This window comes from Schistocerca americana, chromosome 1, assembly GCF_021461395.2.
Source record: "Schistocerca americana isolate TAMUIC-IGC-003095 chromosome 1, iqSchAmer2.1, whole genome shotgun sequence".
Classification (NCBI taxonomy): domain Eukaryota; kingdom Metazoa; phylum Arthropoda; class Insecta; order Orthoptera; family Acrididae; genus Schistocerca; species Schistocerca americana.
The window spans coordinates 156,528,385-156,672,563 of NC_060119.1; the positions used below are offsets into that span (position 1 = coordinate 156,528,385).

The 144,179-nt window shown below is 42.2% G+C and overlaps 1 protein-coding gene and 1 non-coding gene across 2 annotated transcripts; both read left to right on the forward strand.

Moving 5' to 3' along the window:
- Positions 1 to 13,190: 13,190 nt before the first annotated feature.
- LOC124547285 (alpha-(1,6)-fucosyltransferase-like) lies at positions 13,191 to 107,344 on the forward strand. Its single transcript, XM_047125096.1, has 4 exons — positions 13,191 to 13,282; positions 32,612 to 32,788; positions 39,847 to 39,997; positions 106,804 to 107,344. The coding sequence occupies exons 1-4, from the start codon at positions 13,206 to 13,208 to the stop codon at positions 107,113 to 107,115; spliced, it is 717 nt and encodes a 238-aa protein (XP_046981052.1). The 5' UTR covers positions 13,191 to 13,205; the 3' UTR covers positions 107,116 to 107,344.
- Positions 107,345 to 130,577: 23,233 nt separating this feature from the next.
- On the forward strand, positions 130,578 to 130,650 carry Trnaa-cgc. The gene has a single exon. It is a non-coding gene; the product is annotated as a tRNA-Ala (tRNA).
- Positions 130,651 to 144,179: the final 13,529 nt, after the last annotated feature.

A 144,179-nucleotide genomic window follows, 5' to 3' on the forward strand; every position in this document is an offset into this window, starting at 1 on the left:
TCTTCTAGTCAAGTTGTGCGACAAATGTCTCTTCTCCCCAAGTCTATTCAATATCTCCTCATTAGTTATGTGACCTACCCATCTAATCTTCAGCATTCTTCTGTAGCACCACATTTCGAAAGCTTCTATTCTCTTTTTGTCTAAGCCACCGTATGAGCCCTAATTCCTCGTATCTTCGAGGTTCTTACGCGAAATCTATGTTGACTGCATGAGATTCGCTCTGCAGTATGTTTGAAATACCAGTTCTCCAAATTTTCCCAATAAATAAAAGTAGTGTGACTAGGGCCTCCCATCGGGTAGACCGTTCGCCGGGTGAAAGTCTTTTGATTTGACGGCCGCTTCGGCGGCTTGCGTGTCGATGGGGATGAAACGATGATGATTAGGACAACACAACACCCAGTCTATGAGCGGAGAAAATCTCCGACCCAGCCGGGAATCGAACCCGGCACCTTAGTACTGACTTTCTGTCGTGCCAACCACTCAGCTACCGGGGCGGACATTTTTTTTCTCAGTTGTCTTCCTTGATAAGAACGTCGCCTTTCCTCCAGGGATCCCCATTTGAATTCCCGAAGTAACCTCGTAACATCTGCGTTTTGATCGAACCCACCAGTAACAAACCTAGCAACCCGCCTCTGAACTGCTACGATTTCTTAATTTAATTAGACCTTGTGCGGATCCCAAACACTCGAGTAGTACTCAACAGTGGGTAGCACTAGTGTCCTATATGCGGTCTCATTTACATCCTAAAATTCTCCCAATATACCGAAGTCGGTTATTCGCCTTCCATCACACTACCATTGCGTGCTCGTTCCATTTCATATCGCTTTCCAACGTTACGCCCAGATATTTAAAAGACGTGAATGAGTGAAGCCGGACATTACTAATGTTTATCCGAACATTACTGGTTTGTTTCTCCTATTTATCCTCATTCAGTTACATTTTTCTGCATTTAGAGTCAGCTGCCATTCATCACGACAATTTTGTCTAGGTCATCTTGTTTCCTCCACTTCGACACCTTCCCGTGCGTCACAGCGTCATCAGCAAACAACCACAGATTGGTGCCACTCTGTCTCTTAGATCATTTATGTATATTGAAAATAACAGGGGTCCTATTACACTTCCCTGGTACACTCCTGACGAAAGCGTTGTCTCTGGTGAACAAACGCCATGGTGGACAACATAATGGGTTCTATTACTTAAGAAGTCTTCGAGCCACTCACAATCTGACAATCTATTACGCATGCTCATACATCCGTTAACAGTCTGCAGTGAGATACCGGATTCTACGAGCTTAAACAGCTATTGACACCAGGCCATAAATGTTTGATTGTGTAAGATTGGCTGAATTTGGCGGCCAATTTGTTAGTGCTCATAAAGCAGGCTTCTGCCTTTTGTTGTTCGAACATAGTATCCACTCCAGGACGCTCTAATGCCAGAGAGAGATGCAGATGGTTTGGAAGAATAAACACAAGAGGTAAACATGTCATTGGTCACTGTAGCTAAGCAACGTGTCCAAACCGCGATGATGTGAATACTACTCAGATACCTCCTGACTGGACACGAAACTGCTGACTCGCAGGACTAACATTTTAATGCAGCGTGGGTCATACACTAAACTCTCTAATAGTAAAATATCATAATTTACACTGTTTTCGGCTATAGAACTGTTGTCATTAGCAGAGGTGACACGCCGTGCTTTTGCTACTGAGAATGATTGCCTGACCGTAACCAACACAACCTCGGTTAGAGTCATTATTACGAGTATGCGTAGAGTCCGAAAAGAGGAATCAAGAGGGGAACTTCGCTAACCCCACCCACGCACTCCCAGAATGTGAAATGCAGAGCTTTTATTCACATACTGAGAGCGATATAATAATTTTTTGGTCCCACATATAAAATTTAGTTTCTGTGGCAAGACACGTCTTGAAACTGAACAATTCCTTTACATAAAAACAATGTCAATTTGTGAATCCTGTCCCCCCTGTAAAAATTTCTGCGGATGCCCACGCGGTGATGTATTATTAATGACTGAAGTTATTAAACAGTAACAGTGCAAGTTTAATGACACTTGTGAATTCAGTATCAAATATCAGTTGCTGTGGTTTCTATCTCTTGCACGCACATAGTTGAAATCACAATTGTACCTTTCATACCATTGAGTCCATTATTAGCGATGAGTCTGGAAGTTACTTGTAAAATAAAAGTTTCTTTCTGTATAATCACTCGCGATGTCATTTATCTCCCCCTCCTTAACTGATTACGTTATCCGTTATAACGTTGATGTTATTTTAAATCTTACTGAAATGCTTTTGTCAACCAGCACGTGTTATGTTGTCCGTCAGGTGATTCGTAGACATCGAATCGTTGCATTCGATCCGTTTCTTAATTTTGTTGGAATGGTGAGAGATCGCTGTGTGTTAGCCAGAGTCTTATGTAAGGTAAGTCATATCATCTCACCATATTCCTCTCCCAGCTTATTGCCACTGTGCTTTCAAACTCATCCAGTGATTTTGCGTACGTAAATTCGTGGACTGTGATGTACTTTCTTTGTAATGAGCTTTTGCACGTGAAAATAGATAGTATCTCGAGTCGCTTTCAATACAATGTAGATGCCATACCGTTCACCTGAAGTGGAGAAATATCATAAATGTTGTACAAACGTTAGTTACATAAACACAGGTGAGTCACTAACTGTTGCCACCTAGAATAACTCCGGAAAGTAGAATAGCAGCTGAAATGGAAATGGACGTTCATGCCACCCCGAAAAGTAGAATAGTAGCTGAAATGTAAATGGACGTTCATGCCACCTTTGTGACCTTCGTTGACCTTCAAAGACCTTACTGTTACACATCATTATATTCGTCTCGATAGCTGCTATCAGAAAATAACTACCAAACTATAGAACCGCCTAGAACCGCACGGTCACACCGGCCGGCAATGGTTCATCTAGTCAAAGGACAATGATTTCCAATTAAATCTTATCTACAAATCTGCATCCTCTGCATTGTTCATCAGCTCTGAAACAACGGAAGTTTGAAACTGAAATAACATTGTTTAACGAGAGAACTGATGTTCGTAACTGTTTTACGTTGTATACATCCCATGGTATTACATTGCCGAAAAAAAGAAACGGGTCGATGAACTCAATAAATCAGATAACGGCAGAACACAGGTACCGCCATTTGGCGAATTGCTCGGGTACACTGGGTCAAAGCGACCCGTCGAGACGACTCCGCACTCGCAGTCTATTTGTGCCGCACGGACAGACACGGCACGAAACGACCGTGCTGTGTTTCGCCGCAACCCACCCGCCAGACAGTTCCCTGCGCAAACTGGGGCTTTCCTGTGAGCACCGCGCCATCAGCGTGCGGCGGGTTTCTGCTAACATATGAGACCGCGCCGGCTGCCGCCCTTCATTTGTCTGCTCGTCCCCGGGGGACACGGCTGCCATTTCGTGAATACAACTCGACCGCGATCACAAATGCAGTGGAGACCGCCTCTCTCGCTCCGCGTCGAGCTGAATCAGCGTTGTTTCTGCACAAACACAGCCTCGTGACACGTACTCCGTCCCACTTACGATGAGTAGTCATTATTTCTGTCGTCTTCAGCCCGTAGACTCGTTTGATGCAGCTCTCCAGACTAGGCTGTCCTATGCAAGCCTCTTCATCTGTTCATCTCCGAATAACTACGGTGATCCACATGCGTTTGAAGCTGCTTACTGTGTTTACTCTTCGACCTTCCTCTACAATTTTACCACACACACCTCACTCAGATGCCAAACTGACAATTCCTTGATGCCTCAGAACATGCCTATCAATCTACCCCTTCTTTTAGTCAAGCTGGCCATAATTTCTTTTCTCCCTAATTCGGTTCAGTACTTCTTCATTGCTCATTACTTTCTCATTAGTTACGCCATCTACCCATCTCATCTTCGGCATTCTTCTATAGCAAAACATTTTTCAAGCATATATTTTCTTCTTATCTGAACTGCTTATCGTCAACTTAAATTTATATTCGTTGTTAACAAACTCCTCTTTTTCCTTTTACATTCTCCCTTCTTCTACCACCCTCAGTTATTCTGCAGCTCAAGTAGCAAAATTCACCGACTACTTTTTGAATACTTTTCAATCTCAATAAACATCGTCAACAGCCGTATACTTAAAGATATTTCATTTTGTTCTGAAAGCAACCAGTTTCGGCAATTCATTTTGCCATCTTCAGACCCCATACGCTTTTATCCAAGTAAACGAACTTGTATAGCGCCATAAAACACCGGATATTGAGAATTCTAATCGTTACGCAAGTGCTCCATATGAAGACCTGACAATAATCGACCCCATGTCACGTCGTCGTTTGAAGCGTTTGTATAACGATTGGGATTCACGATATCCAGTGTTTTAGGGCGCTATACGATAAGTTAGTTTGTTTGGATAAAAGGATATGGGGTCTGAAGATGGCAAAATGAATTTCCGAAACTGGTTGCTTTCAGAATAAATTAAAATATGTATATTCAAGTATATGGCTGTTGGTGAAGTTTATTGGCATTGAAAAATACTTACCAGCCGATGTCCCCTGGCCGTGATGGACCAACATACTTCTTTTTGTGTCTCAAACCCTAAGCTAATTTCCTCAGCATCGCCCGATTTAATGAGACTACAATCAGTCACCTTTGCTTTACGTTGTTAGGCCGTGCGGTTCTAGGCGCTGCAGTCTGGAGCCGAGCGACTGCTACGGTCGCAGGTTCGAATCCTGCCTAGGGCATGGATGTGTGTGATGTCCTTAGGTTAGTTAGGTTTAATTAGTTCTAAGTTCTAGGCGACTGATGACCTCAGCAGTTAAGTCGCATAGTGCTCAGAGCCATTTGAACCATTTTACGTTGTTGTCTGACAATGTCATATCGGGAGGAAGGGGTTCTGTTACCTTAAAATGTATGGATAAAAATCGTGAGTCAAGATCGTTAAAATCCCTTTATTGATTACTGACGATCCATCTTCAGATCTAAAATACAGAAAAATGCTGAAAAGCCATTAACAATAGCAAATCAATTTGGAATTTAAGCTTCCATTCTTTGATATCCACCAACAAAATTTATTTCTTAGTTCAATGTGTTTCACCCGCCAGACACTAAACATCGTCAATCTGTTGAGCTGAATCGTTCTTTTAGTCGTGTACGCATTGGAAAATTTTGCAGAGATCATAGCAAAAATAAAAACATACGAATATAGACTCATGTTCAGAAAAAAAACAGAGCACCTTGAATCACTCTAGGTAGGATATTCATATTCACAGGATATGTACATTATTATATTCTGCCGATATGATTAACATTTCAGTCAACTCGGTGCAGTATGTGTGCTGTTGGCTGGCAGGCATAAGGTGCACCATGGACCCTGATAACTTGTTCCACGCGTGATGGCATCGGCGCGTATAAGGGGCGAATGGGGTCCTGTGGTATAGCCATTCATGATGCATTCACCTGGTTCCAAAGTTCGTCTGTGGTGGCTGGCATTGGGTCACAGCACTGCACCTGTCGTTTCACAATATCCCACACATTTTCGATTGGCGGCGAGTCCGGTGACCTGGTGGACCAGAGCTGAAGGCTAACATTCTGTGACACCAGAAGGCACATGTTCGTGCAGCAACATGTGGTCGTGCATTGTCTTGCTGAAAAATGGCGTCTGGAGTGTTGTGCAGAAAGAGTATGGCTACAGGTTTCACGATGTTATCTTGCAGGCCAAACTGGTCACAGTGCCCTGGACACGCCCCAATTGTGATTTTTGTTTGTACCCAGTAGCACCATACACCTTACGGCCTTGAACTGGCGCTGTGTGTCTTGTGCGAACGCAGTCACTGCGATACCACTCCCCATGTCTGTGGCGGCCACCATTTTCAAACAAACAGAACCGGGATTCATTGGAAAACAGTATCTGATGCCATTCGTGTCCTCAGTGACGTTGTTCAATACAAGATTGCCGTGTATCTAGCAGGTTTCTGCACATACGTCAAAGGTAGGCGGAGACGTGAACTGCGGGCATTAACCACTATCCTAATAAACGGTGACCGACTGTCACCCCTGATAGTGTACGATGTGTTCCACTATTACACTGTTGCACCAGAGCCGGGGAGAGTACAGGTTTGTCTTGCAATGCCATTTGGATGAGGTGTCGACTTTCTGGGGCGGTGGTCTGGTTGGTGCGACCTTAGCCATTTCGTAGTGTTATACGGCCTTCTGTGAAATATTCTGTACACACACATTGCACTTCGAAACACTTCGTCCCACACGAGTAGCAATTTCCCAGATGGATGCATTAAATTCTCTCATGCTAATAATACGCCCGAAAACTCACTGATTTGACGGTACGGTTCGCGCATACCTCTGCGAGACATGATGCACGTCTGTTCAAGTCAAAATGGTTCCAATGGCTCTAAGCACTGTAGACTTAACAGCTGAGGTCATCAGTCCCCTAGACTTATAACTACTTAAACCTAACTAACCTAAGGACAACACACACATCCATGCCCGACGCGATTCGAACCTGCGACAGTAGCAGCAGCGTGGTCCGGACTGAAGAGCCTAGAACCGCTCGGCCACAGTGGCTGGCTTGGAGTTTTGTTCAAAAAATAGTTCAGATGGCTCTGAGCACTATGGGACTTAACATCTATGGTCATCAGTCCCCTAGAACTTAGAACTACTTAAACCTAACTAACCTAAGGACATCACACAACACCCAGCCATCACGAGGCAGAGAAAATCCCTGACCCCGCCGGGAATCGAACCCGGGAACCCGGGCGTGGGAAGCGAGAACGCTACCGCACGACCACGAGATGCGGGCTTGGAGTTTTGTAATTTCATTCTTAGCAAGATGGAGGATGACAGTTTTTTTCCACGCTAGTGCTCAGTGAGGAGGCAACACTCCATTCAAGTGGAAGGGTGAACGTCATAATGTGAGAATATGGGGTACGGAACAACCACATGAAGTTGTACAATATGAGAGGGACTCTCCAAAATTTCATGTGTTTTGTGCAATTTCACAGGAGAAAGGTGCACGGTCCATTTTTGTGTTACAGGAAGTAGGTATCTCGATACGCTTGAGAACTTTCTTTTCCCACAGCTGGAGACTGATTCGAGCGACTTCATCTACCAATTGGAATGGGGCACCGCCACATTGGCATCTGCAAGTTTGGGAATTTTTAAATTAAAGGATATCGAACGGTCGCATTGGACAGCCTCAAATTACTGGCCTCCAAAGTCACCAGACCTGACTGTATGTGATTATTTCTTGCGGGGATTTATAAAAGACTATGTTTATCTCTTGCATCACAAGGGGGCGTATTGAATACATATGAAAATGTATGAGAAATAACTTTTCGAGTTTGCCGCTTATCAAAAAACAAAATTCATTTTATATGTTTATTAGTTTGTGAAATATAGACGTGCCAAATCGGATGATTCTTTTCGATACAACCTGTGTTTAAAGCAAACATTATTTGCATCTGCGACTGACGTAGAATTTGAATAGACATCACCCTTCAAATGTAGAAACACACTTACCGACTTTCGTTTATGTCGCATAATGTTGCTTCAAAAAATTGAGCGTGGCAGGTTTGAAGTACTTCGGACGCAATTTCGTTATTGGAACCTTGGGGACTTCTCGTTCATCAGCTCTACATCATCATCATCATCATCATCATCATCATCATCATTTTAGACTGATTATGCCTTTCAGCGTTCAGTCTGGAGCATAGTCCCTCTTCTAAAATTCCTCCATGATCCACTATTCAGTGCTAACATTGGTGCCTCTTCTGATGTTAAGCCTGTTACATCAAAATCATTCTTAACCGAATCCAGGTACCTTCTCCTTGCTCTACCCCAACTCCTCCTACCCTCTACTGCTGAACCCGTGAGTCTCTTGGGTAACCTTGCTTCTCCCATGCGTGTAACATGACCCCACCATCTAAGCCTGTTCGCCCTGACTGCTACATCTATAGAGTTCATTCCCAGTTTTTCTTTGATTTCCTCATTGTGGACACCCTCCTGCCATTGTTCCCATCTACTGGTACCTGCAGTCATCCTAGCTATTTTCATATCCGTTACCTCAACCTTATTGATAAGGTAACATGAATCCACCCAGCTTTCGCTCCCATACAACAAAGTTGGTCGTAAGATTGAACGGTGCGCAGATAACTTAGTCTTGGTACTGACTTCCTTCTTGCAGAGGAGAGTAGATCGTAGCTGAGCGCTCACTGCATTAGCTTTGCTACACATCGCTTCCAGTTCTATCACTACGTTGGCACCCTGTGAGACTATGCATCCTAAGTACTAGAAACCGTCCACCTGTTCTAACTTTGTCCCTCCTATTTGGCACTCAATCCGTTTATATCTCATTCCCACTGACATTTCTTTCGTTTTGGAGATGCTAATCTTCATACCATAGTCCTTACATTTCTGATCTAGCTCTGAAATATTACTTTGCAAACTTTCACTCCAATCTGCCATCACAACTAAGTCATCCGCAAATGCGAGACTGCTTACATTGTGTTCACATATTTTAATCTCACCCAGCCAGTCTATTGTTTCAACATATGATCCATAAATGATATGAACAACAGTGGAGACAGGTTGCAGCTTGTCTTACCCCTGAAACTACTCTGAACCATGAACTCAATTTACCGTCAACTCTAACTGCTGCCTGACTATCTGTGTAAAGACCTTTAATTGCTTGCAGAAGTTTGCCTGCTATTCCATAAATCTCGTAGAACAGACAATAACTTCCTCCTAGGAACCCGGTCATATGCCTTTTCTAGATCTATAAAGCATAGATACAATTCCCTGTTCCACTCGTAACACTTCTCCATTATTTGCCGTAAGCTAAAGATCTGGTCCTGACAACCTCTAAGAGGCCTAACCCCACACTGATTTTCATACGTCCTCAACTAATACTCGCATTTTCCTTTCAACAATACCTGAGAAGATTTTACCCACAACGCTGATTAAAGAGCTACCTCTGTAGCTGTTACAATCTTTTCTGTTTCCATGTTTAAAGATTGGTGTGATTACTGCTTTCGTCCAGTCTGATGGAACCTGTCCCGACGCCCACGCCATTTCAATTATCCTGTGCAGCCATTTAAGCCCTGACATTCCACCGTATCTGATGAGTTCCGACTTAATTTCATCCACCCTAGCCGCTTTATTGCACTGCAATCTCTTGACCATTTTCTCCACTTCCTAAAATGTGATCCCGTTTCCATCATCATTCCTATCCCATTGTGCATCGAAATCTGAAACATTACTGATCGTATTTTCACCTACACTGACCAACTCTTCAAAATATTCCCTGCCCAAGGCATCAACAGGATTCACTAGCCGTTTCCTGACCTGTCCAAAATACATGTCATTTCCTTCTTACCTCCCTTTCTGAGACTGCTAATTACACTCCAGAATGGTTTTCCAGCATCTTGACCCAAAGTCTCCAACCTGTTTCCAAAGTCTTCCCAAGATTTCTTCTTGGATGCTGCAATTATCTGTTTGGCTTTGCTTCTTTCGTCAACATAACTTTCTCTGTCTACCTGAGTTCTAGTATGTAGCCATGTTTGATATGCCTTCATTTTCCTTTTACAGCCTGCCTTGACTCTGTCATTCCACCAAGCTGTTTGCTTCATCCTACCTTTACACACTACTGTTCCAAGACATTCTTTAGCCACTTCTAGTACTGTGTCCCTGTACCTTGTCCATTCCTTTTCCAATTACTGTAATTGACTACATTCAATTAACTGGTACCTTTCTGAGATCACTGTTATGTACTTGTGCCTGATTTCCTTATCCTGAAGTTTCTCCACAATTATCCTCTTACATATGGACCTGACCTCCTGCACTTTCGGCCTCACAATACCAATTTTACTGCAGATTAAATAGTGATCAGTGTCATCAAAGAATCCCCTGAATACACGTGTGTCCCTCACAGCCTTCCTGAATTCCTGATCTGTTATTACATAGTATATGACAGATTTGGTTCCCCTGCCTTCCCAAGTATACCGGTGAATGTTCTTGTGTTTAAAAAAGGAGTTTGTGATTACTAAGCCCATACTGGCACAGAAATCCAAGAGTTGTTTCCCATTCATGTTGGCCTCCATATCCTCTCCAAATTTACCCATAACCTTTTCATACCCTTTTGTTCGATTTCCAGTCCTGGCATTAAAATCACCCATGAGCAGAACACTGTCCCTGTCCTTTACTCTAACAACTACGTCACTGAGTGCGTCATAAAAACTATCCATCTTATCTAGATCTGTCCCTTCACAATGCGTATATACTGACACAATCCTAATTTTCTTGCTAGACACTGTCAAATCTATCCACATCAGTCGTTCGTTTACAAACCTTATTTGCAACTACGCTGGGTTCCATTTCTTTCCTGATGTAAAGCCCTACACCCCGTTGTGTTATTCCTGTTTTGACTCCTGACATGTAGACCTTGTATTCCCCCACTTCCTCTTCTTTCTCAGCCCTTACCCGAATGTCACTAACAGCTAAAACGTCCAACCCCATCTTACTTTCAGCCTGTGCCAGCTCTACCTTCCTCCCGGAATAGCCCCCATTGATATTAATAGCTCCCCATCTTGTTACCATTCGTTTGCCGAGTCGTATCTTAGGAGCCCCTGGTTTGTCAATTAGAGGTGGGACTCCGTCACCTTCAAAAGTCGGAGGCATTTTCCTCTGATTGTTTCCAGCATCATATTTGAAGTACCAGGGATGCAGGTTGCTAACCTTACTTGCCCCGGGTCCGATTGGGTTTTGCCCCTAACGGTTGAGAGACTAACCGGTGCATTTGGACCTGACTGTATGTGATTATTTCTTTTGGGGATTTATAAAAGGCTCTGTTTATCTCTTGTATCTCAAAGGGACGTATTGAATACATATGAAAATGTATGAGAAAAATTTTTTCGAGTTTGCCGTTCATCAAAAAACAAAATTCATTATACATGTTTATTAGTTTGAGAACTATAGACGTGCCAAGTGAGATGATTCTTTTCGATACAACCTGTATTTAAAGCAAACATTGTTTGCATCTGCGACTGACGTGGAATTTGAATAGACATCACCCTTCAGATGTAGAAACACGGTTACCGACTTTCGTTTATGCCGAAAAATGTTGATTCAAAAACTGAGTGTGGCAGGGCGGCTGCGTCACACGTTTAAGTATTTTTGAAGTACTTCGGACGCGATTTCGTTATTGGAACCTTGGGGATCATCCCAGACACTCTGGGATGATGATGGCATTGAAACAGAGAATGACACGCGTAAAGCTGAAATACTAAACACCTTTTTCCAAAGCTGTTTCACAGAGGAAGAGCACACTGCAGTTCCTTCTCTAAATCCTCGCACAAACGAAAAAAAAAATTGCTGTCATCGAAATAAGTGTCCAAGGAATAGAAAAACAACTGAAATCACTCAACAGAGGAAAGTCCACTGGACCCGACGGGATACCAATTCGATTCTACACAGAGTACGCGAAAGAACTTGCCCCCCTTCTAACAGCCGTGCACCGCAAGTATCTAGGGAAACGGAAGATTCCAAATGATTGGAAAAGAGCACAGGCAGACCCAGTCTTCAAGAAGGGTCGTCGAGCACATGTGCAAAACTATAGACCTATATGTCTGACATCGATCTGTTGTAGGATTTTAGAACATGTTTTTTGCTCGCGTATCATGTCATTTCTGGAAACCCAGAATCTACTCCGTAGGAATCAACATGGATTCCGGAAACAGCGATCGTGTTAGACCCAACTCGCTTTATTTGTTCGTGAGCCACAGAAAATATTAGATACAGGCTCGCAGGTAGATGCCACTTTCCTTCCGGAAGGCGTTCGATACAGTTCCGTACTGTCGCCTGATAAACAAAGTAAGAGCCTACGGAATATCAGACCAGCTGTGTGGCTGGATTGAAGAGTTTTTAGCAAACAGAACACAGTATGTTGTTCTCAATGGAGAGACGTCTACAGACGTTAAGGTAACCTCTGGCGTGCCACAGGGGAGTGTTATGGGACCATTGCTTTTCACAATATATATAAATGACCTAGTACATAGTGTCGGAAGTTCCACGCGGCTTTTCGCGGCTGATGCTGTAGTATACAGAGAAGTTGCAGCATAATAGAATTGCAGCGAAATGCAGGAAGATCTGCAGAAGATAGGCACTTGGTGCAGGGAGAGGCAACTCACCCTTAACATAGACAAATGTAATGTATTGCGAATACATAGAAAGAAGGATCCTTTATTGTATGATTATATGATAGCGGAACAAACACTGGTAGCAGTTACGTCTGTAAAATATCTGGGAGTATGCGTGCGGAACGATTTGAAGTGAAATGATCATATAAAATTAATTGTTGGTAAGGCGGGTACCAGGTTGAGATTCATTGGGAGAGTGCTTAGAAAATGTAGTCCATCAACAAAGGAGGTGGCTTACAAAACACTTGTTCGACCTATACTTGAGTATTGCTCATCAATGTGGGATCCGTACCAGGTCGGGTTGACGGAGTAGATAGAGAAGATCCAAAGAAGAGCGGCGCGTTTCGTCAAAGGGTTATTTGGTAAGCGTCATAACGTTACGGAGATGTTTAGCAAACTCAAGTGGCAGACTCTGCAGGAGAGGCGCTCTGCGTCGCGGTGTAGCTTGCTGTCCAGGTTTCGAGAGGGTGCGCTTCTGGATGAGGTATCGAATATATTGCTTCCGCCCTACTTATACCTCCCGAGGAGATCACGAATGTAAAATTAGAGAGATTCGGGCGCGCACGGAGGCTTTCCGGCACTCGTTCTTCCCGGGAACCATACGCGACTGGAACAGGAAAGGAAGGTAATGACAGTGGCACGTAAAGTGCCCTCCGCCACACACCGTTGGGTGGCTTGCGGAGTATAAATGTAGATGTAGATGTAGACTTCTCGTCCATCAGCTCTACTGACAAATAAAAAATAAACTGAAGTTGGCCGCTTTCGGTCAGTTTGACGAACGTTCCCCCTCAATGTGACGGAACATTCGGCGTGTTTCAGCGCGCAGAGACCGGCTGGTGGTACGGCTAGGGGCGGCCCGCGGCTTCCTGGCGCACACGCCGTTCCATCCGCCGGCAGTGCCGGCCGACCTGCTGCCGACGGTGCGGCTGTTCCACGGCGCGCCGCACGCCTGGTGGGTGGGCCAGGTGCTCAGCTACCTGATGCGCCTGCAGCCTCGCTCCGACCAGCTCGTAAAGGCAGTACTCGGCCGTCTCAACTTCACAAGGCCCATCGTGGGGTGAGCAGCGCGCAGCGCTCTGCAGCTACCAAACCCAGCTTGCACCTTCGCTGTTTACACAGTTTCCCTGTTCGTATTAAACATGACTGAGCCGTAGTAAAAATTGCTGTTTTGAAAAGCGCACCGCAGCGCGTAGTGTGAAGCAGTCGCCCTCCGTTGCTGGCGGTGGCGCCGCTGTGGAAATCGCAGCTTTGGTGTCTCCCTCTGGTGTGAAAGGGGAAAAGTTGCCTGTTCACGTGCATTTAAGGGGCGCTATGAGCTCCGCATTCTCCAAGCCAAGGCACGCTCCCCACTCTGTCACCTCAAGCTCCGTTGCGGCAGTACTTGTCTCCTCGCCTATCGCATCCTTCTCCCCTCCCCCACGCGGATCCTGTACGACCTGATTCCCTTCCCCCACCTCCTTTTTCCTCGAACGGATACGGATCCTCCCGTAAACTCGATCCTCCTCACCCGCTGGTCTCTCCCATCCTCTCCCGCCCCCGACCACTGCCGAGCCTGTACTTCCACGTCCCACCTGCTCTCCATCTCTCCACTCTCCATACCCTCTCCCAAGATGGCTTCCGCCAGCTTCCCCTCCCTGATGATGCCCACCTCCCCTCCATCTACCCCTCCTACCAACTTTGATCCTCCCTCCCTCTTTCTCTGTTTTTTGCTTTGGGCTCCCTCACTTCTTTCTCTCCCCCTTCCCTCCCTCCTCCCTTTCTCCCCACACTTCCCCCGGGCTTCCCCCACCCCCATACCCCCATTCCTCCTCCCATCCCTCTGCCATTGGCGTCTTTGCTCTCCCCTCTCCCCCTCCCCCTCCTGCTTCCCATCTTGGCAGGTCCTCGGACTCGCACGCGTTACGTGAGCATTCGCGCGCCGGAGATCATCGCCATCCGTTTCTCGTGTGTGCCGTCGTGTTTTGTGTTTAGTGTTCACCGTCACGCTCCATCGTTCACATGTGCCATCGAAATCATCAGTGTTTGTGGGTCGTGTCAATAGTTTGTAATGTGGATTATCGTCGAGTGTGGACGGCTCCGTGTTTTGTATTCTATGTCTACTGTTTTTTACCCGCCATTATGTCAATTATGAGTATTCTTTCTGTTTTCTCATTGTCTAAGGCTGAGGAGCAGCGTAGAATGCTGCTGCCACCCTACCTTTTTAGAGGTATTAAAATTACAATAAAGGGGAAAAAAAACTCCGCAGTCGGTGAGTCTGTCAGCCTGTAAGTCGGAGGCAGTTGGTCAGCCAGGTCAGTCTGTCAGTCTGGGCGAGTCTGGTCAGTTGGTCAGCCAGTTACTCTGGGTCTGTCTCTCGTCCGCATTGGTGAGGCGGTTAGTGTCTGTCTGTCGTTCGGAGTGCTAGTATGTGTTAGGCCGCCAGTCTGCTCGAGTTTGTTCAGGCAATGGCTATTGGCGGTTAGATCGAGCGGCTGGTCGGTCACGCTTTGGGACACAAGAAGACTTGTCCGCCTGGCGCGTCGACGCATGTGAGGTCGCCACGTGAGTCCAGTGGCCGCGCCGTGTAGCGAGGCGTAGTGGCTTCGCGGCGAACACGAGAGCAACAGGAGTCAACCCACGACGTCGGTCTGGCAGGGGCGAGCTGCAACGCCGTGAGACGGGAGATCGGCGCGCCTTACTGCGTCCGTTGAAGCAGCTGGCAGCGGACGGTTCGGGAGAGCGTTTTGGGGGTCCTGCGCCAGGTCTTCTCGAGAAATCGCAGTTTATTAGAAGTTAAGTGACTGGAGATATGTTGTGTCATTTAATTCTACTTGTTTTCTTTGTCAGTCTCTCGTCCCCAGCTTGCTCGTCTGTCTCTCGTCCGCATTTGTTAGGCAGTTTGTCTGTCTGGCGGTTAGTCGTACGTTAATAGCTGCCTCTGTCATGTTTGTCGGAGTCGGTATTAACGAATTTATTGCTTAAAGGCCGAATTCTTGAAATATGTTTCTATCTGGCTTATCATCGTGCGAGGTGGTATATGTGTAATGTAGAGCATGTTGTACATTTTACATAAGTCTGCATTTTATGGGATTTATTTAAATAGTCATTTTAGGTTATAAGCTTGCCACCCTTCCACCGTAAGAGTCCTTTTTTTTAAAAAAAAAATTGCACTTTCGGTGACAAATAATTTGACGGTTGTACCATTTCCAGTCCTCTTACGGGGTGCATAGTTTACATGTTTGTGTGAGTTGTTAAAATTTTTTTGTTTAAAGTAATCTGGTGTGTTGCAGATTTGCACCAGTGTACTTTTTCAGAGGTTGTTGTGAGAGGTCATGACTACGGCCGTGCTGAAAGGGAACAGGCAAGCTTTTCAGCCCGAAGTCTCCCACTGTTAATATTGTTCTTTGCCTCTAAATAAAACTGTAACTTGATATTTCGAGGGTGCTTTTCTTCTTATAATTTTAAATCTGTTTGGAAAAGGCTTTTAAGAATAAAATTCACATTTCTTAAATTGTGACTTGATATTTTGAGTGTGCTTTCTGCTTATAATTTTAAATCTATTTTGAAAAAGCTTTCAGGAATAAATTCATATTTGTTAAAAGTAATTTTCTATCAGTTACTTCCTGGCAACTACTTCCACGCTCACCTAGTGTGATTAAATGTGTCAATGTTCTTGATGAATCGCCAGTAAATAAAGTAAATTATTTAAGAAAAGATTTTGAAAGTTAAATTCGCGGTTCAATGACATTCTGGTTCATCATTTACCACAATTGAATATATACAGTGAGGTGACAAATGTCACGGCATACCTCCTAATATCGAGTCGGACGTCTTTTTGGCCGGCCTAGTGCGCCAACGTGGTGTGGACTCCACAACTCGTTAAGCAGCCCGCAGAAATATTGAGCCATGCTGCCTCTGTAACCATCCACGACTGCGAAAGTGTTGCAGGTGCTGAATTTCGCGAACGAACTGATCTCTTGGTTACGTCCAATAATTGTTCGATTTGATTCATGTCAGGCGATTTGGGTGACCAAATCATTCGCTCGAGCTGTCCGGATTGTTCTTCAAACCAGTCAGGAATAATTGTTGCCCGGTGACATGGCACATTGTCATCCATAAAAATTCCGTCATTGCTTGGAAACGTGAAGACCATGCATGGCTGCAAATGGTCTGCAACAAGCCCAACATAACCAAAAATATGTTCAAATGTGTGTGAAATCTTGTGGGACTTAACTGCTAAGGTCATCAGTCCCTAAGCTTACACACTACTTAACGTAAATTATCCTAAGGACCAACACACACACACCCATGCCCGAGGGAGGACTCGAACCTCCGCCGGGACCAGCCGCGCAGTACATGACTGCAGCGTCTTAGACCGCTCGGCTAATCCCGCGCGGCCCAACATATTTCCCCTCAATGATCCATGAAAACGCAGCCCATACCATTATGGAGCCACCACCAGCGTGCACAGTGAGTTGACAACTTAGTTCCATGGTTTCGTGGGGGTCTCCGCGAAATTCGAACCCTACCATCAACTTTTACCAACTCAAATCGGAAGACATCTGACCAGGCCACGATTTTCCAGTCCAATCGATATGGTCACCAGCCCAGGACAAGCGCTGCAGGCGATGTCGTGCTGTTAGCAAAGGCGTTCCCGTCAGTCGCCTGCTAACATAGCCATATTTCGCCGAATTTACCTAACGAAGACGTCCGTCGCACATTCTACATTGATTACTGCGGTATTTTGACACAGTGTTGCTCGTATGTCAGCACTGACGAATCTACGCAAGTGCCGTTGTTGTCAATCGTTAACTGAAGGCCGTCGAGCACTGCGTTGTCCGTAGTGAGAGGTAATGGCTGAAATTTGGTATTCTCGGCACGCTCTTGATACCGTGGATCATATAACTCTGAATCCCTTAACAGTTTCCGGAATGGAATGTGCCGTGCTTCTAGCTCACAACTATCATTCCCTGTTGGGTGACTGTTAATTCCCATCGCGCGGCCATTATAACGTCAGAAACGGTTTCACATTAATCACCAGAGTACATGTAACAGCTCCGAAAGTAAACTGCCCTTTTGTACCTTGTGTGCATGATGCTCCCGCATCTGTATGTGTGCATATCGGTATTCCATGACTTTTGTCATCTCAGTGTACAATATAGTCGGATTAAGACTTGATTAAATTTGTACAGTGCAGCTTGTGACGGCGTGCTATACCTCACGTGGGTCGTTTGTGCGGGCTGTGTGCGGGCCGAGCCAAGACTCGGCCTATCTCAACTTAAATCTCTCCTTCCGAGAAGTATTCGGTACGACGCGACGCTTCACTTAGTACTGCATTGTGGCATCTTTCGGTCGGTGCAGCTCTCTTAAGTTCGGCAGAAACGTCGTGTGAGCTTCGTAGTTTGTTCGTGATATGAAGGACGTTCACAAGCCTTTTGGCTCTTTGCACTAAAAGAGGTAGTCCAGTGATCAATCGTCACAAGCCATTAAAACTGAATTGGCGTAACAGAAGAGAAGAATGAGAATTTTTAATATCTATAATACAGTTGCGTAATCCACGGGTACTACGGATTCGCTATGTCATGTGACTAAGGCCTCCCGTCGGGTACACCGTTCGCCGGGTGCAAGTCTTTCGATTTGACGCCACTTCGGCGACTTGCACGTCGATGGGGATGAAATGATGATGATTGGGACAACGCAATACCCAGTCCCTCAGCGGAGAAAATCTCCGACCCAGCCGGGAGTCGAACCCGGGCTCTTAGGATTAACATTCTGTCGCGCTGCCACTCAGCTACCGGGGGCGGATAGATTCGCTATGAAATGACATTACAATAACATGCAGAAAGAAATTAAAGATTTATTTGAAGAGCAAAAAATTATACGGATCGATAGACGGGATTCATTGTTCTGTACATCAAGAAGCATTTTGTGCATCATTTGCAGACACGAAACACGTGACGTAAGTGGCCGTACGAATACCGAACTTTGTGAAGTCGTTCGCGTCATTCCGCTGGCAGTTGCAATAGTTATCGATTGAAGCTAACGAAGAGTATGGAGACTACAAGGTAAGTCAAAGGTCTCGCCGGAAATATTTTTCGATTTAAAGCTCATTACTGTTGAATTTATGAAGCAAAAAGTAGTGCACGAACGAAAAGTAGAACGTCCGGAATGATTTACGAAAATCGTACATTAAGTGGACTAGACTGCATACAGCCCACAGTAAAATACTGCAAAGTGAGAAACTACTTCTTTCTGACGTGATGGGGATGCACTTAAAAAGAAAATCGCATTATAGGAGAGACACGTAATGAAAAACACGGTCCAGTTCCCCAAGCTCACTGCCTTTAAAGAAAACGCAAAGTTTGAAGAATTCATTGTTTGGCGATCATGATCAAGGCATGTTCCACGCACTGTGTGCATCGTCTGACTAATGTAGGCTCTGCCACACTGACAAGGTATTTTGTAGATTCCAGCCTTCCGCAATCCCAAAACATCCTTTGCGGAACCGAGAAGAGCCCACGTCTTTGTAGTTGGGCGGAAGATTATTTTGACCTGGTTTTCTTAAGATACTGCGTAGCTTCGGCAAAATATTGCCGATGTACGGGAGGAACGCCCTGGACTTAAACAGCTTCATCTCCTCTTGCCCTTGTTGATGGTCACGTTTCTTCTTCCTTAAAGTTGCGCTGACCCGATATTTTTTATTTTTTTATTTTTATTTTTTTTACTTTTTACTGCAATTACAGGGATAGGGGAATCGTTCTCCAAACATTTTGAGGACAGTGCTAATGTTAAATCTGTTTTCGAGATGTTGTCGAGACCGTTTCCCGTTTCAGTTGAAGGCGTCCCTCTGCTTGTGCAGATCTAACTGATTGACCTGCAGGGTTATTCCCGCTTTAATGACAAATCGCTTTACGTTAAAATTGTCCAGGACGTTTTCGTTGCTTTCCTCGGGCAGAATTTCCACGTCTCCATAATGAAGCTGTAAAAGTGCTACAGTATTCCGACAGACGTATTTGTGTGAAAGGCCTTTTTTCGTTTGTGACACTAAATAAGTCACGACTACATGGCAATCTGAGTGCGAAAATCTGCAAAACTGTGTGTCTGTCCACAAGATAAAAAAAAATATGTCTTCAGCGTGCCAAAAATAATTTAGTAAAATTGAAAATTTGTTTTGTTTGTGATCTGTGTTGTCGCGAAATGTAAATTATAAAGCCAAGTCGCCTGCAGTGCGACTGCGTTGCCATTTAGATTCAACATGTTCACAATTCCCCCTCTTCCCTTTCCTTGCACTCACCAGGAATGTACTTGGGTTCGAACAAACAGATCTGTATGATCGTTTGGTTACAGGACCATTATGTATCTCTCAATGTGCTGGTGGAGTCGTTTTTCTGCAAAACTCTGCAGTCATGCTCTAGATATCACTGTAGATGTAATTGTAGACGCCATAGGCAATGCAGCAATCTTAACTACAAATGTAAATGTTGAATGTCAATAAAATGTTCCGAGCAATACGAATGACTGCAAAACGCACATTGAAGAAATGCAAGCTGATCGCATGGCGTATTTGCACATTCTATATTATCAGTGTTGAACGCCACGTCAATGACACTTTTGAAGTTGTTCACTGGTTCACCAATATCGTAACGAAGCATTGGTATGTACACTCCCACAGTTAACTAATTGTAAATGACAGAATGCATATTCATGACAAAGAATCTGTCGTGCAATTTCGGCTGCATATTACTGGAACGTAGTTTAATGAAGTCTGTTATTCTCTTGGCATATATTTTATATTGCCTGAAGAAATACACATCCAGAGGTTGTGCATATTTTGTAGTTTTATGCGGAATGATTTTTAAATCTACATGTTTTCCGCCAGATGCTTCCAGTAGTACTCGTTCATCCTTATGTCCAAACCAGGAGTCACAAAGTACTAATGACTTTCTCGACAAATGTGGATTCAAAACTGACAGAAAAAACGTCTTCAGATGTTGTTTTCGTCATATTCCCACTCACACTTGCATCGACGACGACATTTGGAGGGCACCGTGTTTCTATTTCCCTGTACACGCGGGGTCCTAACTTTCCACTGGATTCTTGGAAGTAAATATAGCGTATGTCTGCCAATCGTCCGTCTTTTGATATAGCAACGATGGATCGTGTAACTATGTGTTGCACAGTTAACTGATTGCAACATCGCGACAGTGTTTCTCTCCCCTTTCATGGATAGTGTTATGTCACAAGAAAGTTCATAGTTGAACTGACTCTGATCACAGTTCCATACAGAACTAATATCGACGTTTTCTCTCGTGATATGCTCATTGACGTCAGCAACAAACGTTTGAGCTCTTTCAATCAGCTCTTCTTCGTCATCCTTATCTTTTCGTGCTTGGAGCATAGTGATATGGCGTGATGTTATCCTAAACTCCTTTTTGAAATTAGTGATAAATCCTAGTGAAGCTGTAAAGTTTGTACACCCGCGATTTCTGGCTACGTCCAATGCCCAATGTTGTAAATGCCAATAATGAACGGCGGAACCGCATTCTCGCGCTTCATAGAATTTCGCCATTACACGTTCCTTGATGGTCTTGAACAGCAGTGTACGATTTCCTTTGAAAACTGTATTTCCTTCTCATTTCTTTGCCACGTAATTCAGTATGTTTTTAATATAGCTTTTAGACTTCAGTTTAGGGTATCTTTTCAGAAGCTTGTTGTATGTGTCGAAACCTCTTACGTAATAATCATCGTACATGTTCTCCAGTGTGATGTCATCAAACGCCGTGATGATATTTGCAACTTTAACCTTCTTCTTGGGGGACGCTTGGTATTCACTGACACTGTTTCCATCGCCTCTTCCCGCACTTGCCGTAGCACTACCGTTTGCAATGAGTTGTTCGTCATTATCATCCCTATCATCATTATTATGTGTTAGTGTTACAACAATATCTGTTTCTAACTTATGCTCATATTTCTGCACTATAATAGATAGCAGAAAACATGCGAATGATTCGTCTTCTACACCAATACCATCTTCACGAAGAAGGGTTTTGCGTAACTCCATCTCAACCAATCGCAATACATTAGCAGGATTCATTACCAATCGCCGAGCCATCTGACGCTTCAATACATAAATAATGTCACAAAACGCAACTTCAGAGGCACACTGCACCGTCCCTACTGGTCCTGATTGACGTACCGGCAGGTCAGTGTGCAATGCGGCATAGCATACGCAGAGGCCTCTAACGGACGACTGCAGACTTTTGCAGATGCGGGAGCATCACTAGTGCAATAAGAGACCTTGACATTATTTCTCACACGATTTTGGTGTATTTGTGTTTGTTCGAGCCCAAGTACTTTCCTGGTCAGACAGCATGCTTAGGGCGAGAGGGTGGTGACGGAGGGAGGGGGGGGGGAAGGGGGCGAAATGTGCATATGTGCATCGAGGCCGACTGCTATAACACTCCTACCAGCGCACAGCTCGCGAGCCGAAATCTTGGTCACCTCTGCTGTAGATGATATAGGGGTACACAGGGTGTGAAATTTTCTTGTTAAGTGATTCATCTGTCGCTTCTTGGTAGAACAACATAATTATAAATGAAAAGCACAATGCTGTGTATAATCTACAGTATTAATTTATTTAGTTCGCCGGTTTTCGGCATGAAGGGCCTTCGTCAGGCTGTAATTGATTATAGTCGACAAAGAAGTTAGAATGTTTGTAAACAACACTGAAAAAAAGGTAATCATCTATACTGATGGACAAATACACAGTAAATGCCATCTTTGGCAGTGCAGTAGTAGCGCAATTAAAAAGGGACAATGGTTGAGTCGTAAATAAATATAAAGAGAGCAAACCTGGAAGACACATTAACACTGAAGTCGAATAGCAATGCCGTTTTAACAGTCTATACCGTATTTTAAGGACTATAGGGCACCACAGACAATAAGACACACTTTAAATTTTGAGCAGTTTTTAAAAAAATAACGTTTTTACCATTTTCATTATTAGACTGCAGAGCCAGACTAAAAAAATTGTTAGGTTATAAAGCCGAACTGACCTTCAAAATCACTGAAAGTCATTATCTTGTAGTTCTGGCTGTTTTGCATTCAGTCTATTTGGACATTTAGTCTTCCTCACTTTTTTCAGTTTTTCTTTACTAGTCCATCAATTACGAATGGTTTTTTTCTGTTGGTGGACGGCCGAAATTCCGCTCAGCTTATCTGTTTTCACATTCTTCTGCATATGCTATTACTTTCATCTTACGGCCTGCATAATATGAATACCTTTATTTTCTGAATTACGAAACTAGATACTAACCGATAGCATAAATTATTTTAATTCAGGTTTTCTGGCACTGCAGACTGCAGTGAAGCATCATAGGCTAGACAGGGTTCTGGGTTTGTGACTGTGGGGCTGGAGTGACATAGTGTTAGCAAGCTTGTGAATCCCTGCAGCTCACGTTCGTCGAATCGGTGCACTACTGCTGCCAGATGAATCCAGAGTTGCCAGATGGGACAGGTTTCCCGTGGCATCGAATACATGGCCATTTTTAAGACTGGTGGGAATTTTAAATCAAACACTGGATATTTTTATATTATTTTGGAGTTTAAGAAGCACTAGAATTTGGAGACAATTTTTCGAAGAAAAAAGTGCGTCTTATAGACGGTAAAATACGGTATTAAGTTAATAATCTAGACAGAATAAAGACAAGAATACTAAAAAATGACTTGAAGAGGTATTACATATGGAAATTGATACATGAACAGAGTAAGAGATCGAACTAAAAACTGTAACAACAGAATTTGTTAAGCATATAGGCAATCACAATAATGTAAATAAATACAGGAAAAGGGAGAAACAGGAATAAAGAGAATGTGGAAGAATTTGGAAAACTGTGATTATTGACGGGAGCTGGAATGCCGTACGTCGGCAATGTTAAATTTTATTACTTGCCTTCCCCGTGTTACATAAACCACTTTATCAATAGGCACAATACTGTTACAGGGCGTTACATGTTGTATTGTTAGTGTACTGAAATAAAATCATTGAATCTCCGCCAGCCATTGGTTTCGGAAATTCTGCCTTTTAACGATACAGTTTTAATTCTGTATAATTTTTTGTACTTTCTTCTACATCGTTTTATTATACTTACCATGCAGTGGGCTCAGTGTAGCTGTCGCAAATCGCTGATAATTTGAATGCTTTACTCTAAGAGATGTAGGGAATAGTGCAACTGCAAATGTAAATTTTCAGAAAAAGCTTCTAAAGTTTCAAAAGACTAAAGCTTACTTAATATATATTTTATCCGTTTTGTTTTTACTCATTCAGAGAGACCCTGTACCTGCTGTGTATCATCCTCTTGGTCGTTTTCCAGGGCTTGCATTCTTTCTCCCATCTAGACTGCATAGTGGATATTCGTGCTACATACTGTGCGTTATCGATGCGAATCTTGTCCAGCGGCTGAAATTCTCTGATGCAGTTTACTCCAGGAATAATTCCCATAGGGTGTAGTACTTCCACTACCAACGTTGCCATCTTGAAAAGCAATAACAACATTATACACCGTCCACCTCATTCTAGTGTATTTTTCTCAATAAAAACATTTTTGATATGCGAGCCCATATCAGGCTGTTCCGTGACTCATTTAGATTCGTAGTCTGGCCATGTAGACACTTCTTCGGCAAGTCAGGATGTGCCAGGCTTCTGTAAAAGGACTTTAGGACTTCCATGATTGCTGATGGGATGGAATGTTTCTGGGTGTGTGAAGTGTTTTCATATTGTGCTTTTCTACACTTGTGTCATGAATCTGGTCTGGGAGGCAACGTTGATGTAATGATTTGTCATCTGTTGACAGTTTGTGGAGGGAGGTAAACCATACTGCTTGGTTCATTCTGAATAAATCTTCAATGGTGTTCCTAATGGTCGTCCCATAGTACTGTTTTAAATCATCAACAATTTTGTCTGCCAGCCTACCCCTTATGGTTTTACCATCACGAAGTTTCTTGTTGCCCATACTTAGTTTCAGATTCCTCAGCCTGATGCCCATCCTCTTCTGGACGTAGTTCACACATTCCAGTTTTCTGAGAATCGCATCACCATAAGGGAGAGCTGCTACTACACTGTTGTATGCTTTTGAGTCCCTATCATATAGAACTTAGGGTAACGAGCACCGGTTTCATTCATGGAACGACTGAAAATTTCATTTTCTGCATAGGCTTCCATTCTACTACTCGTTCCTTTATATCTCCCATCATAGATACGTTCTGCATGGTTCACTAATAACATTTATAACAATGTTTTGCCACAATCTGAAATTTGTTTACCTTTCCGGCATCCACATTGATCACTGTAGCAACAGAATTCTTAGAATATCTGCATGCCACATGTGTTTACGATATGCAAACCACTACGTTATCTTCGACAGTGATACCAAAGAGAAAAACATAATTTCGCTTTTCGATAGTGAAATTTACAGAGTTACTGACTTAATTTGATCTTGAAGTCATGCATGTCAATTTTTGGTGTTTTCAACAGGTGCAGACTGTGGTAAAGAAAAAATATTCATCATGCGGATTTTAAGTGATTTGTACAGTATATCATTTATTAAGAAATATATAAATTTTATAATGGGATGAAAATACAAAATCGTCAAAAAATTTGTTCCCTTTCTTTCTAATTGCCCTTGTGAAGTTTAGAAGAGAGGCACTACTGAGCTGTATTAGGTCATTCACTATTAAAGCAGAACTTTGGGCCAGAAATTGTTGCTTTCCACGGCTTTCAGTTGGTTTAGTTTTTGAGCTTTGTTTGCTGAGTGGAGGGCTCAGGAGCTGTTGCTCGAAGATGTGGTCCTTACTCATACGTGTTTACAAAATGTGAAGTCATAATTCTGCTCCCTCCAAATGCTTTCATGTTCATCCAGCTTTGCTGCTATGTCTCGCCTGACTGACCAATATAAAACTTAATACAATCAGGACAATTATTTCTATGTACCCACTGCTGGCCAGCAAGTGGGTCTAATCTTTCCTACTCAATCTGCTGTACTATGGTGGACGCCACATAGAAGGAAATTCAGCTTTCTTGCTACACTCTATGATACCTGTCGTATGGGATTGTCATTCCTGTCCTAGATATGACACTGTACACCACTTCCTGCAGACACTGGAAGGAGCAGCAGAGGGATCGTAGAGGATGGGTATAATTTTTAATTTCTGTTCCCTATGCAAGATGGGGAAAGGACTGTAGCAATTGGTTGAGTTAATACATTTTATTATGTCTATCTATGCTTTGAAATCTTATTTGGACGTGGGCAAAGATATGAGACAGTGCATCATTGAGTAGAAAGATGCATGTTTGTGTGTCGCTGTGTGTTGCGGGTAAAAAGGTGTAACAGTCCAGAGTGAATTATTCACTATGCAGCAGAGTGTGCTCTAATTTAAAACTTCCTTCCAGATTAAAACTGTGCACTGGGCCGCGACTCTAACTCGGGACCTTCGCTTGTAACTTTCTAGGAGAGCTTCTGTGAACCTTGGAAGGAAGGCGATGAGGTACTAGAGGAAGTAATGGTGTGAGGAAAGACAGGGAGTTGTCCTTGGGTAGCGCTGTCGGTAGAGCACTTGCTTGCGGAACGCAAAGGTCTCGATTTCGAAAGCAGATGGAATTACCCCAACTCTGTCATGAGATGATGATCATTTACACATCCAAGTATGTATAATCTTGGAGAAAAGCCAAGTTTCCATAGCTCAGGTGCGTCGTTTCGTTTCTAGAGATTGTGGGAAGCCGGCCAAAGACGAACGTTGCTTGAGGAGGTAGCATTAGCCACGTCGCCTCTGCAAAAGAAAGAGTGTAAGTTGCAAAACTAAAATCGACTACCACGGACAATCATAAGTAAGAGTATACTACGGTAGTTTTCCTAGTAGTTTTGGTCAGATAAGGTCATGCCTGCGTTTCCTGCACGTTAGGTGTGTTGCATACCTGTTGGGAGTTACCTCATAATGTTAGGTTTCTTTCTGTATCCGATCAGTATCTTTAGGTTCTACTAAAAGCCGGAAGAGGTGAACTGTCTAGAAACCAGGACCAGGTAACCTACAGAACATCTTTGTTCCTAAAACGAACTTTTTAAAGGCAGCAAACTTTATTGTGCACAGTGCTCAAAGGGATACGCTTCAGATATTGAGCTGTTAATCAACATAATATATTGGTATCGATGCAAAGGACAGATATTGATGCTTGACGATTCAGATTTCTGAGGAGGATAATTGGTGTGAGATTGAAAAGTCATTGAAAAGCCATTGTGTGGTTAGATGAAACTTGGATAAATGCTACAGACAGATCTAGCAGTGCAGAAGAAAACGATACGAAATCAGATTCTGACCGCGCTGTGAGTGGACTGCTCACGTTACCGTAACTGTAGCTCACTCTCAAATTTACGACGACCGATCAACAGACAGTGAGTACTTTTTTTCAGATTATGACTGTTAATGTATTGGCACACTGTTATGTCACTCATTCTAGAACAAATAAATAATGCAAATATTTAACAGTGAAAAGAAAAACTGGGATTGTAGCAGTATTTCGGAAACAGTTTACTCACTACTACGAAGTGTAACAAATAACTTTAAGATTTTCAGCATAATAGATACTCAGTAGCTGGCCTCAATTTTTCGAATTTATGTCGTAGAACTACTTACTGTTAATGAAAGTAGACTTTCGGATAGGACAAGCGTATCGTCCGGCCCTTTTTTTTTTTGTCGCTAGAGTACGTTCTAGGATACTAGCGTCTGGGGTGTAGTACGCCACATACGGTAACACAGCCTCCTGACCGCATGAGCTGACTCGTTTCACGGACTATAGTGCACATCATGACGATTTGAAGTGTAATACACAATAGAATTACTGACCTTGGCTGCAAGCGGGCATTGATTGAAATCAGTGGGGATAGCTAAAAGTTCGTGCTAGACTGGGATTCGAACCACGGGTGTCCTGCTAACTAGGGATATTCTCTGACCGTTGAGCTATACGGACACAGGGCTCACCGCACCTGCACGGACTACCCTAGTACACCTCCAGTCAGACGCAAATTCTCAACTTGTCCACACACTAGGAATGTATTGCCCGTTTCCCATTATTCACATTAACTGCGTCGTTTCGCCGATTCCCATAACCCTGGTGTGCATTTGCACTGAAGAGACCATTGGTCGTCTCGCCTTACTAATTTACCTATATAGAGATAAAAAGTCTTATCGAATGCACATGATAAAAACTTACAAAATTCTGTGTACTGCAGTATCGAGACATGCTTGCAGAACAGACGCGTGGAGTGAAACATACACTCGCACAATTGGGTTGCCTGCGCTCAACTGTCTGGCGGTCAGGCCGCCGGTGCCGTGCATGCGATAGTCGATTATCGGCTTTTCTCATTGCACTCAATAAATAAGTGTGGAAATTATCTCTATATGAGATCGTCTAAGCCAGCCTAACGTTAGTTTTTTAATATAAAACTAAGAAAACTAACTAAGCGCCGGTTTTCTTTTAGTGAATCTTAACTAATATTTATTAAAGTCAATTTGTTTCCAACAAATCGAATTTCTCCACACAAAAATGAAGCTCCGGGCTTAGGCCACACAACTGTATAACTTACCCACCCCCAGGACGCTCCTGCTCGTCATAAAAACTCGGACAAATCTGTGCGGTAAAGGGGGGAGGGGACTTCGTTGTATGGCAGCCATATTTAAGGGGCACTGCCTTAACGAATGTGCGCCTATTTTTGTTCTTTGTCTAACGTATCGTTGCTTATCGATACCGAATTGTGATATTAATCTGGTGTATAAGGTGCATAAAGATCGCTTGTAAATCTTTGTAGTGATTACAGGTTTCGACAGATCTTTAATGTCATTATCGGATCTCGTAGCTCATTAAGAAAAGTTGACGATCTTTTCCAACTTGCAAGTAACATAGTGATGGTGTGTCGTTTTACAGCAAAATTAGCAAGAAACCTCAGTATATCAGAGATAAAATACCACAAATATAAAACATACATCTCGTTGTACTAATGTCCTTCCACACTCATTCAATTAAGGTGGTATTAAGTGTATGAGTACGCGAGGACGTCACTATGTCACTTGCAAGCTGGTAAATATCACGAACTTCTGTTAATGTGTTATAAAATCCGATGACGACAGCAGAGACCTGTTGAAACTATTAATCAATAAAAAGATTTATAAGCGACCTTGTTGTGCCTCATGTTTCAAAATAATATAACAATTCAAATCGCCCCGCACAATTGGCACAATGTGAAACATATATACTTGTGGTATTGTTGATTTAATTTTGTTTCAACTCTTAATTTAGACTATTTGCCCACTACATTGGTCGTTACATGTCGGTAAATTGTTTTACAAAGAATAAAATGATTTAAAGTTTTGAATGAAAGATTGATATACAATAAACAAAACAGGCATTGATTCTGTTGCAGATACATTTTAAGTTGCGGTCAGTGTCACAGCGATGTTTTTGTGCAATGTCAGTGACTCTAATTATTTGTCGTTTACCATACACACGCACAAGAAATATGCACATTTTGTTATTGATTGACGATTCCAATATATGCATATGACCTCGTTCTCTAAACGTGTACAACCTTTTCGGCAATGTTCCTTTTAAGGAATAGCAACAAGTTAACTACTAACATTCTACCAATTAAAGCTAGCCTCCACCTCATATTACAAAAACGCTTCTAATAATAACAATAAGAGAAAACTGAAAACAATGAAAACTACGAAAGAGGAAATAGAAACAAAAATAAAAAGAAGCGTGTAAGAAACACTTATATGAAAAGGATGGATTGCTACTCGCCATAAAGAGGAGACGCTGAGTAGCAGACAGACACAACGAAAACACTGCCATCGGCCGAATGACCTTCATCTGATGTAGAAAACACACACACATTCACACAAGCATAACTCTCTCTCTCTCTCTCTCTCTCTCTCTCTCTCTCTCGCTCTCTCTCTCACACACACACACGTCCACTGTCTCTGGCCACAGTGATGATGGCCTTTAGACCGAAAACTCAAATGTATAGCAGTCTTCGTTGTGGCTATCTGCGATTCAACGTCTTCTCTACGTGGTGAGTAGTTATCTATCCTATTAATAATACAGTGCTGAGAAGAATTAGGGGAACACAAATTTTTGCGTGTCCCATACTCTGCTGAGCAATACTTGAGGACTGGGTATGTTAACGAATTATACTTTTATCTGTCACAAATTAAGTGCACAACAAAATGTCATTACAGTCTCGATCTTTTACACAAAGAGACTTGAAATGACCGGGAAGTATCGAAAACAAAATGAAAAAGAAAGAAAATATTCATCGCTTCGTTCAGTGTGCTTTTCATTGTATATTGAGAGCTTCAATATTATGTATGCTCTCTGTGAGCGTTTATCACTGCCTGATACCTATGTGGTGTGCTCTGTATAAGTTGACGGAGGTGATACTGCATTATCCTTTCCCATTCTTCAGGGGAAGACCAAGAGAGTTGGAGGATTTGTAATGAAACAGGACGACCACGAACTCGTCTGTCAAGCATTTCCCAGATCAGGACTCACCTTGCGCCATTCCCTTACTTCAACGGCAAGCTTCGCAAGACATCCCTGCTGACGCCAGCCACGTGGGCCTCGGCATTAGAAGCAATTCACGGCCACCGCCGTATGCAGCAGCCACCACATGGTCGGACGGGATCTGTTCGACGTACTGTCTGGTGGTAAAGCCATCACGGACAACCGCATGATCCGTATGGCTCTCAACAGTGAAGCCTTCCCACAACATCACAGATTCTTGCAAATTTTTTGACTACCTGGACAACATTTGGCAGATACCGCTCACCACGGGTCTCCACACACGAAAACGACCATCACCTTGCTTCAGAGAATATCTGAACTCGTTTGCAAATAACACGTTTTGCAAATGACGAAGTTGCCAGTTGACATGGGGGTGGAAGAACTGAAGGCGAGCTGCAAGGGATTGTCATGTCAAGCGGGGTACTCGAATGGGACGCCTTTGTCAGAAGGTCTTTCCTCGTGAAGTATTTATTACAGTCTGATCGGGCCCTGCAGCTTCAGTGACACTTCTGAGATCGGACTGAATTGCTTTGGCGGTATCCATACGATGGCCAGACATCGGTATTCACTTAGGGTTGTGAGATTCCGGCGACTTTGTCCAACCCGCCCTGTCCAACTCTGACCTGTCTCCATTCTGACCGTTCCCACCCTCTTGTTGCCCAGAGTTGTTTTATTAATGTTTGGAGTAAGTTAGTAACTTGTGTGGCTTATCACATTTTCAAAGCACTTGTCACGCTGAGATAGTGACACACTGCAGCGCGTGACAGAGACGGTCGAATTTAAATGGCCAATTCTGTTAATAATAAGAACACTCATTGTTTTTGTTGCTCTTCTTTGTTGTATATGGCTAGTTGTGCATTTCCACTCTGTAGTTTATCTCTCTTAATCATCTGTAGGATGATCCGGTTGATATTTCAATAATAATATGAATTCTGCTGGAATTTCTGCATAATTACACATATATTTTCAGTTATTTCACTTCAAAATACAAATCAATAAAACACACATAGTTCGTTCTCCATCCTCATTTGAAAATATTGTCATGTTGGGGAACTTATCTTCAATTAATTCCATTATATTGAGACAGTAGGAGACAAATACATAGTATAATGTTATTATATAAAGATGAATAGGTAAGTAAAAGACAAACCTTGCAGTGTGGAAATTCGAATTGATGAATCAATATTCACAAGCAAAAACAATAAATCAGATAGTCAATTTTGAAATAGTAGAAAATTTACCACATCTCAGGTAGCAGTGACCTCATATCTTTGCAATACAATCTGCATACAACATTTCTACTTTGCTTCAATATCATTCTTTACTTAACAGAGTTGGTGATTCTTTTAATGTAATAGTTAAATTATTATTCCACACGGTTCTGTACTTTCATGTTTGCAAAACGAGGCTGAAATTTACTCTCACTCTTTTCTTATTCCTCCATTAACTATTTTCTCCAACTACATATAACTAACAATAATATTTTACATGATTTCCTGAATGTAAGTCACTACCATACAGAATACAATGTCCCCAGTCCATTGCTTCCTCAACAAAGTTTTCCACAATTATTGAAAGCGAAGGTCTCATGCCATGCAAGAAGACCACAAGTGCTCCTGTATCGAAATAGATTTAACACACTTGGCATTGATACGCATCTTTTCCAATTCGTTTGAACAGTGTTTTATTATTATAGCATCCTGGGCTTTCCATTGTTTGAAGTATGTATGTAATTCGTTCTTTTAACTTATAATGTGTGGGGGGCGAAAAGTTTCTGGTATGTAACGTGAGTGACTAGTGTACTCTACGTCCAGTTTCCCTGTCGCACTGTCTTCACAAGCGCCCTGTATACAGAAGGAAGTCAACGGATTACTGGAGTATTTCTGTCTCGCCATCAGTGTCGGAGATCAGGTACTGCAGATCAGGTCCTTCTTTCAAAGTGGACTATGGACCTGAAGACAACTCAGTTTCGGAAAAGAATGGAAATGGACTATTATGGGATCTATTTATCTTCGGAGCCATTCCATATCTTCTAGACATGAGTGGCCCGAAGCTGTTGTATCACTTCTACCTTCAGGAACTCACAAACCGGACATTCCAGTATGGAATCACAACTAGGATGCTCTTTTCTCTAAATTGTGAGATATTGGAAAACCTGTGAGGTTGCCTCGTAACAAAGGATCACAAATGAGGAATAAAGGAAAGTATCATATAATGAATGTTTTACTAGTCAGTATTCATTTACTTGGTGACGTTTGTTTTATGGGCGTTAGCTTGTGGTCGAAGGCAAGCTTTGTGGTTAACCTTCCATCTCCTACAGCGGGCGGCATCCTCAGAGGCTTTAGATCCTGTTAGCTAATTTTCAAACGTAAATTTGTTTAGCTAACCACAATGCACTTTCGGTACGTCAGTTGATGTACCAGATGAACCCGAGCGACACACTAGAATTATACTCTGTGCCAACGCCACAGATAGTTACGAGACAGTACACTCAAACAAGGCTGCGTACCTGTGCTTGCACCACGTTACATTTGATTACGTTTACAGTCAGCAGTCTTCGCGAAGCCGTACATTAATTTTCTAGTTTTTGTGACCTGCAGATGTCTTCGGCAAACATTTCAAATGTAGGACTGATAGGAGTTATATAAACTGATCCTTAGTGGTAAATGAGAGTTGGTGTGTAGAATATTTATAAATGGTAATGTAGCGCCTTCATTAGATAAATTAATTATTTGTAAGATATTTTGGTTTGTTTTCATGTTGAAATTTATACGCGCTTTTTTGTGTCGGCGCTAGGATCCACGTGCGAAGAAGTGACAAATTGTTCCACGAAGCTGAATATCACGCTGTCGACGAGTACATGGCCGCAGTAGAGGACATCTACGAAACGCTGGAGATAACAAACGGCGGCGGAGCAAGAAAGATATACGTGGCTACAGACGACGTCAGTGTTTTCGATGAGATCAACAAAAAGCAAGTAATAAATCATGAACTATAATTGCGAATGATATAAATAAATCATTCAAAGCACTTAACCTTCAGAAACAAAACATGAATGTTTTCTTATCTACAAAACAAACATGACTGGAGTAGAAACTGAGGAAGATAGACCCCTGAGGAGATGGCTAAGGTAGCCGTTAGTTCGAATTTCAGTTCTTCTTCGCCGACGGCGTTCTTGGGGAACACCCGCTATTCCAGGTGTCCCAACTGTGAGGGGGCCAACACTGCCTTCACGGGCTGGAACGAACACGCCTGAGACGCGCCTGTTGGGTTGGCCACGGAGCTCCTCTTCCCGTCGGTGGAGGCAGACAGTGTCGTTGGGTCATGGGGCACGAAAGTGACGGGAGACACTCTCGACGCTCCAGTCGAAGCCAGTTCTTACAAGGAGCAAGTTCGTGTCCATCGCCAGCGAGTGAGCTGCCGCAATTATTCAGAGATGTGCATGATGGTTACATCGGTAGTGCCACTAATCGACCGACACAATACAACATGGTCGGTAATCAGTTTCCACGTGCTAATTGCTAATAATTCCGACGCGACAACGTGCACACCAAACGGTTGGTGCGGAAATCGTATCATGCTTCCAAAATAGCCGTCACAGCCGCCCCTTCCTGGGCTGGTCACATCAGTTTTCATTATTTAATATTTCAGCTATCTCTCAGCCCACTCTCTTTTAAGTCAGGGGTTGGACTATTTAATATTGTGTCCGTAATTTGTACTATTTGGCTATTATTGTGTCTTGACCCGCAGCAAGACGAGTATTGGCAGTTTTCTCAGCGTTTTTGGCGAGCTGTAACCTTTATTCATGTGTAACAAGCTTCCTCTCATTTAACGTGTTGCTTTGAAACAATATACGCAACATCATATCAGATCTGTCTCTTTGCTTTGTTCGTCTATGGTTTTCCCCTTTTGATAAAGAATCAGGAAACTCAACTAGATGTAATGGTGCCTGATGCCAGCCGCGGTCTGGGCAGCAACTCCACCAGGCACAACTTGACATCCCTGAAAAAAAAAAAAAAAAAAAAAAAAAAAAAAAAAAAAAAAAAAAAAAAAAAAAGGAAAAGACTGGCATTGCGTTCTGTGTGTCTGTCAAGATGGATGCCTTCATAGAGGGCACACTTGAGCATTAATAATTGATTACTACAGAATCGAGTGGCATGCAGTGGCTCAGTTGCGGCTCCACTGGAGTTGTGGGCGAATATCCATGTGTCATGGTTCAGATAGTTCAAATGGCTCTGAGCACTATGGGACTTAACATCTGAGGTCATCAGTCTCCTAGAACTAAGAATTACTTAAACTTTACTAACCTAAGGACATCACACACATCCATGCCCGAGGCAGGAATCGAACCTGCGACCATAGCGGTCGCGCGGTTCCAGACTGAAGCGCCTAGAACCGCTCTGCCACACCGGCCGGCCATGTGTCATGAACAGCACGATTTTGAATACAGTGTGCTCCGAGGTAATGCTCTCTCAGTTCTCAGTGTTGCAGTAAATTTTAAAACACATTTTACGTTTATCTTCATTGAGACTTGGGCCGCAGGTGCGGTGGATTCTTTAACGGTTTAGTGCTACCTGCAACTGATATTTTTCCTTTTCGGTTGAGCGACTTTACAGTTTCGATCTTAGACCATCGTGAGATATCTATAAAACGGAAGCATCATACGACAGATGTATTAGGAACCACTTAATGTCACATCTTACGATACACTAGGAAAATTATAACTTACCTTACAAAAAATTCTCCAGTGGCACACTATGCCATAGAAGTCCCTGTACCAGTACAGATTTCAGCAGCACCCACCGTTTTATGAGCGCAGGTGTCAGATGTCATAACACAGCCATGCCTTACCGTCGGAGAACATATTACAGGAGGCAATTGTCAACCATGAAGGTTGAAAACACTGGCCCCGTTAGCACGGGCGTACATCACAGTTTTTAAATCAGCATGCGTTTCACGGCCCGTCGCACTCTACGGCTGCGTAATGATTAATGCGGACATGCAACGACGAATTTACCTCAGGAAAAAGACAAAAACTGAACAAGAACGTGTTTATAAAGCGGTTTTCCGGAGAACTTTGCGGACACATTATTTCAAAAGGAAACCAAGAAAGTACGGCCCATTGCCGAAGAAGAATTAGCTTTAATCAGGGGTACACGGAAACAGAATAAAAGCAAAGATCTTCTACGCACATAATTACTGTAGATAATGTTAATCAAAATAGCTTGTTTTTTAAAGAACACCAAGTGAAAATAAGCTACAGGAACAACAACAGTTTACAACGCTCATTGCGACATTGTCCACTTAAATCAGTATTTTTATCACTGTTGCGAAAATATAAAATTAGCTGTAGGGATTTCTCACGGTTATATGTTGGAAAGTCTTGTGTTGGAAAGTTAGCATCCGTTTTAAAGAGCACACGACAATAAGTGTCGGTAGCCCCTCCACATTCGCAGCACACCTAAGATTGCAAACACGAAGTACCTAGTATTAGTGAAACGCTAGAGGTCTTGCGGATGTTCTTGAGGGCAATATTATAGAATTGGAAGAGGACGTAGGTCAAGATGATGTGGCAGATATGATACTGCGAGAACAGTTTGACAGAGCACTCAAAGACCTAAGTCGAAACAAGGCCCCAGGGTTGGACGGCATTCCGTCAGAACTACTGGTAGCTTTTGGAGAACCAGCCATGTCGAAATTCTTCCATCTGGTAAGAAAGACGGATGATACAGGTGGAATACCCTCAGATTTTAAGGAGAATTTAATAATCCCATTTACAAAGAAAGCAGCTCCTGACGGGTGTAAAAATTACCAAACGATCAGTTTAATAAGTCATAGTTGCAAAATACTGACACAAATCCATTACAGAGGAATGGAGAAACTGGTTGAAGCCGACATTTGGGTAGGTCAGTTTGGATTCCGGAGAAATATAGGAACACGTGAAGAAATACTGACCGTACTACTTCTTTTAGAATATAGGTTACAGAAAAGGAAAACTACTGTTATGGCATTTGTATACTTAGAGAAAGCTTTTGAAAGTGTTGACTGGAACTCTATCTTTGAAATTCTGAAAGTACCAGAAGTGAAATACAGGGAGCGAAAGGCTGTTTACAACTTGTACAGAAACAAGACGGCAATGGTAGAGAAAGGAGTGCGACAGGATTGTAGCCTATCCCCGATGTTATTCAATCCGTACACTGAGCAAGAGGTAAAGCAAACCAAAGAAAAATTTGAAGTAGGAATTAAAGTCCAGGGAGAAGAAGTAAAAACATTGAGGTTTGACGATTATATTGTAATCCTGACGGAGACAGCAAAGGAGTTTGAAGAACAGTGGAACCGAAGGGACAGTATTTTGAAAATAGGTTATAAAACGGACATCAACAACAGAAAAACGACCATAATGTAACTTAATCAAATTAAATCAAGTGATGCTGAGGGAATTAGATTTGGAAACAAGACGCTAAAAGTAGTAGATTAGTTTTTCTATTTGGGCACCAAATAGCTGATGATGGCCGAAGTAGAAAGGGTATAAAATTTGACTGGCAATGGCAAGAAAGGCGTCTCTAAGGTAGAGAAATTTGTTAACATCGATCATAGATTTCCCTCCCAGGAAGTATTTTCTGAAAGTATCTGCTTGGAGTGTAGACATGTGTGGAAGTGAAACATGGACGATAAACAGCTTAGACATGAAGAAAATAAAAGCTTTTGAAATTTGGTGCTACAGAAAAATTCCGAGGATTAGATGCATAGATCACAAATTGGGGACAAAAAGGAATTTGTAGTGCAACGCGACTAAAAGAACGGATCTGTTGATAAGACATATTCTGAGACATTAAGTGTTACCAATTTGGTACAGAGTTTTAAATAAACAAAAATATTTGCGACATGGGGAATTTCTAGATAATTTGACATCCATTCTGCGACGAAGAGTTGCAAGGCCATGGGATACACAGTCGTTGCCACAGGAATAGGCATATGTGGCCACAATACGGGAGGATCATATAGCCATGTAATAATACGTTGTGGTGGTTTTACTGCAGTTTCTATGTTTTTCACTTTTTAGTTTTGTTTCATGTAACTCTGTCCTCCATGAATTATGGCCCTTGCTGTGATGGGGTAGCTTGCGTGACTCATGCATAAAGATGCATTCCACGTCCCTTCGCACTCGAGTTACATGTTATGGCCGCAAAATGTTTAATGTGGGCTTGCGAAAACGAATTCACCCCGGGAAAAAGAAAAAGAATTAACTGGAACGTGGTGCAACCATAATAGAGAAGTATATATTGAGAAGCCAGGCTAATGTGTACTGAATAAAGAGGAGCAGTAGCTTTATCAGTAGCTGCAGGGAGAACAATCTGGATGACTAACTGATCTGGTCTTGTAACCTCAACCAACATAGGCTTGCTGTGCTGGTAATGCGAACGCCTGAAAGCTAGGGAAATTACAGCCGTTATTTTTCCCAAAGTCATTCAGTTCTACTATTTGGTTAAATGATGATGGCATCCCCTTGGGTAAGATATTCTGGAGGCTAAATAGTTCGCCATTTGGATTTCTGAGTGGGGGCTACTCAGGAGGATGTCATTACCAGGAAAAACAAAACTGGTGCTCAACAGGTTGGAGAATTGAATGTTAGATCCCGTAATCTGGCAGGTGACTTAGAAAACTTAAAAAGAGAAAAAAATAAGTTTAAGTTATTTATAGTGGGCGTTCTGTGACCTTCCTCCAGTGCGAAACAAGAGCACATATGCCCCATTGGTACCAATCCTTGTCCTGGTGAGGAGCCAGTGCTTCACTGTGTGAATCACCTCCTCATCGTCCTCTGAATGCTGTGTCGTAATTCGCCTGTCCTCGCGAATGAGATCAGCTCGCTGCAACATGGTAGGTGTGACAGCCGTGGATGGTATCCCCCACCGCTGCAAATTGCGGAGCTCCGCCGAATCGCCATCTGATGACCCCACCGTCCGTGCCCAGCGACTAACTGTACTTCGGTCGACATAAAATGCTCCATAGAGTTTGCAATTTTTTTTTTGTGAATATTCCCCGCAGTTTCTTTCTCTGCAGTGAGAAATTCAATGGCGGCACGTTGCTTGTGACGTACATCACCTACAGACGCCATTTTGAAACTGTCCTGCAGCTACGCTATCTGTCCGAAGTGACGGAAACTTGGCGCGCTCACTCAGGAGACTTCAAATAATACAATCTTAACATTTCGCATTGCTTTCGGTGCTTTACTTTCTGGGCACCCCCGGAAAAGCATAGAAGGGTAATGCGACTGCTACGGTCGCAGGTTCGAATCCTGCCTCGGGCATGGATGTGTGCGATGTCCTTAGGTTAGTTAGGTTTAAGTAGTTATAAGTTCTAGGGGACTGATGACCACAGCAGTTGAGTCCCATAGTGCACAGAGCCATTTTTTTGCTTCGGGGCCACAGGTGGACCAAAATACTATTGACTTGCTCAGTTTGTGAAGTTCTTTGTCTTGAATAGATCATACAGTTTCTCTGAAATTGTAATAATTTTGTGTCTGTACGTGTGTGCCAATTCGGATAATCCTTCGTGGTGTGCCTTTTTTTTGTTACAAAGGGAGGCAACAACGCTCGGATTACAGATTTATTCGAACTTTGTACCCTTTTAGTAACCCATTACAACAACTTAATGTTCATGTAGTAAGGCGTATTATTTAGGCGATTTCAAGAAAAGTGCAAGGTAAGCTTTATGCGTCAGTGATGTACCGGTGCGTAGCTACTCTGCGGTTAGCGTTCAAGCCCCTTAATCTGAGGATTGCAAGATCGAGTCCTAGTGAGGTTTTTTCCTAAATATTACTAATCATATTATTTCAACATATGTTTGGAAAGTAGTATGACCAAAGGAAAGTGTATTTACAAGAACTTTTATTCAATTTACAATGTCATTAGCAACAGTCTGCCAATTTTTAGTATCACAACAAATCTTATATTTAAAATTATCGGCAAGAGAACAACCAAACACGCAAAGTTCTCCTAAAAATGTATTCCTGCCGTGAATTCCGAAATTCCTTGTACCTTCAATCTGGTAATGTATCGAGAAGGTGCTTCGCAACTGGACACTTCCGTCTATAGGCGCTGGTTTCAAGGACGGGGCGACAGGCTTGAAAAGTCCAAGTCAGACATCGATAAATAAAGGTGTAAATAACTTTGTAAACGCCCACAATGAATTACGATATGTCAGGATATGAGGGTAATGTACGATAAATCGTCGGATGTGCTTTCGATACAGGATACGGAAAACAAATTAAAACTACATCGGTAGAACGCAGTTTTCCCTCGTGCACAAGGAATCTTCAGAGTTTCTAAGGAACAACGAAGCTCGTTGTCATTTAAAAAATTCTCCTTATTCCGACAATGCAGATGCAAACCTTGCGCAATGCAACATTTTCGTAAATATCGATGCTTAAAATTGGCTATTTACGATTTAACGCATTTTAATTGCATCTTCACGAGAAGCAATTTGGCGTTCTATGTCAATCAAATATGAATAAGTCTGAAGGCGCTTGATAAAGTTTTTAACTTGCCTGTAGAAACAAAAGTATCATAATATTTGTTGTAATAATAAAAACTGGTAAGCAGCGAAATAACTTTGGAAAGTCATTAAAGGTTTACCCAAATACATGTCTCTCATCATCAAATTACCTTCCAAATGTATCAGATAAGAATCTAGTGTCGTAAAAAATACGGATTAAAGAAAAGGATGAGTGGGAGTCGATCTAGCAACCACGGAGCTTGAACGATCGCCACATGACCTCTGCCACCTCGTGTTCACGGCCCCAACGCACCGGTACACCACTGATACGTAAAACTTCTATTGTGATTTTCTCGAAATGGCCTAAGTAGGACGCCTTACTACTTGCATAATATATTGTCCTAATGCACTATGAAAAGTGTACGAAGTTTGAAGCAAACCCACGATCCGAATGTCGTGGCCTCTCCCCTTGTTTTCTAGCTCGTACATTTCTATCAATTGCAGTTGTATTAATTAAAGATTGTTTTTTTCTGTAGATATCCCGACTACACAGTTATTGGAGATCGAAATATATCCTCGAGGGCAAGTGGGAAGACGAAATATAGTAAAGAAGCTCTTGACGGAATTCTGGTGGACATCCACTTGCTCTCCATGTGTGACTTCGTAGTCTGTACGTTCAGCTCTAACGTAAGTAGCCCTGTGCTAATAGACAATAGACTACAACAGGTTTCGGTTTACTGGAACTGACTGGCTAAATGTGTGCAAAATACTACCCCATTCTGTTATGAAAAATGTGTTGATTACCGCCATCAATACCCATAAGTTTTCAGAACTTATCTAAGGGTGTCCATAATTGAACAGCATGTCATCAACACGTGGGAAATCTTCAAGCGACGAAAAAAAACAAAAAAAACCAAAATTAAACCCATTGATGGCGCTGTAAGCGTCAGAATGTGCACACAATTAGTTACGAGGTACACGGCTGTTCCTCAGTTTGCGTCCGACGCCAAACATGATTGTCTCCATGAAGGATCACGCGCTGGTGGTGAAGGTGTTTTACAAGAAGGCAAGAAGGGTGACTGTACGCCAGTAACCCTGCAGAAATTCTGGGTACTCAAGGGTGTGAAAAAAAGGCATCAATCTGGTCTCAGCTAAGAGTTTGGAGGAAATGATTACGGAATTCGAAAAGGCAGGTACTTTTCAAGTGCAACGTGGCAGAAGGAGCAAAGCAGGTTCATCCGGCATATATTAAAGATGTGACCATAGTGCTGCAATAGGAGTCGAGCGACTGTGTGCAAACATGCAGTGGACGGGGAATTTCCCGAAAAATGGACATGCCTCGGAGCACGGTGCATAAAATTCGACGAAACATCGTCCATTGCTATCCGTAAAAAAATCACCCACGTTCAGAAGTTGCTACCTGCTGACATGCCAGTAAGATAAACATTCGCTCGACAATTTGTTGCTCTCATGGAAGTAGGCAATGAATGGTCATAGAACATTCCGTGAACAGACAAAGCCCATTTCGATCTCCAAGGAAATGACAGTACACAGAGTAGCAGAATGTAGGCAACGGAAAATCCGCACGCACGTCAACCAGTACCACTTTATTCTGCAAGGAAGACTGTGCAGTTGGGGTTGACGACATCATTTATCTTAGGGGCGTATTTCTTTGTGGACATGACTCCTGAGTTCCGACACTGGCAAAAGCGATGAGAGTCTTTTGTGTTCGAAAAACGTGTGTGAAATCTTACGGGTCTTAACTGCTAAGGTCATCAGTCCCTAAGCTTACTCACTACTTAATCTGAATTATCCTAAGGACAAACACACACACCCATGCCCGAGGGAGTACTCGAACCTCTGCCGGGACCAGTAGCACAGTCCATGACTGCAGAGCCTTAGACCGCTCGGCTAATCCCGCGCGGCGCAGTCTTTTGTGCAACAACGTCATTCCAACCATTCAGTAGCATGGATGTGTGGAGAGGATCATTTCTGTGCAAGATGGCGCACCTGTGCATATTGCAGAGGCAGTGAAGCGGCTGCTGCAGATTTCGGTAATGTTAGAACTACATGCCGTCATTTCCGTACGGACTGGCCATCGATATCACCTGACCTTAATGCTTGTAACTTCTGGCTGCGGGTTTATCTGAAAGATGTTGGTTCTGTTCTCCAATTACGATCGTAGCTGAAATGAAGGCACGGATTGAGCAACGCATTTTGAACATGATCCACTGACACTCCGATCCGTTTAGCAACATGCCGTTTCTTGATTTCAGCTTGCGGCAGGGAACGGTGGGCGGCGTTCCCAACATGTCTTGCGCCGGACACATGACAATTAGAAACCGATGTCATTGTGCGTTTTATGCAGTTTTTAGCCCATGGACAATGAAAAAATGCTGTCATTTTGCTTTTTATGGGGTTTTGGCCCAAGAACAACTGAGAAACCCATGCTACTTCGCTTTTTATGCGGTTTCTGGCCTCGGGACAATAAAAACCGATTTTCCCCATCCGATGTGGTACGACCTTGCCATGGTGGACGGGCTCCAATAACAAACAGTGCCACAACTGTTGACTGCTGAACTTGTGCAGTCATGCACATTGGACAGAACGGATGGTGTAATGTGCAACTCAGACCTTAGCCGTTATATTGCAATTCATTTGTCATTTGTAGCCGACCCCATTTACCTTAAGACGCTTACAGAACCACATATTGGTAAAACTTTCGTTAAATTTTCTTTTTTCATGATATTTCCCATGCGTCAATAATAAGCAGATTTGACCTCATTTTGAGCAGTGGCTCTCTCCCTACAGCGTTTTGAACTTTAATTACGGACGCCCTATGTACTTCTGTCTCGTAATACTCATTACTTTAAATCGAATATTTTTTATGATTATCTGCAGCAGCTGTTGTATTGTTTTCCATCTTAACAATACTGCAGTTTAACACAATGTTACACAAAACGTGCTTTGGTTTTATTCACCATCATGCGTGGTGGTTAGTGTTTATTACAACTTTTACGTATTTTTTAACACGACAGGCTCCAGCCACCACATTTTTGTGAATAAAACATCTGCATAACGCACGTTACCACACTAGAGAACACTGGAAAAAAAAGTTGCTGTTTCACTCAAAGTGTAAGTGGGATAAACGGTTTAGTGGACAAATAATTTCCGTCGACAAATGAGGTTAACAGTCTCCAGTAACTTTAAACAATGATGACAATTGTTGATGTCCAGATAATCTGAAACTCTGTATGGATAAATTTAATCCGTCGCCAAACATTAATGTATGGCAGATGTTCTACGCAACCCGGACCAACAATTGACTTTGCTTTGCACTCAAGTCAAATATAGCTTTGGGACTCTGCTAAAGCAAAGCACGTGAGTACCCATGGCTCCAGTGGATCTCGTGTAAGACGCCATGACAGCCAAGGAGTATTACTTGCTGGCATGAACATGTCGTGCTAATAACAATGATTTATTTTTCCACTTGTTAATTTATGCCATAAATGTACCTCATAACAATAAAAATAAGTGTACTGTTCAGAGCACAATATAAAATTAATTGTTTATGGGAAGAACACATGAATCACAACATAGTCAATAAACAGTTTTTATTCCCCACAAGGGTCTTTTGTTCTCGAGGTAATTGGTTAGTTGAGTTATGGGTCGTCAACAGCAAAGTTGTTGCTGGAATTTGGGCAAGTATCGAACTGACCAATATACTACTCTCATGAGCAGAGAAGTTTATGGCAACGGCAGAGTTATTGCGAGGTCGTGTGCGAAACGTTTTCCCGAAAAAAGTAATAGGCATCAATAACAACAGTTGGTAGGAGGCTAACCGTTTTAGTCGAAATTTATCTCAAGTTCATCCAAAAAGATCAGTGAGCGTGCTGTCCGCGTGCAGAACAGGAAGCGCGTACTGTCTACCTGAGTTTGACCGAGGGCAGACTGTGATGGCCCGGAGCCTCGGCACGAGCATTTCGGAAACTGCCTGAGGAGTACTGTGATGTCTTCAACACTTGTTGAAAACAAGGTGAAACGCGATCCAGACGTCGTGGGGTTGGGCGGCCACACCTCATTAAAGATGGCGGACATAGTAGGCTGGGCAGTCTGGTAAACCAACACAGGTGGTGAACTGTGGCGGAACTAATGTCAGACTGTAATGTGTACAATGTGTCTGAGGACGGAGGGAACCGAATACTCCTAATGATGGGCCTTCACAGCCGCCGAGCCACGCACTGGCCAATAGTAACACCACAACATCGGCAACTAATACTGAAATGGGGGCGTAACCATCGGCACTGGACGTTGGCGAGGTGGAGAGCATTGCATGGTCTGATGAATCCTGATAAGTTCTTCATCATGCCGACAGGATGGCTTGAATCCGTCGTCCTCCAAGGGAACAGTTTCTTGACACCTTTACTGCGGGATGGCGACAAGCTGGCGGCGGCTTCATTATTCTCTGGGGAACATTTACGTGGGTAGTCATGGCTCCAGTGGAGCTCGTGTAAGACGCCATGGCAGCCAAGGAATATCGTACAAGGGTTGCAGACCACGAACACTCCTTCATGGCGATCGTGTTTCCCGACGGCAGTGTCATTTATCGACAAGATAATGCGCCAAGTCACAAGGCCAGGAGCCGGCCGCTGTGGCCCAGCAGTTCTAGGCGCTTCAGTACGTAACCGCGCTGCTTCTACGGTCGCAGGTTCGAATCGTACCTCGGACATGGATGTGTGTGATGTCCTTAAGTTAGTTCGGTTTAAGTAGTTATAAGCCTAGATGAACATCAACAAAAGCAATACGAGGATAATGGAATGAAGTCGAATTAAATCGGGTGATGCTGAGGGAATTAGATTAGGAAATGAGACGCTTAAAGTAGTAAAGGAGTTTTGCTATTTGGGGAGCAAAATAACTGATGATGGTCGAAGTAGAGAGGATATAAAATGTAGACTGGAAATGGCAAGGAAAGCGTTTCTGAAGAAGAGAAATTTGTTATCATCGAGTATAGATTTAAGAGTCAGGAAGTCGTTTCTGAAAGTATTTGTATGGAGTGTAGCCATGTATGGAAGTGAAACGTGGACGACAAATAGCTTAGACACGAAGAGAATAGAACCTTTCGAAATGTGGTGCTATAGAAGAATGCAAAGATTAGATTGGTGTATCACATAATTAATGAGGAGATATTGAACAGAATTGGGGAGGAGAGGTGTTTGTGGCACAACTTGAATAGAAGAAGGGATCGCTTGGTAGGACATGTTCTGAGGCGTCAAGGGATCACCAATTTAGTATTGGAGGGCAGCGTGGAGGGTAAAAATCGTAGAGGGACACCAAGAGATGAATACACTAAACAGATTCAGAAGGATGTAGGCTGCAGTAGGTACTGGGAGATGAAGAAGCTTGCATACGATAGAGTAGCATGGAGAGCTGCATCAAACCAGTTTCTGGACTGAAGACTACAACAACAACAAGTCTAGGGGACCGATGGCCTCAGATGTTATGTCCAATAGTGCTTAGAGCCATTTGAACCATTTGAACAAGGCCAGAAGCGTGACGGAGAGGTTCGAGGAACACAGTGGCGAGTTCCAATTGGTGTGCTGACCACCCTCCGCGTCACCCATACGCCAGATCTGATCCCGATCGAACACTCTTGGTACGTGGTTGACCGTAGCGTCAGAGCTCATGGTCCCCCTCGTCGTAATTCACGGGATTTATTTGATTTGGGTGTGCAAATGTGGTACCAAATTCCTCCAGAGGCCTATCAAGACCACAGTACTTCCATGCCGCTGTTATCTGTGCAATAGGTGGATATACCGGCTATTAGGTAGGCGGTTATAAAGTTCTGGCTGATCAGTGTAAACGTTAGCGCCACAACTACGGTGAGAGCTTGAACTGACAACTGTGAACAAGATATATGCATTTAATCCATGACTTGCAAACAGGCAGTGTTAAGCAGTGAACATGCAACCATAGGGTGTCTCCGTCATTGTGTCGCAAATCGCAGTGGAGCAACTTCTCGAAATCAGTTGTTCAAGACACTCTTCAGAATGTTTCAAGAAGAGAAAAGTATGCGCAAAGTTTGTCTCGCTCACCCCGCTGAACTCCAGGACAAAAACAACGCCGCGTGGACGTTTATGGCGACTTGATTCAAATGCAAGGCTCTGCCAGTTCTTTTTTGGAAAACATCATCGAAGGTGACGAGACTTTATGTTATAAAGACGAAACTACTACTAAACGACAGCGTTCAGAAATCTGCATGAAAGATCAACGGTTTGGCGAAATAATGTGACGCGCGAGTTGAATAACATCCGAAAGATGGAGTTGGTTCAAATGGCTCTGAGCACTATGGGACTCAACTGCTGTGGTCATAAGTCCCCTAGAACTTAGAACTACTTAAACCTAACTAACCTAAGGACAGCACACAACACCCAGCCATCACGAGGCAGAGAAAATCCCTGACCCCGCCGGGAATCGAACCCGGGAACCCGGGCGTGGGAAGCGAGAACGCTACCGCACGACCACGAGATGCGGGCAAAGATGGAGTCTTCTGACATTTACTCGTGTTTCTATGAACGTTCTGTATGTTGTACTCAAGTGGAGGGAGACTGTGTAGAAGACTTGAAGCGTTAAAACTACCATCTTAACGTTTCTCTATTTTTTTTTATTAATCCAGTCTCGAAATTTTTGAACTGACGGGGCATCTTCATTAATGTAGAATTGCGAAATCGGAAGAATATTTTTGAAACACGCTGAGTATTCCAGAAATACGTATGGTTTTAAAATTCTTTAGGAGCATTTGTTACCCAATTCATTATACTCATTGCTCATACCTCAAGTTTCAGTCATTATTTTGTTGCACCTGTAATTCCATGGACGAGCACTCCACACATCAACACACAACGCTAACGTGAATTATGTGCACGTAAGAGTGTTTCATTTTTGTACGAATCACAGACTGTTCAAAAGACATTGGTTGGAACATGGTTCTGGACCCGAGGCCTTATTCAGGCTGAAGAGCATTCAACCGCATGTACTGCATAGTGGATTATCACGTTTTGCCCAAATCTCACAGCGTAGATTAGTGCTTTCATGAGCTCTAAATCGGTATGTCTGCAAGCGGGAAGAATATATTAATGATGTATTTCTATTCATAGTAATTTATAAAACTTACTTTCTTCCTGTCTTTGTTACGATCCATGGTGAGAAAGAAAAATCAGGACTATATCTTTCGCAATGCAATCCACAGGATGAACCAGAACTTTTAGAGGTGCTAATGTGGATATAAAACAAGAAAAAAATCTAGTGAAGATGGACTAAATAAAATGTATGCATTAAGAGCTACGAGCACTTCTTCATCTTCCATACTGTGAAACCATTTCTTTAAGTGCGATCTCTTTGCTTTCCATGTTTCGGAATGACGTACTATTGAAAAAAAAACAAGAAAAAAAGTCCAGTGATAAGGGCACTAAAATCCATACCGTAACCGATATGAGCACTTTTTGAGTAGAAAAGACGTGTTTCACAAAAGCGAAGATGAAAAAATGCTTTTAAGTTATGAACGTTAGAGACCATCTTTAGTGGTCATTCCTTTTTCTTGTTCTGGTCTATACTATGATCTCTGAAAGTTTGTTGCTGGAGTTCTGGTTCACCGCGAATAATTTTTTCCGGGATCACATCCAATTTGTGAAACTATGAGTAACTGGAAGTATGTATGAACAATGATCTGATACAAAAAAAGAATCAGTTCTTCGATTTGTTTCCCTCTCTGATGCCAATACATTTTCTTAAATTCATATGTCTGTTCTTGGTACACAGTGCCTTGTGGCGAAAGTTGTATGTCGTGAAGAGCGATGTGTAAGGCGCAGTTAAATGGAAACCCAACACCCGCCACAACGGGATCATGGAATAGCTCGACACAGAAGTAACCAACGAAAGTGTTAAGACGTTTATCCCAACGGTAGACGAAGTGGATACTTCAAGTTTCGTGGGTCTATCAGAAGATGGGGTTTCACTAGGCATGGCCAGCACCTCAATAGGTATGGGAAGGGGAGGCTGGCTAAGCTTATAGGTGACAGTGTAGTGGGTGGTGGTGGTAGTGGTGTCACTCATGGAAAAATTCCTGTAGTAGTTAGTGTTAGAGCTGTACCTTTTTTAGACTGAAGTCAGCTGATGGGTATACCTGGTTAAAGGAAGTCCCTCTAACTAAGGGCTCACCTCCAGAGGATGTAATGTTTCCAAGTAGAGAAGAAATTAGCATATTTCATCAAAATATAAGAGGTATTGGAGATGCTAATAAATGTTAACTCTGAAATTACTGGTATATCAGAGCACCACTTAAATAATTTGATAATTCAGAGGCTTCCTTTACCAGGCTACAGATTAGCTGGCTGTTTCTCAAGGAGTTTCTTGCGGGGTGGGGGAGTGGCTCTGTACGTAAAAATCAGTATTTCATTTGAGTCCATAGACGTATCACGACACTGCACTGAACAGATATTTGAAAGTTGTGCAGCATTAGTTGAATTTAGTGAAACTGAATTTCTAATTGCTGTTGTTTATAGGTCCCCTAACTCCGACTTCAGAGTATTTTTGCTTGAGCTAGAGAGGGTTCTTAATTCACTTTGTAGGAAGTACCAGAAAGTAGTTATATGTGGTGACTTCAATATTAATTTTGTATATGATTGTGCAAGAAAAAGGATGTTGGTAGATCTCCCAAATTCATATGATCTGATGCAAACTGTGTTTTTTCCAACTAGGGTGCAGGGGAACAGTAGCACAGTCATAGACAATATTTTTATTCATTCTTCATTACTAGATGTGCATTCTGTTAGTAAAACGGTGAATGGCCTTTCAGACCATGATACACAAATTTTAACACTAAAAGATTTTTGTATTCAAACCAATGTCATATTTAATTACGAACTAAGTAGGAAAGTTAATCCAACAGCAATAGAGAGTTTTTAAAACTTGTCAAGGAACAAGAGTGGCAAGATGTTTATATTGCCGATAATATAGATGATAAATATAATGCTTTCCATAACACATTTCTCATGCTCTTTGAGAGTTGCTTTCAATTAGAACATTCTAAACGAGGTACTAGCAGTAATGGACAGCCCGCTTGGCTGACTAGTGGGATAAAGATATCATGTAGAACAAAGCGGGAATTATATCAAAATGTTAGAAGTAGTCACAATCAAGATACAGTAGCCCGTTAAAAACAGTATTGTAAGGTGCTTAAAAATGTTATTATCAAGGCAAAAAGTATGTGGTATGCAAATAGAATAGCTAATTCACAGGATAAAATTAAAGTTGTGTCAGCAGCACAAGGTCGATGATATAAATTCAGTTCGCAGTAATAATATTTCTGTTACTGATAAATCAGATATATGTACTGTATTTAACAATCATTTTCTGAGTATTTCTGGTGAATTAAATAAAAATTTAGTTTCTACAGGAAATCATATAAATTTGTTAGCAAATGCCTTTCCGAGATTGACGTCTGAAATACTCCTCTGTGACACAGACAAGAGGGAGATGGAGTCAATAATTAAATCACTGAAGACTAAGGACTCTCATGGTTATGATGGAGTGTCTGCACATGTTAGCCCTGTATTTAGCTATATTTGTAATTTTTCCTTTAGGAATGGTAGTTTCCTGAGCGATTAAAGAACTCAGTAGTAAAGCCGCTTAATAAAAAGGGAGCGAGGGATAATGTAGATAATTTTAGACCTATTTCTATGCCATCAGTGTTTGCAAAAGTTATCGAAAAGGCTGTGTATGTAAGGCTAATTGATCATTTTATATCACACGATTTGCTATCAAATGTACAGTTCGGCTTTAGAAGTCGTTTGGCAACTGAAAATGCTATATTCTCTTTTCTCTGTGAGGTACTGGATGGGCTGAACTAAAAGCTTCGAATGCTTGGCGTATTTTTTGATTTAACAAAGGCATTTGACTGTGTTGATCTCACAATACTGCTCCAGAAGTTGGACCATTACGGAATAAGGGGAGTAGCTCACAATTGGTTCACCTCTTACTTTAGCAACAGACAGCAAAAGGTCACATTATTCGCAATGTTGATAACGACTGTGATGTGGGATCTGAGTGTGGTACTGTCAAGTAGGGGGTGCCCCAGTGATCAGTGTTGGGGCCGCTCCTGTTCCTTATTTATATAAATGATACGCCCTCTAGTATTATGGGTAACTCTAAAATATTTCTGTTTGCTGATGACACTAGCTTGGTAGTAAAGGATGTTGTGTGCAACATTGACTCGGTTTCAAGTAGCGCACTACATGACCTCAGTTCATGGGTTGTAGAAAATAAACTAACGTTAAATCACAGTAAGACTCAGTTTTTACAGTTTCTAACACACAATTCAACAAAACCTGACGTTTTAATCTCACAGAACGGGCATATGATTAGTGGAACTGAACAGTTCAAATTTCTAGGTGTTCAGATAGATAGCAAGCTGTCGTGGAAAACCCACGTTCAGGATCTTGCTCAAAGACTTAATACTGACATTTTCACTATTCGAACGGTATCAAAAGTGAGTGATACTTCGACACGTAAATTAGTCTACGTTGCTTATTTTCATTCACTTGTGTCGTATGATATTATGTTTTGGGGTAACTCTTCCCATTCTAGAAGGATATTTTTGGCTCAGAAACTGGCGGTTCGGGCAATAAGTGGTGTGAGTTCACGAACCTCTTGTCGGCCTCTGTTCACGAGTCTGGATATTTTGACATTGGCCTCTCAATATGTATATTCCTTAGTGTCGTTTCTTGTTACCAATATTAGTTTATTTCCAAGAATAAGCAGCTTTCACTCGATTAATACTCGGCAGAAATCAAACCTCCGTTTGGATCGCACTTCAAATGGTTCAAATGGCTCTGAGCACTATGGGACTTAACATCTGTGGTCATCAGTCCCCTAGAACTTAGAACTACTTAAACCTAACTAACCTAAGGACATCACACACATCCATGCCCGAGGCAGGATTCGAACCTGCGACCGTAGCGGTCACGCGGTTCCAGACTGAAGCGCCTAGAACCGCACGGCCAAAACGGCCGGATCCTCGAGAGTGGAACTAGAGATGGGCAAACTCGTTCATCCTTGGAAACTAGTTCATTGGTGATCGCTCTTTTTCGCGTACCGTTCATTTTTACTTGTTCACAGTTCATTTGTGCTTGGTATACGGCTCTTATAAAAAACTGAAATTAGTAGCATAGGTGACTAAAGATGGAAGGCGCCAAGAGGGAGCACTTGCCTCCCCCCTGGAGTACAGAGTTTTTATTCACAAGAGAATTCTCACACACTTGTAATTTTCGTGATTCTTCCAAACCTCTCAATTAGCGAACTGTAGCGTTATGTGGCTGACTGCAGTGAAATAATATAAGGTGGCGCACAAAAAACCGGCCCCGAGTACAGAATGCTCGCCAATTACGCGCGATTTGTTGACCGCTGCGAGCAGAACCGATAAATATCTACTAATTAGGCAGTGAAGAAATAACAAATAAGCTAATGCAAACAACAACTTCGAAACATTAGATGACGATTGGTGGGCAACAGTAAGCAGCCTAGCACTCGGGACCGATTTTTCATGCACCATTCTGTACCACTGAAATAATATTGTAGAAGGTATCATATTCTCTTTACAAAATGTGACACCAGACACTCGATTATGGAGCGCGGGCTTGATTCGTTTGCAAGTCGGTCTGCCTCCCATAACAATGCACAGTCGTGGACAAAACGAGCGAGACCCCTCGCCTTTTCGTTATGCTGATCCCCACGGCTTTAAAGTCGGCTATACAGCATAACAGGCAAGGCGACGAAGTGCTACCAACATACAATGCACAGGCGTGAAATTGACAAACTATCTGAACTTTTTTAGACTGTTTTCAATAATTTGTAAGACTATGTTAATGCCGATTAGTGTGTTAAATACAACACGTAAATACACTCCTGGAAATGGAAAAAAGAACACATTGACACCGGTGTGTCAGACCCACCATACTTGCTCCGGACACTGCGAGAGGGCTGTACAAGCAATGATCACACGCACGGCACAGCGGACACACCAGGAACCACGGTGTTGGCCGTCGAATGGCGCTAGCTGCGCAGCATTTGTGCACCGCCGCCGTCAGTGTCAGCCAGTTTGCCGTGGCATACGGAGCTCCATCGCAGTCTTTAACACTGGTAGCATGCCGCGACAGCGTGGACGTGAAACGTATGTGCAGTTGACGGACTTTGAGCGAAGGCGTATAGTGGGCATGCGGGAGGCCGGGTGGACGTACCGCCGAATTGCTCAACACGTGGGGCGTGAGTTCTCCACAGTACATCGATGTTGTCACCAGTGGCCGGCGGAAGGTGCATGTGCCCGTCGACCTGGGACCGGACCGCAGCGACGCACGGATGCACGCCAAGACCGTAGGATCCTACGCAGTGCCGTAGAGGACCGCACCGCCACTTCCCAGCAAATTAGGGACACTGTTGCTCCTGGGGTATCGGCGAGGACCATTCGCAACCGTCTCCATGAAGCTGGGCTACGGTCCCGCACACCGTTAGGCCGTCTTCCGCTCACGCCCCAACATCGTGCAGCCCGCCTCCAGTGGTGTCGCGACAGGCATGAATGGAGGGACGAATGGGGACGTGTCGTCTTCAGCGATGAGAGTTGCTTCTACCTTGGTGCCAATGATGGTCGTATGCGTGTTTGGCGCCGTGCAGGTGAGCGCCACAATCAGGACTGCATACGACCTAGGCACACAGGGCCAACACCCGGCATCATGGTGTGGGGAGCGATCTCCTACACTGGCCGTACACCACTGGTGATCGTCGAGGGGACACTGAATAGTGCACGGTACATCCAAACCGTCATCGAACCCATCGTTCTACCATTCCTAGACCGGCAAGGGAACTTGCTGTTCCAACAGGACAATGCACTTCCGCATGTATCCCGTGCCACCCAACGTGCTCTAGAAGGTGTAAGTTAACTACCCTGGCCAGCAAGATCTCCGGATCTGTCCCCCATTGAGCATGTTTGGGACTGGATGAAGCGTCGTCTCACGCGGTCTGCACGTCCAGCACGAACGCTGGTCCAACTAAGGCGCCAGGTGGAAATGGCATGGCAAGCCGTTCCACAGGACTACATCCAGCATCTCTACGATCGTCTCCATGGGAGAATAGCAGCCTGCATTGCTGCGAAAGGTGGATATACACTGTACTAGTGCCGACATTGTGCATGCTCTGTTGCCTGTGTCTATGTGCCTGTGGTTCTGTCAGTGTGATCATGTGATGTATCTGACCCCAGGAATGTGTCAATAAAGTTTCCCCTTCCTGGGACAATGAATTCACGGTGTTCTTATTTCAATTTCCAGGAGTGTATAAGACAGAACTGAAAGAAGCAACGCTAATTGGTATGAACTGTACCAAAAAAATGAATTTCAGCTTATCGAGATAACATAACTGTTTTAGTAAGACAAAGAACCCCAGACCGTTACGAATTAGCAAAATATTATCCGCATTCGGCCGCGAAACAGTGTGTGTGAACGTTCAAACCTGTCATACTGGATTACCGTTGCTGACCTACCATGAAAGTGTGCAAGTTTAGCAATGCGTGAAGATTCATAACGAAACTCAGTTAAAAATCATTCATTGACACACTTAAGTGAATTCCATTATTGACAGAAGCGGAAAAAGTAGGCAGTAACACGTATGAAATTTTACAAGTGTGTCATATTGACATCCACAGGGCGCCAGTACAGAATAAAGGGTGCGAGAATTTCTTAAAATTGCTTTAATGATATTCTACCTGCCTCCATCGAGATTAAAACCGAAAACAAACCAGACCTTCCTTTCACTATGCTAGCAGACAACCCAGGCAAACAGCCCCCTATTATTACCCCAGACACGAATAAACCGGAAATTTCGCAATGAAAATGGCAAATTGATCTGCAGTTTCTGTTGCATAGAGCTTTCTGGACTCAAAAGCATGAATTTTGTTTCTTTATATCACCGCTTATGTGACAATCATTCGGGATGTTTATCGTAATAACAAAATACTATTATTAGAGAGTAAATTTAGTAGGATAATTCTGCACCGCCCCAGGAAATAAACGGCTACATAGCTGCCAAAGGTATTCTACACTGTTTCGAATTCTCCACTAGACTAGCCACAGCCAGAAAACGTTCATTAGCCGAAGTGTTTCTTAAGCTGGCTAGCAATGGGAATGTTCGCACTTCTAAAAGGCGGTGGCATTAATACTGGGATGTGAATTACCGCGTGTATAGACAAATGGATTCTATTTACATTCCTGTAAACGTGATTTGGATCGAAAACGTAGCTACGATTAATATGCTGATGTATCGACTGCAACTAGCACATTTCGAATAAAGAGTAGGGGGTGTTATTTATTCGGCCCTCATCTTCAGTAGCTGTCATAGCTGTTTTCGTTGTTAGGATTTCGTCACCTAAACCGGTAAAAACGGAACCCTACTAGTCTCACTTTCTTGACAGTCTATCGGTCTACCTAACCCTTAAAACCCGTTTACCTCCAGAACGGGTAGACATAATAAGCGGAAATGTACCGCACTTCTTGCGGCAACCGGTCCCTTCGTGGTGTAAAAAAGTGAGCTTCTATGTCAACGCAATCTAAAGATACGGCTGTTTATGTAAAGAAAATTTACGCGAAAGGTCAAAAAATGGCTTCAAGAACTATGCGACCAAACAAACCTATAACTACTTAAACCTAGCTAGCCTAAGACATCACAGACATCTATGCCCGAGGTAGGATTCCAACCTGCGACTGAAGTAGCCGTGCGGTTCGTGACTGAAGCGCCTGGAACCGCTCGACCACCGCACCCGGTGAAACCCTATTCACCTCATGTATAATGATAATGTATACTGTCTAGTGAGGATAAACTGTATTCGCCAGCAACTCAGATCGTTTGATCACGGGTCTTTTACGAAGCTACATTCAAACTTTGTTCGATGTCGTCTGCAATATCCATTTATAAACACCGTAGGAACGTCGTATGCGATATCCACTTCTGAAGACGCTGCCAGATACTGCAGTACCATAACAAGTAGGTAAAGAATTTGTTGTTATTGGTCCACGCATGACACTTTATTTCAATATCAATTTAACGCGCCTAGGTGTTCGTATATGGCTGAAACTAATGAACAAAAAGTAAATAAACAGCAAACAACTTCGATGTTCAAATCAAATGAAAGTCACATGTCGCAATTACAACATAATTTCGTTGCTATATCTACATGACTACATCAACAGGATTTCTTTGCAATCCAGACTTACGTGCCTGGCAGAAGGTTCGGACTATTTCTCTACCGTCCCACTCATTAACAGTCTGCGGGAAAAAAGACCACTTAAATCTTTTCTTGCGAGCCTTGATTTACATTATTACTATGGTTTCTTCTTGTGTAAGTTCCCGAGGAGATAATGTTTTGGCATTCAAAACAGATGTTGGTGATTGAAATTTCGTGAAAAGATCTCGCGGCAACGACAAACGATTTTGTTTTCATGACTGTTACCCCAATTCGATTATCAAATCTGGGACCCTCTCTCCCCTACTTCGTGACATTACAAATCGTGCTACCGTTCCTTGGACGTTTTTGCGTGCACAGTCAATCACGTCTGACAAGGATATTATAGCAGTGGACGGACAAACGTAGTGTAGGCAGTGTTTTCAGTTGGCCTGTTGCGTATTCCTGACAATAAAACGCAGTCATTTGTTTGCCTCCCCTGCAAGAGTATGTTTTCGATCGATCTAGTTTTAGTTTTAGTAGGTACTGAGATGAACTGACAGTGCTTCGACTTGTGTTTTGTCATGTCACCGAAAGTTAATTATTGTATTGGACGCAGCTTTCGTGTTTAATGTATTCCTCATTCAACAGAGTACACTCCTCGTACACCACACATAACTGTTTCAAAGTATTAAATTGTTACTGATGTTGCCAAGTTGCAGTGGTCATCTTAACTTGCCGTTTTGAAACAAAGGAAAATGTTATAGCGAAATGTAGCAACTAAGAAGCGGAGTATCCAAATAGACAAACATTACCGGTTTAAGTAGTTGCAGTAGGTCTACTACACAGTAACGTAAAATAGGAGCAAAGTCCATTAGTAGATCGTTATCAGGAATATCAGCCCTCATAATGCAAAGTCCCACTACAAGTAAGAAAGTTTCCAAACATGTTAATGAGTAGTCGAGGAAAGTGGACGCATTCTGTCTACTGAATCCTAACGCACGCCACTTACCAGGGGACACGCCAAGTGTCATACCCCGATCTTGCTGAAACTTCGCTCAGTGAAAGAGGGGACAAAATAAGCGAACACGTGTCTCGGCTTATCTGTTTACACTCTATCGCTTCTGAGAAAACGACGATCAAAGTTTTCATTGCGCTGTTGCTATAGTGTAGATACTTCTTAGCGGGTAAGGATTCAACTGAAGCGGTGGCTCTGCGGCCACCATAGCGACTTCGGAACTTCGCGCTGTGAGTTCGAAACCCGGTTTTTCCTTTTTTCCCCGCTCACTCTCTGAATTATCTACGAATGTTTATTCCAATTTATGTTGAAACACTGTTGTCGTTGTTCGTCAGTTAATTTACTGTGTAAAGAAATAAGTTAAAAAGGGAACACATAGTGCGTAGTGAGGCGATCACTCTGTTGTAGAAACAATTCAGAAGCCAAAATCGCTTAAATACTGTTTACTGGATAGCCGGTTTCAACACACTAAAGGTGCCATCATCGGATCTGAATGTAGATTAACATTTATAAACCATTTGGATATAACGATACATGAGGCAGACCAGATGATTTTAGATCAACTTGTCTCATTCGTTTATTATTCATTTAATTCATTAATTACACATAAAGTTAATTGGCGAATAATGACAACATTATTTCGACATAAATTAGAAAAAAACATTCGTAGATAATTCTGATAGAGAGGCAGGAAAAAATAATAATAAAAAAAAATATGGTCTCGAACACGGGAATCAAAGTTAAGAAGGAACGACGGTAGCCACTGAGCCACCGCTTCAATTGCGTTCTCGGCTGCAGAAGGTTCAAATGGCTCTGAGCACTATGGGACTTAACATCTATGGTCATCAGTCCCCTAGAACTTAGAACTACTTAAACCTAACTAACCTAAAGACATCACACAACACCCAGTCATCACCAGGCAGAGAAAATCCCTGACACCGCCGGGAATCGAACCCGGGAACCCGGGCGTGGGAAGCGAGAACGCTACCGGGCTGCAGAAGGTATCTACACTATAGCAACAGCGCGTTGATAACTTTGACCGTAGTTTTCTCGGAAACGGTCGAGTGTCTGCAGATAAGTCGAAACACATGTTCGCTTATTTTGTCCTCTCCTTCACTGAGCAAAGTTTCCGGACAATCAGCCTATGACACCTGGCGAGTTCCCCTCGTTAGTCGAGTCGCTTCTTACGCCCGACGAGAATTATGTATGCCTCAGAGTAAACTGCGCCACTTCGAAACACGCCAAGCGGGGATAAACACGTTTTCCTTCTCATAAGGCAACCTTCTACAGCTAAAATTCACGAAGTGTTCTTCAGGTTGCCTTAGATATTTCAGAAATGTTTCTTGCGTTAGGCCTGCCGCATATGCAAAACGTAAACATTTCATTTCATGTAATATTTATCAGGATAAGACATGACAAGAGTGGACCAGTCCCTTCTGAGAAAAATTACAGATTCTAAGTTGCTCCACTATGTAATGACATGGGTACGGGCTTGTGATCTCTCGTTTATGCCATCGATTTCCGTGTTACACATACTTGGCCACTGCGTTGTGGCTCCCATCGTGGAGGAGGCAGTCTGTTTCCTGCTAGCGCTGTTTCCGCAGCAGATATTAACCGCGACGAATCATTCAGTCGACGCTAAATGGCCCATCTGGCTAAGGCACACAAGGGCGCTATAATAGCATTCCTTGCAGAGGCATCTTCAAATGGCTATATAGCAAGAACTATGGGTCTTCACAAGTTGACGGTAGCCAGGTGGATCAAACGAAAGGAAGAGAGTGGTAACCAGAATGGGAGGCCTCATGGCCGTCGCCGCAAAAGAACAGCAGCTCAGGATCAGCAAATACGCCGTTTCAGTGAGGACCACCCATTTGTCAACGCACGACAAATTCAGCAAACTTTGGGTCTCAATGTTAGCAGTAAGACCGTCACTCGTCGTCTAAGGGCAGGTGGACTGAGAGCAAGAAGCGCTGCTGTGAAAGAGACATTGGCTGTTTCCGACAGAGAAGCTCCAGTTTTGGAGGCGAGTGATTTTCACGGACGAAAAAGTTTTCTCTACGGCATCAACCGGAAAAGTACTTGTTTACCGGCCTGAAGGTGCTAGGTATAATCGAAAATATATTTACAGTTTCCGAAGGAGTGGCAGGGAGTCGGTAACGGAATGGGCATGGATATTGGCCGAAGGTTGTGGGCTCCTGTGGGAAGTGGAAGGAAGATTCGATGCGCGCAATAACATATCAGTTCTGGAGAACGTGATGTTGCCCTCTGTGACAGCAAGATTTGGCGATGATCAGATCATGTTCCAACAAGATCGCTCGCCTATTCATGTGGCACGTGTGGTTAAGAGGTGGTTCGACGACCATAGTAATTTTACTGTAATGGAATGGCCACATAAAGGAGCTGACATGAATCCCATTGAGAATATTTGGGCAGAAATGGTCAGAGTAATACGAGAAAAGGCTCAGTCACAGTCGACTCGCCGACAGCTTTCTGATGTAATTCATGACTCTTGGAATGAATTACTTTAATCTCCTAGTTATGTGGCTCTAGTTGTGGGCTCAATGCCCAACAGACTTCGAGCCGTTGTGGAAGCCGAAGGAGGCTATACGCGATACGAAGCAGCATCAGTAGAGTTGTTTTTTATTTCGGCCCTTAACCAATCAGCTGCAACAGATGTTTCAATTTTTTTTTACAGACGTATATTTTATAAAACTTTAAGGAAACGCAGTAAGTGGAATGTGGACAAACAAATTAATTCACAGCAAGATGTGTAATATTTAATTAATTTGATAAGAGAAGAAATACTCACCTTATATATTCATGCAGTCTCTATAAATACATGACACACGTGTATATGCAAGAAGTGTACAAAACAACTCAGCACAAATGAAAAATATTGAGGAGAAGCTCGCCGATGAAGGCGTAATTGGAGAACAAAGGTTGGGCTAGAACGAGATGTAAGGAGGCCCGAAAAAGCAGAGAAAAATCAAATACCCAATAGACTTTGAGTCGTTGTCGCAGCAGAGGGCGGTTGGTATATGCGATTCGGAGCAACAGTAGAAGAATAGTTTTATTTACTGATTTTTGAGACTTTATTTTGTGACGGCTAAACAGTGCTGCATCATGAGACCCACTATTTGTCCACATGCGGCTAAACATCAGAGGTGTAAGAAATTTTGAGAGGTGCCGAAGTTCTCTGGAAGATTAACTTGTTTTAGACAAGAAGATGATTTTTAGTTCATTTCATTTTAACCATTCACAATATGCTTTGACATTCTAATCTTTGATTTAATTTTATTATTATGTATCTTTTCTTCAGTGAAAGTCAACAGTAGTAAGTTTCAAGATATGAAGAATAAGTGGAAGTTTTTAATTTGTGGAATAGCGTATTTAACAGTTAATATTTTCAACAAATTTGTAGTTATAGGACATATTAAGAAGCAAGTCAAAAATGGCATTGTGGAAAGATCAGGTTGGTCTCTAAAGGGTACCGACGGTAAAATAGCAAATACGAAACTATGGGTAACAACTATTGTTGATGGTGAGGAGCCATAATCGATATGCCACTACTCTGTAATTGTATTTCTGAAGTTTATCGTCAATCCTAGGACTGAAACCGATACTCTGTTTTACGTAAAGAATATAACCTTCAAAATTTATTTAGCAGCGCAGAATATTAAATCATAGTTTATAGATCAAGAACCTAATACAACTGCCTTTAATTTTATTCTCACGGATGACATTGAGACAGTAAATAACAAGAGAATAACAAAACTCTCAGAATCAATATAGAGAATTCAAGTGTCCAGTGGATTCAAAAGATTGCTATAATAGCGAATAATTGCTTGTACTGACTCCTTCATGCCTACGTTTTCTGTCAGACAATGTTTGAAACTAGGACTAGCAAGGTAAACAATTTTTCCACAAATTGTCAAATTGGAAGTCAGAGAGCCAGTTACATAAATTACGATGACAACAAACGTTTTTCAAGTATACTGATCACAGGAGGCATCCAACGCATTTATTGTGTGTTACATGCACAGTATGTAAACTGGCAACGCCGTTGTTGTTGTTGTGGTCTTCAGTCGTGAGACTGGTTTGATGCAGCTCTCCATGCTACTCTATCCTGTGCAAGATTCTTCATCTCCCAGTACCTACTGCAACCTACATCCTTCTGAATCTGCTTAGTGTATTCATCTCTTGGTCTCCCCCTATGATTTTTACCCTCCACGCTGCCCTCCAATACTAAATTGGTGATCCCTTGATGCCTCAGAACATGTCCTACCAACCGATCCCTTCTACTGGTCAAGTTGTGCCACAAACTTCTCTTCTCCCCAATCCTATTCAATACTTCCTCATTAGTTGTGTGATCTACCCATCCAATCTTCAGCATTCTTCTGTAGCACCACATTTCGAAAGCTTCTATTCTCTTCTTGTCCAAACTATTTACCGTCCATGTTTCACTTCCATACGTGGCTACACTCCATACAAATACTTTCAGAAATGACTTCCTGACACCTAAATCTATACTCGATGTTAACAAATTTCTCTTCTTCAGAAACGCTTTCCTTGCCATTGCCAGTCTACATTTTATATCCTCTCTACTTCGACCATCATCAGTTATTTTGCACCCCAAATAGCAAATCTCCTTTATTACTTTAAGTGTCTCATTTCCTAATCTAATACCCTCAGCATCAGCCGACTTAATTCGACTACATTCCATTATCCTCGTTTTGCTTTTGTTGATGTTCATCTTATATCCTCCCTTCAAGACACCATCCATTCCGTTCAACTGCTCTTCCAAGTCCTTTGCTGTCTCTGACAGAATTACAATGTCATCGGCTAACCTCAAAGTTTTTATTTCTTCTCCATGGATTTTAATACCTACTCCAAATTTTTCTTTTGTTTCCTTTACTGCTTGCTCAATATAGAGATTGAATAACATCAGGGAGAGGCTACAACCCTGTCTTACTCCCTTCCCAACCACTGCTTCCCTTTCATGCCCTCAACTCATATAACTGCCATCTGTTTGTGTACAAATTGTAAATACCCTTTCGCTCCCTGTATTTTACCCCTACCACCTTTAGAATTTGAAAGAGAGTATTCCAATCAACATTGTCAAAAGCTTTCTCTAAGTCTACAAATGCTAGAAACGTAGGTTTGCCTTTCCTTAATCTTTTTTCTAAGATAAGTCGTAGGGTCAGTATTGCCTCACGTGTTCCAGTATTTCTACGGAATCCAAACTGATCTTCCCCGAGGTCGGCTTCTGCTAGTTTTTCCATTCGTCTGTAAAGAATTCGTGTTAGTACTTTGCAGCTGTGACTTATTAAACTGATTGTTCGGCAATTTTCACATCTGTCAACTACTGCTTTCTTTGGGATTGGAATTATTATATTCTTCTTGAAGTCTGAGGGTATTTCGCCTGTTTCATACATCTTGCTCACCAGATGGTAGAGTTTTGTCAGGACTGGCTCTCCCAAGGCCGTCAGTAGTTCCGATGGAATGTTGTCTACTCCGGGGGCCTTGTTTTGACTCAGGTCTTTCAGTGCTCTGTCGAACTCTTCACGCAGCATCGTATCTCCCATTTCATCTTCATCTACATCCTCTTCCATTTCCATAATGTTGTCCTCAAGTGCATCGCCCTTGTATAGACCCTCTATATACTCCTTCCACCTTTCTGCTTTCCCTTCTTTGCTTAGAACTGGGTTTCCATCTGAGCTCTTGATGTTCATACAAGTGGTTCTCTTATCTCCAAAGGTCTCTTTAATTTTCCTGTAGGCAGTATCTATCTTACCCCTAGTGAGATAAGCCTCTACATCCTTACATTTGTCCTCTAGCCATTCCTGCTTAGTCATTTTGCACTTCCTGTAGATCTCATTTTTGAGGCGTTTGTATTCCTTTTTGCCTCCTTCATTTACTGCATTTTTATATTTTCTCCTTTCATCAATTAAATTCAATATTTCTTCTGTTACCCAAGGATTTCTACTAGCCCTCGTCTTTTTACCTACTTGATCCTCTGCTGCCTTCACTACTTCATCCCTCAAAGCTACCCATTTTTCTTCTACTGTATTTCTTTCCCCCATTCCTGTCAATTGTTCCCTTATGCTCTCCCTGAAACTCTGTACAACCTCTGGTTCTTTCAGTTTATCCAGGTCCCATCTCCTTAAATTCCCACCTTTTTGCAGTTTCTTCAGCTTTAATCTACAGTTCATAACCAAAAGATTGTGGTCAGAGTCCACATCTGCCCTGGAAATGTCTTACAATTTAAAACCTGGTTCCTAAATCTCTGTCTTACCATTATATAATCTATCTGATACCTTTTAGTATCTCCAGGGTTCTTCCATGTATACAACCTTCTATCATGATTCTTAAACCAAGTGTTAGCTATGATTAAGTTGTGCTCTGTGCAGAATTCTATCAGGCGGCTTTCTCTTTCATTTCTTAGCCCCAATCCATATTCACCTACTACGTTTCCTTCTCTCCCTTTTCTTACACTCGAATTCCAGTCGCCCATGACTATTAAATTTTCGTCTCCCTTCACTATCTGAATAATTTCTTTTATTTCATCATACATTTCTCCAATTTCTTCGTCATCTGCAGAGCTAGTTGGCATATAAACTTGTACTACTGTATTAGGTGTGGGTTTCGTATCTATCTTGGCCACAATAATGCGTTCACTATGCTGTTTGTAGTAGCTTACCCGCACTCCTATTTTCCTATTCATTATTAAACCTACTCCTGCATTACCCCTATTTGACTTTGTGTTTATAACCCTGTAGTCACCTGACCAGAAGTCTTGTTCCTCCTGCCACCGAACTTCACTAATTCCCACTATATCTAACTTTAACCTATCCATTTCAGATTTAGTTATAGGTTGGCACAGTGGATAGGCCTTGAAAAACTGAATACAGATCAATCGATAAAACAGGAAGATGTTGTGTGGAACTATGAAAAAAATTAGCAAAATATACAAACTGAGTAGTCCATGCGCAAGATGGGCAACAACAAGGAATAGGTGAGCTCAGGAGCGCCGTGATCCCGTGGTTAGCGTTAGCAACTGCGGAACGAGAGGTCCTCGGTTCAAGTCTTCACTCGAATGAAAAGTTTATTTTTTTTTTTATTTTCAGACAGTTATTATCTGTGCGTCCGTCCGTCCGATGCGAGGTAACTGCGCCGTAGTATGAGGACGCTACACCTAAACAAACATCGAAACACATGACGTCAGTCGACTACAGCGCACGGAAGAGAGAGTATTCCTCCTAACGAGGCTCCCTGGCTGGCAGTTGACTGTTCGCTACTTTGGACGAGAGTGCATTAAATACGTGAGATGCATTCCGCGGGCAATATGAATCCCGCAAATATAGCTCGCGACTTCAATAACAATGTCAATGAATATTTTCCGAACTGTAAGGCATCGGAAAGTTCCTTAAGGGATCGAGCGATTGTCGAACATTTGTATGATTATTTCCTACATTTGTTGATAAACAGTACGAGTGGTGACGATTGTCTCAAAATAAAAAATTAAACGACAAACTCCAGGGAAGACTTGAACCAAGGACCTCTCTTTCCGCAGCTGCTCACGTTAACCACGCGACCACGGCGCTCCCGACCTCACACTGTCCTTGATTTTGATTATCTTGCGCATGGACTACTCAGTTTGTATATTTTGCTTATTTTTTTTTATAGTTCCACACAACTTCTTCCTGTTTTCTCGATTGATCTGTGTTCAGTTTTTCAAGGCCTATCCACTGTGCCAACTTATAACTAAATCTGAGGAGGGTGTGATGGGGAGGTTCCCTTGTTAGTTATGAAACAACTGTAGGAAAACGGAGCATCCTCGTTACCCATGTGATGGATAAGACGACTAATTCGCAACATAAATGTCAATGTAAGCATCAATTTATGTTGGAACGTGCTTCCTCGACCAAATAACATACATTTACTACGTCTTCAATGCGAATCATGTAGCAAATGTAATTTAAAGAACATACAAGTATCGAGTGAATTTACTAACATAATTATATACCACTCACGAACATAAATCGATGGTCACATAGTTGTCGAAAGTATTCTACAGTATTGCCATTGTCCATTAGACTAGCAGCAGGAAGAAAACGTTCGCTCAGCTGTGCTGAGATATCTTGCACTGACCAAGCTCGCGCTTCGAAGACGCCACAGAATCGTCTGCCACCATTTCATGGGAAACGAAATATCTCAAGTCTACAGTCTCAGACACAAAAACTGACCGCCGGCGCAAGCACCGGGCGATCTGCGATATGACGCCGGTGAAAGCACGGCTAACCCGCGCCGGCAAGCTGTTAATATCATCTGATGTTGCTAACAAGTTATTTACTTCTGGTGAATGATTTTTTGATGTTACGGAAGATGAAAGACGCCTAATTCATTTCCCTCTCTTTATTTATGATGTTAGATTTGCATTCTGATCATATGTATTATCCATAACCACACTTTAGCGCCACACAGATATGTGAATGAAACACATTGGCGTACAGTTGTAGACATAAAAACTGACCGCCGGCCGGCCGCCACAGAGACTAAGTCCGAGTCGTTCACTTAACGTGGCCAATAAAACTGACCGCCCCTGACAACTCTAAGTTGCGGCCATCTGCACAATCTGGCGACACTGTTAGATGCGGAAGTGTTAGGAGGAAGTGTTGTCTACCTCCGAGATGTTCTCGGATTATGGGAGCCCGTGGTCTAGTGGTTGCCGACACGGTAGCTCAGCGTGTTCGGCCAGAGAGCCGATTGGGCTCTGTAATAAAAAAATTGAGTGGAAGGATCAATCACCGAACTTGAACAGGATGTCTTGAGACGTCCGCAACGACCGAACAAAACGAACAACAATTAACAAAATGCAAAAAAGAGTGGTAATCTTCGTGCATTTTAAACTTATGGTCGACTGTTCGCGTCCAACTGTTTTTTGTTTTTTTTTTGTATTTGAATTTTTTTACCACACTTCGGTCTAAAGTTACGAGTCTGATTGAGCATCGAAGACAAATCGCTTAACATTCTACCCACCAGCAATAACAAGTATTCCAGAAATAACTCCGCAGGACAGCTCGTGGCTGCGTCGCCATCATAACAGCTTACGCTCGAGCGTTTCCTCGCGCTGCAGCGGCTACCGGCCACCGGCCAGACGCCACCCGCCTCCCGAAATCCGGCGCCGCCCATGTGAAAGCAGCGCCACGCTGTCAGTATATGTACCAACTACCATTTTCGAATTTGAAGTTCTAGTTATCACCTTGCAGTTAAGCATTGGATTTTGCATACTTGAAAATCATCAACTGCAGTTAAGCATTTTAATGTTGAGTCGCAAGCGGAAAAAGATGCAACATCTGCAACACAACGTTTACTTTTGGTATAACAGAGGGGTGAATGCAGAGGAGGCAGCTAGAAAGATTTGAACTGTGTTTGGAGCGAGTGCTTTTGGGAAAAATACGGCAGAAAAAGATATTCGTGTTCCAACAAAGGTCGTTCTATCATGAATGATTTTCCACATTAAGGAAGTCTCGACTACTGATATATGTGATAGATTACCATTTTAGCATCATGCGACATTTGCATTCAACAGGCAAAGTTCAGAATTCTGGTGTAGGAGTACTGCATGCTCTAATTCGAAACAATAAAAATCAACGGAGTGACTATTACTGAACGTCATCAAGTCACTCATCGAGCATTCCTATGCAGTACTGTTACTGGTGACGTGTTATGATGCCTTTATCGTTAACTTCCTAAGAAGAAATGTGTTGTGACTTGGAAAGACAGCCAAGCCACTAGGAGGTGAAGCCGAAAGGCACGCGTTTCAGTTCACGCAGGCTGGCGTGAGGTCTGGAACATGTCATGGATATGAGACTAGCAAAAATAGTACGTATCTGTTGGAATACTTAACTTTAATCCATAATTGATGAACATCGATCTGACGGTACATGCATCACAAGATAAATAGCAATTGAGAATGGCGCCTTGCTAGGTCGTAGCAATTGACGTAGCTGAAGGCTATGCTAACTATCGTCTCGGCAAATGAGAGCGTAATTTGTCAGTGAACCGTCGCTAGCAAAGTCGGCTGTACAACTGGGGAGAGTGCTAGGAAGTCTCTCTAGACCTGCCGTGTGGCGGCGCTCGGTCTGCAATCACTGATAGTGGCGACACGCGGGTCCGACATATACCAACGGGCCGCGGCCGATTTAAAGGCTACCACTTAGCAAGTGTGGTGTCTGCCGGTGACACCACAAAATGAAAGGCTGAGCCCCACCAAAAGACGTAAACTCGAGGACAGAGTAGCGTGAACATAATATTTTACATCTGATAAATCCCAAAGTCTTTTGGGCTACGAATTCTGCCCCCAGGGTGTGTGCAACACAGCTGGAATTTGTTGCCAACAACTGAGACACCTTTCGGTCGCAGTGTAAGAAAATCCAGCAAAAAAACTACATCACCTGTGCTACTGCATGATAACGCACTATGTTGATTTGAGAATCAAAACTATCCAGGAGTTTGATAGGAAAATCGTCTCTCAGGCACTTGTATTGATAGGGAAGTCCTCCCTCAAGCACTTGTCCCTCTCGTCTTATATTTGTAAAATTTTACCTTTCCCGCTCTTGATCGATCAACCGTCAAGGCAATTCATTTCTAGACGAAAATATTCTTAAAACTACTATGGTTTAATGACATCATTAGAACCAGTAGGTTTCTACAGGCGTAGAATTTGTAAACAACTTTAGCATTGTCAGATCGTTTTAGATATCGTAAAAGAAAATTCTGCTGCTGATTAATTTCTCTTTGATAATTACTGTTGCGTTTAGTAAACTAATGGAAAATGGAATTAAAATATTCACTGTACTAATACAAATTAAATTCAGCTTACTACAGAAACATCACGACTACAGTCTATCTTAACAAAGCATTAAGTGTCTGTGAGATGATTGATCCTATTTAAACACGAATTAGTAGGATATTAGCGACTTTTGATTTCGAAAAGATCTGTAATTATTTCATTTCCTGTCCAGTTCGTAAGTATTATGAAAATGTGACATTTCACAGATAAAATTATGTATTCACAACAACAAAAAAAAATGTCGGCAGAAAACAAAACTGCCATTATGAATTTGGCAGCACCATAAGGGTTTCGCTCTGACATTAAGAGTTACTGAAAGTAGCAAGACGAATTTTGCACGAGCGTTGTCTTACGATTCCCTTATTGAGTTTTTATCTGCCTGCTTGTAGCTGTGCTACAAAATAATTAAAAATTTGGCTTTCAGCGAGTCTCGAAAGACGAACGAAAGCAGCTTGCACCTGGTAGCTAAGCATGGTACCTGGGAACTGTTTTGCCGGCCGCGGTGGTCTAGTGGTTCTAGGCGCGCAGTCCGGAACCGCGGGGCTGCTACGGTCGCAGGTTCGAATCCTGCCTCGGGCATGGATGTGTGTGATGTCTTTAGGTTAGTTAGGTTTAAGTAGTTCTAAGTTCTAGGGGACTGATGACCACAGAAGTTAAGTCCCATAGTGCTCAGAGCCATTTGATCCATTTTTTTTGGGAACTGTTTTTTTTTCCTAAAGTGGGAAAACATCCTTTTGTGGTTGAATTGTTGGCAAATGTCAGTCAGACGTGTGCCGTTGGTCTAAGCGTTTCGGTGTGTTGCATTTGTACCAATGATTTTTCTACAGGTTTTTCCTGTCCCAAATAGAGAGTTGAAGTCTCCCATTAGTATTTTCAGGTCATCTTGGTGAATTTTGCTCATAGTATTTTCGAGTGTGTTCAAGAATTTTTCGACATTTTCAGTGTTTTTCTTATTTTCGATGTTGGTGGGGACACGTGCATTGATGAGTGTATATTTTTTACTGGAGCTCTGAATGAGCATAGTCATAAGTCGCTTGATGATGGGCCAGCCGCTGTGGCAAAGCGGTTCTAGGTGCTTCAGTCCAGAACCGCGCGACTGCTACGGTCGCAGGTTCGAATCCAGCCTCGGGCATGGATGTGTGTGATGTCCTTAGGTTAGTTAAGTTTAACTGGTTCTAAGTTCTAGGGGACTAATGGCCTCAGAAGTTGAGTCCCTAGTGCTCAGAGCCATTTGAACGATTTTTTTTTTTTTTCGACAGCCGGGGTGTGTACCACCTGGGGTGAAGTTGACTTTGCTTGCATAGTTCGTGTTTGGTTGTGTTTCATTGGTTTGGCTTGGGCGACACCAGTACCGGTCAGGACCAGAGGGTGTTGAAGCCGTTGAAAGCAAATACTTTCCGCCAAGCGCATTGGGCTAACAGACGGTGACCAGAGTACCGGTGATTTTCACTCAGACGTGTCTGGATTTTGGGTTCAACGGACTGAGTAGCCGTTCAGGATTGTGTTAGTATTTGGTTCACCCCTAGTATTTGATTTCCTCGGTACCACCCATATGGGGGAGGGTTTCCCCTATACGCCACACGCGAATATTATTATTAATATTATTATTATTATTATTGTCATTATGTCATCAGCATATCCGATATGGTGTATCTTCCCACCACTGAAATAGATGTGTATTGTACGATTCGGTATTTCCATCACATAAATGTGGGTTATAAATACGTTACATTGCTGCTTGGAGACATATTTCCCACTTTTTCTTAGACAGTTGCTACCTGTTACTCCATCATAGGAATTTATGTGCGCAGCATTGTTGCAATACAGACGTTCAAATTATCCGATTTCTGTAATTTCATTTCGATACCAGATCGTTCTAATCGGATTGAGCCAAGCAGTCTTCATGTGGATATCCGACTACAACTCTCATCATATGATAGACTGGGTAAACCACATTATTAATCGGACTGTTGAATATAGATCACTTATCTATGACAGGCCCTGAATTCTTAAACACCGTGGAAAATAATAACCCAAGGTGCTTATGACATATACGTTATTTAAATATAAATATATGAACTAACGAGATAACAGTTACTTACAGGAGCAGAGACCCATCCATCATATCAGAACAGTGCGAGATTGGTTTCAGGGCCAAGAGAGGATAAAGCTGTTGCCATTTGTTCCACGATCACCAAGCATGAACCAGATAGAGAATATGTGGGCAGAGGTAACAAGGCCATTGCCACGTGGATCTACAAAAGCAAGCGACCTTTGGACAAATATAGAAATAATATGTTGGGATGTAAACCATCACGCTACACTGTCGACGACATAATGAAATCAAGTCCCCTACGCCTTCGAGAAATCGTACGTAATGATCGTGGTTGGGTTGGTTACTAAAAGTATAAAAAAATTTTCAAATGTGTGTGAAATCTTATGGGACTTAACAGCTAAGTTCATCAGTATCTAAGCTTACACACTACTTAACCTAAATTATCCTAAGGACAAACACACACACTCATGCCCGAGGGAGGACTCGAACCTCCGCCGGTATCAGACACGCAGCCCATGACTGCAGCGCCGCAGACCGTTCGGCTAATCCCGCGCGACTACTAAAAGTATACTCGTACACAAAACCCACGTGGACAATTATCTGATAATCGGTCAAGCTTTGCTTTGTCGCAGCTCTTTAGCATACAATTCCATTTACTTTCAGACTCCACCTTACAAATCTTGCAATGCAAGGTAATTGAAAAAATGTGATGATCAACATACAGTAGTTGTCACCCTCACTGGATTCAATGACTCTGTGTGTGTGTGTGTGTGTGTGTGTGTGTGTGTGTGTGTTTTCGTGTTCATGCACAATCTGAATCAATAATATTAACATTAGAGAGACAAGCAACAATAAATATTGCATGAAATATGACTGTAAAGTACTGTAATGCGATGGGAAGTTACAAACAGAATTTTTACCCAACCCACATCCTTCATATTACGTTAAGTAAGATGTATTAACTCCATAGTATCGTTAGCAGAGACAGTGCGCTCTTGTTGTCTAGGCTCGCGACAAGCACAGCCATCAGCAGTGGCCAATGCCGCCGCGATTTTTTTATGTCGTCTGAGCGTGGACACTGCAGCAGATGCTTCGCCATAAACAGAAAGAAATCACCTTGGCTCTGGCTGCAGTGAGCGGATATCACTGCCTGCGTGTTCTTATAGTAACGAACGTGAGACTCTACTCGCAGGTGCCATGGAGCAGTTGCAACGGGTATCATGTCATTAGTCATCAGAATATTAACCAGTGATGAAATGTCCACTCCTTTTGAATCCCAAGAAAATAGGAACCTTCTCACAAAGTAATGTGAGGTGATATCAAAATTTATCCAACATACATAAATTAACTGCAGGGTTTTCATGTATGCAGTAGTAGCACACAAGGAAATATTATGTCTTCGAAGCGTGTATTTCATTTCCTCCTCTCATATTAACGCCCTTGTTTTAGTATGAAGTGGGAAAATAAACATGAAAAAAAATGGTTCAAATGGCTCTGAGCACTATGGGACTCAACTGCTGAGGTCATTAGTCCCCTAGAACTTAGAACTAGTTAAGCCTAACTAACCTAAGGACATCACAAACATCCATGCCCGAGGCAGGATTCGAACCTGCGACCGTAGCGGTCTTGCGGTTCCAGACTGCCGCGCCTTTAACCGCACGGCCACTTCGGCCGGCTAAACACGAAAAACTTAAGTCCCTGAGAAGCATATGTCTTTTCCTCTTCTTATATCATAACTTTTGTTTTAGTATTAGGTAAAAAATTAAGCACTTTAGGGTTCTGAAACATAATAAGACACCAGATTCTTATCGTAGGCGCTATCGGAAACGTAAAAAGCAGGGAGCTGTCCATTCTTTTGTCCAAAAGTCTGTTTACTTTCATGCATTACTCACGCTAGGAGATTCTTATTTAAGGACTTGTGAGCATCAAGTTCTTCAGCAGAAGAAGCCTTATATTATTGTGCTAATTACGGAATGGAAAAAATGCAACAAAGACGAGTTCCCCTAGAGCAGTGAGGATATTTCCACATGTTTGTATTCAACAACGAATGCCCGCTGCCACAACACTTCACAGAATCCTTGCGGCAGGCAACACAACTGTGCGTGCACTTCAGACTTCATTCAGTAAGACGTCATGAGATGGATGGAAACATCAAATTAACCTTGCTTTCCGAGTCGTATGCAATCCAGAATGAGGTGTTATTAAGGTAGTTGAACGTTCTAGCAATTACACGTCTATATTTCCCATATGAGTATTCCGATAGCCATAAGAACCCGTTAGTGTGAAACCATCTGGAACTGCATTGATATCAAACTGCAATAACTTGAGACAATACATGGACTCTTCTCTACGCTAGGTGACTTATTACTGATATTTAGGATTCTCTCCGTCCTAGGCGTAATGGAAATGGAACTTCAGAGGCGCATTTCGCTATTCTTGACAAACATGAGAAACTTGTAATCACTGCGAGTTACAACTGGGTGATGATAATGGTTCAGGTTGTCAGTAATTGTGGTGGTGTTATGCTGTCAAACTGCTTACAGCAACGATAATGGTGGCGCACATAATTTAGCGCTGACTACCTACTTAAATAAAGATAGTGTTGTGGCGTTGTAGTTTGTCTTTATTTGGCCTCAGTTTGAGTAGTCCGATTTAACGAAAATAGTATTACATTCGCGGGCTGCTAATGATACAGTATGACTACAGAGGTCGTCGTGCGGGTATTGCATTAATTCTGCAATGAATTGCTTAAAAATATTACCCTCAGCTATGCAGCTGGAATGACGCATTACGCAAGTACTCTATGATGCACTTGGTTAAGTGATCAGTTCGCTGCAATCCTGCTTCTACTGTTTGTAAATACTTGTATACTTCAAAAATGGTTCAAATGGCTCTGAGCGCTATGGGACTTAACGTCTGAGGTGATCAGTCCGCTAGAACTTAGAACTACTTAAATCTAACTAACCTAAGGACACCAGACACATCCATGCCCGAGATGGTCTCAATTTGATTTTTAATAATCGTTCCGCTGTGGGTATGGTTTCGTTTACAACGTCGCACCATACGGCACTGACCTTAGTTCGTATAATTTTTTCTGTTGATATTTTTTCCAGACGTTCCTACAGTTTTTTGTGGGTTAATTTACCGGAATTGGTTTGTGTAGACGATGTCTGGTAATATAATCATAGACGGTTCTAGTGTTGGTTTGTTCTGGTGGAAGTCTTATACAGCTCCAATGGCCATAGAACTTTGGGACGTAATCTATGCTGGCGTGCTACATTAACAGGAGCGTTCCTATCCCCAGGATCTAACGAGAGGAACGGAAGTTTCGTGGTGCCTCTCTTAGTGGCATGTATTAGTTTAAAAGCGCGTCTTTAATTCCAAGTCCTCTGTTTTGCCTCTGCAAAGTCGGCGTGTGGAAGGATACTTTGAAGATATTTTGTTTAAACACATACAAAGAGGCTACAGCTAATATTTTATGTGTAGTGACCTGCAGTATCGGTAAGACTGCTGCGACATGATAAATTTTGTTAAGTATGTATTTGTAAACTGAACTTTCTGAAGTCAGTCTAACGATCGCATGTCATGGGCCTTCAACAAGATGCCGATGACATTAAGTTTCCGCTCCCAGTTGTTCGTGGCCATGCGCTTGACATTCGCCCTTAACTACAATCCGAGTTGGAGTCTCTCTTCAGTTACATCTAACCAGTGCGCACCTATTGCACTATTGTAAGAACCGAGATGCAGTATTTTGGATTTAAAATTCTGTAAATTTAGGATAAGAACTTATGAGACCAAGCACCCCGTCCATTATTCCACTCTCTCGTCCCCACACTGTATTCCCGCGTGGGTTCGGACGATGTCGTGCGTCTAGCACTGAAAACTTTAGATGAGCCGCCGAGACCCAAATAATTATACAAGATGTTTCAGGAGGAACAGTAAATATTATAGGGGGTGGTAGTATAGACAAATTGCGGAAGAAATGCCATATAACATGTGTCCAATTTTTATTTCGTACATACAGCTGGGTTCAATACATTTCCGATTCGTATGTTGGTCCTTACAGGACCCAGTTTTCTACACTTCCTTGAAAATGACTTCCAGCGTTATTGGAAGAGGTTCATTTGGCTACAGGAATGCCTATGTTCCTCCAGCATGACGGGGCTCCTGCAAATTCTAGTCGTCAGGTGACGCATTATCCAAACCTAACGTTTTCTGGAAGATGTATCATTAGATATGGGCACCTTTCTTGGCCTTCAAGGTCCCTCTCTTTGGATTTTTGCCTGCTGGGATGGTTAAAGGCGAAGCCTACAAAGAAAAAGTAAACCCAAGAGCCGATTTGATCGTTCGGATTATGAATAGTGCAGCCCTCATAAAAGAAGGTAAAGACGACCTCAGAAGATCTACACGTGGTGTTATCAAGAGAAGTCAAAAGTGCATTGAAGTTGGTGGGGGAATTTTTAAAAATCAACTTTGAACGTCCTCATTTGCCTTTGATTTGAGTTTGTTAGGGTTACGTACTAACAGCTGTATCTCTGTCCTCAATAAAATGTGGACGCATTTATATGGAATTTTTTGATGCAATTCGTCTGTACTACCACCTGCTAAAATATCTACTATTCCTCCTGAAACACCCTGTATATGGATATATGTGTGGTGTCTGTTCTTTCGGACATGTCCGAGAGAAAATGCTTCATGGCATTCTGCAACGACCTTCGGTCGCAGGGGCTGATAGAGATTTCAGAGCTGCTTGGCTGTCTCAATAAAAGTAGATGCTACGATTTTTGTAGGGTCTACTCTAATTTTCCTCCGTGCACATGCTGAGAGTAGATGTCATGTAATACTGTGGCCATCTTCACTAAAGAGATTCTAGGCAGTACACCAAACCCAGTACTTTCATCTGTTTTCGACCTGTCAGTAAACCACTATATTATGTCTCCTCCACAGTGTAGTGGTTCGTTCCTCCACTGTTCCCTGCCTCCAACTGCTACATGGCAAGATTTATTGAAACAGCTAGAAGTTATTGTATAGTTAGTCGGCATTTCCCGAGCCATCGCCATACTGATTTGGGATTCCGTATATTCTAACTATATCCAGCTATTTCCAATTTTTAGCCTTTATGTCCCTGCCGCTGCCTCCATTTTAAGCCACAGGTGTAAGGCGGGCATGTCTAGCTTAAAATCAATCCCAAGAGTGGATGTCCTGCTAATTCCATCTGTTTGAGAAAGCAGATCAGTCTCTGCACTTTGCCAGACTCCCTACCAGCCACCTTCTGTTCGACTTTGTTCATATTATAGGCCTATAAATTATCAGTGGTCTTTTTGCAGAGGTTTATATCCAGTAAGTACTGGGTTTAGACCCCAGTTTACTCTACAGCAGCTTCTAGTGCTTATAAGATTATCTTTCGCAGTGGAACACATTCTTTATGTGAGGTGTTCATAATATTTTTCCATCCAGGGCTACCTCTAGATACACTACAACCCAGCTATATGTATGTTCAATAAAAATTGGACACATGTTATATGTCATTGTTTCTGCAATTTGACTATACTACCATCTCCTACAATATTTACTATTCCTCCTGAAACATCCTGTATAATTATTTGGGTCTCGACGGGTCATCTAAAGTTTTCAGGGCTAGACGCACGACATCGTCCGAACCCTCGAGGGAATACAGTGTGGCCTCGAGCGTGTGGAATAATAGCCGGGGGGGCGAATCCCAAGCGCATGGCCACGAACAATTGGGAGCGGAAACTTAATGTCATCGGAACCTTGTTGAAGGACCATGACTTGCGATCGTTAGACTGACTTCAGAAAGTTCAGTTTATAAATACATACATACTTAACAAAATTTATCATGTCGCAGCAGTCTTACCGATACTGCAGGTCACTACACATAAAATATTAGCTGTAGCCTCTTGGTATGTGTGGAAACAAAATATCTTCAAAGTATCCTTCCACACGCCGACTTTGCAGAGGCAAAACAGAGGACTTGGAATTAAAGACGTGCCTTTAAACTAATACGTGCCACTAAGACAGGCATCACGAAACTTCTGTTCCTCTCGTTAGATCCTGGGGATAGGAACGCTCCTGTTAATGTAGCACGCCAGCCAAGATTACGGGCTTAAGTACTATGGCGATTGGAGCTGTATAAGACTTCCACCAGAACAAACCAGCACTAGAACCGTCTATGATTATATTACCAGACGTCGTCTACACAAATCAATTCCGATAAATTAACCCACAAAAAACTGGAGGAACGTTTGGAGAAATATCAACAATAAAATTATACCAACTAGAGTCAGTGCCGTATGGTGCGACGTTGTAAACGAAACCATACCCACGGCGGAACGATTATGAAAAATCAAATTGAGACCATCTCCATACTGAGACAAATGTGGGCTTGTAGAAACTGTAGCGCACACCTTCTTATGTGAAAATAGAATCAGAATTTGGAACTGGACTAGGAAGAAATTAGCACTACCAACAGAACCGCAGAAAGTCGTATACCGATAACTTAAGCTTTACGACCCGACTGGAAACGTTACCCGTCCGCAAAGAATAACAGTTATTCGTGGCTTCTGGGACAGTTTGAGTTTTACGTCGTAATAAACAAAACAAAGAGTGCACGTTTTATATTGCAGAAGAACATTTTAAGATGAAGAAGAATAACAAATATAAGGAATGGTTTAAAATTTTTTTCTATTGCTTTATGTGGGCTGCAAAGGGGTGGACAGTTTTATTGATTAGAAGCAGAATACTATCCTTTCATTTTTTTTTTCATGGAATATTCTTTTACGTTGGTTCTAAAATCAGAACTGTTCTAATTTGGCAAAACCCCTCCGGCTCCGAAACTTCTTCCATTTGTTGAAAAATATATGGCTTCCTTACAGACCTCATATGCATCCAGTGCATAATAACTTAAAATGTAAATGTATTTATGAATGAATGTTCGTTATTTATTTTTCCGTCACCCTGTTCGCTGTTATAAGTTATGTTCCACAAGGAACGCACGCCATTGGAGGCGACAATCTGTAATTTATTTTACCTTACAAGGGAACCTCCCCATCGCACCCCCCTCAGATTTAGTTATAAGTTGGCACAGTGGATAGGCCTAGAAAAACTGAACACAGATCAATTGAGAAAACAGGAAGAAGTTGTGTGGAACTGTGAAAAAATATGCAAAAATATACAAACTGAGTAGTTCATGCGAAGATATGCAACATAAAGGACCATCGGAACGCAGCAGCGCCGTGGTCTCGTGGTAACGTGAGCAGCTGCGGAACGAAAGGTCCTTGGTTCGAATCTTCCATTGAGTGAAAAGTTTAATTTTTTATTTTCAGTTTATGTGACAAACTCTTATGTTTTCATCACTTTTTTGAGAGCGATGATCACATCCACAAGAAAACCTAAATCGGGCAAGGTAGAAGAATCTTTTTACCCATTCGCCAAGTGTACAAGTTACGTGGGTCGACATCATATTCCTGTAATGTGACGCACATGCCGTCACCAGTGTAGTAAAGAATACATCAGATGTGTTTTCCTGTGGAGGAATCGGTTGACCTATGACCTTGCGATCAAATGTTTTCGGTTCCCATTGGAGAGGCACGTCCTTTCGTCTACTAATCGCACGGTTTTGCGATGCGGTCGCAAAACACAGACACTAAACTTATTACAGTGAACAGAGACGTCAATGAACGAACGGACAGATAATAACTATGCAAAAATAAAGAAAGTAAAATTTTCACTCGAGGGAAGACTTGAACCAAAGACCCCTCATTCCGCAGCTGCTCACGCTTCCACGTGACCACGGAGCGCCTGAGCTTACGTTCTTCTTGATGTTGCTTATGTGGCCCATGCACTACTCAGTTTGTCTATTTTGCTTATTTTTTCACAGTTCCATACAACTTCTTCCTGTTTTCTCAATTGATCTGTGTTCAGTTTATCAAGGCCTATCCACTGTGCCAACTTATAACTAAAGCTGAGGGGGGTGCGATGGGGAGGTTCCCTTGTTAGTAACTACTTCAGTTTCGCTCAACAATTTAAAGGAATATATGAGTGCAAACATGGAATACATGTGAATAATTCAGCTGCTCAGTGACTGTTATGGGGGAGGCATTGTGGCCAGGCCTCGGATTTTCGACCCCTGCCCTCTTTGCCTCCGCCTACGTGGTGCTGAAAGTCTTCTCAAACTTTTTAAAAAAATAATAGTGCAGTGGTCAGCACTTCTGTCTAGTAAGCAGGAGGTCTAGGTTCGAAGCTCAGTCGGTCACAAATTTTCATCTGCCGTCGTTGCTGTATTTCAACGCGCTGTGACAGTGTGGACGTCGGTCCTTCGATATTTAAGATGCAATTGTTTTTTGAGGCAATAGAGGTGATTTGCGAACATTTGTCTTGCCATAAAAATAACGGGACTCCAACGGCATCCAATCCTTAGCCATACCTCCGTGCCGGAGCTAACCCATGTCATATACATGCGAATTAGATTGTATTTCATATTTGGTCAAATAACGAATGGGTCAGTATACAAGTATTCCGGCCTGCGTGGCCGAGCGGATCTAGGCGCTACAGTCTGGATTTTCCACATTAAGGAAGTCTCGACTACTGATATATGTGTTAGATTACCATTTTAGCATCATGCGACATTTGCATTCAACAGACAAAGTTCAGAATTCTGGTGTAGGAGTACTGCATGCTCTAATTCGAAACAACAAAAATCAACGGAGTGACTATTACTGAACGTCATCGGGTCACGCATCGAGCATTCCTATGCAGTACTGTTACTGGTGACGTGTTGTGATGCCTTTATCGTTAACTTCCTAAGAAGAAATGTGTTGTGACTTGGAAAAACAGCCAAGCCACTAGGAGGTGAAGCCGAAAGGCACGCGTTTAAGTTCACGCAGGCTGGCGTGAGGTCTGGAACATGTCATGGATATGAGACTAGCAAAAATAGTACGTATCTGTTGGAATACTTAACTTTAATCCATAATTGATGAACATCGGTCTGACGGTACATGCATCACAAGATAACTAGCAATTGATAATGGCACCTTGCTAGGTCGTAGCAAATGACGTAGCTGAAGGCTATGCTAACTATCGTCTCGGCAAATGAGAGCGTAATTTGTCAGTGAACCGTCGCTAGCAAAGTCGGCTGTACAACTGGGGAGAGTGCTAGGAAGTCTCTCTAGACCTGCCGTGTGGCGGCGCTCGGTCTGCAATCACTGATAGTGGCGACACGCGGGTCCGACATATACCAACGAGCCGCGGCCGATTTAAAGGCTACCACTTAGCAAGTGTGGTGTCTGCCCGTGACACCACAACATGAAAGGCTGAGCCCCACCAAAAGACTATGTGTCTCAGGTTCGACTCCAGTCTTGGGCATGGGTGTGTCTGATGTCCTTAGGTTAGTTAGGTTTAAGTAGTTCTAAGTTCTAGCGGACTAATGACCTCAGACGTTAAGTCCCATAGCGCTCAGAGCCATCTGAACCATTTTTGAAGCGAACTGATCACTTAACCAAGTGCAACATAGAGTACCTGTGTAATGAGTCATTCCAGCTGCATAGCTGAGGGTAATATTTTTAAGCAATTCATTGCAGAATTAATGTAATACCCGCACGACTATCTCTGTAGTCATACTGTATCATTAGCAGCCCGCGAAAGTAATACTATGTTCATTAAATCGGATTACTCAAGCTGAGGGCAAACAAAGACAAGAGACGACACCACAACACTACCTTTACTTAAGTAGGTGGTCAGCGCTAAATTATGTGCGCCACCATTAAAGTTGCTGTAAGCAGTTTGACAGCATAACACCACCACAACTACTGACAACCTGAACCATTATCATCACGCAGTTGTAACTCGCAGTGATTACAGGTTTCTCATGTTTGTCAAGAATAGCGGAATGCGCCTCTTGAGTTCCATTTCCATTACGACTAGGACGGAGAGAATCCTAAATATCAGTAATAGGTCACCTAGCGAAGAGAAGAGTCCATGTATTGTCTCAAGTTTTTGCAGTTTGATATTAATGCAGTTCCAGATGGTTTCACGCTAACGGGGTCTTTTGGCTATCGAAATACTCACATGGGAATTATAGAAGTGTAATTGCTAGAACGTTCAACTACCTCAATAACACCTCATTCTGGATTGAATACGACTCGGAAAGCAACGTTAATTTGACGTTTCCATCCATCTCATGATGTATTACTGAATGAAGTCTGAACTGTACGCACAGTTGTGTTGCCTGCCGCAAGGATTCTGTGAAGTGTTGTGGCAGCGGGCAGTCATTGCTGATTTCAGACATGTCCAAATATCCTCAATGCTCTAGGGAAACTCGTCTTTGTTGCATTTTTTCCATACCGTCATTAGCACAATAATATAAGGCTTCTTCTGCTGAAGAACTTGATGCTCACAAGTCCTTAAATAAGAATCTCCAAGCGTGAGTGATGCTTGAAAGGAAACAGACTTTTGGACAAAAGAATGGACAGCAACCTGCTTTTTACGTTTCCGATAGCGCCTACGATAAGAATCTGGTGTCATATTATGTTTCAGAACCCTAAAGTGTTTATTTCTTTACCTCATACTAAGACAAAAGTTATGATATGAGAAGAGGAAATGACCTATGTGCTTCTCAGGAACTTAAGTTTTTCGTGTTTATTTTCCCACTTCATACTAAAACAAGGGCGTTAATATGAGAGAAGGAAATGAAATATACGCTTCGAAGACATAATATTTCCTTGTGTGCTACTACTGCATACATGAAAACCCTGCAGTTAATTTATGTATGTTGGATAAATTTTGATATCACCTCACATTACTTTGTGAGAAGGTTCCTATTTTCTTGGGATTCAAAAGGAGTGGACATTTCATCACTGGTTAATATTCTGATGACTAATGACATGATACCCGTTGCAATTGCTCCATGGTACCTGCGAGTAGAGTCTCACGTTGGTTACTATAAGAACACGCAGGCAGTGATATCCGCTCACTGCAGCCAGAGCCAAGGTGATTTCTTTCTGTTTATGGCGAAGCATCTGCTGCAGTGTCCACGTTTAGACGACATAAACAAATCGCGGCGGCATTGGGCACTGGTGATCGCTGCGCTTGTCGCGAGTCTCGACAACAAGAGCTCACTGCCTCTGCTAACGATACTATGGAGTTAATACATCTTACTTAACGTAATATGAAGGATGTGGGTTGGGTGAAAATTCTGTTTGTAACTACCCATCGCATTAAAGTACTTTACAGCCATATTTCATGCAATATTTATTGTTGGTTGTCTCTCTAATGCCGGCCGAAGTGGCCGTGCGGTTAAAGGCGCTGCAGTCTGGAACCGCAAGACCGCTACGGTCGCAGGTTCTAATCCTGCCTCGGGCATGGATGTTTGTGATGTCCTTAGATTAGTTAGGTTTAACTAGTTCTAAGTTCTAGTGGACTAATGACCTCAGCAGTTGAGTCCCATAGTGCTCAGAGCCATTTGAACCATTGTCTCTCTAATGTTAATAGTATTGATTCAGATTGTGCATGAACACGAAAACACACACACACACACACACACACACACACACACAGTCATTGAATCCAGTGAGGGTGACAACTACTGTATGTTGATCATTACATTTTTTCAATTACCTTGCATTGCAAGATTTGTAAGGTGGAGTCTGAAAGTAAATGGAATTGTATGCTAAAGAGCTGCGACAAAGCAAAGCTTGACCGATTATCAGATAATTGTCCACGTGGGTTTTGTGTACGAGTATACTTTTAGTAGTCGCGCGAGATTAGCCGAACGGTCTGCGGCGCTGCAGTCATGGGCTGCGTGTCTGATACCGGCGGAGGTTCGAGTCCTCCCTCGGGCATGAGTGTGTGTGTTTGTCCTTAGGATAATTTAGGTTAAGTAGTGTGTAAGCTTAGATACTGATGAACTTAGCTGTTAAGTCCCATAAGATTTCACACACATTTGAAAATTTTTTTATACTTTTAGTAACCAACCCAACCACGATCATTACGTACGATTTCTCGAAGGCGTAGGGGACTTGATTTCATTATGTCGTCGACAGTGTAGCGTGATGGTTTACATCCCAACATATTATTTCTATATTTGTCCAAAGGTCGCTTGCTTTTGTAGATCCACGTGGCAATGGCCTTGTTACCTCTGCCCACATATTCTCTATCTGGTTCATGCTTGGTGATCGTGGAACAAATGGCAACAGCTTTATCCTCTCTTGGCCCTGAAACCAATCTCGCACTGCTCTGATATGATGGATGGGTCTCTGCTCCTGTAAGTAACTGTTATCTCGTTAGTTCATATATTTATATTTAAATAACGTATATGTCATAAGCACCTTGGATTATTATTTTCCACGGTGTTTAGGAATTCAAGGCCTGTCATAGATAAGTGATCTATATTCAACAGTCCGATTAAGAATGTGGTTTACCCAGTCTATCATATGATGAGAGTCGTAGTCGGATACCCACATGAAGACTGCCTCGCTCAATCCGATTAGAACGATCTGGTATCGAAATGAAATTACAGAAATCGGATAATTTGAACGTCTGTATTGCAACAATGCTGCGCACATAAATTCCTATGATGGAGTAACAGGTAGCAACTGTCTAAGAAAAAGTGGGAAATATGTCTCCAAGCAGCAATGTAACGTAATTATAACCCACATTTATGTGATGGAAATACTGAATCGAACAATACACATCTATTTCAGTGGTGGGAAGATACACCATATCGGATATGCTGATGACATAATGACAATAATAATAATAATAATAATAATAATAATCGCGTGTTTCGGATAGGGGCACTCTCCCCCATATGGGTGGTACCGAGGAAATCAAATACTAGGGGTGAACCAAATACTAACACAATCCTGAACGGCTACTCAATCTGTTGAACCCAAAATCCAGACACGTCTGAGTGAAAATCACCGGTACTCTGGTCACCGTCTGTTAGCCCAATGAGCTTGGCTGAAAGTATTTGCTTTCAAAGGCTTCAACACCCTCTGGTCCTGTCCGGTCCTGGTATCACCCAAGCCAAACCAACGAAACATAAGCAAACATGAACTGTGCAAGCAAAGTAAACTTTAGACCAGGTGGTACACAACCCGGTTACCGACAAAAAAAAAAAAGCACTATGGGACTCTACTTCTGAGGTCATTAGCCCCCTAGAACTGAGAACCAGTTAAACCTAACTAACCTATGGACATCACACACATCCATGCCCGAGGCTGGATTCGAACCTGCGACCGTAGCAGTAGCGCGGTTCCGGAGTTCCGGACTGAAGCACCTAGAACCGCTCGGCCACAGCGGCCGGCCCATCAACAAGCGACTTATGACTATGCTCATTCAGATCCCCAGTAAAAAATATACACTCATCAATGCACGTGTCCCCACCAACATCGAAAATAAGAAAAACACTGAAAATGTCGAAAAATTCTGGAACACACTCGAAAATACTATGAGCAAAATTCACCAAGATGACGTGAAAATACTAATGGGAGACTTCAACTCTATATTTGGGACAGAAAAAAACCTGTAGAAAACTTATTAGTACAAATTCAACACACCGAAACGCTTATACCAACGGCACACGTCTGACTGACATTTGCCAACAATTCAACCACAAAAGGATGTCTTCCCACTTTAGGAAAGAAACCAGTTCCCTGGTAACATGCTTAGCTACCAGGTGCAAGCTGCTTTCGTTCGCCTTTCGAGACTCGCTGAAAGCAACAATTTTAATTCTTTTGCCGCACAGCTACAAGCAGGCAAACAAAAACTAAATAAGGGAATCGTAAGACAAAGCTCGAGCAAAATTCGTCTTGCTACTTTCAGTAACCCTTAGTGTCAGAGCGAAAATCTTACGGTTCTGCAAAATTCATAATGGCACTTTTGTTTTCTGCCGACATATTTTTTGTCGTTGTGAATACATAATTTTATCTGTGAAATGTCACATTTTCATAATACTTACGAATTGGACAGGAAATGAAATAAATACAGATCTTTTCGAAGTCAAAAGTCGCTAATATCCTACTAATTCGTGTTTAAATAGGATCAATCGTCTCACAAACACTTAATGCTTTGTTAAGATAGACTGTAGTCGTGATGTTTCTGTAGTAACCTGAATTTAATTTGTATTAGTACAGTGAATATTTTAATTGCATTTTCCATTAGTTTACTAAACGCAACAGTAATTATCAAAGAGAAATTAATCAGCAGCAGAATTTTCTTTTACGATATCTAAAACGATCTGACAATGCTAAAGTTGTTTACAAATTCTACGCCTGTAGAAACCTACTGGTTCTAATGATGTCATTAAACCATAGTAGTTTTAAGAATATTTTCGTCTAGAAATGAATTGCCTTGACGGTTGATCGATCAAGAGCGGGAAAGGTAAAATTTTACAAATATAAGACGAGAGGGACAAGTGCTTGAGGGAGGACTTCCCTATCAATACAAGTGCCTGAGAGACGATTTTCCTATCAAACTCCTGGATAGTTTTGATTCTCAAATCAACATAGTGCGTTATCATGCAGTAGCACAGGTGATGTAGTTTTTTTGCTGGATTTTCTTACACTGCGGCCGAAAGGTGTCTCAGCTGTTGGCAACGAATTCCACCTGTGTCGCACACACCCTGGGGGCAGAATTCGTAGCCCAAAAGACACTTTGGGATTTATCAGATGTAAAATATTATGTTCACACTACTCTTTCTACGAGTTTACGTCTTTTGGTGGGGCTCAGCCTTTCATTTCTTCTTAGGAAGTTAACGATAAAGGCATCATAACACGTCACCAGTAACATTACTGCATAGGAATGCTCGATGAGTGACCTGATGACGTTCAGTAATAGTCACCCCGTTGATTTTTATTGTTTCGAATTAGAGCATGCAGTACTCCTACACCAGACTTCTGAACTTTGCCTGTTGAATGCAAATGTCGCATGATGCTAAAATGGTAATCTATCACATATATCAGTAGTCGAGACTTCCTTAATGTGGAAAATCATTCATGCCAGAACGACCTTTGTTGGAACACGAATATCTTTTTCTGGCGTATTTTTCCCAAAAGCACTCGCTCCAAACACAGTTCAAATCTTTCTAGCTGCCTCCTCTGCATTCACCCCTCTGTTATACCAAAAGTAAACGTTTTGTTGCAGATGTTGCATCTTTTTCCACTTGCGACTCAACTTTAAAATGCTTAACTGCAGTTCATGATTTTCAAGTATGCAAAATCCAATGCTTAACTGCAAGGTGATAACTAGAATTTCAAATTCGAAAATGGCAGTTGGTACATACACTGACAGCGTGGCGCCGCGTTCACATGGGCGGCGCCGGATTTCGGGCGGCGCTTGGCGTCTGGCCGGTGGCCGGTAGCCGCTGCAGCGCGAGGAAACGCTCGAGCGTAAGCTGTTATGATGGCGACGCAGCCACGAGCTGTCCTGCGGAGTTGTTTCTGGAATACTTGTTATTGCTGGTGGGTAGAATGTTAAGCGAATAATTTTCGATGCTTAATCAGACTCGTAACTTTAGACCGAAATATGTTAAAAAAAAAAAAAAAAAAAGTAGTTGGATGCGAACAGTCGAACATAAGTTTAAAATGCACGAAGATTACCACTTTTTTTTGCATTTTGTTCATTGTTGTTCGTTTTGTTCTGTCGTTGCGGACGTCTCAAGACATCCTGTTCAAGTTCGGTGGTTGATCCTTCCACTCAGTTTTTTTATTACAGAGGCCAATCGGGTCCCTGGCCGAACACGCTGAGCTACCGTGCCGGCAACCCCTAGGCCACGGGCTCCCATAATCCGAGAACCTCTCGGAAGTAGACAACACTTCTTCCTAACACTTCCGCATCTAACAGTGTCGCCAGATTGTGCAGATGGTCGGAACTTAGAGTTGTCAGGGACGGTCAGTTCTATTGGCCACGTTAAGTGAACGACTCGGACTTAGTCTCTGTGGCGGCCGGCCGGCGGTCAGTTTTTATGTCTAAAACTGTACGCCAATGTGTTTCATTCACATATCTGTTTGGCGCTAAGGTGTGGTTATGGATAATACGCATTGCGAATCTAACATCATAAATAAAGAGAGGGAAATAAATTAGGCTTCCTTCGTCTTCCGCAACATCAAATATATTTTAGTTATTCTATCTTAAATTAACCGCGCAGAAAATCATTCACCAGACGTAAATAACTTGTTAGCAACATCAGATGATATGAAAGCTTGCCGGCGCGGGTTAGCCGTGCTTTCAACGGCGTCATATCGCGGATCGCTCGGCTGCTTGCGCCGTCAGTTCGAATCCTTCCCCGGGCATGGATGTGTGTTAGGTTTGGTTGGTTTAAGTAGTTCTAGGTCTAGGGGCTGATGACATAAGCAGCTTGGTCGCGTAGTTCTTGAAGCCATTTTTTGACCTTTCGCTTAAATTTTCTTTACATAAACAGCCGTATCTTTAGATTGCGTTGACATAGAAGCTCACTTTTTTACACCACGAAGGGACCGGTTACCGCAAGAAGTGCGGTACATTTCCGCTTATTATGTCTACCCGTTCTGGAGGTAAACGGGTTTTAATGGTTGGGTGGGCCGATAGACTGTCAAGAAAGTGAGACTAGTAGGGTTCCGTTTTTACCGGTTTAGGTGACGAAATCCTGACAACGAAAACAGCTACGACAGCTACTGAAGATGAGGGCCGCATAAATAACACCCCCTTCTCTTTATTCGAAATGTGCTAGTTGCAGTCGATACATCAGCATATTAATCGTAGCTACGCTTTCGATCCAAATCACGTTTACAGAAATGCAAATAGAATCCATTTGTCTATACACGTGATAATTCACATCCCAGTATTAATGCCACCGCCTTTTAGAAGTGCGAACATTCCCATTGCTAGCCAGTTTAAGAAACACTTCGGCTAATGAACGTTTTCTGGCTGTGGCTAGTCTAGTGGAGAGTTCGAAACAGTTTGGCAGCTATATAGCCGTATATTTCCTGGGGTGGTGCAGAATTATCCTACTAAATTTACTCTCTAATAACAGTATTTTGTTATTTCGATAAACATCCCGAATGATTGTCACATAAGCGGTGACATAAAAGAAGAAAATTCATGCTTTTGAATCCAGAAAGCTCTATGCAACAGAAACTGTTGATCATTTTGCCATTTTCATTGCGAAATTGCGGGCTTATTCATGTCTGGGGTAATAATAGAGGGCTGTTTGCCTGGGTTGTTTGCTAGCGTGTGAAAGGAAGTTCTGGTTTGTTTTCGGTTCTAACCTCGACGGAGGCAGGTAGAATATCAGTAAAGCAATTTTATGAAATTCTCGAGCCCCCAATACGTTTTATCGCTACCTTTATTCTGTACTGGCGCCCTGTGGATGTCAATATGACACTCTGGTAAAATTTCATACATGTTACTGCCTACTTTTTCCGCTTCTGTCAATAATGGAATTCACTTAAGTGTGTCAATGAATGATTTTTAACTGAGTTTCGTTATGAATCTTCACGCATTGCTAAACTTGCACACTTTCATGGTAGGTCAGCAACGGTAATACAGTATGACAGGTCTGAACGTTCACACACAATGTTTCGCGGCCGAATGCGGATAATATTTTGCTAATTCGTAACGGTCTGGGGTTCTTTGTCTTACTAAAACAGTTATGTTATCTCGATAAGCTGAAATTCATTTTTTTGGTACAGTTCATACCAATTAGCGTTGCTTCTTTCAGTTCTGTCTTATATTTACGTGTTAGATTTAACACACTAATCAGCATTAGTATAGTCTTACAAATTATTGAAAACAGTCTAAAAAAGTTCAGATAGTTTGTCAATTTCACGCCTGTGCATTGAATGTTGGTAGCTCTTCGTCGCCTTGCCTGTTATGCTGTATAGCAGACTTTAAAGCCGTGCGGATCAGCATAACGAAAAGGCGAGGCTTCTCGCTCGTTTTGTCCACGACTGTACATGCTCTTTTACCTGTCGGAAAATGGCCACTCGTGTGTGCCGTGCCGACTTCCTTTACATGTGTATTAACAAAAAAAAAAAAAAAAGTGGCCTTTTTACAAGTATTTCTTCTGCTGTTTATCGAAATAGTGAAGTAAGCTGATATGCTGTTTTGTTACCTGAAAAGATGTATTTATTACATACCACGTAATTTTTATGTAATTTACGTAAATATGAAATACAATTTAATTACCGGTCATGGACTCTGAATAGAATACGAAAGGAACCAGGAGTTCAGAGTTTATAACAGATGTAGAATGGGCATGCGCTGTGGACGAAACGCATAACAACTCAATACGGAACTATCTATGAGCAGTCGGTAGTAGAACTGCAACCAGTGGCCACGCGAAGGACGAGTCCCACCGAGACAGACGGGAACGGGAGCGAGGCTGGAACGATACCGGCCAACGCGCCGTTGCGTGAACGAGACCGACCGTTTCCCGTTCCCGGGAACTATAAGTAGACAGCCGCGACCGAAGTGAACTATCAAAGACCGTTCCTTAGAATTCGTTCCTCGCTCGTTGACTTCATCTTGATGAACCGTTCCTTTGGACCCGTTATTTCGCGAACGACCCATTCTAAGTCGAACCACAATCAATCCGCAGCGCTATGGACACACTTTGCAGAAACACTGACGTTCTATAAAGTCAAAATGGCCAAGAATGCAGTGGGACGGAATCACCCTGTCGCACGATAACGCCCGCCCCCATACTGGCAATCGAAGGCTACGCCTCGGCTATTTGGGTTGGGAAACACTGCAACATCCTCCGTACTGCCCGGAACTTCCACCGTGTGAGTTTCAGAGCTGAAGAAAGACGTGCGTGGAAGGCGGTTTCAGTCGGACAAGGAAGGGCAAGAGTGCCTGCGGTCGTTTATCCGTCAGCGGCCGACCGTGTTGCACCGAAGAGAAATTGATTTTCTTTTCTGCCAGTGGAGTAAATGTCTAACGCGTGTGGTGATTGCTTTTGAATGCAACTATACCCTGGTCCAGTAGTGGCTGGTGTTCGGTTTGTCATTTGACTGGCCCTCATTATATTTCTGTCCAGAGAAGTAATCTGTTTCCGTTCAGACTAATTCATACCATCTCTTCCTTTTTTTAATTCTTTTCGTGTCTGTGATTTGTACTTCAACTTTCTTCCGAACTGATAATCCTACAGACGCATTGAATTCCACCCAAGAAAATAATGGAACAAAATAAAACGCAGAAAACTGTTGAAGCTTCAATTTTATGCAAAAAATGTGGCGATTGAGAACGAACAGAGCCAGTGAGGGGCAATAAGGCAGTATTGACATTGTGACTTTTAGTTGTAATTTGCAGCTGATTGCTAGGAATGTCGACTTTTTCGTGCTAGTAACTACTGAAGATACACATGCTGAAATGCTGCAACAGACTACTCTAATTCGGACTATGGCGCTGTAACACGTGACTAATATAATGGCGGCTGTTAATTGAGTTTTACGGCCACGGCTATTGTTCCGATGCATAATGTGCAACACCGTCTGACACTTAATAAATCCAGTGGCTCGTTATGTCGGATGTACACTGCGCCGTTTGTCACGATTTGAACAGCCTCGCACACAAACGAGCTGTACAGCTCATGTGTTAACTAGACGTTTACCACATCAATGTGCTGTTTCCAGACATTCACTCCCGACCCACATCATTTTCTGAACTGAAGTTTTCCTGTGTGTATTACATTGACATCTGCAACTGTAGTAGTCCAGTCCTCCTCAGGTGCGTGTACTATTATGTGGGTAATTGCCGCTGTAGCTCCTTCGGATACAAATGAATAAAACGAAATTTTCGTGTCATATTCGCCTCAGATAACGAAGACCAAACGCATATGAAATACAAATTCAGCTGCAATTACGCGAATCTAAAGCGATAATTATCAACATAATATTCTATTGAACTTTAGCTTGCACCTTACAGATAACATCTACACATGTACATATAATGTAGAACACTGATGTAATTCCTGCAGATAAATACTGCTACGTTATATTTGCACTCTCTTTCTCTCTCACTCTCTCTCGCTCTCTCTCTCTCTGCCTCTCTCTCTCTCACACACACACACGCGCACACACACACACACACACACACACACACATACACACACACAAAGTCGCGCACTCACGGTAGATTATGTGCTTGATTAACCATTTTTAAGGTTCGGTACCTCAAGTGGTAAAAATCCTACCCTTATAGGACCACTTTGCTGTCCCCGTCTTTCTGTCTCTCTATCCCATTGTTAAAAACCTCTTTTCTCAGCAACGGATAGGCTTATCAAGTTGAAATTAATGTCGGACGCTACAGTCTCTGGTCCCTTGACGACGCAACAAATGTGTGTTGTATGTAAACTCAAACGATAGGGACGGTTATTTAATTCACAATTTTCTATTCACACCCTGACTCGTCAAAATCTATACGGTACTTTCAGTTGATCTAGAATCATAATGTTTGACAAGAAGCAAGGTTTTACGGTACAAGGAAAGGAGAGAAAACTAAAATTTTTGATTTGTAATTATATCACACGAAAAATATTTCTTTATCATTTCATCTACATCTACATGATTACTCTGCAATTCACATTTAAGTGCTTGGCAGAGGGTTCATCGAACCACAATCATACTATCTCTCTACCATTTCACTCCCGAACAGCGCGCGGGAAAAACGAACACCTAAACCTTTCTGTTCGAGCTCTGATTTCTCTTTTTTTTTTTTGATGATCATTCTTACCTATGTAGGTTGGGCTCAACAAAATATTTTCGCTATCGGAAGAGAAAGTTGGTGACTGAAATTTCGTAAATAGATCTCGCCGCGACGAAAAATGTCTTTGCTTTAATGAGTTCCATCCCAACTCGCGTATCATATCTGCCACACTCTCTCCCCTATTACGTGATAATACAAAACGAGCTGCCCTTTTTTGCACCCTTTCGATGTCCTCCGTCAATCCCACCTGGTAAGGATCCCACACCGCGCAGCAATATTCTAACAAAGGACGAACGATTGTAGTGTATGCTGTCTCTTTAGTGGACTTGCTGCATTTCCTAAGTGTCCTGCCAATGAAACCCAACCTTTGACACGCCTTCCCCACAATATTATCTATGTAGTCTTTCCAACTGAAGTTGTTCGTAATTTTACCACCCAGGTACTTAGTTGAATTGACAGCCTTGAGAATTGTACTATGTATCGAGTAATCGAATTTCAACGGATTTCTTTTGGAACTCATGTGGATCGCCTCACACTTTTCGTTATTTAGCGTCAACTGCCACCTGCCACACCATTCAGCAATCTTTTCTAAATCGCTTTGCAACTGATACTGGTCTTCGGATGACCTTACTAGATGGCAAATTACAGCATCATCTGCGAACAACCTAAGAGAACTGCTCAGATTGTCACGCAGGTCATTTATATAGTTCAGGAACAGCAGAGGTCGCAGGTCGCTTCCCTGGGGAACACCTGATATCACTTCAATTTTACTCGATGATTTACCGTCTATTACTACGAACCTTCCTGACAGGAAATCACGAATCCAGTCGCACAACTGAGACTATACCCCATAGGCCCGCAGCTTGATTAGAAGTCGCTTGTGAGGAACGGTGTCAAAAGCTTTCCGGAAATCTAGAAATACGAAATCAACTTGAGATCCGCTGTCGATAGCGGCCATTACTTCGTGCGAATAAAGAGCTAGCTGCGTTGCACAAGAACGATGTTTTCTGAAACCATGCTGATTACGTATCAATATATCGTTCCCTCCGTGGTGATTCATTATGTTTGAATACAATATATGCTCCAAAACTCCACTGCAAACCGACGTCAATGATATAGGTCTGTAGTTTGATGGATTACTCCTACTAAAGGGTAGTACACTGGTGCGACCTGCGCAATTTTCCAATCTGTAGGTACAGATCCATCGGTGAGCGAGCGGTTGTATATGATTGCTAAGTAGGGAGCTATTGTATCAGACAAATCTGAAAGGAACCTAATCGGTATACAATCTGGACCTGAAGACTTGCCCGTATCAAGCGATTTGAGTTGCTTCGCAACCCCTAAGGTATCTACTTCTAAGAAACTCATGCTAGCAGCTGTTAGTGTTTCAAATTCTGGAACATTCCATTCGTCTTCCCTGGTGAAGGAATTTCGGAAAACTGCGTTCAGTAACTCCGCTTTAGCGGCACAGTCATCGGTAACAGTACCATCGGCACTGCACAGCGATGGTATTGACTGCGTCTTGCCGCTTGTGTACTTTACATACGACCAGAATTTCTTCGGATTTTTCACCAAATTTCGAGACAATGTTTTGTTGTGGAACCTATTAAAGGCATCTCGCATTGAAGTCCGTGCCAAATTTCGCGCGTCTGTAAATTTTAGCCAATCTTCAGGATTTCGCGTTCTTCTGAACTTCGCACGCTTTTTCCGTTGCCTCTGCAACAGCGTTCGGACCTGTTTTGTGTACCATGGGGGATCAGTTCCATCTCTTACCAATTTATAAGATATGAATCTCTCAATTGCTGTTGCTACTATATCTTTGAATTTGAGCCACATGTCGTCTACATTTGCATAGTCAGTTCGGAAGGAATGGAGATTGTCTCTTAGGAAGGCTTCTAGTGACACTTAATCCGCTTTTTTAAATAAAATTATTTTGCGTTTGTTTCTGGTGGATTTGGAAGAAACGGTATTGAGCCTAGCTACAACGACCTTATGATCACTCATCCCTGTATCAGTCATGATGCATTATATTAGCTCTGGATTGTTTGTGGCTAAGAGGTCAAGTGTGTTTTCACAACCATTTACAATTCGCGTGGGTTCGTGGACTAACTGCTCGAAATAATTTTCGGAGAAAGCATTTACGACAATCTCGGAAGATGTTTTCTGCCTACCACCGGTTTTGAACAAGTATTTTGGCCAACATATCAAGGGAAGGTTGAATTCCCCACCAACTATAACCGTATGAGTGGGGTATTTATTTGTTACGAGACTCAAATTTTCTCTGAACTGTTCAGCAACTATATCATCGGAGTCTGGGGGTCGGTAGAAGGAGCCAATTATTAACTTAATTCGGCTGTTAAGTATAACCTCCGCCCATACCAATTCGCACGGAGTATCTACTTCGACTTCACTACAAGATAAACCACTACTGACAGACACAAACACTCCACCACCAATTCTGCCTAATCTATCTTTCCTGAACACCGTCTGAGACTTCGTAAAAATTTCTGCAGAACTTATTTCAGGCTTTAGCCAGCTTTCTGTACCTATAACAATTTCAGCTTCTGTGCTTGCTATTAGCGCTTGAAGCCCCGGGGCTTTCGCAGCACAACTACAACAATTTACAACTACAATTCCGACTGTTCCTTGATCCAAGCACGTCCTGTATTTGCCATGCACCCTTTGAGATTGCAGCCCACCCCGTACTTTCCCAAGGCCTTCTAACCTAAAAAACCGCCCAGTCCACGCCACACAACCTCCGCTACCCGTGTAGCCGCCATCTGAGTGTAGTGAACTCCTGACCTATTCAGTGGAACCCGAAACCCCACCACCCTATGGCGCAAGTCAAGGAATCTGCAGCTAACACGGTCACAAAACCGTCTGAGCCTCTGATTCAGACCCTCCACCCGGCTCTGCACCAAAGGTTCGCAGTCGGTTCTGTCAGCGATGCTACAGATGGTGAGCTCTGCCTTCATCTCGTAAGCAAGACCGGCAGCCTTCACCAAATCAGATAGCCGCTGGAATCCAGAGAGAATTTCCTCAGATCCAAAGCGACACACATCATTAGTGCCGACATGTGCCACCACCGGCAGCTGGCTGCACTCTGTGCTCTTCATGGCATCCGAAAGGACCCTTTCCACATCAGGAATGACTCCACACGGAATGCGCAGGGAGTGCACACTGGATTTCTTCCCCTCCTTAGCCGCCATATCCCTAAGGGTCCCCATTACGCGCCTAACATTGGAGCTCCCAACTACCAATAAGCCCACCCTCTGCGATTGCCCAGACCTTGAAGGCTGAGAATCATCCTCTGAAACAGGGCAGGCAACTGCATCTGGCTCAGCCAGAGACAGTACCTGAAACCTGTTTGTCTGACGCACCGGAGAGGCTTTCTGATCAGCCTCCGGGGACGTCTTTTGCTGCCTGCCACGCCTTGGAACAACCTCCCAATCAACCACAGGTGAGGGCTCAGCCCCATTGCGGGCAGCAACAGGGGCAACCACAGCGGCAGACCGATCTGGGGACAGACGGGACGAGGTTGACATCCCCATGATACCCAAGTCTGGCTCCCCACAGTGGTGCCCATTGGCAACGGCCAACAGCCTCAAGCTGCACGACTGAAGTCAGCGCCGCCTGCAGCTGTGAGCGAAGGGATGCCAACTCAGCCCTCATCCGAACACAGCAATCACAGACCCTGCCCATTCTAATCGATGTTGAACAACAGTTACTGAAACACGAGTCAGTGCCTAGATAACGTATGGGAAACACGCTAAGAATGTATGAACTAATCTGTACAAATGCCTAACGACTGCGCGACAACCTGCCTGAATTTACGATTACAGTAACTAAAACTCGAAATTACACCTCCTATACGAAACTCACACACAATAAGGTAAGAATCTACGAAGTAAACACAGAAAAGAAGCTATATACGTATCTTTCTGCGCTGTTGATGTGCACCAACTGGGAGCTAAGACCACACTTTTGTTCTTCTGTTAAGACCCCTTTTCTCATGAATGGGTAGATGAATATTTTGCTCGTATCAGTATCGATAACACGAAAAACTAGCTGAGATTCTCAATTCCCAGTATGGATGAACAATTTGTATGCATAATTACGTTAGAACGGACCACTCCGTGCGCGAGATCTAGTCGCACTCATCCGGAATTTCTATTTTCTTACGATGAAAATCACAGAAGTATTTCTAATTGCAGTTGCTGGTTTCGGCCTGCCATTGGCCATCATCAAATGCCTAAAAGCAAATGATGCTCCTGGTGATGTAAGGCGGCAATTAAGTTTTAAACGTACGTGCCTTCAAAATATAGTTTATGCACTCATGTTTAAAGACTGACTAAACAATACCATCAGAAGTTCACGTCACATGAATTATAATACTGATAAACGGTCTAACATTCTGCGTGGTGTCTGGTTGTTCTAACTCTTGTCTCGCTACCACTTTCGCGCAACAATGCTCTGAGCGTGTTCTTTAGGGAATTGACTAGTTTGAACCTGGGACCTGTTGTTGGTAAGGAGACGCCAGGAGACCAGGAGACCACACACGACATGTAGAGTTCAGAAGAGTTCAGTGAGACTAGCAATGATATAATCAAATACTTCATGATTTCAGCGTCAGCTCCACTGCACTCCCTGTAAAGGAACCTTAATACTAACTGAATTTAGTGGAAGGGGTTCAAGGCTTTCCTAATTTTAGTTAGCTGGTAAAATAACGTCGAAAAATCAGTTAAGTTTACCATTGGAACTTTTATTCTACTCACAAAACATTGTTTATAAATTGTACTATTTATAAAAGGAAATATTTTAATACAGGATGATAAAAACCAATTGCGTTCTGCAAAAATGTGAACGAATATTTCCTGAATGGGTTTTCAAGTTCTATAATGGATCTAAGGATGACCTATGCCATATCACATCTATAATCTACGTTTAAATTAAGTTTCATAAAGGAGAAAACTGTCAAAAATGGTCTACAGTGACCCTCAATTATCTTTAATTACTTATTTAACTTTTCATAAATTACAGTGGCTGATGTGGCTTCTCAATAATTATATAACAGAAAAATCATCGCGTTTCAGATTTTAACTTCAAGTAGCAAATGTGAATACCATGAAGCTTAATTGACGATCGACACTAGTATTACGTAAAAAGGGGATGTAACAGAGAGACTTCTGGAGTTCTGAGTGAAGACTTATGGACTCTTATGCGGCATGGCGTGCGTTCATTACCTTGTTGGTGGTTAGGCGGCGTCAGGGGCGGCAGGCGGCGCAGCGCCACACATCTCGCCGTCTTGGTAGCAGCTTGCTTGAACTTATCCTTACTACTGTTTACGGAAGTTGGTTTAAGAGATAGGTATCTGGCTGTGTTTTCAACTTACCAATCAGCGTCTAAATGTTAACCTTAAGCTCCACCTACAAAAATTCTGTCTATCCAATGAGAAACGCTATACTTTTTGTGGTGGGGCAATGTTTTTAATGTTTGCTACGTAACAGAGATGCGTATAGTCTCACGCTAAAACTTGCAGCTGGTGTAGCCCTTTTAGTATTATCGTAAGATCTATACCATTTTTCTGGAAGGCTCTATCTTTTAACATGGGCTGGGGGATGGACCTCTTGGCAGTCGGCTGGCTAAGGGTGTCCCATTGTCCCATTCTTATCTTAGGGTCTTCTAGCCTACAAGGCTCTGCTCTCGGCTTCTGTTCTTGTTTCTCCCCTCGGAACTGCGTCTGTTTCATGGTGGGAAGGTATGACATCCATTTAGATGTTCTTGTGTTAGTCTGTGGTATTCCATTTGCTCACTCGTTGATCGTATTACTTTGTTTAATTTATGATCGTATTATTTTGCTTAATTTAAAGTCAGGATTTATTTGGAGCTATGTGACATTTTACCGGGTTTCCTATCATGTCAGGGTTTTCATGGAAGGTGTTCGATTTGCCTGACACCTTACATACCACCACCCTTCAAACTTAATTTTTGCACTGAATTTTGGCAATGATTGAATCGTTGGCTAAATCAGTCAAAAATTATTCCTTTATCTAAATTTTGTGGCCTACTGATCAACCACGTTATTCTAGTTTTATGCTAGTTCATATTACTGATTTATATTTTTATATTCTTCCACAATATTCTCAAAAATATGTTTATATTGACAAGAGAAGAATATTTTCGTACTATTATTAATGATTTTTAATTATTTTCTTTCTTTATTTAAGTGTGAAGTTTGTTTTTTAAGAAGTTTGTTATCGAAAGTGAGGAGTCTTTCACATCGATGTTGTAATGGCTATTACGACTGCCTAGTAAACAAGAAGACCTAGGTTCGAGTCGTGGGCATTGTACAGACTTCAATTTAATTCGTTATCAAAGATAAAGATGAGACTCATACGCGACAACCTGCCGACAGATGCAGAACTGCTTTGTTGTCTGTCCATCTGCCTGTCTGTCAGCCCTACTGTTAAAAACCATTTTTCACAGGAACGGGTTGACTATTACATTGGAATTTATGTCACATACTGAGTTCTATGGTCCCTTGGCGGTTGTACACGTTGAAGCAGTGGAATCGAAAGACACGGCTACTTATGTAACCTAATTTAATACTCACAAACTCAATCATCAAAATCTATAGGGTACTTCCTGTTAGCATAGACTCATGAAATTTGGTAAGAAACAAGGTTAGATGGAATAAGTAAATAAGAAAATCCGAGAATTGTTATTTTGTAATTATATCACACGAAAAAAATAATTCTTTTGTCGTTTGTTATTCCATGTCAAAATTGAAATCAAAACAATTTTACCATTCAGGTGGCTTTCGGTATTTAACCCTCATCAGATATCCAGGAGCCATTACTGCGCGTAGATATGACGTTTCAGATTGAATGTGTACATGCACTAATCGCTCCTGAACATCTGATGACGGATAAATTCCGAAACGCGTCATAAGAGTGATAAAGTTATTCCTTGCCTGATGTTTGACTTTTACCATTGTGACCCAGTCAGCCTGAATGGAGACTGCTGACTATTATAATAATGGTCGCGTCTCATATTTATATTACTGAAATTAAAACAACCTCGAAAAGTTTGTAATCCTTGGGACCGATATCTTGCCAGTATCAATGTCGATGACAGGCAAAAATGGTCGAGATTCTCGATTTCCGGAATGGGTATACTTTCTGTTTACTCGCACATAATCAGATTTGTGCGTAACCCTTAGTGCGCGAGTCCTACTAGCACCTGGCAATTTAATTTTTTTTTTTAATTGCAGCCAGGGGAATATTTTGTTGATTGCCATTATTTTGTGAAATTAATATAATTCGTGTCACTTGTACGTTAATAGTTATTCTCGTGGTTGTCAATGATTGCAGGGGGAACAGGACATCTACATTATTTTAATTGTATATTTGTACAAATGTTCTTTCATTTTGTTGCCCATATCATCGATTTATGCAAGCTATAGTTACGAAAGACAAAACTCTGCAACAAGACTTGGCCCATTTTTTCCTTCCGTTGTATGTGTTTCAGAAAAAAGATAATTAGTTCACTTGGCGTCTCTGTAAAATAAGGTTTATGCACAAGCCACTCCGTGTTTATTATATGTATGCTTCCCTCTCTTGTATGTCTTGGTGTTAATGTGTATGAGCCCAAGAGTGTAGTCTTTGTACTCCTGTTGCAAAGAGTTTTAGATAGTTTGGGATTGTTGTGTATGTCTGTTTTGTGTATAGAATGTTGATGCTGAATTAGTGCAAAATGTTGATTCTGAATTAGTGCATGCGTGTCTGTGTGCACCCAAGAGCAGATTGTGCAAAACCTTGAGTGTTACTTTATATTGCTTCCATTTCTTCTACTGCATGGTCCAATCACTTTCATGTGATGCCCATCTATGGTCGACGTCAACTTGCAGTAACCAGTGGTGGTTGTACAGGGTGGTCCATTGATCGTGACCGGGCCAAATATCTCACGAAATAAGCGTCAAACGAAAAAACTAAAAGACCGATACTTGTCTAGCTTGAAGGCGGAAACCAAATGGCGCTATGGTTGGCCCGCTAGATGGCGCTCCAATAGGTCAAACGGATATCAACTGCGTTTTTTAAATTGGAACCCACATTTTTTATTACATACTCGTGTAGTACATAAAGAAATATGAGTGTTTTAGTTGGACCACTTTTTTCGCTTTGTGATAGATGGTGTTGTAATAGTTACAAACATATAGCTCACAATTTTAGACGAACAGTTGGTACCAGGTAGGATTTTTAAATTAAAATACAGAACGTAGGTATGTTTGAACATTTTATTTCGGCTGTTCCAGTGTGATACACGTACCTTCGCGAGGTTTTCATTTCTGAGAACGCATGCTGTTACAGCGTGATTAGCTGTTAATACCACATTAATGCAATAAATGCTCAAAATGATGTCCGTCAACCTCAATGCATTTGGCAATATGTGTAACGACATTCCTCTCAACAGCGAGTAGTTCGCCTTCCGTAATGTTCGCACATGCACTGACAATGCGCTGACGCACGTTGTCAGGCGTTGTTATTGGATCACGACAGCAAATATCCTTCAGCTTTCCCCACAGAAAGAAATTCGGGGACGTCAGATCCGGTGAACGTGCGGGCCATGGTATGGTGCTTCGACGACCAATACACCTGTCATGAAATATTCTATTCAATACCGCTCCAACCGCACGCGAGCTATGTACCGGACATCCATCATGCTGGAAGTACATCGTCGATCTGTCATGCAATGAAACATCTTGTAGTAACATCGGTAGAAGATTACGTAGGAAATCAGCATACATTGCACCATTTAGATTACCATCAATAAAATGGGTCCAATTATTCTTCCTCCCATAATGCCGCACCACACATTAACCCGCCAAGGTCGCTGATGTTCCACTTGTCACAGCCATCGTTGATTTTCCGTTGCCCAATAGTGCATATTATGCCGGTTTACGTTACCGCTGTTGGTGAATGACGCTTCGTCGCTAAACAGAACGCGTGCAAAAACTCTGTCATCGTCGTGTAATTTCCATTGCGCCCAGCGACAGAACTGTACACGACGTTCAGAGTCGTCGCCATGCAATTCCTGGTGCATAGAAATATGGTACGGGTGCAATCGATGTTGATGTAGCATTCTCAACACCGACGATTTTGAGATTACCGATTCTCGCGCAATTTGTCTGCTACTGATGTGCGGATTAGCCGCGACAGCAGCTAAAACACCTACTTGGGTATCATCATTTGTTGCAGGTCGTGGTTGACGTTTCACATGTGGCTGAACGCTTCCAGTTTTTAAATAACGTAACTATCCGGCGAACGGTCCGGACACTTGGATGACGTCGTCCGGGATACCGAGCAGCATACATAGCACACACCCGTTGGGCATTTTGATCACAATATACATACATCAGCACGATATCGACCTTTTCCGCAATTGGTAAACGGTCCATTTGAGCACGGGTAATGTATCACGAAGCAAATACCGTCCACACTGGCGGAATGTTACGTGATACCACGTACTTATGCGTTTGTGACTATTACAGCGCCATCTATCACAAAGCGAAAAATGTGGTACAGCTAAAATACTCATATTTCTTTACGTACTACACGAATACGCAATAAAAATGGGGGTTCCTATTTAAAAAAAAAACGCAGTTGATATCCGTTTGACCTATGGCAGCGCCATCTAGCGGGCCAACCATAGCGTCATCTGGTTTCCCCCTTCGAACTAGACAAGTTTCGTTCTTTGTAGTTTTTTCGTTTGATGCTTATTTCGTGCGATATTTGGCCCGGTCACTATCAGTGGACCACTCTGTATAAAGCGTGGCGGGAGTACGCGGAAAATAATGCAGTCGTTTTGACAGGTGGAATCTCGCGATTTATCTGACGTCACAAAGGGGATGATCATTGGCTTTCTGGCCATAAGTGGAAGCATTTCCCAAACGACTCAGTTTGTAAGCCTTTCGCGTGCCGCCATGGTTAACATCGGAACACAGTTTATCTTTTTTTGGGAAAAGTTATATTGGTAATTGAAATTGCAAATCCATCCGGTGAACATTGCGGCCACTGTTCCTGCCTTTTTCTTGTCCGTACACTAGACTGGTAATCTTTGAAATTTTAAACTGCAATGTTAAGCTTTCCTAGCGATAAATTAAAATATTATTCATATCCATCTGAAGTATACCTCACGAATCCTGTATCACTTCCTTTACAGATTCCCCTCACTGTACACGATGGTCCCTTAAACAATAAAACTGTACTGTGTAAGGAGCGATAAAGTAAGTCAAAATAACATCTTTCGCCAGTTATTGTCCACTTAGTGAAAGTCAGTAGGCCGAAACCGATCTGTTTTCATAGACGATTAAACTTGGTTGGCTTAACCGAATAGATTTTTAACACAATGCCGTTTCTTTTCTTGATATGTTCCATCGAGCCTGAATTTTCAGAGAATTCAGTATCCGTTTGTCTTGCTATATGGCCAGCAATAAATTTCCTAACATGAGAACGTACTGAGACATTCCTTGCTTGAAACGAACAGGCAACGCAGTCTCTACCAAGGTATGTAGAAAAAGGAGGTAGAGTAATATATATATATATATATATATATATATATATATATATATATATATATATAAAGAAAATAAAGAAAATAACTTATTTCGTGCCAGTCATGAGCAAACGTCACTGTAATTATTTTTTGGTACAATGCTTTAATATTGCTCGAAATACGGCAAACTTTATTTATGATTGTTTTCCCAAAGAAGAGCACTTGCAACATGCAGATAAATTGAATACGAAAACTGCACATGTGTGTTCAGTTCATTTTCGGTCTGAAGATTGTGAACGAGATTTGAGAAAGACTTTTTGGGATTACCTTCAAGAAACGAGCTTCTACTCACTGTAATCCCCTTAGTAAACAAATTAAGCTGCAATGGGGAACAAATTACAGAAAGCTAAGAGGCAAGAGGCAAGGTCCGAAGTCAGTATATAAATAATCCTCAAAATAGTTATAACTAAAAAATTACCTTAAAAAATTAATTTACATAAATTTAAAGCTTTTTCCACGTGGTACGGGATTACTCTATGACTGTGGAGGAAATAAATAAATTATTATGCTTTGGATTATTAGCGTGTGTCCCTGATACCATAGCCTCATTTCTCGTGGAATTAGCCGATTTTTTTATTTTTTTATTTTCTAGAGGTGTTAACTGTTTCAGTGTAAGAATATAGTACAACTTGCGACTGTCCACTTATATCTGCACAGTTGGTGTGCTGCTCTAAGGCTTTTTAATAATAAGTACATGAGTCGCATTGGTTCTGTAGGGTAGTTGATAAGATCTGTGCGTGACATGTTGAAGGTTGTAGTTCGGAACATGCTGACTTCTTGAAGTTTTGCTGAAGTAAACTGTTGCGGCGATTCGTGTCACTGAAATTTATCGCTTTTGTGTATCATTTATTTGATTACTAATGAGAAATTAATGTACTTGAGTAAATAGTTCCATGAATAATAAAAGTAAATTCAGTCCTTAGACATTTCGATGTCGTGCATTACACTAAGAAACAAGAAATATGCAAAAACGAGCTGCGACGACTTTAGAAACTGTCACCGAAAAAAAGAAAGTCAACCAGATCACAACTAATTATTCCGTTCACGAGCTCAACCTAATGGCAAGGATTGAGAAATTAAGGCACTGATAGCAGAGACTGGACTTCTAATAAAACTAAATACACACAAAGAAGCAGCTCCGAAGTGATGTTATGTACTCTTATGAAGTAAGACAAAAACTCTTCGCCATGTTATTTCGTTAAAGCAGACAAAACGCTCATCTAACGCGAAAGGAAAAACCCAAATCACGCAGAAGTGTGAGCAATGTGTTGTTAACATGTTTACACCCTCGCAAATACGATGCCTGTTGAACGAAAGCAAAAGGGTAAAGTGGAATTCAGAAGACACTGTCCATGGATTGACTTCAAGAACTCAGTCGCCAAAAGCATGTGCTTATTTGCGAAAGCGAAAAATACTTCTGTGCAGGGCAGCACCACAGAAATGGGCGAGGGAATTTAAACGCGGACCGGGTACTCTCGAGGATACACTATATGTATTGAAGGTTAAGTTAAATACTCTCATTACTCAAGATAGATCAGCAATTTTCACATTCCGCGAAATGAATGTTCATATTCGCGTATGTTACGGTTCGTCAGAGTACATATTAGGCGGTTCACAGGCGAGCGTTCAAGTTTGCATGATCCGTGAGCTGTGTAAGCAGTGGAAACGACCGGTATATTATGAGCTCGACACAGTTATGACATTATACTTCAGAAAATCATAAGGTAGTTGAGGAATCGGAAATAGATGCTATAACTGTGACATTTGATATGACAGGAAAAAGTATCAGAGTCTGGAAGGAATTGTGTGTCGATACAGATAGAATATTTAGTAAGTCCAGCAGACGATACCAGGAATGCCTTGGTTTTGTCGGATGTAAGACATGGAACGAAGCGTACTTAAATGTAACTGGACAAGCGCATACAAATTTTCACCACTAACTGCTTACGCCTTGAACTATGTTGTTCACAAAGACATTGAAAGTAATTTTGTTGAATTCGTTAAAGATGTCTTTTAGGTCTTGAAGTGAGCTCCAAAAGATGAATGTTCGTGTGACTTTGGAATGAGTCTCACAATACAGAGAACACATTAAAGAGATTCCTAGACATTTGCTGGGCAGTGCGGGTTGATGACAGAGGCAGATTGCTGCCTATCGAAAAAGGTTTCATCATGTCAATCAAATCCCGTTTTATATCTTCGAGAGTGCAAAAAACCTGAACGTCAGCTACATATCAATTTCCAGACCAAATAAAGATTGCATGGAATTTTTTTTCTGGTTTACAAGGGTTTGGTAAACTTTATAATAACCCTACGCCCCTGTAACTAAGGAAAAGAGTGTGTCTGCTTATGCTGATGGGTAGCGAAATTGATATTTCTTTCACTGGAAACACGCCGGTTACTGAAGGATTAAGCTCAGAATCTTCTCAATGTGAGGTCGACTCACATTCTGCGCCCCTAAGTTTCATCACCGAAGAGTTCTCTATTGTTGATGGACCGCAGTAAGAGAAATCCCTGCAGCTATGAATGTCGAAGAAAATTTATTAACAGATGTGGTGAAAGTGTTCGATGTCTGTGTAATGTCAGATGTTCTTCCAGATGCGGTGAAATACATCGCAGGCTACATTGTATTTAAGTGCCAAAACACTCGTAAATCGTTAGGTTTTCCAGCAGCAAAAAGCGAAGTATTGGAAGAAGAATTTGCTTTTCGTGGAAATAGATTGTGCAAACGTGTAAAGTCTCTGTGCCCTATTTTGAAACAAAAGTTTCCTGAGGTTCGTGACACAGTCTTTGCTCTTTCTGTAACACAATAACATTTATAAGGACCATGTATCGGAATCAAGTTGCAAAGTTGGAAGCTATGAAGAAATGTTCCATAAAGAGGAAGCAGCTATTGATTGTATATTCATCTCGTAAACAGTAACAGCAATCTGGAACCGACTATATTAAAATCTGCTTCTTCGTCAAACGAGTGAGCTATTTTTCATCTTCATTACCATTTATTTCGTCCTAATGTGTAATCCATCTGTAAGTACACTTCACTTGATTTGCGCAACTGTGTACTGAAACAAATCAAAAGTAAGATGAATAAGTAAAATCCAAAGAGAATCTGGTCGTATCTGAAGTATGCTAGCGGAAAGACACAATCAATGCCTTCTCTGCGCGATAGCAATGTAGATACTATCGGAGACAGTGCTGCCAAAGCAGAGTTACTGAGCACAGTCTTCCGAAATGCCTTCACAAAAGAACACGAAGTGAATATTCCAGAATTCGAATCAAGAACAGCTCGGAGTAGTGAAGCAACTTGAATCACTAACCAGCGTATGCTGATGCAAGAGCTCCATACTTAACAATCATATACAACCGTTCGCCCGATGAAAGATCTGTACTCCAAGACTGATACTTGCACAGGTCACACCAATATTCAAGAAAGGTAGCAGGAATAATCCACTAAATTACAGGCCCACACATTAACGTCGATATGCAGTAGGATTCTGGAACATATATTCTTTTCGAACATCATAAATTACCTCGAAGAAATCTGTCTATTGACACGCAGTCAACATGGATTTAGAAAACATCGTTCTTGTGAAACACAACTAGCTCTTTACTCGCATGAAGCGTTGAGTGCTATTGACAAGGGATTTCCGATTGATTCCGTATTTCTGAATTTCCGGAAGGCTCTTGACACTTAAGCACACAAGCGGCTTGTAGTGAAGTTGCGTGCTTATGTGAATGGATTCGTAATTTCCTGTCTGGAGAGGTCACAGTTCGTAGTAACCGATGGAAAGTCATCGAGTAAAACAGAACTGATTTCTGGCGTTCCCCAGGGTAGTGGTATAGGCCCTTTGCTGCTCCTTATCTACACAAACGATTTGGGAGACAATCTGAACTGCCGTCTTAGGTTGTTTGCAGATGACGCTGTCGTTTATCGACTAACAAAATCATCAGAAGATCAAAACAAATTGCAAAACGACTTAGAAAAGATATCTGTATGGTACGAAAAATTGGCAATTGACCCTAAATAACTAAAAGTTGGAGGTCATCCAAATGACTGGTAAAAGGAATCCGTTAAATTTCGGTTACACGATAAATCAGTGAAATCTAAAGGGCGTAATTTCAACTACATACCTAGGACTTACAATTACGAACAACTTAAATTGGAAGGAACACACAGAAAATGTTGTGTAGAAGTTTAACCAAAGACGGCATTTTATTGGCAGGACATTTAGATAAAGTAACAGATCTACTAAGGAGACGGCGTACACTACGCTTGTCCATTTTCTTAATATTGCTATGCGGCATGGGATGCTTACCAGATAGGATTGACGGAGTACACCGAAAAAGTCCAAAGAAGGGCAGTACGTTTTGTATTATCGCGAAATAGGGGAGAGAGTGTCACTGAAATGATACAGGATTTGGGGTAGACATCGCTAAAACAAAGGCGTTTTTCGCTACGGCGGAATTTTCTCACGAAATTCCGATCACCAACTCTCTCCTTCGAATACGAAAATATTTTTTTGTCACTGACTTACATGGGGAGAAGCAATCACCAAGATAAAATAAGGGAAATCAGAGCTCGTACGGAAAGATACAGGTGTTCGTTCTTCCCGCGTGCTGTACGGGGTTGGAATAGTAGAGAATTGTGAAGGTGGTTCGATGAACCCTCTGCCAGGCACTTAAATGTGATTTGCAGAGTATCCGTGTAGATGTAGATGTAGATAGATGTAACACGCCACAGCGTCTGTGGTGTGATGCATTTGCCGTATAATTCAATTTCTGCACTGCACTACGTAGCCTCACCGTGACGCCGGAGGATTCCTGACAATAGCATGAGTTTATGCCGGATTGGACTCCCCCTCTCTTCCCTGGTCATAAGCCATCATGTTCACCCATTCTCAAGAGAATCTGTTTGAGTCGAGCATTTACAGCCAGTCATTGCCGAAGTTAGTCTCGAATCTTAATTACCATCGACAATGTAGAGTTATCAGTCCCAAACTCTTTACATGTATACGTCTTCGACTTCTGTTTATCATGAACTGCCTGCATCTTCATTTTAAGCGAAACAACTGTGTGTTTCCGTCAGGAATTCTGTCACTTCCCGTAAAATAATTGTAGTATATGTATTTGAACACAAAAAACATAAAACTATTTTGCATAAAAACTACAAATTTCGACACAGAAACATATATTTTCATCTTCAAGAATTCTCTCTCGCAGCTAAAACATTCACTTTATACAACGTATTATTCAGTGCCAATTTGTTTCTCGTATATGATTTATGATACTGGTTTGCTTATATGTATGTAAAACTATTGCCATAAAGGAAAGTAGAACGTGTAAGGGCATTTTGAATTATGAATCGTCATCGGCTATGGTAACTTAAAGCGTAGTTAGAATGCATGCGTCCATTTATTACGTATTGCGAGATGGCTATTGTCGTAGAAATTAGAACTGTCTTCCGCAATGAATCAAAATTGCAAGTCAGACATGTTGTCACTGCTCCTCAAATACAATGTGGGATAAAATAAATTTTGAGACTACAAGTGTGTGAGTAGGGGAACAGCAGTGTTAACCACGATGAGTGAGAGCCGGCCGGAGTGGTCGAGCGGTTCTAGGCGCTTCACTCTGGAACCGCGCGACCGCTACGATCGCAGGTTCGAATCCTGCCTTGGATGTACGTGATGTCCTTAGGTTAGTTAGGATTAAGTAGCTCTAGGGGACTGATGAACTCAGATGTTAAGTCCCATAGTGCTCAGAGCCATTTGAACCATTTGTAGAGCATTCAAATTTTGATATTACATTCGTCTAGGTAACACATTTAACTGATTAATAATGCAGAATCACAGGTTAATGTAATCGCGAGATAATCCATTGCAAATGTGAAATGCTGGCGCATTAATAAGCGGTGTAACCGCCAGGGCGTTGCATGCACTGTGTTGTACAGGTACCGGATGTGAGTTTGTGGCTGGAGTTCCACGCCTGTTGCACTAGGACGGTCATTGCACGTCGGTTAATGGTGTGTGTGTGTGTGTGTGTGTGTGTGTGTGTATGTGTGTGTGTGTGTGCAGCTTCTTTTGTGAACACAAAAATTATATGCCACTTTGGTCCTGGTGAGCAAGATATTGATTATCTCCGTATCTAAATGTTTTTCTTATCAGTTGGCATAGCTTTATAAAGAACTCAAAATTTTCTCAGTTTCAGGAAGTTAACTGTTATGGTACACAATTTTCCAACATATAACAGAAAGATTATGTCTTCGGAGACGTTATCAGGTATTTGTGTTATTACTGAGTCCCTCCCATCTTCCCAACCCTCCCCCCCCCCCCCCCCCCGCCGACCACCCCCCCCCCCCCCCCCCGCCCTCTCCCCGGCACCGCCACAAATGGCAGAGGATGATGTGAGCTGCTAACTGACGCTTAAGACTTGTGTTGAGCTTCCTAGTCAAAATATTTCTCACGCGCTGGTTCTGAAATCTGAGAGGCCATCGTGACGTAAAACGCAGTACCTTCTTGCGATACAGGATCAACAGAAGCAGCTCATAGCAGTAGAATCCAGTCACGTACATTTAAGTTTCGAACAGGTAACTAACGTTATATATGTCTACAGTAATTATTAATATGAAATTAATAGTTCAAAACCTGTTTGATATTGAAATAAATGTTTCTGCAGTGTTTATTGTGTCTTTCCAAGAAGATCTGAGATTACCTACTTAACCCTGCTGTATATCATGCTTTCGGGTAACACATTTTGCGAAAGCTTGCAATGTATGATAAATTATTTGAGATGTATTCATTAAGATCTCCTCTAAGGTTGGTGTAATATAAAAACTATAAAAATGTGTACAACTTGTTCGTAAATTATGGTTTGGAACCTGAAATATTATTATTTAAACAAGGTAACGATGAAGTATTATTAATATCATAACTTTAGTCAACTTCAGATTTCTGAGAAAGGTTGGAAGGTCAGATTATATTTTGGTGTCTTTGTGTTCCAGATTTGTCGCCTTGTGTACGAGATGATGCAGTCACTGCACGTTGATGCTTCAACGCGTGTGACCTCTCTGGACTGGGACTATGGTTTTACAGGGATGCAGAAACTGCGTCTCTACAGAGTCATACTGCAACATTCAGCAAGGTCGGCAGAGGAAATGAACATGAGGCGTGGCGATATAATTGCTGTGAATTTCTACAACGCGACAAATAATTATGGTTACAATCTTAATACAAGCGAATCAGGATACTTCCCGATTTTTAAGACTGTGGAGGATGCTAAATCAGTACCTTTCCCTACGTATACGTACGTTTGAAAGGTTCGACAGACCAAGTATTTCCTCTCACCTGGATAGTTCTTGATACATACCTCGTCAATGTTGTAGTGCCACCAAATGTTTTGCTTGGTCTAGTGACTCATGTATTTATTCTCAACTGTATTAATGTATTATCAATGTTTTCATTTCTTATTTGTCTACGTTTAATGATTTCTCAATATTGGTAGACTTCGCCACTTTTGTGGACCTAATTTAGGATATTTCTGTTTTTTTCAAGTATATTTTTTATCCGAAGTTTAACTAACGTTTTAGAGTTTTTATTTGTCACAAGAATGTCTGTCTTTTATTTAATTTTGTGTATATATATTTGTTAACCATATGGAATAAATATATTTTCGATTTTCTGTTATTTTCTGTCGAGAATTTTTAAATTTTTTCTTGTGAGACTCTTTAACTCGTTCAATGGAAGTACTTTGTGCGGAATTTTAACTCTTTACTGCCAACAGCATATAATCACTAACTCGATTATTGTTCATCATCATCGTTTAAGACTGATTATGCCTTTCAGCGTTCAATCTGGAGCATAGCCCCCCTTATACAGTTCCTCCATGATCCCCTATTCAGTGCTAACATTGGTGCCTCTTTTGATGTTAAACCTATTACTTCAAAATCATTCTTAACCGAATCCAGGTACCTTCTCCTCGGTCTGCCCCGACTCCTCCTACCCTCTACTGCTGAATCCATGAGTCTCTTGGGTAACCTTGCTTCTCCCATGCGTGTAACATGACCCCACCATCTAAGCCTGTTCGCCCTGACTGCTACATCTATAGAGTTCATTCCCAGTTTTTCTTTGATTTCCTCATTGTGGACACCCTCCTGCCATTGTTCCCATCTACTAGTACCTGCAATCATCCTAGCTACTTTCATATCCGTAACCTCAACCTTGTTGATAAGGTAACCTGAATCCACCCAGCTTTCGCTCCCATACAACAAAGTTGATCGAAAGATTGAACGGTGCACAGATAACTTAGTCTTGGTACTGACTTCCTTCTTGCAGGAGAGAGTAGATCGTAGCTGAGCGCTCACTGCATTAGCTTTGCTACGCCTCGCTTCCAGTGAGAATATGCATCCTAAGTACGTGAAACCGTCCACCTGTTGTAACTTTGTTCCTCCTATTTGGCACTCAATCCGTTTATATTTCTTTCCCACTGACATTACTTTCGTTTTGGAGATGCTAATCTTCATACCATAGTCCTTACATTTCTGATCTAGCTCTGAAATATTACTTTGCAAACTTTCAATCGATTCTGCCATCACAACTAAGTCATCCACATATGCAAGACTGCTTATTTTGTGTTCACATATCTTAATCTCAGCCAGCCAGTCTATTGTTTTCAACATGTGATCCATAAATAATATGAACAACAGTGGAGACAGGTTGCAGCCTTGTCTTACCCCTGAAACTACTCTGAACCATGAACTCAATTTACTGTCAACTCTAACTGCTGCCTGACTATCCATGTAAAGACCTTTAATTGCTTGCAAAAGTTTGCCTCCTATTCCATAATCTTGTGGAACAGACAATAACTTCCTCCTAGGAACCCGGTCATATGCCTTTTCTAGATCTATAAAGCATAGATACAATTCCCTGTTCCACTCATAACACTTCTCCATTATTTGCCGTAAGCTAAAGATCTGGTCCTGACAACCTCTAAGAGGTCTAAACCCACACTGATTTTCATCCAATTGGCCCTCAACTAATACTCGCACTTTCCTTTCAACAGTACCTGAGAAGATTTTACCCACAACGCTGATTAAAGAGATACCTCTGTAGTTGTTACAATCTTTTCTGTTTCCGTGTTTAAAGATTGGTGTGATTACTGCTTTTGTCTGATGGAACCTGTCCCGACTCCCAGGCCATTTCAATTATTGTGTAGCCATTTAAGACCTGACATTCCACTGTATTTGATGAGTTGCGACTTAATTTCATCCACCCCAGCCGCTTTATTGCACTGCAATCTATTGACCATTTTTTCCACTTCCTCAAATGTGATCCTATTTCCATCATCATTCCTATCCCATTCTACTTCGAAATCTGAAACATTACTGATCGCATTTTCACCTACATTGAGCAACTCTTCAAAATATTCCCTCCATCTGCCCAAGGCATCCACAGGATTCACCAGCAGTTTTCCTGACCTGTCCAAAATACTTGTCATCTCCTTCTTACCTCCCTTTCGAAGACTGCTAATTACACTCCAGAATGGTTTTCTAGCAGCTTGACCCATAGTCTCCAACCTGTTTCCTAAGTCTTCCCACGATTTCTTCTTGGATGCTGCAATTATCTGCCCGCATCTCGTGGTCGTGCGGTAGCGTTCTCGCTTTCCACGCCCGGGTTCCCGGGTTCGATTCCCGGCGGGGTCAGGGATTATCTCTGCCTCCTGATGGCTGGGTGTTGTGTGCTGTCCTTAGGTTAGTTAGGTTTAAGTAGTTCTAAGTTCTAGGGGACTGATGACCTAAGATGTGAAGTCCCATAGTGCCCAGAGCCATCTGAATTTTTTTTTTTTTTTTTTTTTTGGAATTATCTGTTTGGCTTTGTTTCTTTCTTCAACATAACTTTCTCTGTCTACCTGGGTTCTGGTATGTAGCCATTTTTTGTACGCCTTCTTTTTCCTTTTACAGGCTGCCTTGACTGTATCATTCCACCAAGCTGTTTGCTTCATCCTACTTTTACACACTACTGTTCCAAGACATTCTTTAGCCACTTCTAGTACTGTGTGCCTGTACCTTGTCCATTCCGTTTCCAATGACTGTAATTGACTACATTCAACTAACTGGTACCTTTCTGCGATCGCTGTTATGTACTTGTGCCTGATTTCCTTATCCTGAAGTTTCTCCACTCTTATCCTCCTACATGTGGACCTGTCCTCCTGCACTTTCGGCCTCACAATCCCAATTTCACTGCATATTAAATAATGATCAGTGTCGTCAAAGAATCACCTGAATACACGTGTGTCCCTCGCAGCCTTCCTGAATTCCTGATCTGTTATTATATAGTCAATGACAGATATGGTTCCCCTGCCTTCCCAAGTATACCGGTGAATGTTCATATGTTTAAAAAAGGAGTTTGTGATTACTAAGGCCATACTGGCACAGAAATCCAAGAGTTGTTTCCCGTTCCTGTTGGCCTCCATATCCTCTCCAAATTTACCCATAACCTTTTCATACCCTTCTGTTCGATTTCCAATCCTGGCGTTAAAATCACCCATGAGCAGAACACTGTCCTTGTCCTTTACTCTAACAACCACATCACTGAGTGCCTCATAAAAACTATCCATCTTATCTTGATCTGTCCCTTCACAATGCGAATATACTGACACAATCCTAATTTTCTTGCTAGACCCTGTCAAATCTATCCACATCAGTCGTTCGTTTACATACCTTATTGCAACTACGCTGGGTTCCATTTCTTTCCTGATGTAAAGCCCTACACCCCATTGTGCTATTCCTGCTTTGACTCCTGACAGGTAGACCTTGTATTCTCCCACTTCCTCTTCTTTCTCACCCCTTACCCGAATGTCACTAACAGCTAAAACGTCCAGCCCCATCTTACTTGCAGCCTCTGCCAGCTCTACCTTCTTCCCAGAGTAGCCCCCATTGATATTAATAGCTCCCCATCTCATTACCATTTATTTGCCAAGTCGTATCTTAGGAGTCCCTGGTTTGTCAGTTAGAGGTGGGACTCCGTCACCTCCAAAGTCCCGAGGCATTTTGCTCTGATTGTTGCCAGCATCATATTTAAAGTACCAGGGAAGCAGGTTGCTAGACTTACTTGCCCCGAGTCCCATTGAGTTTTACCCCTGACGGTTGAGGGACTAACCGGTGGATTTGGTAGTCTTTGCCGTATGAGCACAAAGGTGACCACGACTCAGAATATGTCCGAGATGCCCAGCCTTATTCCAAAGTAACTGGTATCCCGACTGTCGGGACCACTTACTTGGCCACTCATACGTTGCCCGTGGTTCATGAACTAGGACATGACTACAGGAACCCACACCATGAACCACTCGTTTATTGTTAACCTTTTAAATTTCACAGTCACCCGCAAACATAGAATATTTTTCTAAAGTAAATTTTTCAGATGTATTTTGAATTGTTATATATATTATTAGACGTATGAGGCAGAACGGGAATACCGTTTTAGAGAGACCATGCGTCAAGTTTCGTGGTTGTTTCGTCGTGTTCACGCGATCTGTTTAAGATAAAGTATTCTAATACGACGCGATACTGATGGCGCTCTAAAGAGTGTGAGGGTCAGATTTACAGGAATATTAATGTCTGAAGTTCCGTTGACGAGGAGGTTTTTGAGACGGCGCTTTGGATCGGTTTCGAAAAGGATGAAGAAGGAAATCGGCCGTGTTCAAACGAAACATCTTGAAATTTGTCTAAAGTGATTATGGAAGACCTATATGTGGACGGCTGCTAGGTGATTTGAGCGGACACGCTCCCGAAAGCAAACCCAGAGTGTTAACTGCTGCTAATCTAGCTCAACCAGTGAGAATCAAATATGGCTGCGTGGTAACCCGCTCCCCTCCTCTTCTCTCCACCCCCCTCCCCCAGCCTGATTCTTCAAAGAATTGAGCTGTCATGTATGACGTCACATCTATTGAACAGTGTGTCGTACAACGATATGATTTTGTAGTTACATCCAGTGGTATATGTGAATACCGTCTGGAAAAAATGTTGCAGATGGAGTTAATTGTAAAAAAAGGAAAAATTGAAAACAGAGGATATAAAACGTAGACTGACAATGATAAGGAAAGCGTTTCTGAAGGAGAGAAATCTCTTAAATTCGAGTATAGATTTAAGTGTCAGAAAGTCTTTTTTGAAAGTATTTATGTGGAAGTATTTAAGTGGAAGCCATGTATGGAAGTGAAACATGGAAGATAAAACAGTTTACACAAGAAGAGAACACAGCCTTTCGAAACGTGGTGCTACAGAAGAATGCTGAAGATTGGAAGGGTAGATCACGTAACAAATGAGGAGATACTGAATAGAATAGAAGAGGAATTTATGGCACAACTTGACTACAGGAAGAGATCAGCCAATAGGACACGTTCCGAGGCATCAAGGGATCACCAATTTAGTATTGGAGGGAAGCATGGAGGGTAAAAATCGTGAAGGAAGACCAAGAGATGTATACGCTAAGTATATCGAGAAGGATGTATGTTGCAGTAGTTATTTGGAGATGAAGAGGCTTGCACAGGATAGAGTAGCACGGAGAGCTGCATCAAACCAGTCTCAGGACTGAAGACCACAACAACAACAGCATCTGGTCAGAATGTGATTAAAAAAAATGACCTAAGAAGATGAGGGTTAAGCCACGGCCAGCGGATGACATTTTGTCAAATTAGACCAAGGTAGAGAAAATCCTCATGATATGGGAGACTGTGGCACTGGCTCATGGCGTCTCCCTGGAGGGCCTCGCCAAATAGGTGGAATTCTTTTCTTTTAATATACACAGAGTGAGGAGGTTCGGAAAACAAATACTGGCTCCCCAGATGGCTTGCTGACCTGCGCCAGAGAAGCACGTGCCACACTGAGACACGACGTTGCTGTTGTGTGTACTAAGAGACATGTCTGTGATAAATCTGAGATCACGTACTGGTGTGTCGAGAGTAACTGGAGCGGCCACGATCATTAACAGCACTTCTCTGCTTCTTTGTAGAAAATATATTCAGTCATGGTTTGTACAACGTGGAGTGAGGAGCAATCCTTGCGTCACCAAAGGCGTGCTTCCAACCATTTCTCAAGGTGTCCTTCTGGCAGCGAAGATGCTACCCCCACGGACAGACACAAGACCTGTTTTGCAAAATACTTGTCGACAGTGTAATTTCAAAGGCTCATAATGCAAGTACATTGTGAGAAATTGACTCCACGCAGTTCATAGTAAGAATAATTATTCATTATTATTATCCCAGGGACATTTCACTTCACACCCAGTTACTTACTACTGACGCGCTACTGTTCTTGTTTGGTGATTTGTAATGGCGATCGCTGCAGTGTAACTCGAAATGTTACCAATAATAATAACGTACCAGTTTTCTGCTGGCATCTGATTAAAAGTACCTAAGAGATGCTGGGTAACATCTTCTGCATTATCAGCATACTGAATAAGTGTTCTTGCATGATGGATACATGCTCTTGTTACATGGCATCTGGTTATCATGCTGAAAGTATCTTCTCTCCTTATGACGTTTTGCTGAACTGATAAAGGATACGTTTGTTACACTGGACAAAGCTGTGCTACACTACTCCTCTTCGAGAAATATGCTCTTTCGATTGTGACCTGTCTACATTTCTGAAAAAAAAGGATCTTAACACATGAACCATGGACCTTGCCGTTGGTGGGGAGGCTTGTGTGCCTCAGCGATACAGATAGCCGTACCGCAGGTGCAACCACAACGGAGGGGTATCTGTTGAGAGGCCAGACAAACGTGTGGTTCCTGAAGAGGGGCAGCAGCCTTTTCAGTAGTTACAAGGGCAACAGTCTGGATGATTGACTGATATGGCCTTGAAACAAAAACCAAAACGGCCTTGCTGTGCTGGTACTGCGAACGGCTGAAAGCAAGGGGAAACTACGGCCGTAATTTTTCCCGAGGGCATGCAGCTTTACTGTATGATTAAATGATGATGGTGTCCTCTTGGGTAAAATATTCCGGAGGTAAAATAGTCCCCCATTCGGATCTCCGGGCGGGGACTACTCAAGAGGACGTCGTTATCAGGAGAAAGAAAACTGGCGTTCTACGGATCGGAGCGTGGAATGTCAGATCACTTAATCGGGCAGGTAGGTTAGAAAATTTAAAAAGGGAAATGGATAGGTTAAAGTTAGATATAGTGGGAATTAGTGAAGTTCGGTGGCAGGAGGAACAAGACTTCTGGTCAGGTGACTACAAGGTTATAAACACAAAATCAAATAGGGATAATGCAGGAGTAGGTTTAATAATGAATAGGAAAATGGGAATGCGGGTAAGCTACTACAAACAGCATAGTGAACGCATTATTGTGGCCAAGATAGATACGAAGCCCACACCTACTACAGTAGTACAAGTTTATATGTCAACTAGCTCTGCAGATGACGAAGAAATTGAAGAAATGTATTATGAAATGAAAGAAATTATTCAGATAGTGAGGGGTGACGAAAATTTAATAGTCATGGGTGACTGGAATTCGGTAGTAGGAAAAGCGACAGAAGGAAACGTAGCGGGTGAAAATGGATTGGGGCTAAGGAATGAAAGAGGAAGCCGCCTGGTAGAATTTTGCACAGAGCACAACTTAATCATAGCTAACACTTGGTTTAAGAATCATGAAAGAAGGTTGTATACATGGAAGAACCCTGGAGATACTAAAAGGTATCAGATAGATTATATAATGGTAAGACAGAGATTTAGGAACCAGGTTTTAAATTGTAAGACATTTCCAGGGGCAGTTATAAGAGTCGAGGGACATGAAGGGGAAGCAGTTGTTGGGAAGGGAGTAGGACAGGGTTGTAGCCTCTCCCCGATGTTATTCAATCTGTATATTGAGCAAGCAGTAAAGGAAACAAAAGAAAAATTCGGAGTAGGTATTAAAATCCATGGAGAAGAAATAAAAACTTTGAGGTTCGCCGACGACATTGTAATTCTGTCAGAGACAGCAAAGGACTTGGAAGGGCAGTTGAACGGAATGGACAGTGTCTTGAAAGGAGGGTATAAGATGAACATCAACAAAAGCAAAACGAGGATAATGGAATGTAGTCAAATTAAGTCGGGTGATGCTGAGGGAATTAGATTAGGAAATGAGACACTTAAAGTAGTAAAGGAGTTTTGCTATTTGGGGAGTAAAATAACTGATGATGGTCGAAGTAGAGAGGATATAAAATGTAGACTGGCTATGGCAAGGAAAGCGTTTCTGAAGAAGAGAAATTTGCTAACATCGACTATATATTTAAGTGTCAGGAAGTCATTTCTGAAAGTATTTGTATGGAGTGTAGCCATGTATGGAAGTGAAACATGGACGATAAATAGCCTGGACAAGAAGAGAATAGAAGGTTTCGAAATTTGGTGCTACAGAAGACTGCTGAAGATTAGATGGGTAGATCACATAACTAATGAGGAAGTATTGAATAGGATTGGGGAGAAGAGAAGTTTGTGGCACAACTTGACCAGAAGAAGGGATCGGTTGGTAGGACATGTTCTGAGGCATCAAGGGATCACCAATTTAGTATTGGAGGGCAGCGTGGAGGTAAAAAATCGTAGAGGGAGACCAAGAGATGAATACACTAAGCAGATTGAGAAGGATGTAGGTTGCAGTAGGTTCTGGGAGATGAAGAAGCTTGCCCAGGATAGAGTCGCATGGAGAGCTGCATCAAACCAGTCTCAGGACTGAAGACCACAACAACAACAACAACAACACATATTTCATAGGTTGACATAATAATACAATATTCTCTGCTTCTATCTGCATAACTGAGCGTGAACCGCATCGATCACTGTCTTCAGTGCTATTTCCTAATATTAACTGAGTCTGCTCCTTATTGATGTACTGGGAGCTCAACTGGTTGGTCAGTCTTCCGCCTACAGTACACACGGTTTACACAAAGTAGGGTCATAACCAGAATGGTACCAGATACTGAGACACTCATTCTCATGATTTCATTGCACTTCTGATCATGTTTTGGCAGTACGTGCTGATTCACGGGTCAGCGCAAGAACTTTCCTTTTGCGTAGGTATAAGTTCACCCAATAAATGGAGATGACCAGGTTTCAAGGTAGTGTTTGGGTAGTTTAGCTTCTGAGTTAGTCGTACCCAATAGTTTTTCGACCATTAGAATAAGGGGTGTGTCACATTTGTTACAGTGATCCGACTCATAGTCGAAGACGAGAAACAGTTCCTGGAGTGTCACAGGCTGTACCATTAATCAGTAACCAAAAGCATCGTAATTCTAACCTCATTATACCATTACATTGACCCTTGTCGTAACAGTAATAGTTTTGGTATGTAGAAGGAGTAAACTTAGTGCATGCTAGCCATTTGGAAGGAAGAGTGCAGTGAGGGGATATACCTTAGGTATCCTCTACGTCTGCTTCCCTAAAAGTAACTATACCTCGCATGCTTTGGTGACGATCTGGACCATGTGGAACAGGCATACCGTGATCCAGTCAATCTAAGAACGATTGACTTCACCCGCTGACATCAACACATAACTTGGCCTTTGGTTAGAGATCAGCGTTACCTACATGTAGGGATCGACTGAAAAACACTCGTACCATACAATGGTATTTCCTACCGGAAGCTGAAGTAGTATATGAAGTCTGACTCTTTCGGTGCTAGTTCCTACTGTTGCTACGCGATAGAGCAACGACAAGTTCCACTCATTTGGTGTAACTATGTGTTCCAGTTTTGCTGTTAGTTTCCCTTGGACCTTATGCAGGTCAGCCAGGAATTGTCCCAGAGGTACTAGAGTCGGTCTTAATATTCCACGTACTGCATGGCGTATTGCCTCTTGTAATACTGCTACTTAAGTTCTAGCATTTCCCATGTTATCAGCGAGTGACAATAGGAGTGCCACTACTGCGACTAACAGATCATGCCCGGTCTGTATCATGTTCGAATCCCGAATCACTGCTCCCATCTTGCTTCCACATACCCTGTTAGTTCTGTAGTTAATTTCTGCGGTGTTAGATTATTATTTAACACAGCCTGCTCCAGGCTCGTTAGTTATGTACTATGCCACTCTTGAACAGCTCAATTCCAGTAGGTCGTTTCCTTCAATTGTCCCAGTGTACCACTGAGTTCCCGGATATCGTCAGCCGGCCGCTCTGGCCGAGAGTTTCTAGGCGCTTCAGTCCGGAACCGCGCTGCTTCTACGGTCGCAGGTTCGAATGCTGCCTCGGGCATGTATGTGTGTGATGTCTTTAGGTTAGTTAGGTTTAAGTAGTTCTAGGGGACTGATGACCTCAGATGTTAGGTCCCATAGTGCTTAGAGCCATTTGAACAATTTGAACAGCATATCGTCAGCACCTGCAGACCCAAAGAGTGTCCTTGACGATTTCTCACGTGCGTGAACCATCGCCTTTTAGACCCAGTAATGTGTGTTGCACCATATCTGCACTTTGATTAACTGTTCCCGTAGCAGCTCATAGGAGAGACAACCCTTGGTACTCTCCCCATACTTCGTCCAGTCGCCCCTTCCTCTCGGCCTCAAGATGTAATTCGGTGAAAATCTCCTCCAGCCAGCCTCCGTACCTCACCCCTTACTTCCCAAGCGTTGTAACGCAGAATCTGTGACCAAAATTGGCTGGTTAGCTCGACTTCCCCAGTATGCCTTCTTCGAGTTACTGATTCACCCGGGGTTTACCGTATCCCAATAAAGAAATGTAGCATTGCCAGAATTACGGCACACAGCATGGTCGTCGTCGGTGGTAACGCCCCCAGGGGAAAAGTAATCCATATCAGTTTGCTTCCTCCTCTCGAAAGACGAGGCTCTCACCGTCTGATAGTACACACCGACAACGACATTACCCAGCCTGCTACGCGATATACCTTTGTTCCGCTCTCGCATTACACTTCTTAACAAGCCTACTTGTAGAAAAGATATCAAAGTGAAAACGATTATCTCATCATACTAAAAAATAACAACCACAGCAAAATAAGAAAACTATAAGAACCCAAAATAATTTACCACGAAACTCTCCGTATGCTCCGTATCCCTTTCGTAATTAATCGTACACAATGAAATATTCACACTATACATGTAAGCCTGCTTGTTTATGTGCGTCAACTGAAAGCGTAATGTAACTAGAGTTTGGACTGCACGCAAGTTCCTGATTCTTCGAGGGAGGACAAGATTAGTGTTTAACGTCTTCTGATTCTTTCCTTTCCTTTTCGCAACCTGTTGTCTTTCCAGGTAGTGACGCTGCCACTTGTGATAAGTTTACTGAGACGGATTCCCCGCCGCGCTTCGTGTACCCCCCCCCCCCCCCCCCCCCCGCAGTCATCAGCCGACATGGCCCGGTCTCTGCACTACCGCCAGTGTAAGTGATTATAATCTGTGTTCTGTCTACGCAGCTATTCCAGTGAAGCACAGATCCAGCGTTTCAAAATTTCTGGCACCTACAACATCAACAACAACTGCAACAACAGCACCGCTAGAAAAATAGTGGAAATTTCAACAGCATCAGCAGAACTTGTTGTTCCAGCTGGTGCAAAATCAACAACAGCCAGCAGCCGACGCTTCCTCGCCTTGCCCTCCATCATTCACTTTGCTCCAAGAACAGAATAGAAGCTTTCGAAATGTGGTGCTACAGAAGAATGCTGAAGATTAGATGGGTGGATCAAATAACTAATGAGGAGGTACTGAATATAATTGGGGAGAAGAGGAGTTTGTGGCACAACTTGACAAGAAGAAGGGACCGGTTGGTAGGGCATGTTCTGAGGCATCAAGGGATCACAAATTTAGCATTGGAGGGCAGCGTGGAGGGTAAAAATTGTAGAGGTAGACCAAGAGATGAATACACTAAGCAGATTCAGTAGGATGTAGGTTGCAGTAAGTACTGGGAGATGAAGAAGCTTGCATAGGACAGGGTAGCATGGAGAGTTGCATCAAACCAGTCTCAGGACTGAAGACCACAACAACAACAACATGTATATCACTGACAATAACAATATTTCTGACACTATACCTAACAACTAACATACACACAAATAACAATAGCAAAATGAATTAAACGTGTGCACAAAATATCTAAAAGATATTACATTCAGAGAAAGAATACTGAAGCACTGCTACTTAAGGCCGCGATCACTGTAACTGAAGTGGTGCTAATTTTTAAGAGCACACACTCAACCAAAGTCAATTATGTGTGGTGCTTGCTCGTATGCCAGTGTGTGCGTGTAAGCCATAAACATGAACATCTGTTCCTACCTTTTTTCAGCTGTTGATGGGCAGCACAGCTCAATTGTTCTTAACTGTTTCTCGAAACATTTCAGATGACATACACATACATACTGTAATTAATGCGTCTCAGACTGATACACGAAAAGAAAATAACATAAATATTAATATTTTGTTATTGTACACTACACCTGTAAAGAATTACAATAATGATGTGTATCGTGGCCCCATGTTTGACGCCAATGTGGCATACGGTTAGGTTGCAGTGTTCTTTTCAATGACATATACACTATTTTTCAATTATTACATTAGTAACAAAATGCAGTTTTTTACTGACCTCATTGCTACAAGACATCAATCACATCTGATCACAAAAACAGTTTGAACAAGAAGAAGAATTATTCTATAAGAATCATAGATAACAAAAGATGGAGATTTTCATTATCTATTTCCATAGGTACTGTCTGAGATACAGGTTTTCACAGAATATTAAATTATATCACTGACGATAATTATTTATTTTTTTACTAACAGTGAAGTCCTTACTTATAAATATCATGTGAATGTTACCTCAGATTACACAAACAATGATGTTGTATTTTCTGAATAAATATATGCATGGATATTGCAATATGAAATTAGTGTCAGATGGAGAAAAATGTCATAAATGAATAGCAAAGCCAAACTTTAAAGCAAGAACTACATTTAATGAGAATCTTGCTGCTATTCATGAATGAGACAAATATCACATTTAATAATCCCATCTATGTTGGCATGAGTATAGCTGATTTATCTTAAGAACAGATGTACAATTTTCACTACAGAACAATGAAACCGAAATATTAAGTAAATATTGAGTTGTGTTATCAAGATACAAATAGTTATATCTATAATACACAGACTGAAGATTTTTATGAAGGTATGAAATTTAAATTGATAAATTTGATAGAAGGAATTATCCTGAAAATAATATTTATGATTTTCCACAAGTTACAAGAAAGCTGTAAGAGAAATGAAAGATGAATGTAATGAAAAAATTATGGAAAATATTGTGGTTTGAGAGCAAAAATATATGATGATAAAGTTTGTGGTAAAATATAGAAAAAATCTAAAGGAGTTAAGCAATGTACTGTCAAAAATAGAATAAGTTAGAAGATTATAACGATAGTTTGTTTAACAATAGGGAACAGTACAGCAGAATTAGTATGATTTGAAGTGAAAAACACCAAATACACACAGTTGAAATAAACAAGAAAGTGTTGAGTCCTCATACTGAGAAAAGATATGTTTTGGAAAAAGAAATAAATATATTACAATATGGACACTACGCATTCTAAGAATGATTAAGTAGTCTCTTTATAAATTATAAAAAAATCTAATAAAATTTTTTCTATAAAAATAGTGACCCTAATCAAGAAGCTCAGCAAAGTAAGTGGGGCAGAAGAGATTAAAAAGCTAACTGGGCTAGAGACAAATTTTTTGTATAATGTTACTGGATGTGAATATTTATGCAGAGAAAAAAATTATATTGAGATTAATAACGACATTAAATTATTTTACCAGATAGATTACTTATTCAGATTTTCAGTTTACTGAAAACAAACAGATGAAAATGAAATATAAAGGGATGCAGAAACTTAAAAATTGAAATAATGAATTCCATGAATCTGAATTCACAATGCGAAAATTTTGGACTTCTTCATAGTGAATTTATTTTTTCATTTACTTTTTATATTTACCATAATTCATTTTATTTATTTTGTACATCCACCTTTTGTAAAATAGTAATAAATTTTATTTTCTTATCTTCACCTTATGAATGGAAGAAAATTTGAAAATTGATGAATGTGATGTGAAAAAAAAAAATCAAATTTTATTAATTTTTCTAAGTAATTTAAATAAAATTAATTGAGTTAGTTCTGAAAAGTGGACTATAGCAGGATGTTTTGGTAGTTTCTAAGTAAGTTCTAGTCAGCTAGCCATGAGGTGTGAGCGAGATAGTGTACTTGAGTTAGAATCTACCCAAACTATGAAACGACAATTTACAGTTGTCGTATTGTCGAAAAAAACGATTTTTGTTCTTTTAACTTCTTGTCACAGATTGAAACACGTTAGAATGAAACATGTCGCCATTATTAACAGTTCTATACTACCTTTATCCACTCGAGAAAATACAAAAAGTGATCCAGGGCTTATGTTCTGTAATACAAGGTACTAGTGCTCGAATATCGATAGTTCATATCACGGCAATTTATAGATGATTAATGGTTAATGTTGCAAATGTTTCTCATTTTTCAAGACAATTGCGGAAACATAAAATACAACCATAACATTTTTCAATGGCCATAATTCAGTTTTGCAGTTTATAGTAAAGGTAATTACATTTTCTGAATAAACCTAACTTTATCTTTACAGTTTATTTCTGTTTATATAAGAAAAGGACATAAGAGCAATTTGGTTGCAACAGTACAACCACAGTAAACGTATAACAGTTTGTATCTTATTATGTGTTGTTGTCTTACAGATTAAGTACCATGTACTACAGTGTATTTACATCTACATATACATATTTCTCAAGCCACTATACGGTGCGAGGCGGAGGGTACCATGTACCATTACTAGCCATTTCCTTTCCCTTGTAAATAGAACACGGGAGTAAAGGCTGTCTATATACCCCCATACATTCCTAAGTTCTCATATCTTTCGTCGTGGTCCTTAGGTAAAATCTATGTTGGTGGCGACACAATAGTCCTGCAGTCAGCTTCAGATGCCGGTTCTTTAAATTTTCTCAATTTTATAGGTTGCACTGATCACAGAGATGGTCTGTTATTCTGTCCGCTCGTTCTTTGTTCTGCAGACAACAGTGTGGAACATAGCGAATGCCTTCTGTAAGTCAAGGAAGAAGTCATCTACCTGGTTGCCAGTACCTACTGCCTTCTGGGTGTTGTGGAGCTACGGACTTGTCTGCAGAATCCATGTTCACTGCTACAGAGGAAATAGATCACAAATGTTTTGGAGACAACAGTATTCTGCTACGGTCGCAGGTTCGAATCCTGGCTCGGGCATGGATGTGTGTGATGTCCTTAGGTTAGTTAGGTTTAAGTAGTTCTAAGTTCTAGGGGACTGATGACCTAAGATGTTAAGTCCCATAGTGCTCAGAGCCATCAGTATTCGGACTGTACCAACCTCTTCATCACTGAGTGGTACTTGCAATCTATGTCGTTAAATATTTGTTGGATGTTTTACAATTTATGTTTTCCTCTACAGTTTGTAGCCTCTACTGCTCTCTCCAGTACCATGAAAGTTATTCCTTGACGTCTTTACAGATGTCCTGTCATCTGCCCCTTCTTCTTGTCAGTGTTTTCAATGTATTCCTTTCCTCGGTAATGCTGGAGAGAACCTCTTTGCTACTTACTTTATCAGTCTATCTAATTTTAAACATTCTTCTGGAGCAGTGCATCTCAGAGGCTTTGATTCTTTTCTTTTCCGCTTCCCCAAGAGCCATGTTTCACTACCATGCAATGCTGTGCTCCAAACGTACATTATCATACATTATCAGAAGTTTCGTTCTCAAATTAACAACTATGTTTGGCGCGTGACTCTTGGCCAGGAATGTCATTTTCTCCAGTACTAGCCTGCTTTTGATGTCATCGTTGCTCCGTCTGTCTTGGCTTACTTTGCTGCTTAGATAGGAGAATTCCTTAATTTCGTCTTCTTGGTGATCACCAATCCTTACGTTAAGTTTCTAGCTGTTCTCATTCCAGTTGCTTCCCATTACATTCGTCTTTCTTCGATTTATTCTCAATCCATATTCTGAACTCATTAAACTGTTCATTCTACTCAATGAATCTTATCGTCAATATCCTTTCTTCTTGAATTTTAAATCGACTCTTGAAACTTTCTTTTATTTTCGTCATTCCTTCTTCGATGTATAGATTGAACTGTAGGGGCGAAAGACTACATCCGTGTCTTAAACCCATTTTAATCCGAGCACTTCGTTCTCGGTCTTCCATTCTTATTGTTCTCTTTTGGCTCTTGTACATATTGTATATTACCCGTTCTTCCCTATAGCTTACCCCTATTTTCCTCAGACTTTCGAATATCTTACACCATTTCACATTATCGAACAGTGTTCCCAGTTCGAGAGATCTTAGGAACGTGTCCCGATTTTTCTTTAGTGTTGCTTCCATTATCAACTGCAACGTCAGACTTGCCTCTCTGATGCCGTTACCTTTCCTAAAGCGAAACTGAACGTCATCTAACATATCCTTAATTTTCATAATACGCAAATATAAAACATGTTCCAAAATTCTACCAATTAGGGTGTTTTTGGCGACTGTCAGATTTAAATATGGGCTATCAGACTTCCCCGATTCTGGATAACACGATTACGACATAAAACTAGACCGTTAGGTTTTGCTACTGTTCGCAGTGAGGAAAGTGTCGTAACGAGCTTCAGAGTGGTGCGCACCGACACCCGCCCTGCAACCCCCTACAGACGGCTGGGCGAGGATGAAACTGTAGTGGCTGGCTGAGCGTAAGGGTGTGTCGACACGTGCGGGGGGGTTGCACCTGTTAATAATTAAAAGCGCGGGGTGGGGTGCGGTGGGCGACACTTTTGTCCGCCGTGTTTGGCGCGGCTGCGCGTCCAGCGCCTCCCCAGGGAGCTGACCATTATCCGGCGTCTCCCGCCAGCCGGGAAGCATGGCGGCCGGCCCAAGTTATAAGGGGACTCATTTAAAAGATTGCGATCTCGCGCCGCCCCGCACCGCACCGCGCCCAGCGGAGCGAAGCGGCTGGTTGCCAGCTGCCAGCTCTCTTTCGGTTTGCTGTCAGTTCCTGCTATCCACGTGCATTTCTCCATTGTCTACACAACTTTACCTACTCATACAGTGTGAACATTATTAAAAACTCCAGGGACGGATTCCTGACTGGAAATGAAGGAGAAATGTCCTATGTATATGTGTACGAAAATGCATCGTTGCTGTGGTAGTCGGAGCTGACGAATGAAAGTTCCTCTGACCACGTACCGTATCTCCCTTGTGTGTTGCAGGTTGTGTCATTGACGCAGCGTACTGTAGGCAGCATAATGGTATGGTATTAATGTCGGGAACCAACCGACGTAGTGTTTGTGTACGGTAAAGCAGGTAGAAACTATCGAGAGGCAGCGCGCCTATAACAACACAAGTACCCTCACAGACAGCAACTACATCACACAAATTTCAAGCCCTGTTTGGGTGTTTGTGTTGTCACGGATCCTTTCAAACGAACGTGCAGGATGCGGTGAACTGTGCGTTCACCAGGTTTGGAGAACCTATTTCTACAGGCTATTTATTTAATCGTGTCTGAGCTACATCTGTAATTAATTAATAGGCTATAGGTTACAAATACAACTAAAAGCTAAATAATAGGGTGGTCGGAAATTCCCGTTACAGACTTCTAGGACTTGTAGAGGGGAGTGAGTACATCGTATTTTGAATAGGAACCCATGTCCGTAAACGACATCCAACGAGACTACAGAGCGTCAAAGCCGGGCGTCTGTAAATAAAGGTATACACGGGGTGATTCTGTGATGATGTTACAGACATTCTAGGATGATGGAGAACGATAAACGTATTAATTTGAAGTAAGGATCCCTGTACCGTAAACGAACGTGTGGAAAGTTATAAACGAAAACCCTTCTAATACCTCTGACAGTTGAATAAATGTACCGTTTCTTGTGTTGCGAAGAGTGTAGGGTTCAACTTTCAGTGGTGGTAGTGTGGACAAAAACGAGGGAAAATGTCCAATAGTGGGCTGTAAAGTGCGTATCTTAACACCTATGAACACTTGCTCAGTAGAGGAGATGTGTTTCACATTAGCGAAGATGAACGAATGGTCATAGCTCCTCAGGTACGCAAGTCTGTAACGGGAATTTCCGACCACCCTGCATATATATACGCCAAGGAAGAGCCCTGCCAATGTGGATCGAAACAAACTATGACACACCTGGTGACCTACCCATCCTTGCTGGCCCCATGCTCTTTCAAAGACCTAAGGTTGGCCAACGACGCTGCAGTGAAGTGTGCCGAATTCTGGAGAGAGATATGAGACTTGCTGTAGACCATAATGACGACTTAAGATATGTGAAAATCTTGAGTGTATATATATATATATATATATATATATATATATATATATATATATATATATATATATATATATATATATATATCGTGAGTATATATACTCACGACTTCCACATATCTTAAGTCGTCATTATTGTCTATAGCAAGGCTCATATCTCTCTCCAGTATTCGGCACACTTCACTGCATCGTCGTTGGCCAACCTCAGGTCTTTGAAAGAGCATGGGGCCAGCAAGGATGGGTAGGTCACCAGGTGTGTCATCGTTTGTTTTGCTCCACATCGGCAGGGCTCTTCTTTGGCGTTATCTTCACTTTGACACATAAGTCTATTTGTGCTCTTCCAGGCTCTATTCCAGTTGTGATCCAGCAGGAAGCTTTGCTTTAATGTTCCAACTTTTCAGGCCGCCTTTACCCAATTTTTGTTCCCACGTTGATTCTCTGGTTGTAGATTGACTTTCGTTTAGCGGACGTTCAACCTTTACGAAATCTTTCCTAGTTTCATGTCTTGCCACCGCTTGCTGACGTGCGTACAGAGGATGTCTTCTATCTTCGCACTGCCTGCTCGTTCGGCCATCGCCAACGTTTGTCGTCTGATCTGTTGGGCACGGAGGGTGGGGGGGCTACTCCAGAACACATACAAAGGAGATTGCGGTCTGTAGGCTTCAAGCATCCCGTAATTAATCGACATGGGTCATTCAGTGCTGCATCTAGCTTGTGGGCATGTGTCGATCTTCTCCATACGGGGCATTCATATTCGACTGGAGCAAAAGATAATGGCAGGGACGATGCACGTAGAATTTCAGGATGTGCTCCCTAGTGTGAGTTGGTAAGTTTACGGATTAATCCGTTCCAACTGTTGACTTTCGCTCTAGTTTTTTCTACATATTTCTTGTAAGACAATGTTAGATCTTACGTGATGCCAAGATAAACTGGGTTTTGGCAGTGTTTAAGTTTAACTGAATTCCATTCCAATTGTAATTCCCTGTTTGCTTCGTTATTGTTCAGATGAAATGAAAAAATTTGCGTATTTACTGGATTCGCTCGAAGCTAGTTCCCGTTGTAATTTCAGTTAGTACTTCTAAGGCAACTTTTAGGTTCCTCTCAGTCTGTTTGATTGATCTGGATTCGCAGGCAATGGCTACATCATCAGCATAGATAAAACTTTTTGTCGTTGGTCCGACTGGTTGGTCATTTGTATACAGATTGAAAGGTAGAGCGGACAAAATACTACCTTGTGCGAGTCCATTCTTCTGGTCCCTTCAGCGACTTCTTTGCTCTTGAAATTCCACATAGTATCTTCTGTCGGAGATTGGTGATCTCACAACTTCAGTAGGATGGTATTTTCCCGTCATTCTGAAAATTTTTCCCCAGCATGATTTTGTGGTTTTGTTGTTTATTGTGTCGTATGCTGCTGATCAGTCGACTAAAACGACACCAGTTTTTTCTCCCTTCTCGAAACCGTCCTCTGTGTTTTGTGTTAGGCAGAAGACCTTCCGAGTCCAAGACTTACCGGGTCTGAATCCTGCTTGTTGTGGAATGATTTGGCTTTCTAGCTGTGATCCTATTTTATTCAAGATATAACCTTTATATACACTCCTGGAAATTGAAATAAGAACACCGTGAATTCATTGTCCCAGGAAGGGGAAACTTTATTGACACATTCCTGGGGTCAGATACATCACATGATCACACTGACAGAACCACAGGCACATAGACACAGGCAACAGAGCATGCACAATGTCGGCACTAGTACAGTGTATATCCACCTTTCGCAGCAATGCAGGCTGCTATTCTCCCATGGAGACGATCGTAGAGATGCTGGATGTAGTCCTGTGGAACGGCTTGCCATGCCATTTCCACCTGGCGCCTCAGCTGGACCAGCGTTCGTGCTGGACGTGCAGACCGCGTGAGACGACGCTTCATCCAGTCCCAAACATGCTCAATGGGGGACAGATCCGGAGATCTTGCTGGCCAGGGTAGTTGACTTACACCTTCTAGAGCACGTTGGGTTGCACGGGATACATGCGGACGTGCATTGTCCTGTTGGAACAGCAAGTTCCCTTGCCGGTCTAGGAATGGTAGAACGATGGGTTCGATGACGGTTTGGATGTACCGTGCACTATTCAGTGTCCCCTCGACGATCATCAGTGGTGTACGGCCAGTGTAGGAGATCGCTCCCCACACCATGATGCCGGGTGTTGGCCCTGTGTGCCTCGGTCGTATGCAGTCCTGATTGTGGCGCTCACCTGCACGGCGCCAAACACGCATACGACCATCATTGGCACCAAGGCAGAAGCGACTCTCATCGCTGAAGACGACACGTCTCCATTCGTCCCTCCATTCACGCCTGTCACGACACCACTGGAGGCGGGCTGCACGATGTTGGGGCGTGAGCGGAGGACGGCCTAACGGTGTGCGGGACCGTAGCCCAGCTTCATGGAGACGGTTGCGAATGGTCCTCGCCGATACCCCAGGAGCAACAGTGTCCCTAATTTGCTGGGAAGTGGCGGTGCGGTCCCCTACGGCACTGCGTAGGATCCTACGGTCTTGGCGTGCATCCGTGCGTCGCTGCGGTCCGGTCCCAGGTCGACGGGCACGTGCACCTTCCGCCGATCACTGGCGACAACATCGATGTACTGTGGAGACCTCACGCCCCACGTGTTGAGCAATTCGGCGGTACGTCCACCCGGCCTCCCGCATGCCCACTATACGCCCTCGCTCAAAGTCCGTCAACTGCACATACGGTTCACGTCCACGCTGTCGCGGCATGCTACCAGTGTTAAAGACTGCGATGGAGCTCCGTATGCCACGGCAAACTGGCTGACACTGACGGCGGCGGTGCACAAATGCTGCGCAGCTAGCGCCATTCGACGGCCAACACCGCGGTTCCTGGTGTGTCCGCTGTGCCGTGCGTGTGATCATTGCTTGTACAACCCTCTCGCAGTTTCCGGAGCAAGTATGGTGGGTCTGACACACCGGTGTCAATGTGTTCTTTTTTCCATTTCCAGGAGAGTAGTTTGAAACACAGCAGCGATATTGGACGATAGTTCTTGGCATCGTCTCTTGGTTTACCTGGCTTTTGGCATAGCTACAGGATACTGAGACGAAGACTAGTACAAGCCTCAGGCTAGTGGCCCGCCAAAGTAGTGTAAACCAAAGTATGATTATGTGTATCCTGCAAGGCAGGTACTACTGCAACGAATGCAAGGATTGTCAGTAGCGGATGTCCCTCTGTGGGACGGATTTTATCCATGGTTCTTGCACCAGACCATCACAACTGTGGGATATCTGTCGTGAGTCTTCGTCACCAGTGAAGCAGCCTATACTTGAGCAGCAACATGAAAGTGTCATTTGTCGGACAAAGACACGCAACGTGGTCAGAGTAACTTTCATTCTTCAGTGCCATCTACCGTGGCAACGATACATTTCCTGATATATGTTCGTAGAGCCTTATTTCTTCCATCTCCACTTAGGAACTTGTTCTTGCAGTGTGTCGGTTTATTAATGGGCATCCTATATATCTACCAACGGTCGTATACGGCTACTACAGGTTTATACGAAGGCTGATCAACAAATGGGTAATGTACAATATGCACAAGAGCCAAGAGGGAACAATAAGAATGGAACACCGAAACACGGATGTAGTTTAATATATGCATCGAAGAAGGAAAGACGGAAATAAAGGTTCAAGGATGGATGTAAACTTCAAAGGTGAAAGAATATCGACGATAAGATTCGCTGATAACATTGCTATCCTCACTGAAAGAGAACGAGAAATACAGGATCTGTTAAGTGGAATGAAGTCTAAAGAGTACAGAATATGGATTGAGAATATATCGAAGAAAGACTGAGACCGTTTTTTCTCCTGTAGCTTCTGTGAGAATTTCCTATGTATACCATAAATATTTGAAAAGAGCGTGTTTTTTTCCATAATGTCCATAGATGGCACGACTCGCGTATCAATATGTTGGTAATAACGCTCTATTTTGTAGACGCTCTTTACCATTCGCATACCAAGCAACAGAGCTGATACGAGAGGAGCAGTGTGGCGCATTAAAATTCTGTGTTATTTTAAACCGTACAGCCACTGAAACTTGCGAAAAGCTGCAGCAAGCATACGGTGAAGATGCACTGCCTCGTGAAACAGTGTTTATGTGGTTCAGGGACTTTATAGAATACCGAACTGTCTGATTTAAGCAAGTTGGGTCTGGCGTTTCCGCTTCTGCTGTGACTGAAGTAACATCAACGCAGCTGCTGTAATCATCATTCCTTTCTTTCCAACTTCTGTTACCGTCCTTTTCAGAGATATCCATTCCTTTTCAACTGTACCGTGCACTGAGCTATTCCTTATTGCTGTACCTATAGACTTAGAGAACTTCAAGCGTATCTCATCATTCCTTGGTACTTCCGTAACCCACGTCATTGCATATTGATTCTTCCTACCGCAGCTTTAATGCTACCGAAGGTTGTTTTGGCTTTCCGCTCTGTTGAGTCTCTCCTTCCAACAATCGTTTCTTTTTCAATTTCTTCAGACTTTTCGTGCAGCTATTTCTTCTTACCTTCTTTGCACTTCTAATTTATTTCATTCATTTCTAATCTCTAAGATTTCAGCATACTCTTCGTCACTACTAAATTGTTATCTGAGTCTATGTCTTCTCCTGGGTATGCCTTACAATCCAGTATATGATTTCGGAATATCTGTCTGACCATGATGTAATCTAACTGAAATCTTCCCGTATCACCCGACCTTTTCCAGATATACCTCCTCCTCTCGTGATTCTTGAACAGAATATTCACTACTAGTAACTCGAATTTATGACAGAACTCAAATAGTATCTCTCCTCTTTCATTCCGTGTCCCAAGTCCATATTCTTCTGTAACTGTTTCTTCTACTCCTTCCCCTACAACTGCAATCCAGTCCCCCATGACTAAAAATTTTCATCTCTCTTTACGTACTGTATTTTCCTTTCAATAACCTCATATTCCCTCTCCATCTCTTCATCTTCAGCTTGTAACGTTGGAATGTATACCTGAACTACCGTTGTCGCAGTTGGTTTCCTGTCGATTTTGACAAGAACAACTCTATCACTGAACTGTTCACAGTAACACACTCTCTGCCCTTCCTTCCTATCCATAAGGAATCCTACTCCCGTTGCACTATTTCCACTTCCTGCTGCTGTTCATATTAACTTCACTGACCTACTACATCTAGAATGAGCCTTTGCACTTCCCTTTTGAGATTTCTATCACACTGATGCTATCTTTATGGGGATGCAGTTTTAATGAACTTCAGCGTACTATTAAAGTGATCCATCAGAGGAAAGAAAATCACATTAAAATAGGGTAAGCTATAGGGAAATATGGGTAATGTGTGACCGTCCGAGCGGTGAATTGATGGAGGTGACGGGTTTCTGGAACTGATTACCACCAGTAATGACCGAGCGAGGTGGCGCAGTGGTTAGCGCACTGGACTCGCATTCGGGAGGACGACGGTTCAATCCCGTCTCCGGCCATCCTGATTTAGGTTTTCCGTGATTTCCCTAAATCGTTCAGGCAAATGCCGGGATGGTTCCTTTGAAAGGGCACGGCCGATTTCCTTCCCCATCCTTCCCTAACCCGAGCTTGCGCTCCGTCTCTAATGATCTCGTTGTCGACGGGACGTTAAACACCACTAACCTAACCACCGAACCACCAGTAATGAGTCATGGCTGTATCATTATGATCCTGAAGGAAAACGAACTGCACAGTGTGGAAATCGGCTGGTTAACCAATACCAAAAAATTCAAAAACTGTTCAATCTGCAGGGTAAGTGATGGTCATCAAATTTTTTGTCTATTTTGGAGTGATTTACTAGAATGCAATCCCCCCTACACACAGGAGCAATCTACATGTCAGTATTGGCTAAAAGGAGGAATCACATAGCAAAGAAACGACCAGTACTTTATCGCACTGGGTGGCAACCTCATCACGATAAAGCGTGGCTTCATGTCGCAAATCAAGTCATGCAGTTTCTGGCTTAGCTCAACATTCCCTGCGTATCGGGGCCGCCTTATAGCCCTTTAGCTTGCACCCCATCAGTTTTTAATTACCATCACTGAAGACAAATCTGTGGGCCATTCATATTGAGATATTTGTAGCAATGATCAATAAAAGTGAAGCGATTTACGAAGCTTTGAAAAAGAATGGCCTGCACCTTCTGACTGAGGACTGGCAGAGCTTCTATAAAAGGTGCATTCGACTAGTAGGGGAGATCTTTGAAGAAGACCATGTAAACACTGAAATGGAGTAATAAACATCTATGAAAATATCAGCCTCAATCTTTGTTGATCAGCCCTCGTATTAGTAAACGGTATGCGTTTCAGCGAACTGCCCGAAGTATGAGAACATCCATCTGCATTCTGTACATAAAGAAAGATTATGTAGCGAGTGTCTCATTCATTAATCGCATTTGAGTGTTACGTAATTTTGTTCGTTGGTGAGAAAGTCGTTTTACGACTTGTGGAAGAAGCAAAAATGTCTAGCAGTACGCGACGGAATGCCACAGCAGTAGAGTGGGAGGGTTCGTGACCTGTCGATACTGTTCTTCGTCGTTCCCCTACGTTGCTGGTCACGTTAGTCGCGACTGCGAGACTGTCATGTAAATAAGGGAATCGATGAGTTCAGAAGGACAACACGCATCGCCCAACAGATTTCGGCGGCTTCGAGCAACTGGCGCCCTATCGGACAAGCATATTATTCATTCGGCCGTGCAGGTTCCTACAACTATGTAACTTAACTTCTCAGGAAATGCGCTTGCCTTCAGTAAGAGAGGTATCCCTGCGGACAAAGTGACGACGTCTGTTGACCCACAGCCTATCAGCGTGGTGAAATCTGATGTGACTTCCTTTAACGTGTAAGCAGGAGGAGGTTCGCCGACAGTGGTGCGCTTTCAACGACAACACTGGACACAGGGGTGGTGCTAAGTGAGTTTTTCAGAGACCGAGTTCTCATTGCAGCATCAATATGCTAAAAAATCTGAAAATGGAAGTGCAAAGGCCCATTCTAAATGTAGTAGGGGTCAGTGAAGTGAAATGGAAAGAAGAGGAGGATTTCTGGTCAGGTGAGTATAGGAAAACACCAATAGCAGCAGAAAATAGTACAACTGCAGTATGATTCCTTATGAATAGGAAGGTAGGGCAGAGAGAACGAAGTTTTCGAATTAAAAAGGGTGTATGCCAGACATGTTGTCTTTTGTCCCTTCTATTCAATCTGTACATCGAAGAAGCAATGATGGAAATAAGGATTCAGGAGTGGGATTAAAATTCAAGGTGAAAGTATATCAATTATATGATTCGCTGTTGACATTGCTACCCTGAGTGAAAGAGAAGAAGAATTACATGATCTGCTGAATGGAACGAACAGTCTATAGGATACAGAATATGGGCTGGGAGTATATCGAAGAAAGATCAATGTAATGAGCAGTAGCAGAAATGAGAACAGCGAGAAACTTGACATCAGGATTGATGGTCTCGAAGTAGTTGAAGTTAAGGAATTCTACTACCTAGGAACAAAATAACCAATGACAGACGGAGCAAGGCGGACAAAAAACAGACTAGCACTGTCAAAAAATGCATTTCTGGCCAAGAGAGGTCTACTAGTATCAAACATACGCCTTAGTTTGAGGAAGAAATTTCTGAGAATGTACGTTCGGAGCACAGCATTGTATGGTGTGGGAAAACCGGAACAGAAGAGAATCAAAGCATTTGGTATGTTGTGCAACAGACGAAAGTTGGAAATTTGGTGGACTGATAAAGTAATAAATGAGGATGTTCTGCACAGAATCGGAGAGGAAAGGATTAAGCGGAAAACACCAACAAGGAGAATGACAGGATGATAGGACATCTGTTAAGACATCAGGGAATGACTTCCATGGTACTAGATGAATCTGTAGAGGGCAAAAACTGTAGGGGAAGACAGAGATTGGAATACATACAGCAAGTAATTGAGGACGTAGGTTGCAAGTGGTACTCTAAGATGAAGAGGTTGGCACAGGTGAGGAATTCGTATCGGGCCGCATCAAACCAGTCAGAAGACTAATGACTCAAAAAAGGAAAATAGACATGTATGGACTTCGCGAGGAAAGCGGAAGTTGTCATATAAAATTACTCATTGCGGTACAGTCTCAACACCTATGCTGATAGTATGAACAGCCTTTGGGAAGACGATGAGTTCTGCTTTTCATAGCCACTAATTTCAACAGCCAACGCTATATTTTTTTATGTGTGAAGGTTGTGAATTTTGAAGTGGCAGTGACATCTTTCAGCAAGATAACGAAAGACTGGATTTTGCCTATGGTGTCCTCACCCATCTCGATAGGATGTTTGAATGTTGCCCTCGCCATCAGATGCTCCAAATTCTCACGCACTGAAAACATCTGGTCATGAATTGCCAAGAGAGTGGCCTGCAAGGTCCTACGATTGATGTGCTCTGAACGTACAGTAGAATCAGCACTGAATGACGTACAGGTATAAGCCATCTGTCATCTAAGCTCAGTAAGACTCGGTGAGCAACCATGTTAGACCCATTGTTGGAGCCAGAGGTGGCTACTCTGTGTGCTATGTTCTATCACCCAGAAATTAATCATGTATTCTCCCTGTAACACTATATACGAGCAACAAATAAAATTCGTCCTTCCCGGTGACTGTAGATGGCAAAACTGGACTCATAATCCAGTAAGACTGTGGGTTGTAGGCGTCGGAATACGGAAAATGAATGGATAGCGTTGGTGTGTCGGTTTACGTGGTAGACGCAGAATGATCGACCATTTGTTCACCCACAAGGTACGAAAGGGAACTGAATACGGCAGATGAAGCAACTGGGACGTGGTTTAGATCGCATAGATATGTGAGTAACCTGTGAAGAGGAGTACGGACATGAGAATACATATTTGTTAAGTCCTCAGGATTGGTGACTGGGTTAAGATTGAAGGAACACTTCCGTTGAAAGAAATTTGGATAGAAGAGAGCAATGGAAAAAAGAATGAGAAAGAAAAACGGTTCTCATTATTTTTAGGACTGAAGACAGCATTTTACCTTGGTGGAGTCCTCTCTTCTCGCAAAATCTATCTTGAAATACATTTTTTTTCCAGTGAATGGCTGGGCGCTCCAAGTACATACAGAGTTAGTGCCAAGACATCCCATGTGCAAGACGTCATTTCAGAATAAAACGACGTAATTTTGAACAAAACTTTCGTTTAGCGACTGCATTAACTTTATTTACTTCAGGCCTGTTACCAGAGCAACAGAGTACATGTCATCAGTTGACTGTTGCATGTACCGAAAGGTATGGTGATGGATTTCCAAGTGACTCAGATCATATTAAAGGTACAAGGAAGCTTTTGATATACCACTCAAAATATTATTAGAAGTTCTATGGTAGACAAAGGATAGAACTATATAAAACAATGCGGTTAACAGCTCAGGCATCCACGTTGCTGACAAGAAAAATATACAGACGATGGGAAAAGGACGACCATCACTTCGGTTTTGGAAAGCTAATGGCACCACAGTGGGAGTCTCGATGTTGTATATTAATGGTCGGAAGACGTCAGAAAAAAACAGCACAACTTTTTAAAATAAATCACCTAAGAAAAACTCGAAAAATGTTCTGCGTCGCGGATTGTAGTACGATTTTTGACATTTTCGGAAGTGTAAGTTACAGAGAAGGTACGCGTAATTTAAAAAACTGTACGTGAAGTAAAGGGAACAATAAGAATGGAAGACCAAGCGTGGAGTGCTTGGATTAAAAAGTGGCTTAGGCGGGGTTTTAGTTTCACTACCCTACTATTTGAAGTGTTCATCGAAGACGCAATGACAAAAAAAAAAATTCTTTCAGGAGTAGGATTAAAATTCAGGGTGTTAGGATATCAATGACAAAATTCGCTGGTGACATCACTATTCACATTTAATGTAGGGAAGAATTACAGGATCTGTTGAACGCAATGGACGTTTGACTTCCATAGACAAAAAGGATACTACGCAATAACAGACAGCTACTAGTAGCAAGCATTGGCCCTAATTTGAGGAAGAATGATGGACTGTGGAAAAACCGCAGGATTATCTAAGCACTTGTGACGTGGCGTTAAGTAAGGATGCTTAAAACTAAGTGGGCTCATAAGAAGTAAGGAGGTTCTCTGTAGAACTGGAGAGAAAAGAAAGGTTCAAAAATGGCTCTCAGCACTATGGGACTTAACATCTGAGGTCATCAGTCCCCTAGAACTTAGAACTACTTAAACCTAACTAACCTAAGGACATCACACACATCCATGCCCGAGGCAGGATTCGAACCTGCGACCGTAGCAGCCTCGCGGTTCCGGACTGAAGCGCCTAGAACCGCACGGCCACCGCGGCCGGCAGGAAAGGAAGGTGTGGAAAACATTGAGTAAAAGGGGCAGGATAATGGAATATGAGTTAAGACGTCACGGAATAAGTTCCACAGTAATAGAGGGAGCTCTAATGACCAAAAACATTAGATTTGATAACTTCAATTATACTGAGTGGTTATAAGTAAGGTGTAGCCACTCACGGAGGTCCACTGTGGACTAGCGTTATCGTATTGCAGTAAAACGTGGTAGATACGCTAATGCGTCAATACGCGACCGATTTACACTGGGAAGAAAGTAGTTCCAATTCTGCCCACCATATGCAAATCTGACGCTGTTAATCATGACGTTTTATGGATGCTGGATCTCGTCGACGCCTCTGATACTGAAAATCTGTAAGCGTCTCTTAATATTAAACTCAACACTGTATCCAGTAAATTAACTAAGCGACTGATTAAACACTGTTTTATATGCTTTCCCCACTCAGACTGCAGCTAACTGTTGGAGTGTGAACATAGCGATGTCACGCTTTTCGTCCAATTTCGGACGTGCAAAGATAGTTCCCATCAGCACCTGGCAGTAACGAAGCTAACAAGTTGCCGTCCGCCAAACCCAGTAGTATAGCGATGCATGCATAGCAAATGAGGTTCTCCTGCCACTCTGACAGATCGTGTATCTGATACGTCGGATAACGCTACGTGAATTTAGTCACTGACAGCACAACGAGAACAATCGGACACGTATACAGCAAACTTCGGACCATTAACTGTTCCCACTAAACCTCTGCCAGCCTACCGTAAATACATGTTTTCGTTATTTACAACAAGGTTACAGTTTTCTTTCAGGTAATGAGTCTTCTGGCCACAGCTTAGTCTTCTGTGCCAACTCCTCATTTCAAAATAAAAATATACACCCAGCGTCCTCAATTGTATCATCTGGTAACTTGATAGATATTCTAACACGTTAATGTTGAAGCGATGTATGCTGGAAAAAATTAGTTCCGATTTTGGCCGCCAGATACAAATCTGGCCCTGCGAGTACAAGTAAGACATATAGGACTGTTTCCATATTAATGGCTTGAACGGGACGTGGGCAGGAAAGGTCAAAGAAGTGACGGTTGTTAGCTGTTAGGACAACAGAAAACTTTCACGCATTTTCTTTAAATGCACCCGTGGTCTAGGGGAGCCGGCACGGTAGCTCAGCGTGTTCGACCAGAGAGCCGATTGGCCTCTGTAATAAAAAAACTGAGTGGAAGGATCAACCACCGAACTTGAACAGGATGTCTTGCGACGTCCGCAACGACCCAACAAAAAAAAAAAAAAAGGGGGGATAGCGTCTTTGATTCATAATCAAAAACGTCTTCGGTCCCAGGTTCGGTCCCTGCCACTGCCTAAATTTTGATAAATAACCAGCATTGGCGGCCGAAGACTTCCGGCATTAGAAGTCAGCCTCATTCTGCCAACGGCCTTGTCAAAGAGGGCGGAGGAGCGGATAGCGGTTCAGGGCACTCTCTTGTCCTAGGGGTGGGAAATTGCCCCTAAAGGCGGAAGAATCAGCAATGATCAACGACATGAGGATGCAGAAGGCAATGGATACCACTGCATTAAAGACACGTAACGTGTATCCACAGGACATGTGGCCTGTAATTGAAGAAGTGTCATGACGATCTCTCCATCGGCAAAAGATTCCGGAATAGTCCCCCATTCGGAACTCCGGGAGGGGACTGCCCAGGGGGAGGTTACCATGAGAAAAAGATCGAATAATCAACGAAAGGATAACGTTCTACGAGTCGGGGCGTGGAATGTCAGAAGCTTGAACGTGGTAGGGAAACTAGAAAATCTGAAAAGGGAAATGCAAAGGCTCAATCTAGATATAGTAGGGGTCAGTGAAGTGGAAGGAAGACAAGGATTTCTTGTCAGATGAGTATCGGGTAATATCAACAGCAGAAGAAATTGGTATAACAGGTGTAGGATCCGTTATGAATAGGAAGGTAGGGCAGAGGGTGTGTTACTGTGAACAGTTCAATGACCAGGTTGTTCTAATCAGAATCGACAGCAGACCAACATCGACAACGATAGTTCAGGTATACATGCCGACGTCGCAAGCTGAAGATGAACAGATAGAGAAAGTGTATGAGGATATAGAAAGGGTAATGCAGTATGTAAAGGGGGACGAAAATCTAATAGTCGTGGGCGACTGGAATGCAGTTGTAGGGGAAGGGGTAGAAGAAAAGGTTACAGGAGAAAAAGGGCTTGGGAAAAGGAAAAAGAGGAGAAGGAACTGATTGAGTTCTGTAACAAGTTTCAACTAGTAATAGCGAATACCCTGTTCAAGAATCACAAGGGGAGGAGTTATACTTGGAAAAGGCCGGGAGATACGGGAAGATTTCAATTAGATTACATCATGGTCAGACAGAGATTCCGAAATCAGATACTGCATTGTAAGGCGTACCCAGGAGCAGATATACACTCAGATCACAATATAGTAGTGATGAAGAGTAGTCTAAAGTTCAAGACATTAGTCAGGAAGAATCAAAGAAGTGGGATACGGAAGTACAAAGGAATGACGTGATACGTTTGAAGTTCTCTAACGCTATAGATACAGCAATAAGGAATAGCGCAGTAGGCAGTACAGTTGAAGAGGAATGGACATCTCTAAAAAGGGCTATCATAGACGTTGGGAAGGAAAACATAGGTACAAAGAAGGTAGCTGCGAAGGAACCATGGGTAACAGAAGAAATACTTCAGTTTATTGATGAAAGGAGGAAGTACAAACATGTTCCGGGAAAATCAGGAATACAGAAATACAAGTCGCTGAGGAATGAAATAAATAGGAAGTGCAAGGAAGCTAAGACGAAATGACTGCAGGAAAAATGTGAAGACATCGAAAAAGTTACGATTGTCGGAAGGACAGACTCAGCATACAGGAAAGTCAAAACAACCTTTGGTGACATTAAAAGCAACGGTGGTAACATTAAGAGTGCAACGGGAATTCCACTGTTAAATGGAGAGGAGAGAACAGATAGGTGGAAAGAATACATTGAAAGCCTCTATGAGGGTGAAGATTTGTCTGATGTGATAGAAGAAGAAACAGGAGTCGATTTAGAAGAGATAGGGGATCCCGTATTAGAATCAGAATTTAAAAGAGCTTTGGAGGACTTACGGTCAAATAAGGCAGAAGGGATAGATAACATTCCATCAGAATTTCTAAAATCATTGGGGGAAGTGGCATCAAAACGACTATTCACGTTGGCGTGTAGAATATATGAGTCTGGCGACATACCATCTGACTTTCGAAAAGCATCATCCACACAATTCCGAAGACTGCAAGAGCTGACAAAAAATGGCTCTGAGCACTATGGGACTCAACTGCTGTGGTCATAAGTCCCCTAGAACTTAGAACTACTTAAACCTAACTAACCTAAGGACATCACACACATCCATGCCCGAGGCATGATTCGAACCTGCGACCGTAGCGGTCGTGTGGTTCCAGACTGTAGCGCCTTTAACCGCTCGGCCACTCCGGCCGGCAGAGCTGACAAGTGCGAGAATTATCGCACAATCAGCTTAACAGCTCATGCATCGAAGCTGCTTACAAGAATAATATACAGAAAAATGGAAAAGAAAATTGAGAATGCGCTAGATGACGATCAGTTTGGCTTTAGGAAAAGTAAAGGGACGAGAGAGGCAATTCTGACGTTACGGCTAATAATGGAAGCAAGGCTAAAGATAAATCAAGACACTTTCATAGGAATTGTCGACCTGGAAAAAGCGTTCGACAATATAAAATGGTGCAAGCTGTTCGAGATTCTGAAAAAAGTAGGGGTAAGCTATAGGGAGAAACAATATGTACAACAACCAAGAGGGAATAATAAGAGTGGACGATCAGGAACGAAGTGCTCGTATTAAGAAGGGTGTAAGACAAGGCTGTAGCCTTTCGCCCCTACTCTTCAATCCGTACATCGCGGAAACAATGATGGAAATAAAAGAAAGGTTCAGGAGTGCAATAAAAATACAAGGTGAAAGGATAGTAATGATACGATTCGCTGATGACATTGGTATCCTGAGCGAAAGTGAAGAAGAATTAAATGATCTGCTGAACGGAATGAACAGTCTAATGAGTACACAGTATGGTTTGAGAGTAAATAGGAGATAGACGAAGGTAATGAGAAGTAGTAGAAATGAGAACAGCGAGAAACTTAACATCAGGATTGATGGTCACGAAGTCAATGAAGTTAAGGAATTCTGATATCTAGGCAGTAAAATAACCAATGACGACGGAGCAAGGAGGACATCAAAAGCAGACTCACTATGGCAAAAAAGGCACTTCTGGCCAAGAGAAGTCTACTAATATCAAATACCGACCCTAATTTGAGGAAGAAATTTCTGAGGATGTACGTCTGGAGTACAGCATTGTATGGCAGTGAAACATGGGCTGTGGGAAAACCGGAACAGAAGGGAATCGAAGCATTTGAGATGTGGTGCTATATAAGAATGTTGAAAATTAGGTGGACTGATAAGGTAAGGAATGAGGAGGTTCTACGCAGAATCGGTGAGGAAAGGAATATGTGGAAATCACTGATAAGGAGAAGGGACAGGATGATAGGACATCTGCTAAGACATGAGGGAATTACTTCCATGGTACTAGAGGGAGCTGTAGAGGGCAAAAACTATAGAGGAAGAGAGAGATTGGAATACGTCAAGCAAAAAATTGAGGACGTAGGTTGCAAGTGCTACTCTGAGATGAAGAGGTTAGCACAGGAAAGGAATTCGTGGCGGGCCGCATTAAACCAGTCAGTAGACTGATGACAAAAAAAAATCATCTGAGTAGGGGTTAGAACACCTAACTAATATAATAGGATGTGGCCCCTGAGTCTTTTTGTTTGTGCTTTACTTATATTATATCTGCCACAGATGAAACCTGAAAATATTTCTTTTCTAGTTGTATAACATTAATTTCAACCGTTTGTCAACAATTTCATAACAAATACTGAATAACTGTCACCAATGTAAATTGTTTATTGGTAGTTTACTATACAAATAGAAATTCACGAACGTAATGTGATGTCGACCGAAGAATGAGGTCTCAAGGCAAAGTTCGAACCTCATGACGGAGCCATAAGTACGCACAGCGACGAATGAGGTAAGTCGGCTCATACACGCCATCAAAAGTTCCAAATGCCACTATTGCAGCAATATTGCTTACGGCAGAGCAGAGTGCCGCTCACCCCATTATGCAGCCATCACCAAACACGACAGCACGTCTTAATACAGAGAATATTTATCCTGTACTTTATCAAGTGATAAGTTAGTGTTCAGGGGAATAATAAATACACATGGCATTTCGGTTGTCACGGATTGTTAAAAAGTTAACATTTTGTCCAAGTCATAAAAGTCTGATCTAATATTCTGTGTATATTGTAGCAATTCGGCCTTGTCCAGAAGTAAATCTAGGAACACATCACTGTACCGACGAGTGCTGTTTTGTCCTTTACAACAGGTAAGATATCGATGGGAGACTGTTGCCTTAGGAACGATATTTAAACTGAAAGTCTTCTATGAAGTTCCACTGCCGTATACCGTGTTAATACAAGTTACTACTAATTACCGTAGTAAAGCGCTTGTATTCCTGACACTATGTCGGAAATTATTGAAAACGATAGTTGTAGAGTTGTCAATATTTCGCAGAAAATGCAATTGATATTCGTAAAAAGTATAAATAAAAAAAGGCCACATAAAGCGTTATTTGCTACACAACATCGCAGAATACACAGTATTTAAATAAGTTTCGGTCGAGTCAATTACACCACATCTTCAATGAAGCTAGAAACTTTTAGTTGTTTTTAACTTACTCAACGAAACTCTAAGTTACTTTGGCACCAGTTGCCAGTTGGGTATTGGCGTGACTGCCTAGCGCCGGCCGAAGTGGCCGAGCGGTTCTAGGCGCTACCGTCTGGAACCGCGCGACCGCTACGGTCGCAGGTTCAAATCCTGCCTCGGGCATGGATGTATGTGATGCCCTTAGGTTAGTTAGGTTTAAGTAGTTCTGAGTTCTAGGGAAATGATGACCACAGAGGTTAAGTCCCATAGTGCTCAGAGCCATTTGAATCTTTTTTGACTGTCTAGCATCGCTAGCTCACACGCTGTATAACCTCTCTGTAAAAAATTGGCTGTGTGTGAGGAAACTGGATATATTGATTTCTGGAATTTTCTCCTCTCGTAACATTTACTTAACATATCGTATTCCCTTTCTGAGCAAAACTGTCTATTGATTGGCCGTTTGTTCCATCTGTGAACAGTATCGTGAAATAAAACTTTAAAATTTGAAATAAACGCAATAAATCTAACTAAACGCCAAGAGAAATTAATTGTGTGCTCAGTGAAAGCTATGTAAACAAATCTCAGTACCGATGAACGTACTGAACAATGCCTGATATGAGGTGCAATGTTTGACTTGGAATATCCACAAAAATAATGACTACTCTACTAAGAAGAAAATAACTGTTTGAAATTACCGTCGCCGTCCACTGAAAATTGATCTGCCTGCTAACACGACACCATCGAATCACGACTACACACCACAACGTAAGAAGTCTCTAAGAAATATAAACTTCTCTCATTATATAAAAAAAACTACAAACATTTCTACCATTTGAGTTATTTGTGACATAAAGAAAACTAAGAGACCAATTAACACTAATCACGTAAGTTTATTAGTTATTTGAGGGACAAAAATTTCCTTTAATTCATAGTTCTGAGAAAAAAATATTTAGTTCCTGCCCGTGCCTTCGTTACTTTTAAAATTTATCCAAAGTCTTCTCCACGACTGTACAGAAAGAGAAAGTATTATAAATGAGTTTGTATCTCCAGAATAAAGTATTCCAGATAACTTCTCACAGATTCACAAAAAACAGATCTCATTGTCAGAAAAACTCAACTGCTCGATAGAGAGCCTCAAATAAGAATTCTGCAAAAATTACTGACTAGCTAGTCAACCACATATAAAACTAAACACAGAGTTAAGGATATTATTTGCTACTCATGCAGTGTGCTTGTTCGTCTTTTTCCCAGTACAGCAAAGGTGACTTATTTACAGTAGCAGAAAATACACGCAAACCTTACCTTATCCCCTGCCGCCAGAAAAAATTTCATATGGAATGTCTTAACTGTGGCAAGGCAAGAAAAATGAAATTTGTTTAAAAAATGTCACAGAGAAGTCAGAACAGTAAGTTACAGTTATAAATAAAGTTACAAATATTAGGATTTAGGTCACAGAATTTACAAGATAATGCTCTCATTTGTGTTTTACATATGATACAGTTTTTACACAGGCCGGCCGCGGTGGCCGAGCGGTTCTAGGCGCTTCAGTCTGGAACCGCGCGACTGCTACGGTTGCAGGTTCGAATCCTGCCTCGGGCATGGATGTGTGTGATGCCCTTAGGTTAGTTAGGTTTAAGTAGTTCTAAGTTCTAGGGGACTGATGACCACAGAAGTTAAGTCCCAAAGTGCTCAGAGCCATTTGAACCATTTTTTGAGCCAGTACGGAAATACAGTTGAATGTGAAATGTTGCATCACTTAATACCAACGAACAGTGGCGGCTGCTATGTAAGAGCACATTTCTCTGAATGCTTTTAAAGGTAACGTATACGCTAATCTGAAATACACGGCACTAAATCTTCTCCTCTAGACTCGGTGGGACTTGCCATCAGGGTCGCGAACACACCTTCAACTGTGCACTTCTTGAGGAGCTTTTGCGCATATGCAACTGGCATGACGTAATTGCCTTACGGGCCAAATACATGCGGATCTGACAAGCAACGTGCACGGTTCACGGGGTGTACTGATAGCTCTTACTACTCAACTACAAATTTACGTCAATGCCACCAGGTGGTGGCACACTGCAGCAGACCTCGCTTGGCTTAAAACCCACTGGACGCTAGCACATTCCTTCCAACGGACACACTGTTAATGTCTCTCGTCATTAATCCTACGCAAAGGAATTCCGCTATCAGTCTGTGTTCTGCTGCTGAAGCAGTTATATAACTTGCTCGTAAGGCTACTGAGAGGTTCACAATGTATGTGACAGTCCAACAAGTGAATATCGTTTAAGGCGAATGTCGCTCAACTATCAGAGCAGCGTTGCGCTGTATGCTGAAGACTATCCAGATCGTGCCAGTCACTCACAATCTGTCTTTGCAAGCATAAAAAGACGTTGTGGGAACTGGAAGTGCGAAGAAGAAAATACGCCAAAGAAAAAGAACAACTAATTAAAGAAATGAAACGAACATTTTAGTGGCAATAGCACACGATGCCAATGCCACCAAGAGGCATCTCGGAAGTACCTGTGGTATCAATCAAACGAGCGTTCCATCACATTTCATCCTCTTCAAATTTCGCTGCACCTATAGCTTCACGACGATGACTTCCAAAATTAATTACACTTCTCCGAACGCTGACTGCGAAAAGTGCAAAGTTACGCGGTGTATCTATGTAAAATTTGTTTAAGGAAGAAGCATCGTTTACAAACCCCGGTCAAGTCAAACTTTGCAATATGCACTCATCGTCAAATGAAAATTCACGCTCACTCAAAGAAGTGAATGAAAACAACGCTCTCGTCTATCAAAGTTGGATGCGTGTTTAGCAAAACCCACATCATTGGTCTCTGTTCTATTGGTTGGAATT

Coding starts and splice junctions, on each gene's coding strand:
- LOC124547285 (XM_047125096.1), top strand. CDS start 13,206: ATGCGCCTGCAGCCTCGCTCCGACCAGCTCGTAAAGGCAGTACTCGGC. Junction 13,283..32,611: donor TTCACAAGGCCCATCGTGGG/GTGAGCAGCGCG, acceptor TGTCGGCGCTAG/GATCCACGTGCGAAGAAGTG. Junction 39,998..106,803: donor TCTGTACGTTCAGCTCTAAC/GTAAGTAGCCCT, acceptor TTTGTGTTCCAG/ATTTGTCGCCTTGTGTACGA.